We start from the raw sequence: 143,867 nt of genomic DNA on the forward strand, positions 1-143,867 counted from the left end.
GAAACAAGTGGTGTTCTTCGATAGCTTTTTAAAATGTTAACTTCATTTTATTGTTTAAATTCAGCACTTTGGCGAGGGTAAAGCAGATATCAGAGGAGCCCGATTTTAAACAGGAGTTAAAGAAGGGTGAGGAAACGTATGTGAGAGTGAGTGTGGAAGAAGATTCTCTCTCAGGCCTTTTCTGCTGAGATGTTGTACATTATATTATACATATATATTATATTATCCAAAAAAAGTATTGTCAGCATATCACTTATGTATTTAAATGTAGTCTATCTGAGTAGACCCAATTTCGTATTTTTGGGCCAAACTTTCTCTATTTTTCCCTCTCTCTCCTTCCCTTTGTCTGTGTTGTGTGTTTCATGTTTTTACACTGCCAAATATGCCCGTCTTAGGCACGCCTTTTTCCTCACATGTTCTATGCGTTTACACTGCCAGAGGTCAATTGCCTGTTTGAGCTAGCACCCCAATTTACCCTCCCAGCCCCTGTAAACATTGCCGGTTTCATTCTTATATAAATGCGATTAGACGGCTCCATGGTTCAAGAGGGGGGGGCCTTGGGTAGAGGTGTTGCTGCACTGTCTCTACAATAGAGACAACGCAGCGATATCAACATGAGTAGTTCTAACTGGAGATACAGGGAAATCCGCGAGCTGCTGACCATCATGGGAGAGAAGGTGATGCAGTCACATTTAACGAAGACGTTGAAAGATGGTGCGATCTACAAGAAAGACGCAGAGGAACGTTCCTTACAAGGCTTTTGTCGGGATAAAAACGAAGAAAAATAAAAGCAAAATAAAGAATATGTTGGCGTTTTTGCACTTGTAAATAGTAAGCGCGTTTGTAGCCTACACTCAGACGTGAACTAAAAAATACTCCGTGCGTAGCCCCGCCTTCCCCAGTGAACCAAGAAAGCTGGTGCTGTGAAAAAAAGGGGGATTTTACCCCCTCGGTTTCACACAGGCAAGAAGGTGAAATTGCCGGGCGTGTCAAGCCGTGACCGAACCAGCTTTGCAGTGTAAAAAGGTCTGTGTTTCTTTGTTTTAATGTATTGCAAGTAGAAAAATAACAGATATGTTCAGGGGTTATGCACACTAGGTTTATCAACGTTTACAACACGACCCAGGATGTTTGATCGACTAAATCTTCAAATTGTTGTTTTTATGTACGTATGTTATATATATCACCGAAAAACAAATACATGTTTGGTTTATGTTTAATTTTCCTTTGACAAGCAACATTTGACACAGCATTCATGTCAAATAGTACTTGACTTGCATCCAAGAATATATATATATTCATACACACAGTATATATCCATATATATATATATATATATATATATATATATATATATATATATATATATTTGTATATATACACATGCTTTGCATGTGCTGTCTCTTCCACTTGCAAGCTAACTGCATTTGCACTAGCACTTAAGTAAATAAATGAATGATCCTAATTCTGAACAACAGTTTGTTTATTATACATGTTTTTGACGACTGAATATGTACCATAACTTGATTATTCAACAGGTTGTTGAAATCATTATTGGCTGGTATTTATAGGAGGGATTCTAGGTTATAGGCCACTAATAGTAGATTATTGATCATGCGCTATTTTTTGATATTAAAATTGTTAACTCATCTGTTCTTTGCGATTTGTAAAATAAAAATCAGTTTTAGTAGAATACAATTAGATGCAATGCCCATATTTCTAACAAAGCTAATATTCTAGATCATGAAGGGAATCTGCTTGCTGAATGACCTGGTTCGACCCAACATACATCTATTCTAATCTAGGGAACTGGAGTTTGTTCATAAAGCTAACTGCTATACTAAGCTCGGGGGTTTTCCTTTTACACCAACCCACTGTGCAACCAATCGCCTCCTGTCTAAACAAGCCCCGCCTTCTTCTTCAAGTCGCTCTGACGCCATGCTGGCAGGCGTAGGAAGTCAGCGCGGTTGGTGCCCAACAGGTTTTCGAAGTCCACATCAGAGAGGTACATCTGGCAACAGACAAACAACACACTCAAAGATTTACAAACAACACCAGGGTCTGGGCTACATCTTGGATGCATTTTCCTTACAGCATGCTAGGATTGGATAGCCTGACCCCTGATGTTTGGTTGACCCCTTTAGTGCTGTGCTACATCACTACTGGGGGTTGGACCCCTGGCCCCTTAGCAACCACAGAGCCTTTCCTAGCGTACACCTCTCCACACCGGGCTGCAGCAGCCTGCTCTGTTTGTGTTTGATTCAGAGATCCAAAAATGATCCAGATTCAAATGGAACCAGATTCATAAATGATCCACATTGATAATGGATAACTGATCCCAATTCATAACTCTAGCAAAGGTCTGTGCTACACACCACCTTGGTGGCTGCCGCACTCCACCTTTGACCTTTTTGGGTTTCTCTAAACACAAGGACGCGGGGTGGAAGCGTTAAAGCTGATGAATTGTTAAAAAGATCCATTGCGAAAACGGATCCATATTCATAACATGAATGTGGATATATTGATAACGGATCCTGATCTCTTCTGAACCAGGTCCATAACTGATCTAGGTTCCCTAACACAGTGCGCACCTCTTTCTGCCTGGGGTCCACTCCTTGGGGCATCTCCTCCGGCTGCCGGTTGACCAGGTGCTCAGGGGCCACGTGATGCTGGGAGCCCCCAGAGGACTCCTCTGTCTGGGGGTCCCAGTTCAAGCCCCTGGAGTAGCAGGAGAACATTGTGCTGCCTGCTGGGGTGGGGGACTGGGGGGCGTCGCTGCCTGACCTGTACCCTGACACAACCCCTGAACCGCACCCTGGTCCTGTTCCAGCCCCTGATCCATACCCTGGCCCTGTTCCAGCCCCTGATCCACACCCTGGCCCTGTTCCAGCCCCTGATCCATACCCTGGTCCTGTTCCAGCCCCTGATCCATACCCTGGTCCTGTTCCAGCCCCTGATCCATACCCTGGCCCTGTTCCAGCCCCTGATCCATAGCCTGGCCCTGATCCGTTACCAGGCCCAGACCCTGTTCCAGCCCCTGATCCATACCCTGGTCCTGTCCCTGACCCAATCTCTGACCCAATCCCTGATCCATTTCCTGAACTGAACCCTGAACTAACCTCTGTCCTGTACCCTGACATATTCCCTGACCCCTGCCCTGATCCTTGCCCTGAAACAGACCCTGACCCGTACCCTGACCCTAGCCCTGATCCTTGCACTAACCCGTATCCGGAGACAACCCCTGATCCTTGCCCTGATCCTGATACAACCCTGGTCCCATACCCTGACCCTTGCCCTGACCCTTGCCCTGAAACAGCCCCTGTCCCATACACTGACCCTGGCCGTGATCCCGGGGACAGGTTCATAGAGAGGCTTGACTTGGCCCTCTGACTGGATGGGCTGGATGGGTCAGCCGGACTGGAGGCTCTTGGGGACAGCCTTCCCCCTTGGGTCATGTAACCTGGAGGGGTACCTACTGGGCCCCCCGGGGAGCTGTATGACAAGCTCCCATTCCCGTTTGTAAACCCAACGGGGTTCTTACTCAGATTGGCTTTGTTGAGGTCCTGCAAACACAAGAAGGTGGAACAGAAGTATCAGATGGGTGATGACTGAGGTACATGACTGGGGAATAATTAGGGCTAGGGTTAGCGTTAGCATTAGTGTTAGCGATAGTGTTAGCAATAGCGTTAGCGTTAGGGTTAGGGTTAGGGTTAGCGTTAGGGTTAGCTTTAGGGTTAGCGTTACGGTTAGCGTTAATGTTATGGTTAGTGTTAGCATTAGGGATAGCGTTAGGGTTAGAGTTAACGTTAGAATTAAGTGTTAGTGTTAGCATTAGGGTTAGCGTTTGTGTTAGCGTTAGTTTTAGCGTTAGCGTTAGGGTTAGCGTTTGGGTTAGGGTTAGCGTTAGAGTTAGCGTTACTGTTAGGGTTAGCATTAGGGTAAGTGTAATTGATAGTGTTAGCGTTAGCGTGGGGTCATCCCTATGTTCCCCAGGTCCTATGTTCCCCGGGTGCAAAGGGTTAGGGTCAGGTTTAGGGTTATGGTTAGGGTTAGGTTAGGGTGAGGGTTAACCCTAAACCCAACCCTAACCATAACCAATCGGAGGAGAGACATTCTAACCAATCACAGGCGAATCAGAGGCGAAAAAGGCGGTAGCCTACTTGCCCCCCCATCCTACGAAAAAAAGATTTGCTCACAGGGTCCTATGTTCCCCGGGCACATACAAAGCGGGGAACATAGGACCCGGGGAACATAGAACCCGGGGAACATAGGTACGCTCCCGTTAGCGTTAGGGTTATTCCATCACTTACGACAGTGATCACGGACCCTGCATCACTCAGCTCCTTCTTCATCTGCTCATAGGAGTTCCCTCCCTGTTGAGACACCAGGGCTTCTGCTCAGTTAGTATGATCAGTTATAATGCAGCAGATATACAGAACTAATAAACACCTGCACAGACACTTCAATATTCGTTTTCCCCAATGCTCTCACACTGTGTTCTGCGTGTTTCCCTGTTTCATCATCCTGGACATCCATGTGAGGTGATAAGAATACTATGAGTGTTGGTCACATGGTTAAAATTGTGGTAAAGGATCGATCCAAGCGTGGTTAGTACGCTTGGATCAATCCTGGCTGGGGTCTCCTTAGGGACAAGGTGTGGGGCTCAGCCATCCGTGAGGAACTCAGATTAGAGCCGCTGCTGTCCTCTGCCTAGAAAGGAGTCCGTTGAGGTGGTTCATCTGGTGAGGATGCCCCCTGGGCGCCTCCCTTGGGAGGTGTTCCAGGCACGACCAGTGAGGAGGAGGCCTCGGGGAAGACCCAGGACTAGGGGGAGAAATGGTATCTCAACACTGGCCTGGGAACACCTCGAGATCCCCCTGTCAGAGCTGGTCCGGGTAATGGAAGAGCTGCTGCCCCCGCAAGCAGACCCCGGATAAGTGGTTTGGAAGATGAGATGAGGAGGATCACTCCTCGCTATTGAGTCTTTAGGAGAGCCTTTTATCTTAAGGGTGACATCTATATATATATATATATATACACAGTGGGGAAAAAAAGTATTTAGTCAGCCACCAATTGTGCAAGTTCTCCCACTTAAATAGATGAGAGAGGCCTGTAATTTTCATCATAGGTATACCTCAGCTATGAGAGACAAAATGAAAAAAAGAAATTCTAGAAAAATCACATTGTCTGATTTTTAAAGAATTTATTTGCAAATGATGGTGGAAAATAAGTATTTGGTCAATAACAAAAGGTCATCTCAATACTTTGTTACATGCCCTTTGTTGGCAATGACAGAGGTCAAACGTTTTCTGTAAGTCTTTACAAGGTTTTCACACACTGCTGCTGGTATTTTGGCCCATTCCTCCATGCAGATCTCCTCTAGAGCAGTGATGTTTTTGGGCCTTCGCTGGGCAACACAGACTTTCAACTCCCTCCAAAAATTTTCTATGGGGTTGAGATCTGGAGACTGGCTAGGCCACTCCAGGACCTTGAAATGCTTCTTACGAAGCCACTCCTTCGTTGCCCGGGCGGTGTGTTTGGGGTCATTGTCATGCTGAAAGACCCAGCCACGTTTCATCTTCAGTGCCCTTGCTGATGGAAGGAGGTTTTCACTCAAAATCTCACGATACATGGCCCCATTCATTCTTTCCGTCACACGGATCAGACGTCCTAGTCCCTTGGCAGAAAAAAAGCCCCAAAGCATGATGTTTCCACCCCCATGCTTCACTGTAGGTATGGTGTTCTTTGGATGCAACTCAGCATTCTTTCTCCTCCAAACACGACGAGTTGAGTTTTTACCAAAAAGTTCTATTTTGGTTTCATCTGACCATATGACATTCTCCCAATCCTGTTCTGGATCATCCAAATGCTCTCTAGCAAACTTCAAACGGGCCCGGACATGCACTGGCTTTAGCAGGGGGACATGTCTGGCACTGCAGGATTTGAGTCCCTGGCGGCGTAGTGTGTTAGTGATGGTAGCCTTTGTTACTTTGGTCCCAGCTCTCTGGAGGTCATTCACTAGGTCCCCCCGTGTGGTTCTGGGATTTTTGTTCACCGTTCTTGTGATCATTTTGACCCCACAGGTTGAGATCTTGCGTGGAGCCCCAGATCGAGGGAGATTATCAGTGGTCTTGTATGTATTCCATTTCCTAATAATTGCTCCCACAGTTGATTTCTTCACACCAAGCTGCTTACCTATTGCAGATTCAGACTTCCCAGCCTGGTGCAGGTCTACAATTGTGTTTCTGGTGTCCTTTGACAGCTCTTTGGTCTTGGCCATAGTGGAGTTTGGAGTGTGACTGTTTGAGGTTGTGGACAGGTGTCTTTTATACTGATAAGGAGTTCAAACAGGTGCCATTAATACAGGTAACGAGTGGAGGACAGAGGAGCCTCTTAAAGAAGAAGTTACAGGTCTGTGACAGCCAGAAATCTTGCTGGTTTGTAGGTGACCAAATACTTATTTTCCACCATAATTTGCAAATAAATTCTTAAAAAATCAGACAATGTGATTTTCTGGATTTTTTTTTTCATTTTGTCTCTCATAGCTGAGGTTTACCTATGATGAAAATTACAGGCCTCTCTCATCTTTTTAAGTGGGAGAACTTGCACAATTGGTGGCTGACTAAATACTTCTTTGCCCCACTGTATGTATGTATATTGTGGCGACCACGGGTGTGGGCGCCATGTTCCGGAGCCGCGGGGGATTCTGGGAGTTGGGGTTGGGGTAGTCAGTTGACAAAGGGGGTTTTGTTGATTTGTTCTGTTGTTGGGGCTAATGGGTTCGGGATGTTGTGTGTTAATTGTGTGTTGTTCCATTGTTGTGTGATGTGTAGTGTGATCGGCACCATTAGTGAGAGTGTTGTGTGTGTTGGTCAGGTGTCCCGTGTTTCTGTTACGTTCGGTTGTTAATAAAGGCAGTCCGTAGTCGTGCGGTGTATGGGGCACGGAACTGCATAATTGTTCAACCTGGGCTCCCGTCTCGTCCTTCCCGTGCTGCCACAATATATATATATATATATATATATATATATATATATATATATATATATACCATACCATACCACCAGGTTTGAGTGTGATAAGAAGCCGTTTTTTTTTGAAAATCTGCCTCTCCTGACATCACAAGTTGGCGTGTATCCGGCATACATCGAGGTGAACACGCCCACCCGTGATGTCAGAAGAGGCAGAAATTCAAAACGGCTTGTAACGGCTAATCGCACACACACCTGGTGGTATAATATGTCACTTTTAAACAAACTTACATTGAACCTTATTTTTGAGCTCCATGTCATAACACAGCAGGGAGGGGTGAGGCCAGGTTTACTAGACTCTTTGAAGATTCAAACCCAGAGCCTTTCTGCTGGGAGTCCAACATCCTCCTGACCACCGACCACCCTTGGACCCCCTACTCACGCTCCACTTGTGGGGGTCCCAGGCGTTGAACCAGCCGGTGAAAGTGGGGGGTTCGTAGCCCTGCTTGACGGAGATGAGGGGCGTGTCAAGGTCGCGTCCCGCCGGGTGGGTCCTCAGGTAATCCAGCGCGCTGCTGACGGCCTCCTGGGTCTCGTGCTGATTGGCCGAGCTGCCGATCCACAGGAAGACCTAGAGAGTGTGGAGCGGGGGAGAGAGACAGAGACCACCAGAGAGAGAGAGAGAGAGAGAGAGAGAGAGAGAGAGAGAGAGAGAGAGAGAGAGAGAGAGAGAGAGAGAGAGAGAGAGAGAGAGAGAGAGAGAGAGAGAGAGAGAGAGAGAGAGAGAGAGAGAGAGAGAACAAAGGTTTGGTTCATGCATAAAACATAACAACTCTTTTGGGCTTTATTTAATAATGAATTGAGGCGCTGGCCTCCCTTTCTTTTCCCCTGAAAGGAGAAGCAGACAGGACCTCCAGGATGGAGGCTTCAGGCCGGCGGGGAGCTCACCTCCTCCCAGGTGTCCAGCAGCATGACGTCCTCCTCGTCCAGGTCCGTCTGTGTGAAGTCGTACACCTCCTCCATCTGGAAGCGGCCCGTCTGATTGGAGCACTCAAACAGCCGGGGGGCGTGGAGCGGCTCCTCATTCTGCAGCCTGCAGATCGACCAGAGCATCACGTCTTATTTGTGGTGAGGCACGTGTTCTGTGACAGGATGAAGGTCACTCCCTCTCCTTCTGGAACTCGTCTGTTTCCATCTTGTTGACACATTTTTGACCTAACTTCAAGTTGCAGCATCAGGAAAAGACGGATGTTTGGTTCTATGGGAGACATAGACCTTTGTAGTTCACCAATGTGTTAGTAATACAGTCTCGAGACCTGTCCGAAAGGCAATGCAGAAAACACATCATAGCTCATTGGAGGGAGGCAGGTTGAGGCAGGCCGAGCTAGGCAGGGCCAAACAAGGGCTGTCAGCTAAATGGACACAGGGACTCACATGTCTTAATCTTTTTGGACCTGATCAAGCTGTTCTAGATCTATTTTCTCCCAGGAAGCGTCTCCACAGCCAACAAGCGGTGAGAGTGTCAGGTGGCCGGTTGACTGTACCTCTTGTCCCTGGCGTACGGGGCCTTTCCCCCCAGAGCGACCCAGAATTCGGCGGGTTCCTGATCCTCCATCACCACCTGCTTGTCCTCCTTGGAGAGCACGTCGGACATGGCTCTGCCCATCAGGCGCTCATCTCCGCTGCAGCCCTGGGACACAGAACCAAGACACACAAACACACACACACACACACACAGAGTCACCACCGACACCGCAAGGCTTCCTGTTGTGGTCGCTGCTTCATCTCAGTCTGTGTCTTGGTTTAGCCCTGAGTGAGTCACCATCAGTTTCAGAGTATCTAGCGTCTAACTATTAACCACACACGTAAGCAGAGACACACGCATATCAACCAGAACCGGAGCGGTGCTCATCTCGGTAGAACCGAGAGGTGCAGAGCAGAACCGAGAGGTGCTCACCCTGTAGAACCGAGAGGGGCAGAGCAGAACCGAGCGGTGCTCACCCTGTAGAACCAAGAGGTGCTCACCCTGTAGAACCGAGAGGGGCAGAGCAGAACCGAGCGGTGCTCACCCTGTAGAACCAAGAGGTGCTCACCCTGTAGAACCGAGAGGGGCAGAGCAGAACCGAGCGGTGCCCACCCTGTAGAACCGAGCAGTGCTCACCCTGCAGAACCGAGCGGTGCTCACTCTGTAGAACCGAGAGGTGCTCACCCTGTACAACCGAGCGGGCTCACCTGCAGAGCGAGCGCGCTCACCTGTAGAGCGAACGGGCTCACCTGTAGAACCGAGCGGGCTCACCTGTAGAGCGAGCGGGCTCACCAGTAGAGCGAGCGGGCTCACCTGTAGAACCGAGCGGGCTCACCTGTAGAGCGAGCGGGCTCACCTGTAGAACGAGCGCTCACCTTGCCGTACCACAGGTAGCTGGTGGCGGGGGTCTTCAGCAGAAACACGTCGTTGGTGTTGAGGGAGGAGGCGCGTGCCGGAACCTCCGTGGCCTTGGTGTTCAGCTCGCTGCTCCCACGCACCTGGAAGAGACGCGCGTCCGAGCTGGGGGGCGCCACGCCCGGCCTGCCCGTCCCACCCTGCACGCAAACACACACACATGGAGACACTCGTATAGGAATGTACACACACATACATACAAATATAATTATGTACACCCATACACACACATAAACACACACACACACACATACACACACGCAAACGCGTGTAGACACACATATGCATGTACACATACGCATGCACACACACAAACACATACACACACACACACACACACATGAAGGCCGAGCATATGTACCCACATTCAGATTAATAAAGAAACACACATTCCCACACATACACACAGCCAGACACACACTGGTATTTGCATATGGACATGGCCGGTGGTTTTGGGCGCACCTCGAACAAGATGAGCTTCCCTTTGAAGAGGGCCAGGAAGTGACGCGGCTCCTTGCCCATGACCACCCTGACCTGGACGGCCGCCCCCTGGAGGCTGTTGTCCACGTTCACCGCCTGGAAGGCACACGCTGTCACCTCGTCCCGGGTGGCGTGGCGGCCCTACCGCACACAATCAGGTCAGTGCTATGCTAGCCCACGCTATGTGCTACGTTAGCTGTAGAGCTCCTGCGAAACTACGCTCTAGGATGAAATGCTGAGCAAAACATTGGAAATAAACAAGGAAATAAATGAAACGTTTAAAAACAATGAACACATGAATGACTACATGAATAAATGGAGGATTGGAGAGGGTAAGGGTGTGGGAAGCAGCCACCTGCCACATGTACAGGATATAGTGCTGCCTGCTGGACATCCGGTAGGAGTAGAGCACCAGGTAGCAGTCCCCTCCGTAGAACTGTCCGTAGCTGCTGGGCTTCACCTCGGCCAGCTCCACGTTTTCAATGCGCCAGATCTGCACAGGGTGGGTTGCTGCCTTAGTGCCCATGAGCTTTACACTAGAGGGTGAACTGGGCACGTAAGGGGTAGCTAGATGAGAAATTGTGTGTGTGTGTGTGTGTGTGCGTGCGTGCGTGGGTGTGTGCGTGTGCGTGGGTGCGTGTGCGTGCGTGCGTGCGTGTGTGTGTGTGTGTGCGTGCGTGTGTGTGTGTGTTCCCTGCCTTCACGTCTCCTGAAGCGTCGTCGACCATGCGCTGCTGTGCTGCCAGCTCAGGGCGAGCGTGGAGCTCCATCACGTTGAACTTCACCTGCTCCACCTTGGCTGCAGGGGGGAGAGAGTGTCAGAGTTATAGTTCAGGGCGAGCGTGGAGCTCCATCACGTTGAACTTCACCTGCTCCACCTTGGCTGCAGGGGGGAGAGAGTGTCAGAGTTATAGTTCAGGGCGAGCGTGGAGCTCCATCACGTTGAACTTCACCTGCTCCACCTTGGCTGCAGGGGGGAGAGAGTGTCAGAGTTATAGTTCAGGGCGAGCGTGGAGCTCCATCACGTTGAACTTCACCTGCTCCACCTTGGCTGCAGGGGGGAGACAGTGTCAGAGTTATAGTTCTAAATGTTAGAACTTTGATTGGAAGAGCTTCTGTAAATAATTCTAAAAACGTCTGCTGCTATTCCGGGGCTTAGTGGTGAACACGAGGCGATGCTCTGGACGCCACACTCTACTTTGGTTCCCTAAATGTTCTTCTTACCATCAAATCACCTGAATGGGCCAATCCCACACACACATCACACACACACATACCAGGTACCAGGTACCAGTAACCTCATTCTGGTGATCGAAACGCAAAAAAAAGGCAGGCGAAGTTGAGGCGAGTAGAGGTGGTACTGTCTGTGGAAATTGCCATAAGTGTGTGCAGGGCGGGCTCGAGGTGTGTGTTGGGGTACCTATTCTCCCCTTGCTGTAGGTACTGCCGAGGCCCACGGTCTGGTTCTTCTCCCTCCAGGACTGGAACAGGTGTTTAAAGATGGCCGACTCGGCTCCCTCACTCATCACCTCCACGTTGGTGGTGGCTGGGTAGCTCTTGGCTTTGATAAAGCCCTGGGCGGAGAGGAGGGACACAATTCAATTGTATCACGTTTCTTTGGCAGACGATGGTTTAACATAGTAATACAAAACAATGTGGAATATTTCTATTTAATGGTAATGGGAAAAACAACAAATTTATCATGATCATATTTTCATCCCATGATTGCCCATCTATAGAGGGGAGATGTGTTGTCTAAACACTGACTTAGACCCCCCCCCAGGTCATGTGGTATACGTTATTTATGTGACCCTTTAATAAAGTTGCCCTACGAAGACAACACATCCCAGAGCGACCATCTTGGCTCTAGACGCTAGGAGATGTGCTTATACTGAGACTACAATCGTTCAAAACTCAATCCAGGCGACGTTCCCCAGGAGGCCGCTGGGCGAGCCAGGTCGGTTTGAAGCCCCGCCTCTCACCACCGCACTGCTGAGGGCGGAGCGGCGCTCCTCCGGGGACGCCTGGCCGCCCTTCCACACCAGCAGGCTGGAGCCGCCCTGGTCCACCAGGTAGCAGTCCTGGGGGAGAGGGAGAGTTAGGGAGGGGGGGGAATCAGAGGGGGCAGGGGGAGAGAAAATGAGGAGAGAGAGAGGGGGGGGGGAGAATAAGAGGGGGGCAGGGGGAGAGAAAATGAGGAGAGAGAGAGAGGGGGGGAGAATAAGAGGGGGGCAGGGGGAGAGAAAATGAGGAGAGAGAGAGGGGGGGGAGAATAAGAGGGGGGCAGGGGGAGAGAAAATGAGGAGAGAGAGAGGGGGGGGAGAATAAGAGGGGGGCAGGGGGAGAGAAAATGAGGAGAGAGAGAGGGGGGGGGGGGCGACAGAGAGAACACACCATGTATTTAATTATGTAGGAAAGAAATACCCTGACATGTACTTGAGAGCTGTGATACATGTGACACATGGTGTGAGGAGGAGGAGGAGGAGGAGGAGGAGGAGGAGGACGAAGGGGGGGAGGAGAAGGAGGAGTGTGTGAGGAGGAGGAGGAGAGGCTCACTGTGCAGTGAAGGAGGTCCTGGGTGAGGGGCTGGGATGCCACCTCCTGGACCACCAGCTTGCCGCTGCTGTCCGTCACACTGAGGAAACACACTCTTTACTATGAATGGTCCAACAGAACTAGGGGGTCATTTATCTGGGAGAGAGGAGTCTCAAAGCCCTCCGATCTGGTCAGAGGGGGACTAGAACGATTGGCCCCAGATTCCACCCCTATACCAAAAAAAACACCTTCTTAATTAAAGTTCTTAATTATGACATTTCATACATTTATATTACCTTGGGCTCTCTGGTTGGATGCTAGTTGTACAATGACAATAAAACGGAGTCTAAACTAATCTAAACCAAAGGAAATGATTGCCCCCTGGTGGTGAGTCTGGGGTAGTGCAGTCCTCACTGGTAGAGCTTCACGCTTTGGTTCTGCGCTGTGTTGCGGCTGTCGTCCGGAACAGCGTCTTTCATCTGGCCACTCCTCTGGCCCAGCACCGCCATCATGGTCTTCATCAGCTCCGGGGAGTCTTCCTCGTCTGACCCCTCAACCACGTTGATCTGGGCCCGGCCCCCCCGCTCCCGGTCCCGGATGTCCTGTGCCAACAGGACCGCCTGAAGAACCCAGGAGACCAATCAGAACCCTTCTATAGACCGCCTGAAGAACCCAGGAGACCAATCAGAACCCTTCTATAGACCGCCTGAAGAACCCAGGAGACCAATCAGAACCCTTCTATAGACCACCTGAAGAACCCAGGAGACCAATCAGAACCCTTCTATAGACCGCCTGAAGAACCCAGGAGACCAATCAGAACCCTTCTATAGACCGCCTGAAGAACCCAGGAGACCAATCAGAACCCTTCTATAGACCGCCTGAAGACACCAGGAGACCAATCAGAACCCTTCTATAGACCGCCTGAAGAACCCAGGAGACCAATCAGAACCCTTCTATAGACCGCCTGAAGAACCCAGGAGACCAATCAGAACCCTTCTATAGACCGCCTGAAGAACCCAGGAGACCAATCAGAACCCTTCTATAGACCGCCTGAAGACACCAGGAGACCAATCAGAACCCTTCTATGAAATGCCTAACGACACCAGCAGACCAATCAGAACCGTTCAAAGGTCATCCAACTGCTGCTCTCGAGGCCAGTCGAGACCAGTAGAGACAAGGTAGGGACCAGGTAGAGACCAGTAGAGACCAGGTAGAGACCAGTAGAGACCAGGTAGAGACCAGAAGAGACCAGTACAGACCAGGTAGGGACCAGGTATAGACCATTAGAGACCAGGTAGAGACCAGGAAGAGACCAGGTAGAGACCAGTAGAGACCAGGTAGAGACCAGTAGAGACCAGGTAGAGACCAGTAGAGACCAGGTAGGGACCAGGTATAGACCATTAGAGACCAGGTAGAGACCAGGAAGAGACCAGGTAGGGACCAGGTATAGACCATTAGAGACCAGGTAGAGACCAGGAAGAGACCAGGTAGAGACCAGATAGAGATCAGTAGAGATCAGGTAGAGACCAGTAGGGACCAGTAGGGACCTGTAGAGACCAGTAGAGGCCAGTAGACACCAGGTAGAGACCAGTAGACACAAGGTAGAGACCAGTAGAGACCAGTAGAGACCAGTAGAGACCAGTTTGAGACCAGGTAGAGAACAGTAGGGACCAGTTGAGACCAGGTAGAGGCCAATAGACACCAGGTAGAGACCAGTAGACACCAGGTAGAGACCAGTAGAGACCTGTAAAGACAAGGTAGGGACCAGGTAGAGACCAGTAGAGACCAGGTAGAGACCAGAAGAGACCAGAAGAGACCAGGTAGGGACCAGGTATAGACCATTAGAGAAGAGGTAGAGACCAGGTAGAGACTAGCAGGGACCAGTAGAGACCAGTAGAGGCCAGGTAGAGACCAGGTAGAGACCAGTAGACACAAGGTAGAGACCAGTAGAGACCAGTAGAGACCAGGTAGAGACCAGTAGAGACCAGGTAGACACCAGGAGAGAACCATTCTCTTTATCTACCTGCTATGATGTCATCCCTCTCTTTCAACACCATTTCCTGTCTCTCTACTCGCCTATTTCAGGACAACAAAGCCCATAAAATACATCTACATCTATATCTATCTATATATATTTATAAATACATATATATATATATACATGTATATGAGGCCGTGTGGTAGGGTTCAGCGCCCCCTGTGGGGGGAGTGTGACCACAGACCTTGAGCTTCTCTCTGCGGTTGCTCTGGGGCCCGTTCCACTGGATGATGTTCTTCCCCATGTCCAACAGGAAGATGTCCCCCTTGTTGAAGCTGTTCCAGGACACGTCCACCTGGTCCAGAGCACATTGAGACCATGAGTCCTCACCCACTGTTGGAGCCATAACGGAAATATGGCAATAATGGAATGGAAATAATAGTCATTTATATAACTATGGTCAAATTGAGTTTGTATTCTGTCTGGCTCCCTCCGTAGGTCATTTCTATTATTGCATTCATTCAGCCAATGAAGGGATTTGATTCACCTGCGGGAATGTGAGACAAACGAGAGTGAGACGGGGAAGTTTTTTGACCTCAAATGTTTGTTGAAAAGTATAGTTATCAAGACAAATCATTTTTGTTTGAAGCTTTATTTAATAAAACATTTTTGTTTAAACTTCGAATCAGATTGCTTTACTTTGGTTTGGGATTGTGCGACGTCTACCCCGCTCCTACAGTGGCTTCTGTACCCACTCTATGCTCATTGGGCTACGATGTCAGTGTCAATGATGGCTGGACAAACATCAGGGCACTGATCTCCTGTGGCTCTAAGAAGGACCACAGAGCCCCCATGAGGGGCTGGCCCCCGGGACCCGCCAGGCTCCCGGGACTCCAAGGCGCACGGTGGCCCCCCATGCTCCCGGGGGCCCCCGGCCTCACGTACCTCCGTCGCCGTGACGTTCTTGCGTCCCTTCACACGCAGCAGACGCAGGATGCTGTAGCAGTTGGTCTCCACGTGCTGGAACCCGGACGCCACCCCACCCTTCTTGTAACTGGGAGGGGGGAGACGAGCATTAAGGGAGGGAGGGGGGAGACGAGCATTAAGGGAGGGAGGGGGGAGACGAGCATTAAGGGAGGGAGGGGGGAGACGAGCATTAAGGGAGGGAGGGGGGAGACCAGCATTAAGGGAGGGAGGGGGAGACCAGCATTAAGGCAGGGAGGGGGAGACGAGCAATAAGGGAGGGAGGGGGGAGACGAGCATTAAGGGAGGGAGGGGGAGACGAGCAATAAGGGAGGGGGGGGGAGACGAGCATTAAGGGAGGAGGGGGGAGACGAGCATTAAGGGAGGGAGGGGGAGACGAGCATTAAGGGAGGGAGGGGGGAGACAAGCATTAAGGGAGGGAGGGGGAGACCAGCATTAAGGGAGGGAGGGGGGAGACGAGCATTCAGGGAGGGAGGGGGGAGACGAGCATTAAGGGAGGGAGGGGGGAGACGAGCATTAAGGGAGGGAGGGGGGAGACGAGCATTAAGGGAGGGAGGGGGAGACGAGCATTAAGGGAGGGAGGGGGGAGACCAGCATTAAGGGAGGGAGGGGGAGACGAGCACTAAGGGAGGGAGGGGGGAGACGAGCATTAAGGGAGGGAGGGGGGAGACCAGCATTAAGGGAGGGAGGGGGAGACGAGCACTAAGGGAGGGAGGGGGAGACGAGCATTAAGGGAGGGAGGGGGGAGACCAGCATTAAGGGAGGGAGGGGGGAGACCAGCATTAAGGGAGGGAGGGGGAGACCAGCATTAAGGGAGGGAGGGGGGAGACGAGCATGCATATGTGTGTGTGCATGTATGCGTGTGTGTGTGTGTGCGTGTGTGCGTGTGTGCGTGGGTGCGTGTGTGTGTGTGTGTGTGTGTGTGTGGGTGTGTGTGTGTGTCTCTGTGTGTGTGTGTGTGTGTGTGTGTGTGTGTGTGTGTGCGTGTGTGCGTGTGTGTGTGTGTGTGTGTGTGTGCGTGTGTGTGTGTGTGCGTGGGTGCGTGTGTGTGTGTGCGTGTGTGCGTGGGTGCGTGTGTGTGTGTGCGTGGGTGCGTGTGTGTGTGTGTGTGTGTGCGTGTGTGCGTGGGTGCGTGTGTGTGTGTGTGTGTGGGTGTGCGTGGGGTCCTCACATGAGGCCGTTCTTGAAGTAGCTCCTGAAGGAGGGGGACTCGGCCCCCTGGACCTGGCGGTGCTGCACCGGGCTGCCCCCCAGGCTCTGGTCCAGCTGGGTCACCAGGATGGCCGCGGCCCCCTGCTCGTCTTGGGAGGAGGAACTCCCGATCCAGTAGTGGATATCAGCCGCCCCCCCCGCAGAGCGCTGCTGGGGTTAGACACACACACACACACACACACACACACACACACACACACACACACACCACATAGACACAGTCAAACAAACACAGTCATACACACACACACACACACACAGAGACACACACACACACACACACGCACACACACACGCACACATACACACACACACACAGGGAGAGAGGAACACATCACACATACATAAGGAGAAAAACCAGCAATGTCTGTCCAGTACTCACATAGAGTCCAGTACTCACGTAGAGCAGCAGGTAGCAGAACCAGTACTCAGAGCAGCAGGTAGCAGAACCAGTACTCAGAGCAGCAGGTAGCAGAACCAGTACTCAGAGAAGCAGGTAGCAGAACCAGTACTCAGAGCAGCAGGTAGCAGAACCAGTACTCAGAGCAGCAGGTAGCAGAACCAGTATTCACGTAGAGCAGCAGGTAGCAGAACCAGTACTCACGTAGAGCAGCAGGTAGCAGAACCAGTACTCGGAGCAGCAGGTAGCAGAACCAGTACTCAGAGCAGCAGGTAGCAGAACCAGTACTCGGAGCAGCAGGTAGCAGAACCAGTACTCAGAGCAGCAGGTAGCAGAACCAGTACTCAGAGCAGCAGGTAGCAGAACCAGTACTCACGTAGAGCAGCAGGTAGCAGAACCAGTACTCGGACCAGCAGGTAGCAGAACCAGTACTCGGAGCAGCAGGTAGCAGAACCAGTACTCAGAGCAGCAGGTAGCAGAACTAGTACTCACGTAGAGCAGCAGGTAGCAGAACCAGTACTCACGTAGAGCAGCAGGTATCAGAACCAGTACTCGGACCAGCAGGTAGCAGAACCAGTACTCACGTAGAGTAGCAGGTAGCAGACCCAGTACTCACGTAGAGCAGCAGGTAGCAGAACCAGTACTCAGAGCAGCAGGTAGCAGAACCAGTACTCACGTAGAGCACCAGGTAGCAGAACCAGTACTCACGTAGAGCACCAGGTAGCAGTCTCCTTCGAAGAAGTTCCCAAAGCCCTGAGGCGGAACAGGAACCATTTCCATGTTCTGGAGGAACACAGCATGTCATTACTGAGGAGAGACTAGCATCTCTAAACACCTCTTCAAATGGTTGAATGTGACCCATTCAGAGCCACGCATAGATACGCACACACACACACACACACACACACAACAGCAAATTGGGTGGTAGACTCACGTTGATGGTCCATATCTGCAGACCTGGTTTGCGGCTTACGTTGGGAAAAAGGTTTGGAGCTGGGTCAGCCATCCCGCCGGACTACAACACAAAACTACAGGTCGGACTGGATAAATAGCACCGTCTTCACACTGGAACTACAGTCAGTCATTCAGTGTGAAACTTCACACTGAATTAAACAGCATCTGGATCATGCAATTTAATATTTTAGCAAATATTTTGCATTTCACATTCAAGACGGCCATATGAATGGGTAACTTAATTATTTATTGTTTCATAATAATTATTTACTTTTCTTCAGAATGTTTTAAAAAGGCAAATAAATGATAACATTTATAGAAGAGGTTTATAAATGTTTTATAGAAGGTGATTTTTAAAATATATATAAAATATACTTTAATAATTTGTTATTATCATTATTTGCTCAAGTTTACAAAGTAGCTTCTTCCAAAATACCACAACTCCGCCATTAATACTGCATGTAGTACTCAACATCCACAGAGTACTTCATAGTACCAGCTCAACGCGGTGTGTATGTGTGGTTAGGAGGTGTGTCCCTAAGAGTGTACCTTAATACATGATCAAACCACTGTCTTTCTTTAAAGAACCACTGCCTTTTTTTGAAGTTATAATTTTTATTTAGTTGATAGGGACAATGCTCATTGATTGACAAACAAGTTTCTTGCTGTAAATAAGCCAGAGTTAGCTGCAAATACTCATTTCTATCTGTTGTTCCTAGCCAGATCTTAAAGACAAAACACATAACTGATCAAATATAAGAGATTAAACAGGAATTTAAAAAACAATAAGTTTCTCTTTAAAGAACAGACCGTCTCACTTTGAAGAACCACTGTCTCTCTTTATAGAACAGGCTTTCTCTCTTTAAATAACGACTGTCTCTCTTTAAAGAACAGGCTGTCTCTCTTTAAATAACCACTGTCTCTCTTTAAAGAAACACTGTCTCTCTTTAAAGAACAGGCTGTCTCTCTTTTAAGAGCCACTGTATCTCTTTAAAGAACAACAGTCTCTCTTTAAATAACCACTGTCCCTATTTAAAGAACAACTGTCTCTCTTTAAAGAACAGGCTGTCTCTCTTTAAAGAACAACTGTCTCTCTTTAAAGAACAGGCTGTCTCTCTTTAAAGAACAACTGTCTCTCTTTGAAGAACTGTCTATCTTTAAAGAACAACTGTCTCTTTTTGAAGAACAGGCTGTCTCTCTTTAAAGAACAACTTTCTCTCTTTAAAGAACAGGCTGTCGCTCTTTAAAGAACAACTGTCTCTCTTTAAAGAACTGTCTATCTTTAAAGAACAACTGTCTCTTTTTGAAGAACAGGCTAACACCTTGTAAGGACAGATGTGTACAGAAGGCTAACAGAAAGCGTTGAAATACAAAAAAATAAGGTACCTTGCTGATCAATCCAAACCTTTATTTAAATCAGTGGAGCTGACAGAGCCAGGATTGTGTGTAAGTCATTAACTATGAGAACCCTTCTGCACCTCTGGAGCAGCACACCATGTGAGGAGCGAATGTAACCCCGCTGACCAGTAGGTTGCCATGGCAGCTGATAAATAGGTGTGGTGCTTTGAGGTGAGCAACACCCACTGGTCACCTACATCCAGGATGTGGACCACACCCCTAGGATCAATACCCTCTCACTCAGGGTACGAAGGGAACCTGATAAAGGACGTGACTCACCCAGGGAGCAAACACACACAGAGGGATTGATTCTTAAGCAGGCTCACGACATAAAGAATGGAGTAGAGGTCACCAAGAAAACCACAGCGATAAACTCTACTTCTGAGTCCACCAGTGCTGAAGGTAGATGAAAGTTTTTCTCCAACCATAAAGCGGACCCCGGACAATGGGTCTGTGGTGCCTGGTGAGCTGGTGTTTTATCATCTCAGGCGCGGAGCCCATTCAGCTCATGCCATTGTGTTCCCCAGCCACTCCCAGTGAGGGGCCTGTTATACCGGGCTGATTGTTACTCCACTAATAAGCAGAATGTTTCCATTCCTCTTGATTTATAACTGTAGGACATCTCCATGAATCCTCCCCTCATCCTATATAAGGGGGGGAAATATAGGATAAGAAGATTCATATTCCCCCCGCCACACACACACACACACACACACACACACACACACACACATACACACACACACACACACACACACACACACACACATGCAAACGCACACACACACACACACACACACACACACACACACACACACAAACACACACACACACACACACACACATGCAAACGCACACACACACACACAGACACACGCACACGCACACACATTAACACATTAACACACACACACATTGAAATACTTGATAGAAAAAGTCAGCTTAACGTGGAAACAGGTTGGCTTCAACTAAAGTAGTACATTATAAATGCAAATATATATGAACAGGCAATCGATTTGAAACAAGGGCAATGGTCCAAAAATATATAATTCTTACCTTTGGTGGACGAGAAGGTCCTGGTGGCTCACCTTTGTGCTGATGCTAGGATGGACTCACAGGAGGACAGAGGGACAGACAGAGGAACAGACAGAGAGGGGCCGACAGAGGGACAGAGAGAGACCAACAGAGGGACCGACAGACAGAGGCAGACTGTGTGTATCAGCTCTGTCTCTGAGCTTCCAGCTCCAGTTTTGTTGTGATTCATGGCAAACAGGGTTGGGTATTTCTCCCCACCCAGGTAGGAGTACACCTGCTCTCTCTCTCTCCCTCCCTCTCCCTCTGATTTCCATTGTTTCCTAGTTAACAATGAACTGTCGGAGCTCACCATGGGAGGGTTGCGCTGCAGGGAGGGCCTGCTGCCCCCCCCCCACCCCTGGGGGGTGGAGACTTGGATCAGGACATGGGTGGAGGCTGCTGACGAGGACGGCCATGAGCCTGTCTGTGATGATGTGTCAACTCAGAACATTGTTCCCAGCGTTCTCATCTCCGACCAAACGCCTGGAACAGGAAGTCCCAAATGAGCCTTATCCCGAGAGAGAGGGCGGGACTTTCAGTTACAGGGATTCAGCTGCTAGAGGCGAGACAGGGCGGGACTTCCGGTAAACACATGATTCAAATATTGCAATGTCAAGTTATTTGTCATGAAATCCCATGTTCTTCTTGCTGTTGTTGTTGTTCTTGTTGTTGTCTTGTTCTTGTTATCTGTCGCTAGTGTTGGGGCAAAATAACCTGCTGAGCACATCACATGTACATTATAAATATAGCTAACTCCTACCCTAGCTTAATGAGCACATCACATGGCAGTCACCTTATAATATAGTCAACTTTTAACACATAACACATACATGAGAATATAGTCAGGTCAGGGCCGGAGCCAGGGCCCCATATCTCCTCCCGGCAGATAGTAGACACTCAGACAATGCACCAGTCATCCTCAAGGACGGGAGGACCACAACGGATGAATGCTCTGAAGCTCTCCCCCGTAAGGAGGAACACAAGAAGATATACATGCATACACTAGTGCCTGGGAACCAAGGTCAAGTAAAAACACACAGAACCACACACATCTCAAACGCACACACCTCATCACGAGGAGATACAGCATAAAACTGTATCACTCTGAGACTCTTCACCTTCTTCCGAAGCAGACCTTCCACGGAGGCGAAGCTCCGGACGAACCATCAGCGCTGATTAGGGACTTAGACATATTCGATTTCTCACGCTTATGACTCTGTATAACCGTTGCCACTTTACTTAATAAATCCAAGGTTCTCGTGCCGATAGACTTTATTACCTCTCCGTCTCATTTCATCTGGTCCAGTAACTAGCCAGACCGTTTTTCCCAACAAATTGGTGACCCCGACGTGATTTTTTCTGAATTGGACCGCAACTGGGAAACGAGAGACGGAGAGCGGCACGGCCTCGGGACCCCGGAGAACCGGACCGATTCCTGCAGTCTCACCTCGCGATCGCACAACAAAAGGTAGGCAGAACCTGTTGATAAAATCCAAACTCTGCATAGTTATATAGGAACCACATTAGGAGATGAGACTGTGAGAACGGTTCGCTACGGGATATCTCGTGGGGACTAATAGGACTGCACCCCAGCATTTCCCCGTAAAACCCGATTGACCCCGAATGCGTGACACATCGAATATCGGCTCGTTGCATGGTGAAAGAATACCCTCGAGACCATAGGGCCTATAAGAATCGGTCAGTGATACAAGACTACCGATGGCCAAAATAATACATGCCTGAGCCATTGAGTGGACTCAGAGGGATGCCTGGGCCGGGTTCGGAACCCAGATGGAATATATGCCTGAGCCATTGAGTGGACTCAGAGGGATGCCTGGGCCGGGTTCGGAACCCAGATGGAATATATGCCTGAGCCATTGAGTGGACTCAGAGGGATGCCTGGGCCGGGTTCGGAACCCAGATGGAATATATGCCTGAGCCATTGAGTGGACTCAGAGGGATGCCTGGGCCGGGTTCGGAACCCAGATGGAATATATGCCTGAGCCATTGAGTGGACTCAGAGGGATGCCTGGGCCGGGTTCGGAACCCAGATGGAATATATGCCTGAGCCATTGAGTGGACTCAGAGGGATGCCTGGGCCGGGTTCGGAACCCAGATGGAATATATGCCTGAGCCATTGAGTGGACTCAGAGGGATGCCTGGGCCGGGTTCGGAACCCAGATGGAATTAATGCCTGAGCCATTGAGTGGACTCAGAGGGATGCCTGGGCCGGGTTCGGAACCCAGATGGAATATATGCCTGAGCCATTGAGTGGACTCAGAGGGATGCCTGGGCCGGGTTCGGAACCCAGATGGAATAATCTGTGTATTAAATAATTCTATGTGGTGAGAAGTTTAGAGTCCTTTATCAGGGTTAAAGTCCCTTTGCAAAGGAAACAGTGTGTGTATGCGCGAGAATAAGAGAGAGAGAGACGGAGTGGCTGTGTGTGTGTGTGTGTGTGTGTGTAAGAGGCCCAGAGAGAGAGAAAGAAAGAGAGCGAGCGTATTTTTGGGCCGGCTAAAATATGGAAATATGTGTGCAACGCTTGCTTGCTTTGCTATGCTTAACGCTATTCTGCTGTGTCTGATGATTGTGGGTGCGGGACACAGAATGAGAAGTCTGTCGATATGTTTCTGGGTGCGTCTGCGAGAAAGAGGGAATCTGTGAGTGAATCAGTGGGTGTGTATGCGTGATAATCTGTGAGTGAATCAGTGGGTGTGTATGCGTGATCCGCTCTATCTTTGTCCGTTAAAACGGGTAAATGTAGGAATAGATAGATTGATAATAATGAATAAATGTCTCTCTGACGTATTGCGTTGCTCTATGGCGTAACCAGCGGAAATAGATAAATTGACAATGATAAATAACCTTTTTTACTGTGTCGCTTCAATTTACTGTTTGAACCGTTAAAACTAGACCTAGACAAGTTGACAAGGATAAATGATATCTCTTTTACTGTGTTTCTTTGAATTACTGCCGGACCTGTCGCATAGATAAACCACAATACTAAACAACATCTCTTTGCCGCGTTGGTTGACGGTTTAGTCTGATTGACGCAGATTAATCAATAAAGATAGATAACGATTATTGGCTATAAAGAATATCTGGATGTATTGAATAACGTCTATAGGCCCTGTTGTTGTTTTTTGCTTCCCTCCCCCCTGTTTTTTCCTCCTTTTTCTCGTTCTCCTCCTCCAAGAGTGACAAAAGTTACCCCCTAGTCTCTCATCCGCTCTTGTGTGTTAGACAGGCCACACAGAGTTATAGCATCAGGGCCGCCATTTTTTGAGTTCTCTCGCTCAGTCCGAAGCCACACCTCCCCCTCCGCCAAAAGTTTAGCCACTCCAACCTTACCCTTCCCCAACTAGACTGCCCCCTACTGGACCACTCCAACCTTGCCCTTCCCCAACTAGACTGCCCCCTACTGGACCACTCAAACCTTACCCTTCCCCAACTAGACTGCCCCCTACTGGACCACTCCAACCTTGCCCTTCCCCAACTAGACTGCCCCCTACTGGACCACTCAAACCTTGCCCTTCCCCAACTAGACTGCCCCCTACTGGACCACTCCAACTCTACCCTTCTCCAACTAGACTGCCCCCTGCCGGAACACTCCAACCTTACCCTTCCCAAGCCACAGCGCCCCCCCACTGGACAACTCCAACTCTACCCTTCCCCAACTACAGCGCCCCCCACTGGACAACTCCAACTCTACCCTTCCCCAACTACCGCGCCCCCTACTGGACCACTCCAACCTTACCCTTCCCCAACTAGACCGCCCCCTGCTGGACCACTCAAACCTTACCCTTCCCCAACTAGACTGCCCCCTACTGGACCACTCCAACCTTACCCTTCCCCAACTAGACTGCCCCCTGCTGGACCACTCCAACCTTACCCTTCCCCAACTAGACTGCCCCCTGCTGGACCACTCCAACTTTACCCTTCCCCAACTAGACTGCCCCCTGCTGGAACACTCCAACCTTACCCTTCCCAAGCCACAGCGCCCCCCACCGGACCACTCCAACCTTACCCTTCCCCAACTACAGCGCCCCCTGCCGGACCACTCCAACCTTACCCTTCCCAAACTACAGCGCCCCCCACTGGACAACTCCAACCTTACCCTTCCCCAACTAGACTGCCCCCTGCTGGACCACTCCAACCTTACCCTTCCCAAGCTACAGCGCCCCCCCACTGGACCACTCCAACCTTACCCTTCCCCAACTAGACTGCCCCCTACTGGACCACTCCAACCTTACCCTTCCCCAACTAGACCGCCCCCTGCTGGACCACTCAAACCTTACCCTTCCCCAACTAGACTGCCCCCTACTGGACCACTCCAACCTTACCCTTCCCCAACTAGACTGCCCCCTGCTGGAACACTCCAACCTTACCCTTCCCAAGCCACAGCGCCCCCCACCGGACCACTCCAACCTTACCCTTCCCCAACTACAGCGCCCCCTGCCGGACCACTCCAACCTTACCCTTCCCCAACTACAGCGCCCCTACTGGACAACTCCAACCTTACCCTTCCCCAACTAGACTGCCCCCTGCTGGACCACTCCAACCTTACCCTTCCCAAGCTACAGCGCCCCCCCACTGGACCACTCCAACCTTACCCTTCCCCAACTAGACTGCCCCCTACTGGACCACTCCAACCTTACCCTTCCCCAACTAGACCGCCCCCTGCTGGACCACTCAAACCTTACCCTTCCCCAACTAGACTGCCCCCTACTGGACCACTCCAACCTTACCCTTCCCCAACTAGACTGCCCCCTGCTGGAACACTCCAACCTTACCCTTCCCAAGCCACAGCGCCCCCCACCGGACCACTCCAACCTTACCCTTCCCCAACTACAGCGCCCCCTGCCGGACCACTCCAACCTTACCCTTCCCCAACTACAGCGCCCCTACTGGACCACTCCGGACCACTCCAACCTTACCCTTCTCCAACTAGACTGCCCCCTGCCGGAACACTCCAACCTTACCCTTCCCAAGCCACAGCGCCCCCCCACTGGACAACTCCAACTCTACCCTTCCCCAACCACAGCGCCCCCCCACTGGACAACTCCAACTCTACCCTTCCCCAACTACAGCGCCCCCTGCTGGACCACTCCAACCTTACCCTTCCCCAACTAGACCGCCCCCTGCTGGACCACTCAAACCTTACCCTTCCCCAACTAGACTGCCCCCTACTGGACCACTCCAACCTTACCCTTCCCCAACTAGACTGCCCCCTGCCGGAACACTCCAACCTTACCCTTCCCAAGCCACAGCGCCCCCCCCACTGGACAACTCCAACTCTACCCTTCCCCAACTACAGCGCCCCCTGCTGGACCACTCCAACCTTACCCTTCCCCAACTAGACTGCCCCCTGCTGGACCACTCCAACCTTACCCTTCCCCAACTAGACTGCCCCCTGCCGGAACACTCCAACCTTACCCTTCCCAAGCCACAGCGCCCCCCACTGGACAACTCCAACTCTACCCTTCCCCAACTAGACTGCCCCCTGCTGGACCACTCCAACCTTACCCTTCCCCAACTAGACTGCCCCCTGCTGGACAACTCCAACTCTACCCTTCCCCAACTACAGCGCCCCCCACTGGACAACATCAATACCAATCCAACCCCGACTCTCGATCACCCCCTGCTAGAAGAATTATCCCGGTGAATAATAAAGATAAAAAGACAAACCTCCCCGCACCCGGCCTCCAGTGCAAAGGCGTCCACGACCCCGACCACCCCCACACCAGGCTGCTAAGGAACGGCGAACACACCCACCATGTCGGACGAGCAACGGACCAGAGCGCTGGGCTGGTTGTGCCTCAACGCTGAACCGGGAAAAATATTGAAAGGCCAAGACCGGAAGAAATGGGAGAACCGATGTGATGTCTACATTAAAACCTGGCAGAAAGAGGGCGTGATCCGAATGGGACCCCTCGACCACACCGGCCGGGCCGCCATACACGCGTACATTGGCAGCCAGTATGAGCGGGCAAAGGTCCGTCGCGACCGGAAGACCGGAAAAGACAAAAGAGAATCTTAGTATTAAAAGCATTGGCCTCTTGCCTCCCGCCCCACACCCTAAAACCAGCCCCCTCCTCCAGGAATCCCTTCCTAACGGACCAAGTAACCCCTACCCAACCGAGCCTGACAGCTTCACCTTATCCCTCCCTACCGAAGGCCGATGAGCAGGCCCGCCCACCTCCGTACAACCACTCCCTCCCCTATGCCCCGACCGACTTCCAGGTTCCCGGGTCCCCCCATCTCATGTGCCCAGTTATCGAAATAACCCACGCCACATCTCAGTCCCCGGTCACGGTGACCTGGCAAAGACCCCCCCCCCCGGAACCGGAACGAGCCAAAGAAGGGGTCCACTTCACAAGGACAAACCACCCACAAAGCAAGGAAAGCCCGAAGCTGACAACAGCTCCCTCCCCATGCCCGATGATACCAGGAAGGACCGGGCCATTGGGGCAAGAACCATCCAGCACCGAGAACTGGACACCCCCCTCCTCCAGCTACAGCCAAGCCCAGGCCCCCGAAACCAGGCCACCAACACCAGGGGAAGCTCAACCGGAAGCAGAAAGGATGCGTACGCGGATCGGCGTACCTGGCGCCAACACATTGGACTTGGCCTCCTTCCTGATCAACCTATCGTCTAAAGAAGAAGAAACGGAAGTGACAGTAGCAACAACAGAAATGAGAAGACACTCCGGGATTCCCCAGGGGAGACACGGAAGACACGAGGAAAGAGACGAAAGAGGTGAAGAAGACGCAGACACCGTGGAGTGGGACCCAGTGGGAACGAGATGGAAAGAAGAAGCGCTGGAAAGAATGTCCCTCGGCATCGAGACAGAAGTCCATCTCCTGTCTCGACAGCTGCGGGAAAGGAGCGAAGGCAGAGATCAGAGGTGGGGAAGAGACGCAATCCACAGGACAATTGGCCCGGGCAGATCACAAGCCCGAAGTACCGCAACCCCGATCGCGACCCTGGCCATCACCAGCACTCCACAAGCTGGCCCCCCGACACAACGGAGCCAAGCCCTCGACCGCCGGACGAACCGCGACCTGGATGAGGGTCCAGGACTGATGTTCCCGCTAATGGACACCCCTGCAGGACGAGCGATGTACGTTCCCTGGACCCACCGCGACCTCAAGGGACTAGTGGAAGACCTTCCCCCGATCAAACAGGGGGCGGGCAAGTGGATCAGAAACCTCGAGCGACTGACCACAGCTGACCGGCTCACCATGGGGGACATCCGAGCGGTCCTCATGAGAGGAGAAGGACCCCGGGCAGTCAACGACGTGGAAACCGCAGCCAGAACCACCAGAGAGCCGGACGACTCCCCTTTCGACCCCTTTCGCCCCATATGGTGGGAGGCCCTGAGGGGCCTATACCCCCCTCAGAACTCAGCAGCATGCATGACCGGCCTGAAAAGAAAACCCAGTGAATCAGCGGGCGAATACCTCACAAGAGCCACTGAACGATGGAAAGACGGATTCGGAACCCGACCAGGAGCCTCCGCCGCCACCGAGGCCATGTTCCGGATCGCGGTTGAGACGGGTCTCTGCACCAAGACCCGCGAAGGCCTCAAAACAGTGATTGGACTCGGAAGAATGAACGCCATGGACTGGGAGGAGGCCATTACACACCACGTGAACCTGGAGCAAGAACGGGAGGACGAGGACGTCAAAGAAGACCGCGACCTGAAGAAACGACTCTTGCGCATGGACGTGAAGAAAGCAACCCAGGAACACAACCGGGACAAGAAGGAGTCCAACAAAGACCACGCCTCCGAGATCATGCCCCTCGAAGTGGCCACGCCTCCGGCCCCGCTGCCTGCCCCCAACCCCTTGGTACAGCCCAGCGGACCCCCTCCGACCCAGATGCAAGCCCCTCCCGCTCAAGCATGGGGGCCCCAGTCCCCGCCGTACCCGTACCCGTACCCGTACCCATCGTATCCATACCCCACACACCCACCCTCGAACCCAGCAACACAGACGGGACCCGGGATGTATCAGAACCAACAGTCCAAACAAAGAGGCGGATTCAAATGGAGAGGAAGAGGCCGGACCCCAAACACAAACCCCCGGTCCTACCCCTGCTTCATTTGTGGGCTCATGGGACACTGGGCGAAGGAGTGCCCCCAAACGGGACAGCCAGCGATGCAACACGGCCAACAGGATCATCAGCAGCAACCCGGCCCGACCCGCGGTAACCCTGGAAATGGACCGACACATGCCTCAAACCCCGGGACCCCGATGTACCCTCTCTGGGAGGACCCGGGATACAACGGCCAATATTGACGGGACCCGAGAGCCTCGAGAGGGACCCAGGTGGTGAACCTGGGAACGGGAGCCCCAATGGTGGACGGACTCGTAAACCAAACACCAATTCGTTTCATGGTCGACACCGGAGCCACAGTATCCACCATCGGGGACCTGAACCATGAAATCCCGCCCCTCTCCACTCGAACCCTGACTACCATGGGGTTCTCGGGAATAGAAAAGACCAACCCCTTCACCACCCCCTTGCGGCTCACCATCCTGGGACAAACCTTCTACCACTCCCTCCTATATGCCCCCAAGTGTCCCACCAACCTCATGGGTAGAGACATCCTGAGCAAAATCAACTGCCTCATCAGCTGTTCCCCCGAAGGGACTACAATGACGACAGAAGCCGACCAACCGCTCCAGATGATGCTGGTGCATGAACCCCCGCCCCGAAGCCCCCCGTCAGACGTATATTGGATCCGGAACATGACTACCCCGGACGGACTCAAGCCCCTAGAAGAAACATACCGAGAGTGGGCCCCCTGGATCCATCAACAGGGGGACTTCTACCCACCGCACGACCCCCTCCACACGACCCTCAATGTCCTTCGAGACCCAGACGAAAGCTACGACGAACAATGGAGACGCACCATGGAGGGAACCGGCCAGAAGTGCCTCTACGAAACAATGTTCATCGGACCTGAGGGGGTGGCGGCCCTCACCCTTCTCACCCCGGATCAAGAATATTGGTACCGCCTCAAACCCGAGTCCCGACCACACGTGACCCTGGCAGTAGCCAAGCACCACACGGCTATGAAGCTGGGGCCCATGGTCTGCCGAGCGACTCAAGTACGAGAGTGGGCCCCCACCGACAACCCACACATTCACCTAGCCCCTGACAAAGGCTTGATCCGGGTCTCCTTCCCCCAAACGGCCTCCTGGGGGGTGGCAGAACGAGTGGAGTGCGACCGACCGCTCGCCCCTGAGGAGGTCGACACCCCCAGCCCCCTGGAAGCCAAAGACCCCGACGTAAAGATCATGCTAGACGGCCTCCCTCAGAATCTCTGGGCCACCGGCGCCTACGACATGGGGTTTACCCCCCAACACAACATCCAAATACCTCTCAAACCCGATCAAACCCCGATTCATCAGCCCCAATACAAGGTCAGACCCGAGGCAGAAGCAGGGATCACTGCCACCATACAGGGACTCAAAGAGGTAGGAGTGCTCCGGCCCTCTCAGTCCCTTTGGAACACCCCGATTCTCCCAGTGAAGAAGGCGGACGGACTCACGTGGAGGATGGCCCATGATCTCCGCCTAATAAACGACGCCACGGAAGGACCCCCCGAGAGGGTGCCAAACCCGCAGGTGGCGCTCCACGTGGTTAACCCCGACCACCTCTGGTTCTCTGCAATAGACCTGGCCAACGCCTTCTTCTGCATCCCCCTGAACAAAGACTCACAAGACATCTTCTCTTTTACCTGGAGGGGAGAAAAACTCACCTACACCCGAATGCCACAGGGGTACCGATCGACCCCCACCATATTCAACGACTGTGTGCGGAAGGACCTCAAGGACACTGTACTTCCCGACGGAGTGGTTATGGTTCAATATGTAGACGACATCCTGCTCGCCGCGCCTACCAGACAAACCTGTGTGGATGCTACCAAGACCCTGCTCGAAACTCTAGGGAAAGCAGGGTACAAGGTCAAGCGGCCCAAACTACAGGCTGTCCGGCCCAGGGTGAAATTCCTGGGGAGGCTGATCGGAGAAGATACCAGAGACATGACCCAGGATACCCGAGAAACCATCCTGAATTACCCAAAACCCGCCACGGTTCGGCAAATGTTGGCCTTCCTGGGCCTGTGCAACTACAGCCGCCAGTACCTCCCGGAATTCACAGAGCGAACGTCCGAACTCCGCCAGATGGTCACCACAGCCGGGGCCCGAAACCTACGGGCCCCGCTGGAGTGGGACTCAGGAAAAGACACCGCCTTCCATCAGCTGAAACAGGCCCTCCACTCAGCCGCCGCCCTCCAAGCCCCCGACTATACGGCCCCCTTCCATCTGGACGTCACACAGAGGAACGGAAATGTAGCGGCCACCCTCTGGCAGGCAAAGCCTGGCACCCGAAGGATCCTCCACTATCACAGCTCGGCCCTACCCACTCCGGGCCTAGGACTCCCTCACTGTGCCAGACATCTCATGGCCATCGCCATCGCCCTACGGAAGACACAGTTCCTCACCATGAACAACCCCACGGTAGTGCACACCACCCACGGAGTCAAGGCTGCAGTGGAGAGCTCACTCTTCACCCTGTCGGCCGCCATTACCCAGATCCGGTTGACCGAGGCCCTGACAGATCCCTCGGTGAGCTACTCAACAAAAGGAGTAAATATGACCGGAGAGTATCCCGCAGACACAGACGGCACCCCCCACAACTGCGCGCCTCGCATCCTGTCGGAACTCCGAGCACGACCAGACCTCCAAGGGACCCTCCCTCGCCCTGCAGCCTCTGACTTTGAGGACGAGCTCCCCTACACACTCCCAACCTACGCCTCCGAAGAGACACTCCCAGCCCCCGCCGAGCCGGACATCTACCCGTGAGTGCGAGTGGCCTCTCCAGATGCACGGCCCCGGCGTCCTGTTTCCATCACCGTCGGCTGACACCCCACCGCAACACCCCTTCCCTCTTCCCCCCCCCCCGCCTGTGACGTGCTAGTAACCTCTCCAGGTGGGCTGCCCCATTCCCGTCCCCGCCAACGGCATCACCCCCCTCCCACCTGAAGCACCCACGACGCCCGGACCAGGGATCTGCGTTTCGGTACCAGGGGCTGCGGCCCGCTCCCTTAAGGCTTGAGGGCACCCCTGGCTGTATTCGCTTCTGTACGCTTCACTGTTTTTAGCCGCTCCCATATCTATGCCCGCGTCTACGCAACCGACGTCGGGAACGTAAATGTTGTTGTTTATATCGCTGTCCCACTAGATGGAGCTCGGGGATTCACACGGGCGAGATTCCAGGGGCCTTGATTGCCCGTTTATCAGACGAGGTCCTGAGCGCAGTTGAATAAAAGGGTCTAATGCTCAGGTGGCGCCTTGCGACCACCTGCCCATGATGACGCTCAGGACTATTCCATGGTTTCAGTTGTTCCCGTGCCCCGGGCCTACCCTGGATGCCCCATGCGTGTGATTGCTTGTTGTAACACGACCAGTCAACTCCTCCTCACATCCTTAGTGTGTGGTCCTCTGGGGATGGGTTGAGGGGGATTGCCATTCGCTATCTGCCTCATATCTTCGCTATTATTTAGGGACACGTTTCGTGGTTACATTTCTTTCCTGTGATCGTTAGTGTATTTGTGTGATTGTTGCATTTATATTGTTATTGTTAAATAATGTTATGATGGTAGTCCCGCGCTGGAGTCCTATCCCTCGTACCCCTAATGAGTAAAAGTCGTCTTGCGACGACTTGAGGGGGATATGTTGGGGCAAAATAACCTGCTGAGCACATCACATGTACATTATAAATATAGCTAACTCCTACCCTAGCTTAATGAGCACATCACATGGCAGTCACCTTATAATATAGTCAACTTTTAACACATAACACATACATGAGAATATAGTCAGGTCAGGGCCGGAGCCAGGGCCCCATATCTCCTCCCGGCAGATAGTAGACACTCAGACAATGCACCAGTCATCCTCAAGGACGGGAGGACCACAACGGATGAATGCTCTGAAGCTCTCCCCCGTAAGGAGGAACACAAGAAGATATACATGCATACACTAGTGCCTGGGAACCAAGGTCAAGTAAAAACACACAGAACCACACACATCTCAAACGCACACACCTCATCACGAGGAGATACAGCATAAAACTGTATCACTCTGAGACTCTTCACCTTCTTCCGAAGCAGACCTTCCACGGAGGCGAAGCTCCGGACGAACCATCAGCGCTGATTAGGGACTTAGACATATTCGATTTCTCACGCTTATGACTCTGTATAACCGTTGCCACTTTACTTAATAAATCCAAGGTTCTCGTGCCGATAGACTTTATTACCTCTCCGTCTCATTTCATCTGGTCCAGTAACTAGCCAGACCCAACACTAGGCACGGTTAACGAACCACTCAGAGGAAGGAAGAGATGGGAAATGGAGTTGGGGGTGGGAGACGGGATAACGGTCCGGTTGAGGATCCTCTCCCAGCACTACTAGGACCGCTCCAATACAGCGGGGAGAACCACGGACTCCCGTGATCTTCAAGAGGAAACCGTTGATTCCATTTCAAAATCAATCTGGAATCAGTTAATTTAATCTCAAGATCCATCTTTGTTCAACTGGTTCCTTTCAATCAGGGCCCTTGGTGGATCAGAAGAAGGATATCCTTTTATTTTTTATTAGAAAGACTCCCTTTAGATGTGTACTTGATCAGCCAATGAAAAGTTGACATAATTAGCTTGTTTCTTTTGAAGCGTACTTTGAAAAATATGTTTTGTCGAGTTTTCACTGTCAACCAAATGACATATGAGCATTGTGCAACTGATGCCTGCATTACATATAAAAAAACCTTTGACTTCACTGACCAACTACTCATAGTATGGGTTCAGAACAGTCTCATTAATAATGAATGCACAGAGAAGGATTCACAAATGTATTTTGTGATTTATATATAAATGACTCTCTTCTCACAAATACATTTCAATGCACACACAAATGGATATCGGTATGTATAAATGTAAAATAAATCCATAAACAGAAATAAGTTTCACAAACACATTTCTGATCCACACACAAATGTGTCTTGTTTTAAATAAATGTAATATAAATCCATAAATATATTAATAAAAAAAATATTTGCAATTTTCGTAAAAAATGTATTTGGATGTTGTTACATTTATATACAAACTGTTAAACTTGAATCAACAAGACGCTTTTCATTCGTGAACTTGTTTGCATTTGTGTGTGAACTGGTCTGTATTTGTATGTGGATTTTTGAGACTCTCCTGACGTGACTGGATTCACAAATGCATTTTTTTCAACAAGGGACTCTCTGTAGCCAATCAGATGCCTTCCTCGTTTTCAGCCAATCACATGACTGCAGTCCCGACCTCTGAAGAATAAGTCCAGCCTCCGAGCCTCCCGGTTCCCTCGGTCAAATGTCTATGGGAAATAACGGGTTTTTTGAATGATCGTACATAATAACCTCTAGGTGGCGAAGAAGTAAAAGATGCGTCACGTTTTGAACTACACACTTTTTCCATCTAGTTTCGACTGGGTTTGGGATTGTCGGTGCCGTTAAAGTAGTAAACGGCACCGACAATCTAAAAATCCAGTCACTGCAGTCATGTGATTGGCTGAAAACGAGGGAGGCATCTGATTGGCTACAGATAGTTCCTTGTTGAAAAAAATGCATTTGTGAATCCAGCCACGTCAGGAGAGTCTAAAAAATCCACATACAAATACAGACCAGTTCACACACAAATGACAACAAGTTCACAAATGAAAAGCGCATTGTAAATTCAAGTTTAACAGTTTGTATATAAATGTAACAATATCCAAATACATTTTGATGAAAATTGCAAATATTTTTTAATTCACATATTTATGGATTTATATTACATTTATTTAAAACAAGACACATTTGTGTGTGGATCAGAAATATGTTTGTGAAACTTACTTTTGTTTATGGATTTATTTTACATTATACATACCGATAAACATGTGTGTGTGCATTGAAATGCATTTGTGAGAAGAGAGTAATTTATATATAAATCACAAAATACATTTGTGAATCCTTCTCTGTGCATTCATTATTAATGAGACTGTTCTGACCCCATATAGTAGTAGTACTATTTACATTATATTACTACTACTTATTATCATATAATTACTACTAAATACATTATATACATAGAAATTAAACTTCCATACAGCTGAAGATGATGAAGTATAATTAAGGAGGAACACCGGTCTGAGCTCCATCAGGGCTCACTGAAGTCCCCAGACCCTTTTGCTGGGTGGAGGACACTGGTCTGAGCTCCATCAGGGCTCACTGAAGTCCCCAGACCCTTTTGCTGGGTGGAGGAGACTGGTCTGAGCTCCATCAGGGCTCACTGAAATCCCCAGACCCTTTTGCTGGGTGGAGGACACTGGTCTGACTCAACAGCCTGAATGCTGCTTTTATCTTGTGGATCCAGGACAACCTTTTCCACTCCTGCGGATTACGTTTTTAGGCGTCAAGACCACCATTTGAAGACATTCTATTTCAGATCCAGACCATGTGTATGAAGACTGGAAGCAGAAGGAGGATGATGAAGGTGAATGGCAATGAAGAGAAGTCCTCCTCACCGGTGATTCAGCCGCAGGTTCCTTGCTCTTAACCTTAACTATCAATCATCTCTTCTCTGATAGCCATTGTTGTCCTGGACACAGGGAACTTCACATAACGGCGGTTTGTATGTTGTTGTTTTCTGTTATTAAATACAAACTTTGGATAAAACAAATGAGCGATATTAATTTGATCATTATTAATGATCAAATTAACAGCATAAAGAATACGCATTATAAGAGTCAGACTTGTATATATGTAAAACTCTATGTTTGCACGTCGATATAGACACAACCATAAAATAATTTCAAACCAGAGACACAAACATAGGAAATGATAAGACTGCAGGACATAGCGTCAGATTGTGCAAAACTGCAACTTTAATAATGTCTTACAGTACGATTTCCACAGCATTCTTTACAATTTCCCCCGTACCCAATAAATACAATTCCATACGATATATGCTAGTTATTATACGTCTTCAATAGTCCACATTAACATTGGGGATGATTCTAATGACATTACAAAAGGATTAACTGTCTGAAATAGGTTTATCAATGTCCAGCCAAGAAGATTTAAATTATGTGTTAAACAGTTGTCAATCAAATATAGTAAATCAATAATCAAATCTTTACCAAATTTAACCTTTTGTTTGTGAACTTGGACAGCAAATGGAAGTGGCCGCAGATTGTGACCAGATTCTGTGTTGAACAGATATGAGAGAATCAGTTGGTAGATCTGAAAGAATAGGTTTCTGGAGTTAATGTGTCAATGCTTTAGGAGTATTTGGATGAATGAGCTTGATAAGAAGTGTCATGAAGCCCTGACGCACTGAACAGAACACAGCATTGAAGGCACTTCGTTCTGTAAGAGAAGGTAAATCACAGTTGGTTCAACTCAACGGTTTTGCCAAAAATCAAGAATCCTGTATAAAAGCTATAACTCAACAACACCTTCATTTTTTTTGTCTTTTATGTATTTGTTAATTTTCGATAAATAAAATATCCCTTGATAGTATAGGAGAAAATCTCCTCTCTCTTTCTGTTTTTTGATATCAAAAGTAGTTTATGTATGTCCTGATCTTAGAAACATATAATATGTACATACGGTAATATCATGTCTTGCCAGTAGGGGGCGTTGATGCCTGTACATAGAGAGCTTCCCCTAGCAGGGTGGCTCAATATGGGATACATTCGACTGAAGGACCCCTCTCTCCTTCATCTTGGGGGCATCTGGGGGCATCTGGGGGCCGCTGGAGGACGGGCAGTGGCCCCTGAACAGTTCAGGCCCCCCAAGCCTTCAACTGTGAAGAAAATAAGGGTCTGGAGGGGACATAGAGCACCACCGTGAGGGGCCACCTGGGGGCCAGAGAGCACGACCGTGAGGGGCCACCTGGGGGCCAGAGAGCACGACCGTGAGGGGCCACCTGGGGGCCAGAGAGCACCACCGCGAGGGGCAACCTGGGGGCCAGAGAGCACCACCGCGAGGGGCCACCTGGGGGCCAGAGAGCCCGACCGTGAGGGGCCACCTGGGGGCCAGAGAGCACGACCGTGAGGGGCCACCTGGGGGCCAGAGAGCACGACCGTGAGGGGCCACCTGGGGGCCAGAGAGCACGACCGTGAGGGGCCACCTGGGGGCCAGAGAGCACCACCGCGAGGGGCCACCTGGGGGCCACTTATGGCCCGTTTCCAACGGCGGGTGCGGTTAGGTAGACTCGGTACCCCCCGCCCATTCGGCCGGCAACTTGAATTCGCCCTGCAGAAGGGTCTGAAAACATTTCTTTCTGCTTCCGATACGCTTTTGCGGGAGCCAATCACCAAGCTGGCTTTTCCCCCTGGCGTGCTATTGGCTGGTTTTACACAATGACGACTCTCTTGCGCTGACGAAAATGACAGCAGCCTCCCAAGACCAGCGTGCAATCTACGATTGAGCTTGGTCTGGCAATAGCCAGGTTAGCGGTTAGGCCCATTAGGACTAGGTGTGGTAGTGTAGGTGTGGTTAGGCGCAGCTCAGTTACGGCTCGCGTTGCCACCGCCGACGGTACCCTAATGGCAGGGCGGGGTTTGAGCCGTTCGGCGATAGCCGTGGCAGCTACGTAAACATTGTGACCTCGTAGCAGCCCCACACAGTGAAGCCTGCCAATAAATCCAATGAAAAAGAAGAACGCGACACAATAAACAAAGAGCAACCATGTAGGAACACTTTCTTAAATAAACAAAGCCTTCGCTGTTGTCCAGGAATACCTTGCGGGTACTGTGTTTTTTTGTTATAATCCGCCTGTCGCAAGGAAGTGACGATTCTGTCGACCAATCAACGGACGGCTTTTGTAGCCCAAACTTGTTGGCACCTTTTCAGACCGCTTGGTACCCCAACGGAGGAGCAGTGTGAGATGAGTACGGCTAATCACGGCTAAGTCTGGACCCCGCCAACTTTTGGCGGTGAAAATGTGAACCGTTCCGCACCTATCCATACCTAACCAAACCGCACCCACCAGTGGAAACGCGCCTTTAGGAGCAACAGAGCACCACCATGGGGGGCCACCTGGGTGACAGAGAGCCCCACGTTGAGGGGCCACCTGGGGGACAGAGAGCACCAGGGTGAGGGACCACCTGGGGGCCACCGGGGGCGGGCGGTCTGCTACGTGGGCCGCATGCTCTGCAGGACGGTGTACACCTCCTCCTCTCTGCTGAGGCCCTCGAAGAGTGGGATCAGGTCCTGGAGCTCTGTGTCTGTCATGTCGTCAAACCAAGACTGCACCGGCACCTGTCGACAGACAGACAGACAGATGGATGGACCACAGACAGACAGACAGAGCGACAGACCGATGGACACACACAGTACGAACAGTACTTCAGACAGACAGACAGAAATAATGGAACCAACAGGAAGAACAGACATTGAGACAGATGGACAGTCAGATGAAACAAAGACAGACAAAGGAGAGGAGAGAAGCAGAGGCCTGAGGTCAGGTGGAGAACCATTGGAGCAGGGCTATGTTAGCGCCTGGCTGTATCTGACATGGCGGTGAGCCGGACGCTGGACGGGGAGAGCGCTGCATCACGGGGCGAGGCGCGGAGGAGTGAGAGTAAATAATAGATGAGGAAGGCCTTCTTCAAAGGCGGGCAGAGCGGCAGTCCTAGCACTATACTCCACCAGACAGAAGACGGCTGGGGAGACAGCTTCAGAGGGGCTCCCTCCGACACGCTAGCTTAGCATCACTTTCAGCTAAAGGTGAAGCAACAACGTTCTGGGAGAACAAAGATGGGAAGTCATCCAGTAAAGAATGTGTTAATAAATGTGGTAGAGGACTGAAACCTTCAATAGAGGAGGGACGCATTCTGGCAAGCAAAGTTTGGAATTGGATCTTATATGAAAAATCGACTTGACACACAATAGGGTGTAACACACTAGTGTGTTATCATCCCTGACCTCTATGACATCAGAAGGCATCAGAAGACACCAGAAGACATCAGGGGACATGGAAGACCCCAGAAGACACCAGGAGACACCATAAGACACCAGAATACATCAGGAGGCATCAGGAGACACCGGAAGACACCAGAAGAGATAAGGAGAGACCAGAAGAAACCAGATGATACCATAACACAATAGAGGACATCAGAAGACACCAGCAGACATCAGGAGACATCAGGAGACATCAGGAGACACCAGGAGACATCAGGAGACACCAGAAGACATCAGGAGACACCAGAAGACACCAAGAGACACCAGGAGACATCAGGAGACACCATGAGACAGGACGTAGAGCAGCTCTCACCGCATTCTCAGGGTGGAAGACGTAGGAGGCGGGCGAGTTGTCCACGATGATGACCCGGGCCAGCTGGCGGCCAAGACGGCTCAGGTCCTTCACATAGTTCCCCCGGTGGAACACGCAGGACTCCCTGAAGAGGCGGGCGCGGAACACCCCCCACTGGTCCAGCAGATCGGCCACCGGGTCCGCGTACTGGGAACCAGTACAAACGCTGGGTTGGTTTAATCATCACTACGCTACTGTACGTACTGTCCTGTACGGCTGCTGTGACCCATTCCTCGCCTTGGATTAATAAAGTACATCTTATCTATCTCTAAGATCTTTAGAGATATGCTTTTGAGTGAATGGGCCAGACGTGCTGTATTAAACAACATCACCCTGTGTAAAGGTCAGTGTAGTCTAGCTTGACTGTTCCTAACAGAGGACGTACCTTGGCTAAGCTAGCCGTGAACAGAACACACTCAAACAGCTCCCCCAGCCTCTGCAGAAACTCGTCCACGTGGGGGCGCTTCAGCACATACACCTGGGGCGCCCACGCACACACACAAATGCACACACGCGCACGCACACGCAGACAAAAATACACTTGATTACAGTTAAGTCATCCTTGCAATCCTCGGTAAAACAAACATCTTTGTACATTTACGAAGCACACATCTTCCTCCTGAGAGATGTGTATGAACCGCTCTGATCCCCCGCAGAGCAGTCGTAGTCCCCCAGTGCAAGTCATCCTGGACAGGCCAGACAAACACAGCCTATCCTGGATTACTTGAACAGGGTCACAGCGAGGAGACAGCTGTCGGCCGCCTCAGGCCTCCATCAGGACAGATGGGCATCAGTATCATGTAAGACGACAGCAACAGGAAACAAGTGATCCAGCACTCTGGATCACTGACCAACAGCCTCTTACCCACTTCCTCTGGCTGGCAGTCAAACAACAAGACACAACACTGCCTTGCTACACACATCTAGCCATGTATTGTAGCCAATTAATATCTATTCATTGGAGCACCTTCCCACCAACACACACATCCATCCCCACACACACATCCACCGACACACATCCGCCCAAAGAGACACACTCACACACACACACACACACACACACACACACACCACCCTAGCAGGGTACCTGGTGCACGGTGCCGTCGATCTCCACAGGAACGATGAAGTCTGCGTTGCCGATGGGCTGCAGGGCACAGAAGCAAACACACAACCCTCAGATGCTCCTCTAGCTTTACATCCTTGTCGCCATGACAGCCCTGTGGAGGGGCATGGGTGCACTGGGATGTCATGGTGTTGGTGTTGTGTCTCTTTGGGCGTATGATGGTTATCCGTCGTGAAATGATTTGCGTTTTAGGAAGACATTGTTGTGTTTGACAAGCGAGCAGAACAACGTTTGATAAGCCGAGGACACAGTATGTATAGGTTAGGATCCTGCAAGACTTCAAATGAAGGAGCACCACCAACAACACATCCCATGATGCATTGTACTGTCCCTACAACACTCGGCCCAGACCCACCTTCCCAACTGCCCATGAGGAGCTGAATGCCTGTGTGTGAGGGGAGGTGTGTGTGTGTTTGTGAGATGTGCATGTGTGTCTGTGTGTGTGTGTGTGTGTGTGTGCACGCGTGCGGGTGTTTGTGTGTGTGTGGTGGGGGTGTGTGAGTGTGTACGTGTGTGTGTGTGTGTGTGGGTGGGTGACGGGAAGGAGGGAAGAGGGCGAGGGAGGGAGAGAGGGATGTGAGATTGGATGTTGTAATGACAAGGATAAAAGGATTGAGTAGGAGGCAGAGAGACAGAGAGAGAGAGGGAGAGAGAGAGAGAGAGAAAGAGAGAGAGAGAGAGAGAGAGGGGGGGAGAGAGAGAGAGAGAGAAAGAGAGAGAGAGAGAGAGGGAGGGGGAGAGAGGAAGGTATAAATAGAGGAAGCGTGCAGTGCAATGCAGGTGACAGAGAGACAATGGAACAGAGAGAGAGAGTAAGAGGGAGAGCAGCAGAGTGGGTGAGGCAGGCAGAGGGGCTGGAGGGAGGGGGAGGAGAGGAGTCAGCAGATCTGGGATTCAGAGGACGGGGTTCCCCCACAACGTGCGGTGGTGATGGGGGCGTGGCCCTCCCTCAGGGGGTCCGCTCAGAGCCTCTCCTCCAACCTGGGTGGTAGACGTCCTGAAGACCAACATCTGTGTTGGTACGCTGTTCAATGAGTAATTTCTCCATGACTCTGTTACACCATGTGATGATATGGCCCTGAAGGCCTCAAACGGGCAGAGCGTACACCCAGGAGGGTCAGTCAAGGATGAGAACACACAAGGCTGCTGGCTCTGTTCACTAGGGGGCGCTACTGAGAACCCATCAGGCCGCTGGCTCTGTCCACTAGGGGGCGCTACTGAGAACCCATCAGGCCGCTGGCTCTGTCCACTAGGGGGCGCTGTTGAGAACCCATCAGGCCGCTGACTCTGTCCACTAGGGGGCGCTACTGAGAACCCATCAGGCCGCTGGCTCTGTCCACTAGGGGGCGCTGCTGAGAACCCATCAGGCCGCTGGCTCTGGCCACTAGGGGGCGCTGCTGAGAACCCATCAGGCCGCTGGCTCTGTCCACTAGGGGGCGCTACTGAGAACCCATCAGGCCGCTGGCTCTGTCCACTAGGGGGCGCTGCTGAGAACCCATCAGGCCGCTGGCTCTGGCCACTAGGGGGCGCTGGCTACACAGTGCCCCCCTACTGTATGCCGCTTCTTTAATAGCTTTCTATGGTAATTATCTGATCTGTTTCTTTATATGGCTTGCCTGTCGACCTTTTCATGGGTTTCTCCCTTCTGGATGTGGGGTCCCCTCCTTTGGTTTAGGGTCAGTGGTAAGTCCTAAACAGGGGCTCTGATGAGTGGTCATACCACACAGACCAGAGATGACTTGAGGACCCCCCAGGAGCCCAGGAGGGCCTCTACCTGGAGGGAGAGGACTCAGCAGCCTGGCTGAGGTCCGACCACCACAGCCTTCATATGACCCCCAATATGGGCCATTTCAAAGACTGTGTGTGTGTGTGTGTGTGTGTTTCTGTGTGTGTGTGTGTGTCTGTGTGTGTGTTTGTGTCTGTGTGTGTGTGCATGTGTGTCTATTTATGTATATGTGTGTTTGTGTCACATAACTCTTCCAGCGAAGGACAACAACTCTTTGGAGATAGAGAGCGAGAGAGAGAGAAAGAAAGATGGAGAGAGAGAGGAAATGAGAGATAGAACAAAAGAGTGTTTCAGAGAGAAAGGAACTGCGACAGGAGGAAAAGAAGGAGATGAAATCTGTGTTTCTCCTCTGATCATCATGTGAAGACCCTTGGAGGAGAGTCAGAGGGAGAGAAGAGAGAGAGAGAAGAGAGCAGCGAGTCAGAGGAGAGAGAGAGAGAGAGAGAGAGAGAGAGAGCGAGAGAGAGAGAGAGAGAGAGAGAGAGAGAGGGCTGAGAGACAGAGAGAGAGAGTCTTTGTGGGGTGAGGAGGCTGCCTTTGATGTTCGATGTCTGCTGACCCCATATTGGCCTCTGGAAAAGAGGGTACTCTAAAGTATCTCTCTCTGTCTGTCTCTGTCTCTCTCTCTCTCTGTCTCTCTCTCTCTCTCTCCCTTTCTCTCTCTCTCTCCCTCAGTGGTATGTTTGTGTGTGTGTGTGTGTGTGTGTGTGTGTGTGTGTGTGTGTGTGTGTGTGTGTGTGTCCTGCCCTGTCCTGTCTCTCTCCTCTCTCTGATTTCTATCCAGGCACTAATCATCATGTTTATGTTGTTGTTTGTATCTCCAGATGGTATGAGAGCAAAAATAATGATGCTAATAATAATAGCGACGAATACAATAGGATTTCTACGCTTTTCGTAGAACCCCTAATTACACATTCGTAACACACATCCCATCAACCTTGCAAGTCATAAGGTGCTACATACACACACTCTCACTCTCTCCCACACACACACCGCTCTCTAACCAAGGTTAATGGTTAGCATCTCTCTCTCTCTCTCTCTCTCTCTCTCTCTCTCTCTCTCTCACACACACAAAACACACACGGCTGGAGTTGGCGGGGCAGGTGAGAAGCTGGTCACCTGGTACCTCCTGGGGGAACCTCCCCAGATGGAGGAGCTGAGAAGATAACCAGAGAAACTTCTAACTGGGAAGCCCAGTCATCCCTCCTCCTCCTTCTCCTACTCCCACAGGAAGGAGGAGGAGGGAGAGGAGGAGGATGACAGGAGGAGGAGTGGGAGGAGGACAGGAGGGAGAGGAGGAGGAGGACAGGAGGAGGAGGAGGAGGACAGGAGGAGGAGAAGGAGGAGGAGGAGGATGACAGGAGGAGGAGAAGGAGTAGAAGGAGGAAGAGGACGAGGAGAAGGCCAGGAGGAGGAGGAGGAGGAGGCCAGGAGGAGGAGGAGGACAGGAGAAGGAGGGGGAGGAGGACAGGAGGAAGAGGAGGAGGAGGAGGAGGAGGAGTAGAAGGAGGAAGAGGACAAGGAGGAGGCCAGGAGGAGGAGGAGGAGGAGGACAGGAGGAGGAGGAGGAGGAGGAGGCCAGGAGAAGGAGGAGGACAGGAGAAGGAGGAGGAGGAGGACAGGAGGAGGAGGAGAAGGAGTAGAAGGAGGAGGTTGAGGAGGAGGCCAGGAGGAGGAGGAGTAGAAGGAGGAAGAGGACGAGGAGGAGGAGGAAGATGACATGAGGAGGAGGAAGCCAGGGGGTGGAGGAGGACAGGAGGAGGAGGAGGAGTAGAAGGAGGAAGAGGAGGAGGAGGAGGCCAGGAGGAGGGGGAGGAGGAAGAGGAGGAGGAGGAGGCCAGGAGGAGGAGGAAGATGACAGGAGGAGGAGGAGGACTGTAGGTGTGTGTGTGTGTGTATGTGTGCGTACCTTAAAGGAGCTGTGCACCAGGGTTTCATCAAGGTCAATCACCACACAGCTCCGACCACAGTCTGAGACACTGACCTCTGGAAGCAGGAGCTCTGGAGCCTGGAGACACACACACACACACACACACACAGGTCAATAACCTTAAAAGACGATGAGGATCCACAGACACACACATATACACACCCACACACACAAATATACGCACACAAATCAATATAAATCATACGTTTTTTGTCAGCCTGAAACTAGATTTTCCATCTCACTGACGTTTCAAGCCTAAAATTGTATCTTCTCATCGTAATTAATTGATACTTAAAGTGTGTGTCACAATAAGTCAATATCTTCTTAATTTATTGATGAGCCAATAGCATGGAGAGAGGATGGAGCTGATTGGATGGTCTCCCTACTTGTCATGTGAACGTCTCTCTGACTGGTTTGGGCTGCAGACAGCGACCTCAGCTCTACCTCTGACAGGTAGAGCTTACAGAACAGATGGTCCAGTACTATGGGGGGCCTACACACACACACACACATACGAACACACACACACACACACTGTTACAAACACACACACACTGTTACAAACACACACACACACAGTTATAAACACACACACACACACACACACATACGAACACACACACACACACACACTGTTACAAACACACACACACACACACTGTTACAAACACACACACACACACACTGTTACAAACACACACACACACAGTTATAAACACACACACACACACACACACACACGTACAAACACACACACACACACACACAGTTACAAACACACACACACAAAGTTATAAACACACACACGCACACATACACACACACCCACACATGTACGAACATACACACACTTACAAACACACACACACACAGTTATAAGCACACACACACACACACACACATACACACACCCACACATGCACGAATGCAGACACTTACAGTTCAACACACGGACACACACACAAACACACACCTGCACACATGGAAACACACACACACATGAAGACATAGATGGAAAAACACAAGGACATTCACACACACACGCACGCGCACACACATACACACACACACACAAACACAGCTAGAGGTGGAAAGCAAGGACGCACTCAATCTTGCCCATGAACACATTATTTGGTTGACGGTTCCTGACGCCAGCCACTACGTGTGTGTTTGTGTCGTGTTGTGTGCACGTGTCCCTTCATTGCTGGCCTGCTTAGCGCGATGGGGTTGGGCATGCTTCTGTAGCATTAGGAGGAACTCCATGTAAGGGCAGAGAAGGACACCACATAACGTCTTCATGAAGGAAGTCTCTACATGCAGGTCAAGCAACAAAGACACAAAGAAAAAAGACAGCCCTACAAGGCAGCAGCATCATAAAATAACAGTAAGATATGAATGCTATTATCCATCAATGGGTGGTTCATGGGTATACTAGAGTATAGCAGGTAATCGTATTATCCAGTGGATGCACAATCCAGAAAAACATGATGACATATTTATTATGTTGAAAGATTGAACTGCCGATAACTTATTACACTTGATTACGAGAACAGTCGATTCAATCCAGAAAACAGGATGAAACGTAAATGCTATAAAATGGATATTTCTTATCTTTGGGTCCTTAACCTATTAAACTGTGCACAAGTGAACTCTGTGGTAACCCTCTCTTGATGCATTGAACGGTGTTAATCTGACCACGCTACTTCTGTCTCACTCTATCCATCTCTGTCTAGCTCCTATTATATTGCATATGTTATGCAATATGTTCTCTTACCCCTCATGTCCAGACCTACGATGGACCAAGCAGCTATGGAGGTCGATGACATCCTGGATGAGGAGCGACAAATGACTCATCAGAGGTGACACAGCAATGTCAAACCTGGGTCTGGGCCAAACCAAAATCATTTCATCTCTCTCTCTCCCCATCTCCCTTCCCCCTCCCCGCTGGGCATGGCCGCTGTGCGTGGCTGTGGTCGCTGGGCTTGGCTTTTGCCACAGGGGCGTGGCCGCTGGGCGTGGCCGCTGAGTTTGAGTGGTTCAGTGCTGGGCGTGTGAATTTCTTTGATTGAGTCCGATGTATAAAAGCAAGGAGTCAAATATTCATCACCAAGTATTTGATAGTAACATCAATATTTGATAGAATGTCATTGCTTGATTGTTAACCTGGGAAGTCTGACAATGAGAGAGAGAGAAGAGAGAGAGTAGAGAGTGAAAGGAGAGGAGAGAGAGAGAGTGAGAGATGGAGGGAGAGGGAGGGGAGAGGGAGAGAGAGAGGGAGGAAGAGAGAGAGCGAGAGAGAGAGGGAGGGAGAGCGAAAGAGGAAGAGAGAGATAACAAGAGAGAGAAAGAAAGAGAGAGTGAGAGAGAGAAAGAGAGAGAGAGAGAGTAGAGAGTGAGAGAGAGAGAAAGGGAGAGAGGAAGAGAGAGGAAAGGAAGAGAGAGAGTGAGAGTGGATGAGAGAGCGAGTATGAGAGAGAGAGGAAGAGAGTAGAGAGAGAGAGAGGGAGAGAGGAAGAGAGAGAGAAGAGAGGAAGAGAGAGAGTGTGTGAGAGAGAGAGCAAGAGAGAGAGGGGAAGAGAGAGAGGAGAGTGAGAAAAGAGAGAGAAGAGAGAGAGGAAGAGAGAGAAAGGAAGAGAGAGAAAGAGAGAGAGAGAGATGGAGGGAGAGGGAGGGGAGAGGAAGAGAGAGAGGGAGGAAGAGAGATAGCGAAAGAGAGAGGGAGGGAGAGCGAAAGAGGAAGAGAGAGATAACAAGAGAGAGAGAGAAAGAGAGAGTGAGAGAGAGAGAGAAAGTGAGAGGAGAGTAGTGAGAGAGAGAGAGAGGAAGAGAGAGAGGAGAGGAAGAGAGAGAGAATGAGAGAGAGGAGAGGAAGGGAGAGAGTGAGAGAGAATGAGAGAGAGTGAGCATGAGAGAGAGAGAGAGGGAGAGAGTAGAGAGAGAGAGGGCGAGAGGAGGAGAGAGAGAGAAGAGAGGAAGAGAGATTGTGAGAGAGAGAGAGCAAGAGAGAGAGGGGAAGAGAGAGAGGAGAGTAGAGAGAGAAGGGAGAGAGAGAATAGAGTGAGAAAAGAGAGAGAAGAGAGAGAGAGGAAGAGAGAGAAATGAAGAGAGAGAAAGAGAGCGAGAAAGGAAGAGAGAGAGGAAGAGAGAAAGTGGGAAAGAGAGTGAGAGAGCGAGAGAGGATAGGGATAGAAAAGGGAGAGAAGAGAGTAGAGAGAGAAGAGAGGGAGAAGAGAGTAGAGAGTGAGAGTTATAGTAGAGTGACAAAAACAAAAGACAGACACAAACAACAACACAAATAAACAAACAAGAAAAACCACAGAAAAGAGAGAGAGAAGCGAGGAAGAGAGTAGAGAGAGAGAAGAGAGAGTAGAGTGAGAGAGGATAGAGAGAATAGAGAGTGAGAGAAGAGAGAAAGAGAGAGGAAGAGAGTAGAGAGAGAGAGCGAAGAGTGAGAAAAGAGAGAGGGTGAGAGAGAGAGAGCAAGAGAGAGGAAGAGAGAGGGCGAGAGAGGAAGATAGAGAGAGAGAGAGGAAGAGAGAAAGAGAGCGAGAGTGAGAGCGAGAGCGAGAGAGAGAGAATGAGAGAAAGAGAGAGGAGAGTAGAGAGTGAGAGATAAGATCAGGAGAGAAGAGAGGGAGAGAATAGAGAGAGAGAAGAGTGTAGAGAGAGAATATAGGGAGAGAGGAGAGTAGAGGATGAGAGTTACAGTAGAATGACAAAAACAAAACACAGACACGAACAACACAAATAAACAAACAAGAAAAAACACATGAAAAGAGAGAAAGTAGTGAGAGAGCCAGTGAGAGAGAAGCAAGAGGGACAGAGAGAGTGAATAAAGAGTGAGAGAGAGATGAGAGAGAGAAAGAGAGAGAGAGAGAACCAAGAGAGACAGAGAGAGAGAGGAGAGAGAGAGAGAGAAGAGAGAGAGAGAGAACCAAGAGAGAGAGAGAGAGAACTAAGAGAGACAGAGAGAAAGAGGAGAGAGAGAGAGAGAGAAGAAAGAGAGAGACCGTGGTTCTACAACATCAGAGTAAATGGAGAGGAGAGTAGTAAGACAACACTTAAACAAAGCTAAGAGTAGAGATTGACCGATTTCAAACCATGAATTCAGAGGGCAGCGTGGAAACAGAGAGTAAAGGGGTGACACACAGTGAACCAACAACACCAGCCCCAAACACACACAGAGCTGCCAGGGTAACGGCCCGGGGAGGGAACAAGCTTTTTTATGGGCCGGTTCGCCAGGTTCACGCTGAATTAATGGACCACCACGTGTTGGGGGGGCTTGGCCGGTAGGGCGGCCATGTTTCCTCCGCTCACGCGTATGTGTGTGTCTGTGTGTGTGTGGGTATATGCATGTGTGTGTCTGTGTGTGTTTGTGTGTGCTACCTGCAAGAGAACCGCACATTCCTCCTCCCACAGCAGGAACCGTCATTTACATTTAATCATCGGCGAGGAGGAGGAGGAGCGGTGGAGGAGGGGAGGTGGAGGAGGGGAGGAGGAGGAGGAGAGGTGGAGGAGGGGAGGTGGAGGAGGGGAGGTGGAGGAGGAGAGGTGGAGGAGGGGAGGAGGAGAGGTGGAGGAGGGGAGGTGGAGGAGGGGAGGTGGAGGAGGAGAGGTGGAGGAGGGAAGGTGGAGGAGGGGAGGTGGAGGAGGGGAGGTGGAGGAGGGAAGGTGGAGGAGGAGAGGTGGAGGAGGGGAGGTGGAGGAGGAGAGGTGGAGAAGGGAAGGTGGAGGAGGGGAGGAGGAGAGGTGGAGGAGGGGAGGTGGAGGAGGAGAGGTGGAGGAGGAGAGGAGGAGGAGGGGAGGTGGAGGAGGAGAGGTGGAGGAGAGGTGGAGGAGGAGGGGAGGTGGAGGAGGGGAGGAGGAGAGGTGGAGGAGGAGAGGTGGAGGAGGGGAGGTGGAGGAGGAGAGGTGGAGGAGGAGAGGTGGAGGAGGGAAGGTGGAGGAGGAGAGGTGGAGGAGGGGAGGTGGAGGAGGGGAGGTGGAGGAGGAGAGGTGGAGGAGGGAAGGTGGAGGAGGAGAGGTGGAGGAGGGGAGGTGGAGGAGGGGAGGTGGAGGAGGAGAGGTGGAGTTGGGGAGGTGGAGGAGGAGAGGTGGAGGAAGGAAGGTGGTGGAGGGGAGGAGGAGAGGTGGAGGAGGGGAGGTGGAGGAGGAGGAGAGGAGGAGGAGGGGAGGTGGAGGAGGAGAGGTGGAGGAGAGGTGGAGGAGGGGAGGTGGAGGAGGAGAGGTGGAGGAGGAGGGGAGGAGGGAGGGGGGAGGGAGGGGGGAGGGAGGGGGGGCCAATCCATCACACTAGACACACACTATACTACATAGAGATGAAAGAGGCAGCCATGTGTGTGTGTGTGTGTGTGTAGGAGCGTGTGTGTGTATCAGTGTGTGTGTGTGTGTTTGTGTGTGTGTGAGAGAGAGACTATGGTTTGCTTTAAGATACAACATAATTGTGTGAGCGTGTTTCAGTGTACATGCGTGTATGTGCAGCACATCGAGATACACGCACACACACACACACCTTTTCTATTTGGCACATGTGGTTTCATCTGTATGTGTGTCTGTGTGTGTGTCTGTGTGTTTGTTCGTGTGTGTAGGCGGATATCTAAGAATGCATTTTTGGGACACCGCCCGTATTCTGAGAGCTGGATGGTAAACAGCCTCTGGGTTGAACGGGTTTGAGGCAGCTGGAGAACTGGAGAGACTCCTGAAGACATCCTCTCTCTCTCTCTCTCTCTCTCTCTCTCTCCCTCTCTCCCTCTCTCTCTCTCTCTCTCTCTCTCTCTCTCTCTCTCTCTCTCTCTCTCTCTCTGACGGAGTTGGTCAGTGCAGTGCATGAACAGTTCGGCTTTTTGCCAATTTAACTTATTTATTTACTTTCTAACAAGTATCTGTCTAAAACCAAGTGTAACATTGTTTAAAACATGCGTCTTTGACCGGCTTGGCGAATCGCCAGAAGCAGTATTGCTGCAAGCAAACATTCACCGCGGGCTAGGATGGCTGGGCCAGGTGATTCCACCAAGCCCCGACTCACTGGCACGTGCCAGACGCCTCGGTGAAAGTGGAGGATGTTTTATTGGCGATGTGCGAAGTAGATGGTGTTGGAAAGAACATCAGAGGTCTGTCCCGCATGAATAAAGCCATTGTGGTTATCTTATCTGAAACTGCATAGGTGGATGAATTGATCGAGGAAGGGCTTGTTAATATGGACTCATTTTGTAGGCCTCTATCGTCCCCTTCCAAGAGGGTTGTTCTCTCCAATGTAACCCTGTATCTCGAAAATTTGATTCTGGAGAGGAACCTCTCCAGATATGGGAAACAAACGGCACCAATTGGTTGTAGTCGGCTTTAAAAAGCCGACTTTGGTTCCTTTGGAGAGTTTCAGGATGCAAACGATCATGATTTTGAGTGAACAGGATCGAGACCTGGACGTGGCAGTCAAACTGGTGCGGGGGGGAAGGACTATCTGATATCCATTTCCTCAAACATCATGAAATGTTTTGCATGTGGAGAACGCAGACAATTCAGGAGATCATACTCTATTACCAGACTCAACAAATTCCTGGACGACACAAAGGGTCAGCATAAGATAAGCCTTACATCTTTCTTCCCTGACTATAATCTGTTTCTCCTCCTCTCTAATGCGACTTTAAGGAATGCCACCATGTCAGAGCTTACTATACAGAAGTGTTTCCACATCAAGAAACTGCAGTGTACAGTAGGGCCTGAATTAAGTAGTCAGTCCAAATCCACGGTACTTCCTAATGAGTGTTCATAACTTCTTGTTATGTTTGGATTTTCTTACCATCTTTATGGCAACCATTATTCTTGGGACTCTTAATATCAATGGCTGTAGAAATGCAAAGAAAAGTGCGGCCCTACTGGACTATATTAACCTTAAACAGTCCTCTGTTGTTGTTTTTTACAAAAGTGTCACTCCGACCAAGATAATCAGCCCCAGTCATGTTATTTTATGCTTTTTATTCTACGAAAGGTGACCTCCGGTGACTTGAAAGGCGCCAAAAATAAAATGTATTATTATTATTATTATTATTTACAGTGGGATTTGGAATGAAAGGGACCAGTGTTCTTGAGTCATGGATCTAGTTATAGAGCCATGGTCTACCTTGGCAAGGTATGTGAGCCTTATAGCAGGATGCCTACATAGGGTTGATGCCTCCTTAGATGGAATGGCTTTTTATTTTTATAATATCTACGCTCTGTGCGAAGGCCAGGAGAGATGTGTTTTCTTTAAAAGGCTGTCAGACACACTGAAAAGCTGCCCCCCAGATAATGTACTTATTCTAAGCAGGGTTTTTAACTTTTTAGTTCTCAGCCAATGAGCTGAGCACTTTGGTGGCTTATCATGGCCTTGTGGATTTGTGGAGAGAGGAGTTTGCAGTTTCTAGGCAGTACACCTGGTTGAAAACCAATAGAAACATGTTATCAGGGGCAAGGCTAGACCATATTTATGTTAGAAATAAGATAGGGGACGGTTTTAAGAGCAGTACCACCCAAACGGGCCTGTCTGACCATCAGTATGTCGCTCTGTCAAATGCCACCACACTATATAAGCCGGAAAGCCCATATTTGCGTTTTTAACAGTAGGCTACTTCAAGATCAGCGGTTTGTGAGTTTGTGAGACTTTTTTGTGAGACCTGGAGGGTGGAGAAGGCACGACACAAGTCCCTAACACAGTTGTAGGACCTTGGAAAAGTCCAGATCTGATTGTTTTGTCCTTAATACACAGCAAATTCCGGAGCTGTAAAGACAAACTTGAAGCTCTAGAGCAAGAGATCTTATTTATAATTGCTAAGGCCAGTGGTAGGGATGTAGCAGGTTTTGAGACCTATTCAAATCAGAATAAGTTGCAACTCAGGAGAAATCTGGAGGATAGGGGGGAGGGGACACTAGTGAGACTAGTTTGCAGACATGGATGGCCCTGCCAAATTCTTTTTTGGACTAGAGAAGCGGACATCAAAAACTGAAAACATGCAGTGCCTCAAGCTCCCTGGTGGAAGAGAGACAACTGACCCAGCAGATCTCAGGTCACTTTCGTTTTTTGAAGATCTGTTTGGAATTGAGGATAGGGATAAATCTTCGGGGGATGAGCACCTGCAAGATTTAAAACGATTAGGAGAAGAGGAGGCCCTGAGGCTACAGCACCTCCTTTCCTAAAGTGAGCTCACCCAGGCAGTACAACAACAGAACTCTGGCCAGTCACCTGGTTTAGATGGTCTGTCGGTGAGTTCTATTAGGCTTTCTGGTCTCTTTTAGGGAATAGACTCCTCCAGGAGTCTATTGGACAGGGAAGTCTCCCTTTAAGTTGTCGCAGACCAGTCCTGTCTTTGATGCCCAAAAAAGAAGATTTGGAATGCTTAAAAAATTGGCGCCCTGTCTCCCTCCTATGTGTGGACACAAAGATCTTCTCCAGAGCACTCACCAACAGGTTAAAGGCTGAAGTAAGCTCAGTGGTCCATAGTGATCAAACATACTTCATTGCAAATCGATTGATTTTTGATAACCTGTTTCTAGCTTGTGACATCATAACCAGAGCAGCCTATCATAAGGTGAACCTGGGCCTTCTCTCCTTAGACCAGGAGAAGGCTTTTGATCGGGTCGACCATGGGTTTCTATTTAGGACTTTGGAGGCCTTTGGGTTTTGTCCAATTTTCAGAGGCCTCATCAAGTTCCTATATAAAGACATTTTTAGCATCCTTAAAATAAATGATCTAGAAATAGATTAACTGGGAAAAATGTTCCTCCCTCTTAATTGGAGACAGGCAGGATTCAACACATTTGCCACATCGTTGTGTCTGGAATCTGGATGGGTTTAAGTGGGTGTATATGTGGGAACTGTTATATGGCTATATTGATAGAACTGGGAGGGGATGGAACAGAAGATAGCAGGTCGGTTGCAACGCTGGAGGTGGACATTACCACAGCTCTCGCATAGATGGCAGGTGCTGGTCGTTAATAACCGTGCGGCATCGATGCTGTGTTACAGAGCGTTCATATTTGACCCTCCGGTCTCCCTCCTCTGTAGTCTCCAAAATACTTAAGTCATACTTAAATTTATTTTGGAATGGGTATCATTTGGCTAGCCCAGGGGGTTTTGTGCCTGCCAGTGGCTGAAGGAGGGCAGCGACTGATTCACCTGGCAAGTAAGGTCGCTGCCATGAGACTATAGACAGCCCAATGTCTCCTCTATGTGCCGGACAGTGTGCTTTGGGTTTCCTTTGCGCGGTCAGTGATGCATGGCATTGCTGCTTTTTCACTGGACAGACATTTTCTTCTGATGACAAACAATCGATGCATACAAGGGTTGCATCTCCCTTTTTTCTATAAATCTGTGTCTAGAACTCCAGATGAACATTATGATACAGAAGAGACCCTTTTTTTATTTTCTCATGCCCACCCAGGTGAGAGTCAGTCAGGGATAGCGTAATCTCGGCTTTCATGGGAGCAGGCATGACCAAGTTGGGACACCTGCTAGACCGTGAGAACGGAAGGTGGAAGATGGTATTGGAGGTTAGTGCCCAGACTGGACTGAGGTCTCTGCGCCTGGTGGCTGATCTGTTTGGGAGGCTCAGAGTCTCCCGCTCGAACAGTCTCAGAGCTGCAGTAAGCAGCGTGGTAGCTGGAATACCAGATCACATGGTTTTCCCTGATCTTCGGATATCTCCTAAGTGTGTATCCAGAGGAGAGGGACACCTGCTGAGCTTTCATGGTCTAACTGATTTAAGTTTTGCCTCAGTTGACCGAAAGTCACTCTATTACACATGCAGTAAATCCCCGTTTTTCAAGCAGCTGGCCAGCCGTCCAGACACCAAGGGGCGGTAACTTGGACAGGTTCCAATGGAAATCTCCCAAATGGCGGTTGATGTACAAGCCTCCCATCTCCAAAAGAGTGTGGTGTTTGCAGCAGTGCGTCCTTCACTTGGCCATCTCCACTTTTTGCCTCAAGGTTCAACCCTGACGTCTCTCTCTATCTCTCTGTCTTTTTTTGTTCCAATATTAAATGAAATAGCGCCCATAATATGGGTACTTAGGACCCCAGCACCAGACTAATGTAGGGTCCAGCAGGCCTCCTGCAACGACACTACGGGCCCTATTTTAATGGTCTGAAATGCAAGTGAGAGGCGCGAAACGCAAGTAGCTTTGTGTGCGTATCTCTGGCGCCGTTGCTATTATACCGGCGGATAAATGACTCTTGTAAGCAAGCGTCACCCGCATTCAATCATTCTTTTAAACACTCACTCGCGGTAAAACTATGTTTTCTCACAATCAAATTTTCATCAATCCTAAAAGTCATGGGCTTGTACACGATGTCTGTGTCAAGAAAATATGTGTTTGCTGTACGGTGCTGGCAGATGCATTGATTTAAAAGTACAACTTCTTTCCGCTGTATCAGCTGTTCTTTCCCAAATAATTTAACCAACGTTATAATTTGATATATATATATATATATAACGTATAAAAATATACGTTATATTTACCCTAAAACAAGATTTTGTTTGTTTTGGAAGGCTGGGATATAGCCTACTTTGCTAGAGTTTATTATTGTTATTATTATTATTTTAACGCACTGAGCCATTTGAAGTTTGAAATTCATGTGGTCATGCATCTGTCTCAGCGGAGGCTGCAAACGCCCTGTCAAAATATAAACTCGTCAAGTTCAAATGCGCTGGTTCTTAAAGGGGATGGGAGATGGAACTCTTATTTGTTTGTTGCACGTTACGCCCAAAACATACCTACGGCTTTCAGATCAACCCTTTTTAGATTTGCATCGGGTGCAAGAGTAATTTATCCGCCGGTATAATAGCAACGGCCTAAGAGATCCGGCCACAAAACTACTTGCGTTTTGCGCTTCTCACTTGCATTTCAGACCGTTAAAATAGGGCCCTATAGCTGTAACTATAACTTACTATAGCCGTACCTATAACTCACTATAGCTGTAACTATAACTCACTATAGCTGTAACTGTAACTCATTAGAAATGTAACTATACCTCAGCAGAACTGTAACTATAACTCACTAGAATTGTAACTATAACTTATTATAACTGTAACTATAACTGTAACTATAACTCACTATAGCTGTAACTATAACTAACTTTAACTGTTACTATAACTCACTATAACTGTAAATATAACTCACCAGAACTGTAGCTGAACAGAAGCATGTCAAAGCAGACGACTCACATGCTGATGTCTTCCTCCAGTGGTCAGTCTACAGCTGTCAGTCATGATTTAAACCCTAAAGACTCTTCACAATCAGCTATAGCCGAGTTTGTGTTGGTCAGAACAATAAGCGAGTGGAGTTGCAACGCCCGGTGACCCAGATCTGATCCCCCCCAACCTGAACGCATCATGTTGCTCTGCCGCACCTTTGGGGGGCTGCCGTTCTCCTCCGTGGGCGGTGGCAGTGGGAGGGGCTTGTTGCTGGGCGGCGACGGGGGCGGGGACTCCAGGCGGTAGTCATAGTTACGGAAGCAGCAAAAGAAGGGGCTGAAGATGCCGCGGCGGTGGTGTTTCTTCAGGCTGCTGCCGGACGGGGAACCTGGAGGGAGGCCACCACACAATAAGGATCAGAAAGTTAACATGATTTAAGCAGTGTCAACGAGTTTACTCATGTTTTTATCACCTTAATCTATCTAAATGTACCCCACAGCAATTGTCACGGTTCTTGAAAAATGGTTGAGAAAGGGGTTCCTTCTGAATAACCAGTTTGAAATTAATTAGAAATCAACTGGTGATAAAGGGACATTGAGCCTCTGACGCCACAGGGAGGAGCGGTAGGAACAGTAGCTGCCATGTGGCTTTAGGGACAGCAGACTTGTTCATTAACTTCAACATTTCGCTCTCAACTACCACGAAAGGGAGAGGACATTTTCAAATCAATGGAAAAGTAGAAAAAAACACAGACTGGGGGACAAGAGAAGCAAAGAGCGAGCGAGAGACAGATAATCTGTGTCTTGTAAGGAAAGATTAATAATCCTGTATCTTGATTTCCCTCCAGATCTCCAGGGTGTAGAGCCATTAGAACTGATCTGTGATTTGCCTCTGAGGTTCAGTCTCCACGACGACAGCAACAACAACAACAACGGCCTTGATCAGTAAAGGCTAACTATTGACAGCGTGACACCTTGCTAATGTTGCCCTTGGTAACGACTTGTCATCGTCCAAAATAGATGTTGGCTTTAATAAGCCGACGTGATGATTCTGGTGTCCCCTGGGCTTCTACCAGACGCTGACAGGAAGCATCAAGTCTGGATCGTTTACAACGGGATGATGTAATATAAATAAAAAACACCCACTCACATTATATACGCATTAAGTTATGTCATTGAGACCACACACACACACACACACATACACATACACACACACACACACACACACACAAATATAAACCATAGTTACATCATCACTACTTCAGTGTGCGAGCTTTGACCTACTTTACACTAAACGAGAATGAAACAGATTGGAAAAATTCTTCAGTGATTGCCAAATGTATAATTATAGTATTTTATAATTATAACATATATTACTATAGTTTAGATGGCAATAGCAGTTGAGGGAGCATCGGATAGGGCTTCACCCACCATGACTTACACATACAAAAAATGCATTTCATTTTGGTCTTTATTATATTTGCTCTTCATACAACTCTCTACTTTCCACTCTCTCCATCGTGATACGTACCCCACTATTTAAGACCCATATCTGCATGTAAGAGCAGCACGATCCAGTAGGTTTATCATGTTTGTTCTCTTCATCTGGTCCCATGATGAGAACCTCACAAGAACATCCAACACTACAATCATACTCTGTTATTAATAATTAAGACTGAGTCTGACTTTCTGCTCACACAATACTACATATTCTGCTGGCTGGCCGATGTTGGACCGCCTCGAGCCACCAACAGTGTGTTTGTGTGTGTGGTTAACACAAACAGTGTGTGTGTGGTGAACACAGACATTGTGTGTGTGTGTGTGTCTGTGTGACATCATCATCACCCAGGCTGCCCGGGCCCCTCTCCTGTTACTCCTTCTCCCCTGCCTACACTCAGCCCTCCCACCGAGGGCCCTACATCTGACTCCCATGGAGGTCCTGTTGGGGCCCCCGTGCGTGTCGGGGCCCCTGTGTGTCGGGGCCCCCGTAAGTGTGGGGGCCTCCGTGCGTGTTGGGGCCCCATGCGCAGGTTGACACCTGTCCAGCTACGAGCTGGGAACAATGTCAATGAGAGGGGCCACACACACACTGTATTCACCACACACACACACACATACAAACACACACTGTCTGTGTTCACCACACACACACACACACACAAACACAGTGTTCACCACACAAACACACACACGCATACATACACACACTGTCTTTGTTCACCACACACACACTGTCTGTATTCACCACACACACACACACTGTCTGTGTTCACCCCCCCACACACACACACACTGTCTGTGTTCACCCCACACACACACAAACACCGTGTTCACCACACACACACACACACAAGCACACACACACTGTCTTTGTTCACCACACACACACTGTCTGCATTCACCACACAAACACACACTCTCTGTGGCCACCACACACACACGCACACACACACACACACACTGTCTTTATTCACCACACACACACACACACACACACACACTGTCTGTGTTCACCACACACACATACACACACTGTCTGTGTTTACCACACACACACACACACACACAAACGTTCTGTGTTTACCACACACACACACACACTGTCTGCGTTCACCACACGGACACTGTTTGTGTTCACCACACACCCACACACACACACACACTCTGTGTTCAGTATACACACACACACACAAAGGCCTTCAACTCAGGAGGATGAGGAGGGTCAGGAGGGAGTCATCTGATCAAAGGAGGAGGCCACACATGGTCAGAATCAAGAGAGGTCAGTGAGCCACATTAGGGACCAGCGGAGGGAGTCCTTCATTGACTTATCTATTAGTATCCGACCTTCAATCTGGCATGATAGGAAGCAAAACCCAACGAAACGATAAGAAAAAGTCAGGTCTAGAATGTAAAGCACATTTGAAGAGATGAAATATAAAGAAATTGAAGTGGCGAAAACCCGTGGTCGGGTTTTTCCTATAACCCCAAGTTCCAAGTTTTTTATCCTTTTGCCAGATGGAAAAAGCAGGAGATGGCATTGTTTGACACGCAGTTTGTGTCCAAAAAATAGTGAGAGTTTGACTGTCCAAGGCCGTCATTGGCCGTCATTTATTGTAAATAAAATATAACAAAATAAGGATGCAAAGCATAGTATCTATATCAATGTGTTTCACAAACAGAACGGTCAATAACTGTATCTGGTTGTCCGCCTTCTCCCCGTCATGCACTTCCGTCACCTATTTAAAGGGTGCACCATCAGCACCTGTCGCAGGTGTTCACTCATCACAGGTGGGAAAGAAGGAGAAATTAGTGAGTCAATCAAAACATAAAAAACTTAAATGCGGCTCCTTTAAGTAATTGGTTCTATATAGAACCAATTACTTAAATTAATAAGAAAGGAGCCATAAGAGGGGCAATTATCGTGTAAGTAAATAAGCACTTAATGCTTTTAGGTATATGTAATTCATAATGTTTTTTCAGAAGGTGTGAAAACATGTTTACATTACATTCCTTTGAAATGTGATCAGGAACTCTGGACACTCTTTAGCCTCAAGGATTTGGCACAGTTTGGAAATGGGCCTCTCAAGGACTGACGTCTTTGTCTGAAGCTTCACTGACCACACCAGACCCCTTGCATCAGGTTTGGTCTCCAGCACTCTTCCAAGGTCATGTGGGTCTGAGGACACTGTGCAGAGAGGACGGTTGTTCAGGATTGCCTCCACCTCACAGAGCAGCGTTTGAAGGCCTTCATCGTCGATGGACTGCTGATGGAGAGTGGAGTTCAGCACCTGGCGGACAGATCTAATGAGCCTTTCCCTGACTCCGCCATAGTGTGATGCTGATGGTGGATTGAAACTCCATTTGATTCCATCAGGGAGCAGGGCCTCTTGAATTTTCCGCTCATTCAGTGACTTCAGGGCGTTCTTGAGCTCCACGTCAGCACCCCTCAGGTTGGTTCCATTATCAGATCTGATGTGCTTAACTTGGCCCCTCCTGCAGACAAATCTCCTCAAAGCATGGATTCATGAGTCCGTGTCAAGTGAAAAAGCAACCTCAAGATGAACAGCTCGACTAGACATACAGGTAAAAATAACTCCATACCCTTTGATGGTGGTTCTTCCTCGCTTCACTTCAATCGGGCCAAAGTAGTCCAACCCGACATTAGTAAAGGGAGGGAGGTCAAGTAGGATTCTTTCAAGCGGAAAATCCACCATTTTCTGTTCACCTGCTTTTCCCCTTGCACGCCGACAAATGACACATCTTGAGAGCACCTTCCTTGCTACTGAGTTGCCCTTTGCAATCCAGTACTTTTTCCGGATCTCTGACAGCATGTGGTTTCTGCCATTGTGGCCACAGCATTCATGGATGTGTCTTAAGACCAGTATGAAACGTGTGAATCTTTGAGCAAGATGCAGGGGTGTTTTTCTTCCTCGGCTATTGCAGATTTGTGCAGTCGGCCACCTACCTGCCGTTGTGAACTCTAGGCGGGGTCATCTCTAGTGTAGCAATTTCAGCAGGGAATGCCCTTCTTTGAATGTACGTGATGACCGACCTTTCTGCCTCTGCAAGGTCTTTTACTGTGAGGAGCTGTCCACCAAGGTGGGACCTGAGATCTTCAATTTTTATCCTCAACCTTTTCCTGTTTGAGCGGGTGCTGATTTGACGTGAGGGCTGCTCCTTTCACCCTTTCCCAATCAGCATCAAAATGTTTCTAAGTCTGAGGTACCATGCCACTGCTTTAAGCAGTCTCATCCGGTCTGAAAAGAAAGAAATAAGCTGGTCTGTGGGTGTTCCAGTGTTCACTACTGCCTCCAAAACAGTAGCCTTTGAGCCCCATACATTTTCCTGCATTCAATCTTCTCGATGAATCATCAGCAGGATTGTCCTTGCTGCGTACATGTCTCCACTGAGACAGGTCTGTGTTGTCCCTCATCAGTGAAACCCTATTGGCTACATAGATCTTGTACCTGTCATTTGCAATGTATTTTAGCACTGTTTGGCTATCAATGCAAAAGAATTAAGGCTTTAGGTCAGTGGTCATCAACCTTTTTAAGCCCAAGATCTCTGACCTCGACCTGTGTGAAAGGCAAGATCTACCTATTGAAGCTTTGAGAAAAAACAGACAGCGCAGAATGTATTTCCAATTAAAGGGCTTTTATTAAGTCTAATTGTATGAATTACATGTAATTCTTTGCTTAGATTGTTTTTAATGCAATCAATCAAAACTAACTGAAAACAAAAATTAAAGCCAAGTGCCCTATTTCCCATTTATAATATTGTACAACTGTACAACAACACACACATAACACAGCAAACACATCACAACAAAGAGGAAAAAATCTACACACTTGCAGTGGACAGATATTGAAGTGTAATTAGCTGTTTTGCTTACCCAATAACCACATGGAAGTTAACAAATGTATGATTCACATTTTAGAAAGTGGAACTGTAATGTGTATTAATAAAATTCTCTGTGCAATTAGGTAAGCGCCATGTCCCATCTAAAGCAGAATCACTTCACAACGCCATCTTAAGGCAAAACTCTTGCAGTCATGTTACTCAAATTAGTGTGATGGCTGTGACTGAATACTGTCAGTGAGTGCCTTGAAGTCCGGCTCATAGCTACAGACAGCCAGCCTGAGACAGTCAGTGAGGTGTCGGTCTGTAAGGCGGCTCCTGTACTTTGATTTGATTATTTTCATTTGTGAAAACGCCATTTCACAAAGATAAGTAGATCCAAAGTAGGCACTCACCCTTAGTGCACATGCAGTGAGGAGAGGATACTTCTCTTTGCTGACCAGTCCCCAAAAGTCACTGTCCCTTGATCTGGTTTTCAGCTCTATGTCATTTTGCAAATCAACCATCTCCATGTCAACTCCACTTGGAAAAGCAAATACCTGCTGGAATCTGTCTGCTACCTGTTCTATATCAATGGGCAGAAATGGGTTTGAGAGGAATGCAACAATATCGTCCATGACCTCTAACTCAACAAAACGCCGATTGAACTCAGTTGTCACTTTGTCCAGCTGGGCACAGTACTGCTCTGGGTTAAAAACCTCCTTGTTTTTGATGGCGTGTGACATTTTCTCCAGGTTGGGGAAGTGGGTCAGCCTCTTGTTCTTTAGGTGTGTGGTCCGAACACCCAGCTTGGCCTTGAAACCATTCACTGCGCTAATCATGTGGGGCAGGTGTCTGTCCTTTCCCTGCAGCTCGTTGTTGAGTATGTTAAGTTTTGCCGTTAGGTCTGTTAAAAACCCCAGATCCCGTAGCCAGGCATCATCGGACAGTTCCTCGTGCTCCTCGTTCCTTGTTGACAAAAAAGTCTTTATCTCAGGCAGCAAGTCAACAAATCGCTGCAACACTTTGCCGCGACTCAACCACCGGACTTCAGCATGGAGAAGCAGGTCTCCATATGCGGCATCAAGCTCATCCAATAACGCCTTGAATAAGCGGTGCTGAAGCGCTTTTGCTCTAATCGAGTTTATCAGTTTGACCACCAGTGTCACGACATGGGAAAAGTCCAAGACTTTCCCAACCAAGGCCTGTTGATGGATAACACAGTGATAATCCATGAATGCGGGAAATTTGGGGTCATTACGTCACAGTGCTATGAAACCTGCCCGCACACCTCGCATTGCCGGGGCCCCATCAGTAGTAATGGCAACTAGTTTATTAATGGGGATGCCGTTTTCGTCGATATACTTTTTGAACTCCTGGTAAATATCCTCACCCCTCGTTCTCTCCTTTAAGTGCAAAAGAGTAAGGAAGTCCTCATTGGTTGTAGAATCCTGGAAAGCCATTCTGACGAACACAACAAGCTGGGCTGTGTTCATTACATCCAGGGATTCATCGAACTGTAGAGAAAAATATTCACAGCGGGACAAGTCTTTCAATACTTGTCGATCCACGTCCTCTGACAGTGATTCGACCCTCCTTGTCACTGTCGCAGGGCCAAGCGGTACACCACGAAGTGCAGTTCTAATGTCGTCTTTGTTTTTGAAGTCGTTGAAAACTGTCTCTGTGGTGATGGCCATCGCTTCTTTGATTAGATCTCCATCTGTAAAAGGTTTCTTGTGTTTAGCTAGCAGGTGGCTAATGCGAAGGGATGCTTCAGTAGCAGCCTTATTTTGCGTAGCGGTTTTTGTGAAAAGCGATTGCTGGGCCTTCAACCCCGATTTCAGCTCCTCAATTTTTCTTGCACGGATTGCGCTCTTTGGGGGGTAGCTGTCTTTGAATTTCGAGTGGTTGGTGTTGTGGTGCCGTTCCAGGTTTCCTCTTTTGGACAGTGCTTGTGTTTGACACAAGCACTGCAAACACACTTGTCTTTCACCAAAGTAAAAATAAACTCCTCTTCCCATTCTGAATGGAAGTTGTACGTTTTCGTCTTCTTTCGTGGAGCCTCCGCCATGCTAGCTGTCACCAGAGAGCCGTAATCGTAGCAACAGGCCGATACTGCCGTTCGCGCCCCACGCCCCCCCCGTGTTTTATCTCATTAGTCACTTAAATCAGACAATGTTAAATGCAGACACCGTTAAATGCAGAAAAAAATAGTAGGCCTCCAGGGAGGGAGAGAGATGTGGTTGCAAAACGTATTATGAAAATGTATCATGCATAATATAGGATATTGTGTATTTATTTTTCTATTATCTTCGGGATCTACATGGAAAGCCTCAAAGATCGACCAGTCGATCGCGATCGACGGGTTGGCGACCAATGCTTTAGGTCAAGGTGTAACTCTCTTCTCCCCATTCGGTCTACCTTCACAAGTAATGCTGCAGCTGCCAGCTCCAGTCGTGGCACTGTGATGTTCTAAAGGGGAAGGACTTTCCAAGGACAAAATTGACATGAATGACGTCCTGCTTGTTCAACTGTCTGAGTAGCTTACGATCCATAGCCACTCTCACTGGCGTCAGCAAAGTGATGCAGCTCGGCACAGCTTGTCACTCCACAGCCCTATGGTTTCAGACAGCGGGGAACACTGAAGCCTTAGATCCTCTCCAGGCTGTTGGTCCATTCCATCCACCTTTCAGATACTGGCTGGGGCAAAGGCTCATCCCATCCATAGCCTCGCTAGTAGAACTCCTGTAGCAAATGCTTGGCTGGGAGAATGAGAGGAGCAAGAAAGCCTAGTGGGTCAAAGATGGAACTAACAACAGAGAGTATGCCTCTGCGGGTGTGTGGCTTTTGGCTTAATTTTATGTTAAATTGGAAATTGTCAGAATCTGCACACCACTGCAGTCCTAGTGCTCTTTCAATGGGCAAACTGTCTTTGTCAATATCCAGTGTTTTGATTTGCTTTGCCCTGTGTTCTTTGGGGATTGATGCCAGAACGACTCACTGAGTGATCTGAAACCCACCTTTGCTGCATAGTGCAGTGAGATTTTTACCAGCTGGATGGCATCAGATTCCTTGGCCACAGACTTGGCACAGTCATCGACATGAAAGTTGTGCCGGACTGTTTCAGCTACTTGAGGGGGAAAACAGTTCTCATTGTCAGTAGCAGTTCTTCTTAATGCAAAACTTGCAATGCTTGGGGAAGAAACAGCACCGAAGATGTGTACAAGCATACGGTGTGGCTTGGGTGCTTGACTGGTGTCACTTTGTGGCCACCACAGGAATCACAAGTAATTAACATCAGACTTGGCTACTCTAACCTGATGGAACATTGACTTCATGTCGGACATGATTCCAACAGGCTCTTTGCGAAATCTCAGGATGACTCCAATGAGGGAATTTGTCAGGTCAGGTCCCTGCAGCAGTCGGTGTTGAGGAATACACCCTGGTAAGAGGCGGCACAATCAAAGACAACTCTAAGCTTTTTCTTTTAAGGGTGATACACCCCATGGTTTTGCAAGTACCATACATTTCCTGTTGACTGTCCGAGTTCTTCCTGTGGGACCTCCTCTGCATAATTACTCTCAAAGATGTCACTAAGAAATGAACATATTCTTGTTTATATTGCTCTTCCTTGTTTATTTTCCTTTTTAGGCTCTGGAGGCGCTGTTCTGCAATTTGGCAATCGTTTGGCATACAGACATCCGATTTTCTGAAGTCCGCCCCCAAAGACGTTGGCGTCGCCTAGCAACTGAAGATGCTAGGGTTGACAAGTTACCACGAAAAAAAAGATCCACATTCCTTGACAGCTATCTGCTTAGCAACAGTGAATTCTGAAATATAATTCACCGCCTGAAGATGTTATATATAAGAATAAAAAGAAGAATAAATATTTTTATTTTTTTTGCTTTAACCGCCAACTGCCCAAATTTAATTAAAATATTGTTTTTTGTTGCGTCATCCGGCTGCAACCACCAACCGCTCATCTCAAATTCACAGTAACACTGCTTACATTACCTGTTCCATTTCTAAGTGGCCCATTTACCACCCACCCCAGTGGTGTTCTAACTGCATAGGGGCCCCCACTTTGGCTATTAACAACCTCCTAATGGAGGGGATTTTGACTTTACTTAAATGCGCCCATTGCGCTAAGTCATGCTGCCTGTGGATGTTGCTAATTGTTACTGGCATTTCCTTTTGAGTGAAAGTGTCAGGAAGACGTACGAAGTTATCGCTGTCCAATGCTTACACTTCAATTCCTGAAACAACATGAGTGGGAACAGATTTTTCCTGATTCATTTTGCGTAGAAGAATTTTCGTTTTCCTTCCATTGAGATTAAGGCGCGTCATGAATTCCTCAGAGCAGAATGTTGCAGGAGACCCTGGGTCCAGGAGAGCATAGACCTGTAAGACTTAAGGCTGCTCTTTGCTGCCTTAACCCTAACTGGGATGATTATAAGTGCGCACTCTTGGTCACCGGCCCTTTTATGACCACATAACTCTGCTGATGCACTGCCTATAACACCAGAGGGTTTTTCTGCTTCTTTAGCTTTGATGTCTTTACACTCAATATGCAAAGCGCTTGGGTGAGCCTTCTTGCACACTTTACAAGTAATTTGCTTTTTGCATTCTTTGCTAATGTGGCCTGCGAAAGACAACCAAAGCATATGCCCTTGGTCTTTAAAAAACACATCATGTCTCTATGCATTTTCTTTAAGAAATCTTTGCACAAGTTCAATGTGTGCTCTGAGCTACAGAAGGAGCAAGCGGGTTCAGGCTTTGCCTCTTTTTGGGCAAGAGCAATACTAGTGGCATGGCTACTGCCAGATGACTTTGAGGGCTGAGACTTAATAGGGGATTTACCCCTAACTCTACTAGCCGACTGATCCTGTAGGTTACCAAAAATTGGATCAGCTGCTATACAGGCTTGCTTTTCAATAAAGGAGACGAGATCTTAAATTCTCACCCTACGTCCGTCATGTTCTTGTAGCTCATATGCCTTGCTACGCCATTTCTCTCTGACCTTGAATGGCAACTTGAGGACAATGCTTCTCATGCTGAATTTCGTGTCCAGCTCCTGCATGTATTCCATTTCCTCCATGGCGTTGCAGCAGCTACTGAGAAACATGGCATAATCCTGTAGCATTTTAGAATCATCAGATTTAATTTGAGGCCATGATAAAACCTTTTCCAAGTATGCACAAGAGATCTTATATTTGTTTCCAAAGTTATCTTTTAGTAACTGCTTTGCTTTCTGATACCCTCTATCTGGTGACATGTATTCACAGCTCTTGACAATTAGTTGTGCTTGGCCCTTAGTATATTGATTAAGGATATTTAACCTGTCTGTATTGTTGTCTGTTTTCCTTTCGATGTTCAGTTCAATTGAATGGATGAACAATTTGTACTCCAGAACATGTCCGTCAAAGAGTTGAATGTTTCGTTGGGGTAAGGTAGTCAGAAGTTGTTGAGCATCCTTGTCAGTTCACTTTGATTCTCCGAAACATGGATGATGTGATTCCCCTGTGGTAATCCAGTTGAAGAGGGAATTGGTCTTTGTGTCACAGTTGACTGATCTGAGCTGGCATGTGGAATTACAGGGGGAATGTCAGAGGAATAGCTATGAGATGAGTGTTGGGCAGAGGGAAAGCTATATGTTGAGGTATGTAGCTGTTGTGACCTAATATCACTACTGGCCCTGGGACGGAAAGTAGGCCTGTCTGCACCTAAATGTTGCCTATCTGCACCTGAATTAAGCAGGGGAAATTGAACATGGGCACCTGTCTTACTCCTGACAGCTGGAGCAGACCTATCATGAAGATGAAGCCAATAGTCTAGCCTTTCCTCCAGCTTTGCTTGTCTAGCTTTTGATGCATCAGATGTGACTTGAGCTGCTTCAGCACGTAATACAGGCATTTTAACAGAATGCACAGGGTTTGATACAACAGTGTCAGATTGCACAGGTTTAGACGTATTAGTTTCAGCATTTTTTAGATAGCTGATTTTAACTGTAGCAGCTTCAATTTATGCATCCAATTCCAATGTTTCTCTCTTTTTTCCTTAACTTTTGTTCCTGTTCTTCTATTGCATGCTTCTCCTTAATCTTGAAGCTTTTGCCACTAATGCTAAACGTTCTGCCTCTGCACCAATGCGCAATGACGAAGACAATGTAGATCTAGTGGACCTATTGGACACTGAAACTGATCGGTGCATCAGTGTTATCAACGTCTTCAACATTAACAGATGCAGGTGGGTCCCCCTCCTCCAGCATGACGCCAGAATAGGCAACCCCACCCTCGCTAGGGGCATCAGGGTCTTCCGCTTGCGAAATCCAGTCATTCACATGCGCCAGGAAAGCCATTTTCTGCGTTAGTCGCGGCTTATACCATGCCTCGTTATCCTCCTTGCGTGCTTCCTCATCCAAAAACTGCACGTAATTCGAATGCAAGGTTTGGAATGAGTCAAGCATTTCATCAAACTTGATTAAGTCTCTACTCACTTCCTCAAGATAGTCATTCCCTTCCATCAAATTGTTCATAGTGTTCATCCTTCGTGTAAGGTGAGACATTTTACCGGGCCTGGCTACAGGCAAACGCGCAGCCTTCTCACCGATTCCTTCACCGGTGACATTTCGGCTTCGTCCGAACTGTCCACTGTGCTTAAATATAAACTTCCAAAAATAACGAAAAGTATTCATCCTCTTTCAGATAATTCGAAAGTCCCCAAAAAAGATTCAAAAGATTTCATATCCTTTCCAGAAACAAAAACTAAAGATCTCAGTTGATTAACGAAAAAATCTTCAACGAAACATGTTTCTTAATTAGTCAAATATTATATGTTAACGAAAAATCCATTAAAGTAATGGTATCGTCACTCACAAACCTCTGTGAAGCGTTCCTTTGTTCTACGTTTTTCCACGCGTTAGGCCGACGTTCCTTTGTCTCTAAATCGAGTGAATCCGTAAATCATTGGGAAAAAATCCAAGCAAAGTTATTGACTATTGTAGCGGTGAAAAATCGTGGTCGGGTTTTCCTATAACCCTAAGTTCCAATTTTTTTATCCTTTTGCCACACTGAGAAAGCAGGAGATGGCATTGTTTGACGTGCAGTTTGTGTCCAAACAAAGTGAGAGTTTGACAGTCCAAGGCCGTCAATTGGCTGTAATTTATAGTAAATAAAATTCAACAAAATAAGGATGCAAAGCAAGTCTATATCAATGTGTTTCACAAACAGAACGGTCAATAACTGTATCTGCTTGCCCGCCTTCTCCATGTCATGCACTTCCGTCACCTATTTAAAGCGTGCACCATCAGCACCTGTCGCAGGTGTTCACCCATCACAGGTGTGAAAGAAGGAGAAATTAGTGAGTCAATCAAAACATAAAAAACTTAAATGCGGCTCCTACAGTAATAATTCTGTGGGAGCAGCATTCCCTGGGCTGGACTCCTGGTCTTAGAAGGAGACTTCCTTGTTCCTCTCAACACAAGCCCTGCATTTTGAAAGCATGCCTACATTTCCCCCCCAATCTGTTGCCTCAAATGACCGACTGAAAACAGGTGTGTCCAACACAAAGGAGGAGGAGGAGGAGGATGAGGAGGAAGAGGAGGAGGAGGGGGAGGAAAGCAGAGGAGGAAGTGGGTGCAGAAAGGGTGGGGACTCGGGGGAGAGGTAATGAGGCGATACAGCCTATACTTGTGTCTGCTCCGTACGTCTCCTCCCATTCCCGAAGCACCACCCTGCACAAACACAGCTCTCCTTCACCACACAAATAACCCAGTGGAGCTCAGCCAGACGGACCAGCATACACACAAACACACACACACACACACCCACATCCAAATACACACACGCACGCATGCACACACACACACACACATGAACAGACACACACACATACACACACACTGAGCTCACCAAGTCCATTGAGCAGATGCATGCTTCTTCACCCCTTCAGTTCCCTTCCTTCGTTTTAATTCAACGCAGTGAGACAGTAGGCTAGGTAAACATGCTTAATGTTGGATAATGGCGTGACCAGGGGGCGTGGCCAGGGAGCATGACCATGCCCTGGTCATGTGACATGCCCTGGTCCCACCCCATGCCCTGGTCACGCCCCTCAGGGCAAGAGGAGTGACCAGGGTATGAGGAGTGACCAGGGCATGAGGAGTGACCAGGGTATGAGGAGTGACCAGGGTATGAAGAGTGACCAGGGTATGAGGAGTGACCAGGGCATGAGGAGTGACCAGGGCATGAGGAGTGACCAGGGTATGAGGAGTGACCAGGGTATGAAGAGTGACCAGGGTATGAGGAGTGACCAGGGTATGAGAGTGACCAAGGCATGAGAGTGACCAGGGTATGAGGAGTGACCATGGCATGAGAGTGACCAGGGTATGAGAGTGACCAGGGTATGAGGAGTGACCAGGGTATGAGAATGACCAGGGTATGAGAGTGACCAGGGTATGGGGATTGACTAGGGCATGAGGAGTGACAAGGGTATGAGGAGTGACCAGGGCATGAGGAGTGACCAGGGTATGAGGAGTGACCAGGGCATGAGGAGTGACCAGGGTATGAGGAGTGACCAGGGTATGAGGAGTGACCAGGGTATGAAGAGTGACCAGGGCATGAGGAGTGACCAGGGTATGAGGAGTGACCAGGGCATGAGGAGTGACCAGGCTATGGAGATTGACTAGGGTATGGGGATTGACTAGGGCATGAGGAGTGACCAGGCTATGGGGATTGACTAGGGCATGAAGAGTGACCAGGGTATGGGGATTGACTAGGGCATGAGGAGTGACCAGGTTATGGGGATTGACTAGGGCATGAGGAGTGACCAGGGCATGAGTGGTGACTAGGGCATGAGGCGCCACTGGCTAACGAGGCCGGATAAGAGGGAAGGAGGGAAGGCAGGAAATTCTCCACATTCCTGACAGGAAGGGATAATTGCCATATGATCGCAGGGGGAGGAAACTCACCCGGATAGCTGAGGCTAAAGTGGCCTGCCTCGACTTTAGCTTTAAATGTGTAAACAACTCCAAGACCAGACTAGCCTATATCAGGCACTCCTTGCTGGCCTCAACATTAGCATAATACTGTAAAAAAAAATCCATCCGAGACTAGATCCAGATACACACCAGACTACGGTAATGTGCTTGTGTTAAAGACAGGCTGCAGAGTGCCCCATAGATCTGAGAGACTACAGGCCAGCAGCAACAGACCACAAAACAATTCCCAGAGTCATGTAGAGCTAGCTACCTTGCCTGAGTACTTGTGTGGTTCAGGTCAGGCTAGGTGTGAAGCTACCCATGCGAGCAGCATTGGGGCGTTTAGCTGTAATGGCCACAGTGAGCAGTGAGGCATGTCCACTGGGGCATACAGTTAGTAGAGAATGTGAGAGGAGGGCTTCCTAAATAATTAAGATGGAAAACGCAAACACACGCACAGCTTTAAAAGCCTTGTCGGGGGAAAGCTTAACTCGATCCTTAAATCAGGAAGCAAGTGGCCCGGCCCAGCCAATGAGCTTGTAGCGATCAATTTATGTTAACTAAATTGGGAGGTTCTGCATGTGGGGAAATATGGTACACTATAGATGATTGCTTTACTGTGTGTTTATGTTGATATTTGTATTTGTACTGTACATTTTTCTCTCCTCTTTTCTTTTCTATTCTCATTTCTATTCTGTTTTATATACTTTACTTGCATTTGTTTTCTTTATTTTCGTTGAGGTGATAGGATTCTTCTTTACATAATACAAGCAGCTGGGGAAACACCAAAGGACGTGTGAAGCGTTCTTCTAGTGGGAGAGGGACGGACGTCAGGGTGAACGCACATCAAGTGGATCCCAGCTGTCACCGTGTGCAGATTATATAACACACACAGCTGACGCTATGATGATCACACACACACAAACACACATGCACGCCCACACGCACACTTACGCACACACACACACACCACACACACACACACACACGTACACCCACACACACCCACACACACACAGGAGGTCTATACAGCTGGGCTGTGGATATTAGGAGGAACACAGGAGGTTCCGGCTGGAGCAGGATCGTAGCCCCTGGAGCGTCCTCCCTCCTCCCCAGGAGAGGGAATCAAACCGCCTGCAGGGTGGGGGGGGGAGGATCTATAGAGTTACGCAACATGCTGCAACACCGCCTCACATGTGCTGCAGAGATTTCAGTCTTTCTCTTTAGATTCTGATCCCCAGATGAGCAGAGACTCAGCGACTGCTGAGAAACCCTCCTCCCCCCACTGCGTTACAAACCCTCCCCCCCCACTGCGTTACAAACCCTCCTCCCCCACTGCGTTACAAACCCTCCTCCCCCCACTGCGTTACAAACCCTCCCCCCCCACTGCGTTACAAACCCTCCTCCCCCACTGCGTTACAAACCCTCCTCCCCCCACTGCGTTACAAACCCTCCTCCCCCACTGCGTTACAAACCCTCCTCCCCCCACTGCGTTACAAACCCTCCTCCCCCACTGCGTTACAAACCCTCCTCCCCCCACTGCGTTACAAACCCTCCTCCCCCCACTGCGTTACAAACCCTCCTCCCCCCACTGCGTTACAAACCCTCCTCCCCCACTGCGTTACAAACCCTCCTCCCCCCACTGCGTTACAAACCCTCCTCCCCCCACTGCGTTACAAACCCTCCTCCCCCCACTGCGTTACAAACCCTCCCCCCCCACTGCGTTACAAACCCTCCCCCCCACTGCGTTACAAACCCTCCTCCCCCCACTGCGTTACAAACCCTCCTCCCCCCACTGCGTTACAAACCCTCCTCCCCCCACTGCGTTACAAACCCTCCTCCCCCCCACTGCGTTACAAACCCTCCTCCCCCCCACTGCGTTACAAACCCTCCTCCCCCACTGCGTTACAAACCCTCCTCCCCCCACTGCGTTACAAACCCTCCTCCCCCACTGCGTTACAAACCCTCCTCCCCCCACTGCGTTACAAACCCTCCTCCCCCACTGCGTTACAAACCCTCCTCCCTCCACTGCGTTACAAACCCTCCCCCCCACTGCGTTACAAACCCTCCTCCCCCACTGCGTTACAAACCCTCCCCCTCCACTGCGTTACAAACCCTCCCCCCCACTGCGTTACAAACCTTCCTCCCCCACTGCGTTACAAACCCTCCCCCTCCACTGCGTTACAAACCCTCCTCCCCCACTGCGTTACAAACCCTCCTCCCCCCACTGCGTTACAAACCCTCCTCCCCCACTGCGTTACAAACCCTCCTCCCCCCACTGCGTTACAAACCCTCCTCCCCCACTGCGTTACAAACCCTCCTCCCCCCACTGCGTTACAAACCCTCCTCCCCCACTGCGTTACAAACCCTCCTCCCCCACTGCGTTACAAACCCTCCCCCCCACTGCGTTACAAACCCTCCTCCCCCACTGCGTTACAAACCCTCCTCCCCCCACTGCGTTACAAACCCTCCCCCCCACTGCGTTACAAACCCTCCCCCCCACTGCGTTACAAACCCTCCTCCCCCACTGCGTTACAAACCCTCCTCCCCCACTGCGTTACAAACCCTCCCCCCCCGTGTGGGGAGGGTTTGTTTTGCAGCGCTAAAGAGCAACATCAGCAACAAGTGTTATCAACACCACAGTCGTCCTACGACTGTTGTTTACACATGAGAAACACACACTCTACACTCTTACACACACACACACACACACACACACACACTTTACAAATATTAATATTCAGGAATTCCCCAGGAACTCATTTTCGTCCCATTCCCCTGATGGTTGATAAATAACCCTGTTTCTACGACCTGATACTGGAATCAGATTCATCACGCCTGCTGTGATTGGAAGGCTTATATACAAGTGTTGTGTTAGGGTGTGTGTGTGTGTGTGTGTGTGTATTACACTCTCCATCACCGCCGTGTATTACACTCACCAACCCCAAGACCGTGTATTACTCTCCACACAAACACACACACCACACTCACACACATGGTCACACACATGCACACACACATACACCAGACACAAACACAGGCACACACACACACACACACATTGATATGCTCTGACGGGGATGCGTTCCCGGGGGGGGACCCTGAAAAACATAGATATTCTTAAAACCACCACACTACTACAGCAACACTACATAATGGCACACTTATGTAGCGTTGGTGATGAAGAGAAGAGGAATTCCATAATGAGAAATTGAATTCCACCATGGTTCTCAGGCCTCGGTAACTACAACAACGCTATGTTATTTGTTCCTAACAGCCACAAAACATGTACTCATTTCACACGTTGTGCAGCTAGAGTTGGAGGCAGTCAAATACTCAGCAAGTCAAACATCTTCTCCACCAAAGGTTCACTTTGACCAGTTTTATCTAGAAGCAATATAGAGGCCTGTTAAAACAAGCATATAACTCAAGAAGAACAGTTAGCTCCATTGAGAACCACTGTATAGCTCCAGAAGAACAGTTAGCTTCAGAAGAACAGTTAGCTCAATTGAGAACCACCATATAGCTCCAGAAGAACAGTTAGCTCCAGAAGAACATTTAGCTCGAGTGAGAACAAGCGTATGGCTCCAAAAGAACAGTCAGCTCCAGTGAGAACAAGCGTAAAGCTCCAGAAGACTAGTTAGCTCTAGTGAGAACAAGCGTAAAGCTCCAGAAGACCAGTTAGCTCTAGTGAGAACAAACGTTTAGCTCCAGAAGCTCTGAGCCTTCCGCTGGTCCAACAGTCAGCTAGCCTGATAAGCCAGTGTGCGCCCAGGGGCCTCAACAGTGAAGATGTAAAATAATCTGATCCGCAGAGTTGGAGAGATTCTGCTTTTCTGATGGGTGGAAAACCGCCTTCAAATCTGTCATAAAGACCTGCTGTTCAGAAGACACAGACAGCTCCCTTCTCTTCTCTTCCATTCACTTGTTTCTCTGCCTCTCGTTAAAAGCCCCGCCGAGGAACAGGTTTTGTGATGGTGGGGCGATATAGGTTAGGAAGTGGAACTTCTGCTAAGCAAAAAGGGTTGAAGGTAAACTTTGAATCCCAAAAAATCGTTAGTAATATTTCAGAGCATGGTTCTGGTACATCAAGTATTTCGTACCTTGTAATAGCGATCAAAACCCCTCACTGATTTGTTGTTTTTAAGCTTGAACCGCAGACGGCTCACATGATTATATGTTTCCTATTGCCCACTGTGGTTAACATATCTACGAATAGAAGACTAGACAACTAAACAACTTACGCCCTTCTGCTGCTCCCGTGTTAAATATATATATTTTATATATATATATATATATATATATATATAAGATATAAGAGTTATAATCCATGTTATAATTCATGATCTGTTCCATTGATATTAGTGCCATTCGGTGGACACTTTTAACCTCAGTATCCTGCAGGTCTGAGACAAAGAGTGCTCACACACTAAGTCAGGGTGACCAGCGGGACTCATACCCCCACTTGGTAGGGTTAATGCCTTGCTCTACTAGTGGAGCTCAACAGGGACGCAAACCCCTACCTGGTGCAGTCATGCCTTGCTCTTCTAGTTGAGTTAGACAGAACCATTATTATTAAACCATTTTCTATCGCTTTATTATTTTGCCGGGTTCAAGTATTGTCTTATTTGTATTATATTTGGTCAGTACACACACATCTTCCTGCATCTAACCAGTTGTGAGCCCAGTGGTCTCCCTGTCGCCATGTCTGCTGCTTGGCTGATTCTAATGTGCTGGGATTCGTGCTCAGCAGGTGTCTAGCAGTTTAGTAGTGTGTTTTCACCAACGAGCCTATATCACTGAACCCCCATTAATCACCATTTACTCACCGGCACCATTTGACTGTTAAGTTATTAAGCATTTTAACAAACAGGACTGGCAATTGGTGAAAAGCAAGCAGTTCCAACAATACATTGGTTGTGAGATCAGGTGCCTGAATTGGGTAAGGGTCAATAAAGAGGCTCTCAGTGAAGTCAGCCCCAGCTCTTTAAGATGGGTTAGGGTTCTTCTGCAGGGATTCCTACAGAGAATACTTGGGGATCGGCCCAGTGTCGATATAGCCACACTATCCTGCCCATATCTCTCTGAGCTTACTTACAGACACTGAGTTACAGTACTTGTTGTAATGACCAATATAGTGCATTTTCCTTATGGTGTGGCTGTTGGAAAGCCAGTGCAGACACCAACAATAATTACTGACTGCTCCAACAATTGCTCTAAGAATATAACAGACTGACACTGCATTTCCTAATGAAGAGTAATGATGTGGACGAGGCTAAACAAATGGTGGAAAATACTTCTGCCTGACCCTCTACTACCCTGTCAACATTGTTAGCAAGGACAGTTAATATAACCTGCCTCCCATCGGGGGACATGTACCAGACGCTAAATATATACTCCATTTACATTGTTTTTTGATACCGAGGAGCATTGTGTAAAACTGTTCATATTTGTATGATATGTATCGTAGAAAACAACTGCAGGAAAAAAAGTTAGGTCTGGTGTTCTAAGAAACTTGGACCAGTGCCAACTATTGAGTCATTTAGCAGAACACTTGGACACGGGGTTTGAGGCCAGAACCATTTGGCTTGGAGTCAAACCCCCAACCACTAGACTGTCCTGTCTCCGCACGAACATGACCCTCTGTCCATGACCTTCAGTTCACCTTCAGTCACAGCGGATTGAATAATAACGACCAGAGGGACTGCACTCATTAAAGCCACTGGAGGGAGACAAGTCATATTAATTCTGCCCAAGTTCACCTCAACAGCAGTAAGTGTGGATGAGGAGGCTCTGTAAGAGGCTGTAACAGGCTCTCATTGACCGCATCACTCTGCTGCCAGCAGTGAATGAAAAGCCTCAGCTCAAATCTGTCCTAATCTCATTAGCTTAAGGGCTCATCAGAGATACCTGTATAACTGAAGCTTCTGTAATGCCCGGAGGCTAACTTATTACACGAGAGCCGCCGTGAAGCCAACTGAACTTTCACTGTTCATCCAGCTGTTGCTGGATAAAAATAGAGACCGTCTTTCCACAACTTTGTGTTCTTAAATGTCTTGGCAACTACATCCAAGAGCAGAACTAGTAGAAGATATCACTTGATATCCGGACCATATAGTATGTGACAGAACCCTGATGCTACATTGTTTTTAAGTCTTACGCACGACTCACTTGTAGAAATCATCCAATTGAGTGCTCAGAATAGCCTCACTATACCCTACTATTGCTCTTTTTCTCACCACTACTAGGATTGCTTCCTTTTGGTAATGTCCCCTGATTGTGTAGACGTTATTTTCTATAAGTCTATGGGTTAATATTGAACAATTATTGGAGAACACGGCATGAAAGGAACTTTTGAAAGAGAAAATTGAATTATAAAGCTGTAAAAATATGCAACAGGACGCTCAAGCTGACTTGATTCTGTACTCACAGTATCAAGAGACAGGTGCAGTACTGTATGATAGTATCAAGAGACAGGTGCAGTACTGTATGATAGTATCAAGAGACAGGTGCAGTACTGTACTCACAGTATCAAGAGACAGGTGCAGTACTGTATGATAGTATCAAGAGACAGGTGCAGTACTGTACTCACAGTATCAAGAGAGAGTGATGCAGTAATGTACGTACAGTATCCAACAGTACGTACAGTCCTTTACGTACATTATGAAGAGACAGGTGCAGTAATGTACGTACAGTATCCAACAGTACGTACAGTACTTTACGTACAGTACGAAGAGACAGGTGCAGTACTGTACGTACAGTATCCAACAGTATACAGTATATCCAACACTATGTACTGTATCCAACATCAGCACCAGATACTCTCGGTGAAGAGAGACGTACAGTATCTTGGGATGAGAGACCGTACAGTTTCTCAGTGAGGAGAGACCGTTCAGTATCTCTGTAAAGAGAGACAGTAGAGTATCAAGAGAGACCCATACAGTATAAAGATAGACCGTACAGTATCTCGGTGAAGAGAGACTGTACAGTATCAACATCAGCCCCTGATGCTATCCGTTATCTTCTAAAATGGCATTTCTTAAGGGAAGCCATGAACTTATGTAACTAAGGAAATCACAGAAAGAAGCTCAAAATTAATGTTCCATAATCCAAAGACCATATCTGACCCATGAACCACCATTCAGGGTGGGAGACCAATCTTCCCCGGAACATCTTGGTGGTGGTATCACCTCCAGGTCGCTGAGTTTCCGCGGTAGGCCCAGTCAGGATACGCCGCTGTGGGCTCTGTGGCAGATGGCCAGGAAGCCAGAACTTAGAACCAAGATGGTGGCTAGGTGGATGAGGTCTCATCGTTCATCTGGGTTATATAACCTCATCCATGGGTGGCTATTGGTGGAACTGTACACATCCTAGGTACACATCCCACCCTCCCCTGCTCTCTCTCTCCTGAGGAGAATGTCTCCCTCCATCCCTGAGCGACCCTGCGTATTGGCACAGCAAGGCCTCTTTCGCAACATTGATTCAACTGTAACATATGAGGGTAGGGTAGTGATGGAGTGTGTAGAGGTTTTGTGTGTGTGATGAGTGTGTAGAGCAGGGGTCAGCAACGTTTTCAACTTGCAGTGCCAGTTTTACATTTTCTCATTAATGAGTGTGCCTTAAGCAACAATATATTAAAAATTAAGCTGAATTATGACACAGCGACCAAAAACATTTCCAGAAGGCCTGGAATTGTACTATTTCCATATAGTCCACAATCATGCATCAACATTTTAAATGTTTTTTTTGGTTGTTATATTTGCAACATGGGCTTACAAATTATAATTACATATGTCCCATCTTAAAACACCATTTTCATAAACTCGTTCAGAAACATATTTGTACTGTGAGAAATGTAAAAAACGAGAATATATGAGAATGTTGGAACCATCCACATCAATATCTTTAAGACCTGTACAGCTTTGCAAAACCATGTGAAGGCGATGCATAAAGGCCACTTGCAACAATATTTTAAATATTTTCTTCTCCATTACTCACAACATAGGTTGAAAAACTATTAATTTATCCCATTTCAGAACACTGGTTTGATTTCAGGTTTAATTTAAACATATTTGCACTGGGAGGAAATGCCCAAAACAGAATAAAGTGCAAAAAAAATCGGTAGTAATGATTATGCTGCCACATTGTGCTGTGAATTCTTTTAATAATGATAATAAAAAACTTTTTTTTCTTTTCGAGTGTGCCAATGATTATGCTGCCCCGTGCCAGTGGTGGCACGCGTGCCTAGGGTGGCCGACCCCTGAGTGTGTGTGTGTGTATGAAGGGGTGTGTGTATGTGTACATTTGTGTGTGTGTACATGTGCGTGTGTTTACATGTGTGCGTGTATGTATGTGTGTGTGTGTGTCTGTGTTTTTCTGCACTAGAGTGCAGTGTATATATATTTAGCATTATGTGTATATTTAGCATTAAGTGTATGTAGTGTGTTGCATGTGTGTGTGTCTGCGTGTATATGTGTGTCTGTGCATGTGATATGTGTGCGTGTGTGTCTGTGTCTGTCTGTACTAGAGTGTGTGTTTCAGTATGTATAATATATGCGTGTAAATGTACGTCTGTACATGTCTCTATATATGTGAGTGTATGTGTGTGTATATGTGTGTGAGTATCTGTGTATGTGTGTGTGCGTGTGTGTGTGTTTGTGTGTGTGTGTGTGTGTGTGTGTGTGTGTGTACTGTACTAAGCGGTTAGACTACAGCCCCTGGCCTAACGGACATCCATGTGACAACAGGAAGTAGAAAGGAGGCTGGCGACAGGCTGATCAGTGATGTCAGCCGCCAGCCCCGGTGAGGAGGATGTGAGTCCCTGTAATCTGGAGGGCAGCTGTTACCATATTTTCAGCCTACATTTAAGCACTGCGTGTGTATGTAGGTGCACACAATTAATATATTTGTCCATGTGTATAATATTACACGCCCAGCTTTGTGGAATCGGGAGGATAGAGGAGAACTGTTCAGCCTACACGACGTTGTGCAGAGCAACAGTGGTATGATCAATCTCCACATATACCTACGAACCATCTCTCTATACGCGTTCATTGACGGTTATATACACAAGGATTAACCACAGTAATAGCAAAACCATGCACAAGGACCACCTAGATTAACACAACTGAAGGGAGAGGGGTCTTTCTCCCTCGTCCTACCACCGGGGCTCCCTTGGAGATGTAGGAAAACAGGACCACCAACACAAAGATGAGAATAAAAGGCATTCCCTTTATAATAGTCAAATATTTTTCAGGTGTTATTTTATCCATCTTTCAAATCGCATTAATCCTATCCTCAGCCTACCAACATAATACAAATATTAATATGAGGTGATTAATACAGTAATATTAACCATGATGGACGCGTGATGGGCTCCAGTGCCGATATGATACCCGACCGTTGACTACATTCGCATTTAATGAAATAAGCCCAGCATTAGTATTGCGTGTTATTACATCAAGCAGCTCAATGCTTTCCAATGGACTGAAAGTTAAATAACACCACAGCAGAAACACAGGGCTTCGTGTTGTTCTGCTCTAATGTACATCCGAGTGTAAACATGATGAACCCGATCTGCATCAAGTATGGGAAACCGTAAATCGGCTATGCATTTATTCTTGTATTTTCTGCCACTTACCTTTATCTTGACCCGAAGAAATACTCTCCTCTTCTTTTGAATTTGCAGCCTGTGTTATAATGGACGTGCTGTCCATGGAAACGAGAGGTTATGCTCCTGGCTGGCTACACATGTCCTGCACACATCACAACAGTACAGTCTGTAGTGGAGGAGGTTGGTCTGCGCCGTCACGTCTCACTCGGTAGTCGACGCATTCCCGGGAGCTGGATTCAAAAAGAGTCGGAGATCATCACACCTCGACGTGACAGCGGCCAAGTCTGAAGGCGTGTGGGGAGACAGCCTCGGTCCGGTCTACCGTGGTGTTGTGGTGGTCTGCATCAGCGTGTTACTGTGGTGATCTATGTTGTTGTGGTGGTCTATAGCAGTGTGTTGTTGTGGTGGTCTGTGTTGTGGTGGTCTATAGCAGTGTGTTGTTGTGGTGCTCTGTGTTGTGGTGGTGGTCTATAGCAGTTTGTTGTTGGTGTGGTCTGTGTTGTGCCGTCAGTGTTGTGGTGGTCTATAGCAGCGTGTTGTTGTGGTGGTCTGTGTTGTTGTGGTGGTCTATAGCAGCGTGTTGTTGTGGTGGTCTGTGTGTGCCGTCGGTGTTGTGGTGGTCTATAGCAGCGTGTTGTTGTGGTGGTCTGTGTTGTTGTGGTGGTCTATAGCAGTGTGTTGTTGTGGTGGTCTGTGTTGTTGTGGTGGTCTGTGTTGTTGTGGTGGTCTATAGCAGTGTGTTGTTGTGGTGCTCTGTGTTGTGGTGGTCTATAGCAGCGTGTTGTTGTGGTGGTCTGTGTTGTGGTCAGGGGCGTAGGAATGAGTTTAACATTGGGGGGGACACATATCGGAAGCCTGACAGATCCGGTATAATTTTTAGGTGGGACAAATGCGCCTGTCTCCGATATTGGAGGGGATACGTCCCCTCCGGTTCCTACGCCCTTGGTTGTGGTGGTCTGTGTTGTTGCGGTGGTCTGTGTTGTTGCGGTGGTCTGTGTAGTTGTGGTGGTGCGGCGACCCGACCCCGGGAATGTCTTTGTCTCGCTGAATTACCACGTCAGGGACCGTTTTACGCCAAAAGAGGCATTAATTCAATGTGTGACGTGCGGTGGCGCAGCCGGTCAAGGTTAGCATTAGCTCCGGTTAGCATAAAGTAGAAGGTAGGCAACAAGTAGGAGTAACCACCGGTACTTTTATTATATAACTGGGACCATATTACGCCAGGCACTATTTCAAATCAAATATACACACTTTTAAATACATAGTTCCAAGATCCCTGCCTACACCCACTGTTACAAACTATCTTGCATAACAAACAATAAGGGAGGCGCCACCTAGTGGCGCTACATGTTATAAACCTGGCTGTTACATATCCCCCTGTTTATAATAAGGCTGTCCTCAGCCGTACACAGCATAAGAAGCAACCAAGCTACACTTAGCGTTTCGTAATACATTACTCCTTGAAAAGTTAGCCATTACTTACACAGGGCAATCTTAAATAATGCTCAGCGTACCGACATACATATCAGCGGACAGAGTATAAAAGACAGGGAAACATTCTACAACCCAAAATAAAAGGCAGAAAAGTACGTAGTTAACTCCCATCTTTTTCAAGGTATTATTTTCTATCAGCAAAAAACACTAACCACCGATATGAGCTCATGTCAGCAGCAGGGAGGTCATCCTGGGTGTCGTCGTAATCATTGTCTAAGACCTCAGGGTTGTTTTTCTCTGCCGTCACAGGGGCGGTGTGCCTGCCGGTAGAAGGAGTCCCAACTGTGGAAAGGTTGCATGTTCACAACATGAAAAACTCCAGCATCCAAACCCGTGTCCAGCCTACTCAGCCTGTAGTTGACGTCCCCCAGCTTTTGACTGAAAAGTAATGGGTCTGTGAACAGGGGTGCTATGTAGCTGTAAAGTTGGACTGCGCATCAGATCTAGGGTGTGTCCTTGTTCTGACAAGGTCACCCATAGCAAAGGTAGCCGGACGGGTCTCAAGTCATAGTAGTTTTTTTGTCTGTTGTGACTGTCGTAGAGTGCTGCTCTTGCGTGGTCGTGAGCTTCCTGGAGGGAGGCTCTAAGAGTCTCTGGGTAAGGCACACCGGGTTCATCCACGCCTTCACAGGAAGGTTGTGTTATGAGGTCGAGCGGGGTGTCCAGCTCCCGACCATACAGCATCATGGAGGGACTAAGTCCTGTGCTCTCATGGGGGGCTGTCCAGAGTGCAAAGCAGATTTGGGACAGAAACTTATCCCACGACGTGTCCTTCCCAACATAGGCCCTTATGGCAGTTTTGAGTGTCCTGTTCACCTGTTCTGTTGCGTTTGTTTGAGGGGGGTAAGCAGTGGTGAGCCTGTGCACCGAGCCAAGGGTCGAAGTGACATTTTCAAACAATCACAAAGGGCGAAACTCTGTCAGAGATAAGGTAGGTTTGGGCACCGTGTCTGGCAAACACTTCACTGACAAACTTTCCAGCTGCCACTTGAGCTGTCGCTTTCCTGACTACACACACCTCAATCCACGTGGAGAAATAGTCAACAAAGACTAGTAGGTACGCATTTCCTGATGATGTGCGGGGCAGTGGACCTACATAATCCACTCCTGCGTACTCCCAGGGTTTCTGAGGCAAGATAGGGACTATGAGGCCAGCCGGTTTCCTCTGGCACGGCTTGGTGAGTTGACAGATTGAACACGAAGTAACGTACCGCTTGACGTCTGCTGCCATTTTGGGCCAAAAAAACCTGAACCATAGCCTTACTAGAGTCTTCGAAACACCAAGATGACCTGCAGTGGAGTGGTCATGATAGTAGCTGAGCAAGGTGCCACGGACTGATGTTGGGACATAGAGTTTCAGTTCTTTCAAGGGGTGCAAACCACATCTTTTTTTTGGGTCTTTGTAGTAAAGCAGGCTGTCATAAACAGCATACTGTGGGGGGTTGTCCGAATCCGTGTCAACTTGTGTGTCTGTTTCAAAATTTCTGAGAAGCTGGCCTGTGACTGAGTCATCCAGCTATAGTTGTCTCACATGTGAACGATCTGCCAGCAGCACAGGGGGCAGAGAGCGGAGATCCAAACTGCAAATGACAGCATGCTCTGGTAAGAGATCTGTGGGGGTGTCGCAGGATAGAGGTAGTGGATTGCGAGATAGTGCATCCGGCACAGTGTTGTGGGCACCAGGCTTATGCTTTATGTTGAAATCAAAATCCTGTAATCTCAGAGACCAACAGGCTAGTCTGCCGCAGGGGTTTGGGCGGGACATTAGCCACCTGAGGCTGCTGTGGTCTGTGAGAAGATTGTCACGTGGAGGCCCTCAACATAAGGCCTAAAATGTTCCAGAGCCCATATCACGGCTAAACACTCTTTTTCGGGGGTAGAATAAGGCTTCTCCGCTTTGTGTAGGGAGCGGCTTGCGTACGCCACAACCACCTCTCGACCCTCCTTATCTTTCTGCATCAAGGCCTCTCCAAGGCGAAGATCGCAAGCATCAGCGTGAATGAAAAAGGGGCTTGCAAAGTCAGGAAATCGTAAGACAGGTGCTGATGTGACATATTCCTCCACGATTTACATGGCACACTATACGATAACAGAGCCAGGAAATCGGGCCTTGTCTAGTCGGAAGACTGGCCACACTACAAGATTTGAGGGTGCGATGCTCTCTACTTTGTATCATTCACGTTTGCAAGATATTTAGAAAATCTAAGGTTTAGAACTGACATAAATGATTTTTACATTTTTGTCATAACGGTTCCCGTATTGTTTATATCTGCTCAATGCAACTCCTCAGAGCAGTTGCGTTGCGCGTGACATGAGCGATACAAAGTACCCGCAGCAACAATGTAGCCTAGCAACAGAGTGTCAACAATGGATCCCGAGTACCTAGCACTAGGCATTATGCTGGCGGTTTGAGGTTTATGATTATGTTATGATTGCTATTAGCACGTCAACAGCTGTTGGCTCCAAACTTACCAGGTAGGTCAACAGCATCGGCTATTTCTCGCCAGGCTGTATCCCTCCACCCTATCGTGGAACTCCTTTGTGGACACGTCGAAAATACAGGGACGTTGCTGCCACATTTCAACCAACGTTGTCTCCATTATGTTGTTCCATTTTCTCTCGTTTTCTTTATTAGCTATTGATCATATTCATTTTTGTAGTAGTTACTGTGTACTCAACATAGTGCAGTGAAGTCAGTTGGTAAACACTGCGCGTGAGCTCCAGCTGTTCGTGGGGTTCCCTCACGCAACTGGGGGCGGGGTTCCCTCATGTCAACAATTGATACGTCATGCTATTCCCCAAAAAATTCTGACATGCCAAACTTTTCGTCTTGGGGTTTTCGAACGTCACAGACGAAAACATCGCAGATCGCAAGCATGTCACATTACAAGACCTCGTCTCGTCGCCGACCTTTCAAAATCGTGTGCGGCCGGTCTCCTCCCAAGATGTGGGAGATCGTTCCCGTCTGGTGATCCGGCTCAGCGTCTGCTTACACCGTCCGAGTGCGTGTGAGTGATGGGCGAGCTTCCATTAAAGGCCCATTCACAACCTATGGTAAATACAGAGAGGAACCGTTTCGTCCTGTTCCAGAGGTCGTTTCGTCCGTCAGGGGGTCTGTCGCCTTTGAGCTTACGAATCCGGAGTGCTCCGGGAGAAACGGAGTAATACCAACGGAAATCGAGGCGGCAGTATAGAGTCAGAAGTCCAACCATTTGCGAAAATGGATAGAGTAGTATAGTATCTGATATTTATATATATTGTTGTAGCAGGATCAGTGAGCGCGTGGAAACCAAGTTCGTCGTCCCTCACTGGGAGCACATTTATTTAAATGAAAAGCAAAACAACAAAGTCCGGGAGAGTCCTCGCGTTCAGCGCTCCGCGATCTGCGATCTCTGCTGGGGATCACGTTGGATGTCTCCCTCTCTCTCTCTGCTCCCGTTTCCTCACTACAAAACAAAGCAGGCACATAAATACAAACTCCCTGATTGGCCTGATTGCGAGCAGGTGGCCACAATCAGGTCCAATCCCCCCAGCCGATCCGGTGCGCACCCAACCTGCCCATAGTCCCCCTGCAGGCCAGACGCCGCACGTCCCCCCACAATTGTATTTAATGTTATACTTATATTATACTATATACCTCACCTTTTTATTTTATTGTTCACCTGCTTTGGCAATGAGTTGTAACTGGTCATTTAAAAATGGCGCAACATTTTGAGGAGAGAATCTGCGGGTTGGTGAGGGGTGTCACATGCCACCGCCGCATAGGCCTACAGATGCCATGTTTGCAATTGTCGATGCGGGTAATTTGCGACACGACAGTCACTGCCCTCTAGAGGATGTATTGCGTAACATCCATAACAACTCTGAAACCGGACGGAGGTATGAAGGGTAGTCCCGGAGACAACGTTTGGTACGGATGGAATCGGCCTTTAGTCCTTCTGTCGTCCCGGACGATGCGGGTCCTGGAGTTTCCCCAGTTACGCCGTGCTTCCACCTCCCTTCCTCCCTGAGAAAGCATAAGACAGCCTTTTATTGGTACCTGGCACTTCTCTTCCTCCGCCGAAGGTTTTCTCCATTGTGCTGATTAGGGTTGCGTAATGGACGTTCTCTGGTGCCGGCTGGTGGATATCGGTGGTAAACGCCGTCCACCACTTCTTCTCTGGGCCGCCTGGGGCATGGTGCTGGGACCGGGTTGCCACACTCCTCCACCGCTGGTTAAAACCTTGGGTTGCCTCCGACCGACCAGAGGAAAGCATCGCACGGGACAGAGCGCCAGCGTTGGCGTGTTCCCTGCCCGGCCGTCGGTCCACCTGGAACCTATAATCTTGAAGGGACCGGAGCCACCTCGTCACCCGTGCGTTCGTGTCCCTCCCAATTGCCATCCACTTGAGCGGGGCATGGTCGGTGACGAGTGTGAGCTCCCGCCCCAGGAGGTAGTACCTCAGCTTGTCCAGGGCCCATTTGATGGCCAGGGCCTCCTTCTCCACGGTGGAGTCATTCTTCTCATTGGAGAAGAGTTTCCTACTGATGTAGGTCACGGGGTGTTCCTCTCCCGCCCAGACCTGGGATAGTACCGCTCCCAGTCCCACTTCGGACGCATCTGTTTGAATCATCAGGGGAAGAGAGAAATCAGGGGTTATCAAGATGGGTTCCGAGCAGAGGGCTCGCCGAAGGAGACCGAATGCCATCTCTGCTGCCTCTGACCAGGTTACACGGCCTGGCAGGGCCTTCTGGGTCAGATCAGGTAAGGGGCTGGCCAGGGGGTGGAGTGTCGAAACCGGGGATAAACCTCTGGTTGTATCCTACCAGACCAAGGAATGATTTCACCTGTTTTTTGGAAGTTGGGCGGGGCCGGTCCCGGATGGCCGCAACCTTGGACTTCTGGGGTCGGACGTTCCCACGTTACCAAGTCGGACGTTCCCACGTCCGACTTGGTAACCCAGCTAGGACGTCTCCTCCAGACCCAGGCGGCACTTGGCGGGGTTGGCCGTGAGGCAGGCCTTCCTCATCTCCCCCAGGACCCTATGCAGCTGTCAAAGGTGGATATCCCAGCTGGCGCTGTGGATATAATGTCGTCGATGTACGCTGCTGCGTATGCCTGGAGTGGCCGCAGGAGTTGGTCCATCATCCGCTGAAATGTGGCAGGTGCGCCATGGACGCCGAATGGGAGGACAGTGTACTGATATAGACCCCCCGGGGTCGCAAATGCCGTCTTCTCCCGAGCAGCTTTGGTGAGCGGAACCTGCCAGTACCCCTTGGTGAGGTCCAGGGTGGTGAGGTAGCGGGCTGGTCCGAGCCACTCGATCAGTTCATTGACCCTGGGCATGGGGTAGGCCTCGAAGTCTGAGACCTCGTTCAGTCTCTGGAAGTCATTGCAGAACCTGAAGGTCCCGTCGGGTTTGGGGACCAGGACGACAGGGCTAGACCAGGCGCTGCGCGACTCCTCAATGACGTGGATCTGGAGCATTCTGGTGGCCTCCCGGATAGCGTTCCTACGGGCTTCTGGGAACCAATAGGGTGGGCCACGCACCGCTTTAATGTCATGTTGGGCGACCGTGGTCCTCCCGGGTAACTCTGATAAGACATCCTGGTGTTGTAGGACGACTTCCTCGAGGTCCTGCTTCTGAGCGGGGCTAAGGTCATCTCCCACAGCGACCTCCCGTCGGGAAGAAATCCGGGAACTCAGTGAGATGGGAGCTCTCGGATCCTCCAGGCCCCGTAGAGTCTGCTCGTTGGGGTCCTTCGGTCGAGTGGGCTGGAGTGCCCGCTGGGGTGGGGCCATCCCCCTTGGACCCGTCGCCCTCTCCGGACGACTCTGCTGGGGCTGAGTGGGTCACCCGAGCACCATCAGCGGGTCGGCCTGGTCGACCGTGCCACCGTGGCGGGACCCCAAGTGGTCGGGGACCCGGTTCGGGGTTCCACAGCCGGTTGAATATTGGGCAGTCCCTGCAAATGAGTAGGGGAATGGGGAGGTGGCGCACGATCCCGGCCCGTACCGTAAACACCCCTCGGGGGGTCCGTACGACCACGTGGCATGTTTCGTACGTGCGGGTGTCCCCATGCACACAGGCGACATCCATGGGCTCCCCCTGCCTTCCATCAGCTAGGTCGGGGTGTAGGAGGGTCACGAAGCTGCCTGTATCCAGGAGGGCTTGAGTGTCCTTATCTCCTAACTGCACTGGGAGATTTGGGGCCCCGGGCTTCTGATGAGCCAAACATGTTGTTAGGAGACACGGTCCTGTACGTTTGTTGTCGGCGAAGGCTGATGGCATGGAAACATCCCGGCTACCGGGACACTGGCGGGCTAGATAACCTGTCCACAGCTAAAACACCGTCTATCCTCTCGGGGTTCCAGAGAGAGGGTCGGCAGCCTCGGTGGGGGTGGACGTTTTGGATAAGCCTGCCATGGTGGGGAATCTGAGTCTGTATGGCACCTCTGGCGTCAAACCGCTAGTCATTGAAGCGCTGGGCCCAGGCAGCGAGGCTATGGCCATAGTAGGCCAGTATCGCCTGTTTTAATGCCAGGTACTGTCATGTTCATGAAGAAAGTAGTTCAATCCGGGTCGCTTTTAACTCACTTTATTTGTTAAAGTATTTCGGTATGGTAACTATGAAGCAAAAGGAGGGAATTGTATTTAACACGCGTGGAGGAGAGATACCGCACAGCTATCTTACAGCCCCGGCAGGCTTTCCCCGGGGCTCTCAAAGGGTCTGCCATATGTCTCTGACCTCATCTGACTCCCGCTCCCCGTTTGTATCAAGTAGGCGTGGCCTATATGAAGTAGGCGTGGCCTATGTGACGTATTGGCTCCGGCTTCCTCACCTGTCTAAAGGTGCTGTCATCTGTGGCTGTAGTAGTTATTGCAGCTTATATGTTGGTCCTGCTCCCCTGGTGGCTTTGTATAGTAATTACAGCTTCCTTGTGGCTATGTGGGGGCAGCTTATGTGCTTAAAATACGTAACAGTACTGACTGGCCCGGTCCGGCGTTAGATCCTGGCTCGCCTGCTGGGCGAGGTAAGGTGGGCGGGGTGAGGAAGGGAGACAGTATGTGGGCCCACTGGTCCTCCGGCCAGCTCTCCCGATAGGCCGTCCTCTCAAAAACCTCCAGGTACGCCTCCACGTCGTCAGCCGGACGGAGTTTAGTGAGGCGGCTAGTGGGCGTGGATGCCGGGGGATAGCGAGCTGCTTGCTGAGCGGGACGTAGTACCGCCTACCGGAGAAGGACGAGGCTCTCAGTGGTGTCTCTCTGGGCAGTGGCTGCCAGAGCTTGGTCCAGCTCCTGACGCTGGGCGGCGGCTGCAGCTGCAGCTCCATCCAGGTTCCGTATTGACGTGTGGGTGTGTATTCCAAAATAGTCCGTAGCGTGGTCAATCTGCCTGCATTCTCCACCATATGTGGCGACCCGGCCCCGGGAATGTCTATGTCTCTCTGAATCACCACTTGTCAGGGATCGTTTGAGGGCAAAAGAGGCCTTTATTCAATGATGACCTGAAATGTGTGGGACTGCACCCAACACGAGGATAAATTAAAATAATAATTGTGGCTCCGTGAGCCACGGGAGAGTCTCAACAACTGAAAAAAAAAGGACAAGATGATAATAATGATCATACAATAACATAAACAGAGGTTGATGTGTCTCGAATACATTGATAAATGATGATGAATCACTGAGATATGACATCCCAGTGGGCTATATATTACCTATCAAACGCTTAGATTTTATGAAAATGTGTATTCTGGCCATCAGGCCGATAATGCTACAGGTCCATTGTCCACAGTGTGTAGTTTAGGGTCAGGCTCTCGGCGATGGTAATGAAGCCGATCGATGGTGACACCACCACAACACACGGCTCTGTGTTCCGGAGCACCTCACCATCTCCTCTCACCACTTGACGAGCCGTCTCACGTTACTGCTGGCATGACTGGCCCCGCTGGGAACCTGACCGTGTGTGTGTGTGTGTGTGTGTGTGTGTGTGTGTGTGTGTGTGTGTGTGTGTGTGTGTGTGTGTGTGTGTGTGTGTGTGATGTGTCTTATCAATTCGTTTTGCTGTAAAATGACTACAAATACACCTAAAAATAGAGAAATGTTTAAGACTTTATCTCTTGTTTCCAACATGTAGCATTTAGATATTGAGTACATACAAATTGATAAATTGGGTTTATCAAAATACCTGACCATAATTGTAGGTTTCTTGCAATTTCCGGGTTGTATCCTCATGGCTGAATGCACTTATTGTAAATCTATTTTGATAGAAGCGTCAGCTAAATAAATATAACTTAATCTTACGTCCTAAAAAGAGAGTTATTGATAAAAGAAGGTTACTGATCATACATATCCACATGTGTTCATGTTATTGTGAAGCTGCTTGGTAAAGAGGAGCTCTGCTGCCCCCTGGTGGAACATAAGAAACATTGGTGATTCACAAATACGGTTCAGATTATTGTGCAGAATTGCAAGGCTATTTCATATGCCATGTATTGTACATGATTATGATCAATATGAATTAAGGTGAGTTGATTATATTTTATTATATTGAGTCAATCATTTTGGATGAGTCGAATCTGTGTATTCAGGTGACCCCATGGCATTGAGCGATCAGCGCTCTGTCGAAAGTGCCTGCCGGCACTGCGCAGGTCATTTACTTGTATCCAGAAATTTCATCATTCTTTAGCCCTCCTATTACCGTGGTCCATGCTTCGTAGCGCAACATCAGCCCTGCTGCGGACCAGCACTGAGCTCTCCACCGTCTTTCTGGTGCCGAAGGTCCGCCTCCTGATCCCCACCAGGCCGCTCTCCCAGCCGGTCCGCCTCCTGACCCTCACCAGGCCGCTGTCCCTCCCGGTCCGCCTCCTGACCCACTCCAGGCCGCTCTCCGTGCCGGTCCGCCAGACTCCCTCCAGGCCGCTCTCCGTGCCGGTCCGCTCCTCTCAGACCCAGAAGAAGCCCCGCAGTCTGCGGCTCTCCGGAGGACTCAACATGGACAGCGCGAAGGAGGAGATTCTGGCCCCGCTGAGGCTGGCAGTAAAGGAGCAGGTATCAATAGCATTGAGAATAGATATCTACTTATGGAACATCTTGAGATCTGATTTAGTTAAATAATCCGTCGTCTTTGTTCAATAAAGGTATGCTACATAATAATAATAATTATAATAATAAAAAACTTTATTCATATAGCACTTTACAAAACACAGTTACAAAGTGCTGAATATGTAATGTATGTTTACATGCTAAAGGTATAGCTATGTTCATATGCTAAGGGTGTATGTTATGGTATACGTACATGTTAAAGGTATATGTTAAAGGTATAGCTGTCAGGCTAAGCTGCTCAATGGACATGAATGAGCTGCACGGCTAACGTTAGCCTTGGCTTCATGCAGCAGCCTCAGTCTGCCACGTTTCAGCACACTGCTCATCTCCACATGTGTATAGGAAGGTTGGGGTTAGGCTACTCTAGCTTATGCAGTGCTACCAATGGTAAACAAACCGCTCTAAATGTTCCAATGGCTCAAAATAACATTTTCTTTGACAAATAGCTCAACCGAAAGACCACTGCTGGACTGTTTCCTCCTGGGTTCTGACTCAATGTTTCCGCTGGCCTGTCTGTCGTAGGGGGAACTTGTGCGCCAGATGAAGCAGGACGGCCTGCCCGACGTAGATGTCACCAAAGCTGTAGCCGAGCTGAAAGCAAGGAAGAGAACTCTTGAAGCCAAGGTCAGCTTTTATCAATTTCTCCTTTAACAGAAGAATGGCCCATCGTGGTAACCTACGGTCTAATTCTGTTTATTATTTTCTCTTTTCAGGAACTGTCCCTGGAGCCCAAAGATGACATAGTGGACCGAACAAAGATGGAAGATACCTTGAAGAGGCGGTTCTTCTACGACCAGGCCTTTGCCATCTATGGAGGTGAGGGCCTCTGGCTGACCAGTCGTAGGGCAGTTATTTTTTGAAGATGACGAGACAGGAGAATGGAGTTGATGCAGTGTTCAACTCCCGGGTACTGGGTACGATCCCCAGTGGGATCCCCATTGTCAACAGTCTAATCTGAAGCATTTAGTAAGTGTCCATCCCCTACGGGCACCTTAAAGGGCCCCTGTTGTACCAACTGGTGACGTGGTGATACACCTGTACCTGAAGGCACTGTTCAGATACAGCGGCCCTCCACCGCCTGTACCTGAAGGCACTGTTCAGATACAGGGGCCCTCCACCGCCTGTACCTGAAGGCACTGTTCAGATACAGGGCCCTCTGATAAAAGCGTGTGCCAGGTGAATAGTTGTGTTCCTTAAACGGGTGTGATGCCCTCCAGGCGTGAGCGGCCTGTACGACTTCGGCCCTGTGGGGTGTGCCCTGAAGAACAACATCCTGCAGGTGTGGAGACAGCACTTCATCCAGGAGGAGCAGATCCTGGAGATCGACTGCACCATGCTGACCCCCGAACCCGTGCTGAAGTAGGTGCCCTTTCAACACTCCTCTGGGGCTCAGACGTCACACCAGGTAGAGAATTGGACTGGCTCAGAGTGTAATCCTCACACCTGACCATTTTTTATTTGTATAGCCCTTAATCAAAGGTACAGTCTCAAAGGGCTTAACATGGCCATATATTTTTGACAACCGCCTCACCTAGCCCCCAAGAGGGCAAGAAGGAAGAAGGAACGCAGAGTTGGGGATCCCTCCTTCCAGGGATGGTCAGGAGGGCAATGGGGGCCATAATTGACATACCTGTCAATAATATCAACCACTATAATAATAGATTTGATCTTTACATTTATAAGCCTGAGGAGGGGGATGTCTTGATCGGTGTCTGTCTGGTATCCATTTATTCTTATTGACTTTAGTACCTTTCATCCCTTGTAAAGGTGCAAAGTTACCTGCAAGGTCAGTCTGTTCCTCTTTGGGACATTCAGAAGACTTTGAGTCTGTAAAATGTATTCAAGCATTTCAAAAGGTACCTTTTATCCCATTGCCAATCGTGAAGTCTTTTTGGTCAACATCATCATTGTTTAAGTTATTTTATAAGACTTAATAATGCTGAGAAGTATAAAGGATCTTCAAGCCTTGACTTTTCTTCATGTTAATTAGCCTCAGGCTTATATTTGTTGACCATACGTTGGCCCTGATGAAGACTACAGACCAACGGTGCCCTGTGGTTCCTAGAGACAGCTGGAGGTGTTGTTCTGTAGGTCTGGATTGACGGGCACATATTAAATCTGCGATTCAATGCATGGGAGCTGCTGCTCCAAGCTGTCTTCCATAGCCCGGTTGCAGATACATTGATGATCTATCCATTGATGATGTACATTGTAATGGTTGCCCCCTAGAGCCATTGTCAGCCGTTAACTAAATATGTCTTTATTCTCTCAGAACATCTGGGCATGTGGACAAATTTGCAGACTACATGGTGAAGGATTTGAAGAATGGCGAGTGCTTCAGGGCGGACCATCTTCTCAAAGGTATGGCTCACACAACATATTGTCCATTAAGTTGGGTTTATGCATGGCTGCATTGCGTATGAATAACTTTTGCGTTGCCATTTATGGCAATGTGTGTAAGCATTCTTTGAGCACATGGTAATCCATTCTCAACATTCTGCCACTTATGCTCATTGGTTTACTAAAGAGTGTGAAGATAAGGCGTAGAGATGGTGGATCATCTTCCCCTCTTGGTCCCATTTTTCTGCACCAAATCGAGCTGCTCATTCCTTAACGCCCCCGTCCACCATAAGCCCTGTCCTTGTTCCCCAGCCCACCTGCAGAAGCTGCAGGCTGATAAGAAGTGTGCTGCTGAGAGGAAGGCAGAGATGGAGGAGGTGGTCACCCAGGTCAGTCCCACACTCCTTCTGACTGGACCAGAGTACCAGACTACTACTGCTTGTGTTTACTTGGTCCTAGCCTTGTGATTGAGCAAATGTTTTCTCTAATTCCCTTTCAGATGGACAACTTCACTCAGGAAGAGCTGACAGCACTTTTTGTTAAATACAGTGTCAAGTCGCCAACCACAGGCAACGACCTTACCGCCCCCATTTCCTTCAACCTGATGTTCCAGACCTCCATCGGCCCTGGGGGGAACATGCAAGGGTATGGGCCAATGACCCATGTTCTCATCACAGCACATGTCGCAAAGTGTCATCCATCACGGAAGTAACACTAATTAATTTGAATTCCAACTGTCTTTAGCTATCTGCGGCCTGAAACGGCTCAGGGAATCTTCCTGAACTTCAAGCGCCTGCTGGAGTTCAACCAGGGAAAGCTGCCCTTCGCTGCGGCCCAGATCGGCAACTCATTCAGGAACGAGATCTCCCCTCGCTCCGGGCTCATCCGTGTGAGGTGGGTCCTCCCTGCTAGGCTCTACTAGAGCTTCTACTGACATCATGAGAGTACGGAGGACGTACAGTTCCATGGTCCCCATCTAGTGGACGACCATAGATGGCACAGGTCTAGTGGCTATGATTGGTTGTAGGTTTGTTCCATTGCATTCCATCTTTTGGTGTCTGCCGTTCTGAACATCTTTGGAAATGTAATGATCAACAGAGAGGTTGAGTCTTGTAGGGCAATGCCATGCTAACAGATTAAAGTATTGAACTTGACCAGCTCCAAACGACACCTCTCTCCCCCAGAGAGTTCACCATGGCCGAGATAGAGCACTTTGTGGACCCCACGGAGAAGGTCCACCCCAAATTCTCCAACGTGGCCGACTTGAACATCACGCTGTACTCCTCCAAGGCCCAGACCAGTGGGCAGTCCGCCCACATCATGAGGCTGGGAGACGCGGTGGAGCAGGTAGCTCTCAGGCTGTTCAATTACTTCAATCCATAACTTCTTCTGTTGTTGGGAGATGATTAGGTTCACCATACTTTAGTAAAGCACTTTAGTAAAGCTAAGGTTGACGAAGTGCAGAGAAAAGGGAGCATCAATAAAAGCTAGGTATATCAGAAGTGCTTGAGTCTGAAACCGTCTCTTCTCTTTCCAGGGAGTGATTAATAACTCCGTCCTGGGATACTTCATTGGAAGAATCTACCTCTACCTGACCCGAGTGGGCGTGGCCAAAGACAAGCTGCGTTTCCGCCAGCACATGGACAATGAGATGGCCCACTACGCCTGTGACTGCTGGGATGCAGAGACCAAGACCTCCTACGTACGTTTGACACCTGGCTCTCCCTCCTTCTCACTCCCGTTCAGTCGTTCAGCAGGAAAACAGAGCACATAATCAATATTAGAGGGTATACAAACTGCATTGGTTGATGTTTATCATTGTTCACCTCCTTGTAGCCCTAAATGAAGTAGTGATGTTGAAGTACAGTAATGCAGGGAGCTGCCGTTCACACACCCTGACACCATGAGCCACTCTTCTGCCATGTTGGCTTGTTAACAACCAATCAAAGATCAGCACCTCTGGAGCAGGTGTTGGGTCCAGTCTTCAGAGGAAGTGAGCTTGGCTTCTCCCTGTTTGCAGGGTTGGATCGAGATCGTGGGGTGTGCCGACCGCTCGTGCTTCGACCTGAAGTGCCATGCCCAAGCGACTAAGGTGCCGCTGGTGGCAGAGAAGCCCCTCAAAGAGCCCATATCCTCCCTGCTCTTTCGCTTTAACACACGCTCACGTCATTGTGTCCACCTTTTACCGTTTAGTAATGTGGCAAATGCTTCTACCTAAACAGACTTCTAGCCGTTGTATTACATACATTAACCCTAACCCCTGGACTAACCGGCCCCCTGGTTCATAACACTAAGCCCCATGCTGTTGAGTGTCAGTCACGCACCTTGACTTCCTCGCACAAAGTTGTTAATGTGGTCCAGTTTGAGCCAAACAAAGGAGCCATCGGCAAGGCCTACAAGAAAGACGCCAAGCTGGCCATGGAGTACCTGTCCACGTGTGAGGAACACGTCATCTCGGAGCAGGAGAAGCTGCTTACTGAGACGGGGTGGGTGCTCATTGTTCTAGTGGTCGGACCTAGATGAGGTTCCACAGACAAACCAAAATATAGATATATATTTATACATCTGTGGTTAGTATGCATAGGAGCTGCCACTCCAAGCTGACCTCCAGAGCCTGGTTACAGGTGTTTGATGATGTACATGTCAGTAGACGCCCCATAGGGGTTAGCCATTGTAATATCAACCTCATAATTACAGTTACAAATACATTGTCCTTCTGAACAATGAAATGATTATAGGACAGCCAGCCTCTGTGTTATTGAGTTAGGTATAAAGGTATAAACTACACAAACGTATTAATATCTTCTTAAATAACATCTATCAAAGCTGTAGTATGGATGGATGACTGTGTGAATATGGAAGGACCCCACCCCCCCTTTATATATAAAGTATTCACAGAAGGGAGAGATCTGTAAGTAAGCATGTATAGGCCCCGGTATACAAGTGAATGGTGATGGTATTAATGGATGATTGTATTTGATATGGACGTTGGTGATTAATATGTGGATGTGTTTGGTTTGCAGTGAGTTCACCATCGAGACGGAAGGCAAGTCGTTCCGGCTGACCAAGGACATGGTCAGCGTCAAGAGGTTCCAAAAGACTCTGTACGGTGAGGAGCAGGAGCCCAGCGCGGGCCATAGTAGCCGTAGCAGCTGTACTGACCATAGTAACTAGTAACTGTAGTAACAGGGTATTTATGTTGGCAGTGGAGGAGGTTGTCCCCAATGTCATCGAGCCATCCTTCGGCATCGGGAGGATCATGTACTCCATCCTTGAGCACACCTTCCATGTCCGGGAGGGGGACGACCAGAGGACGGTGAGACACTGCCTTCTGGGGGATTGTAGGGTTTACTCCTGGAGCCAAAACCAACGGGTCTCCATTCGTCCACACCACCAGACGGCATAAACGCATCATTCATTTCAAATCTTTCCATGTTCTTAGAGGTCTGTTGTGTCCCTCAGTATTGAGGTTTGCTCAGTCTCTGGGTCTGAGGTACTTCATGTTGCGTTCCTCAGTATTGAGGTCTGCTCAGTCTCTGAGTCTGAGGTACTTCATAGGGTTCTCCTGTTCTTCTGGGATGTGAGACCTGCAGCTCAGACCCTGATCTCTTCCTCTGCAGTTCTTCAGCTTCCCTGCAACGGTGGCTCCCTACAAATGTTCCGTCCTTCCCCTGAGCCAGAACCAGGAGTTTGTTCCTTTCGTCAAAGAGCTGTGTGAGTATCCTCCTGATGTCCCTCAGCGTCTTGTTCAGCTCTGACATGTTGTCTCTAACCCCCTTCCTCCTTGTCCTCAGCGGAGGCCATGACCAAACTGGGCGTGTCCCACAAGGTGGACGACTCCTCCGGGTCCATCGGCCGGCGCTACGCCCGGACCGACGAGATCGGCGTGGCCTTCGGCATCACCGTGGACTTTGACACCGTGAACAAGACGCCGCACACCGCCACGCTGAGGGACCGCGACTCTATGACCCAGATCAGGGCCCAGGTACCGCCTCTTGTGTCTCAGTTGATTCAGTGGAGGATGTCCTCACTGATGGAGAAGCTTTGAACCCCATAGAGATGTTAGAGAAAGGTCCTAACCCTGCCAGTAACAGCTGTTATGGGACGGGTTTAGACATACCTCTAACGCCTGTATTTAATCTAGTGCTGACAAGCGATTAAAATATTTAATCGCGATTAATCGCATCAATGTCATAGTTAATTTGCGATAAATGGCACATTTTTTTCCATTCTAAATATCCCTTGATTTCGTGCTGCTAGCCTTTTAGTGAGATCAGAGAGTGTTGAGAAGGACAGTAATAAAATATATTTGGTAAGATGGATATAAGAAGAGACCCGCAGTGAAGTAAACCCGTTCCACTTGACATCGGGTAGGTGCATGACAGTGGTAGGCCTACCGTAAAACTTCAATAGCCCAGGCTTTTATTTGTTTGAACCACTGAACTATCCAATAAAACTCTTGCTCAGCAAAGATGGGAAATACTATAACATTTATTATTTAAACCAGTATGAATATTCCTACCGTACGTAGGCCTATACACATTACCAGGCTATCGAATAACACACACACACACACACACACACACAGTGGCGGAGTGGTAATCGGGAGAGTCGGGAGAATTCCCGGTGGGCCGTTAACGTTTCGGGGCTGCCGGGCTGATTATTGCGGGATAACAATATTGCGTTTATAAAAGTTCCTTTCAGCGCCGTCCGGCAGCCTGAGCTGTGCGCCCGCAACCTCTCACTCACTCTACAGCCGCAACACTCACACTGTCAACGTCGCAACCAAGTCGATTTTGTCTAGAGGGGAGTAACTGAGAGGCCCCTCCTGAAGTGGTACAGCCCAGGTCGACCTTGAACTGCGATTGGTCAGAAAGACGTAACAGCTAATGACAACATCGAACTCTCGTGCAGGCGCGAACAGAGTTACACACAAACACACACACACTTTTAAGGAGTTTTTCACCCGCTCTGTATCGTGGCTCTTGATAAAAGAAATGAACGCCGTTAAAATCGGTTTGCATTATTGCGTTGATAACGCGTTAAACTGACAGCACTAATTTAAACTGCTTGCATTACCACCCTAAAGAGTTTCTAAATCTGCACTACGTTACTTTCTACTCCATTAACAAATAATATCCATACTAGAAGGTTTCTCAGAGGTCTCAAGATGTTATAGCTATGACCGTACGACTCAAGGTGCTAACAGTTGCTAACAGAAGACTTGGAAGTAGAGTGTAAATGATGTATGTGGTGTTATCATGAGATGAAGTTTCTCTAACCACCCTCTTCTCCTCTACCCCCAGGTCAGCGAGCTGCCGGGCATAATCCGGGACCTGGCCAACGGTAGCATGAGCTGGGCCGAGCTCCAGAGCAAGTACCCCGTCTTCGAAGGACAGGAGACCAGCAAGAAGGACACTGCTGAAGAGTAGCCCCCCACTCCTCCATCCATCCGCCACTAAACCCTAGAACCACCATCTCCAGACTCATCCCATAGGCTCCACCCCCACATCATGTTGTCCAATAAGGGGTGCGGGGGGCTCCCCACCTGCTGGGGACACTCATCACTACGTCCGAGCACTGTCATGGAGGGGGCATGACAGCTGGGGGGCCTCATGAGGCGCTCCCCGCAGCATGTTTTACAAAGGGATATACACTCTTCAGGCTGAGCCGTGTGTTGGGAGGTCTGCTGTTCCACGGTTCAATGTAACGGCAGGTTGACTTCCCCTGCTGGGGGATCTCGGTCAATAAAGCAGAACTAAATGGAGGTGTGTGTGTGGTTTGGCTCTCTGTTTGATCGGGTTTCCGCATGGTCCTAGTGCTGGCCTTTTAGAGCGGCTCGAGGAGGTACGTGAAGCAAAGGACAACTATAGAGATGGCAGCCATTTAGTTTGCAACAATATATAATTTAGAATATGAATATAACAGCATCTGCTGTAGTGAAAAGCACAGGAATACTTGAGTGTTAAAATACCTCAGCCAATAAGGGAAAAGGGGTCTTTGCCACCAGCCACCCCTCAGTCACCTTTGGTTTTAGGACCAGATGATAATACATTTGTTCAATTTCATGAAAATGTGAGCTAAATAACCTTGCTTTAGAAAGATTGCACATAAGTGGCAGGTACTTAACACATCTGGAAGTGACAGAGCTGGAAGAAGTTGATACCAGGGAGACTTAACTTTACATCAACTAGGCTACTTTAATATACTTTTATACCATAAATAAACGGAAGTACTCAACAGACGAGACTGAGGACGTTTCAAAAGTTAAGAAGCATCTTCTTTTAGAAGATATATGTTCGTTGTGTAAAGACGGGTGGCTATTGTTGTGCTTTCAGTTTCAATTTGACTTATTTTACACACAAACACACTGACACACATACCAAACAGACAAGGGACCCTATCTTGCACCAAGTTTTACGGTGTACAATTGACTTTCTACACCGACGCATGTATCGTTGCTAGTTTGCAACTGGCGCAAAGCTGATTTTCCCTTGCAGCAAACTCGCGCCCTGAGAGGCGTGTCGGCGAAAGCAGAGGCGTGTTCCGGCGCAAATGATACATGGTGCTATCTTACAGATCGATTAAGCAGTTGCGCAACTGACCGAATAATACCTGGTCTAAGTGCACTAGCGGATAGCGCAGTTGGTGTTGCTATTTTGACGTAGGCTACCATGGCAGGTCGGAACTGCAACATAAGCTTACACACACCAGTATAGGTTAATACACACAACCCAGTCTCACGGAAATACGTGACACTGTCACGTCATTTAATCTATTCATTCGTGATCTGGGAAACGTAATTTCAATTTTTTTCGTGCCAAAAGCACAAATTTCTAACAATATGACAGCTTTTAGCCACCCGTTTCCAGAGATGTGGACTCGAGTCACGTGACTTGGACTCGAGTCATGATTTTGATGACTTCAGACTCGACTTGACAAAATTACGCATGACTTGGGACTCGACTTAGACTTTGCCTCTTTGACTTGTAATGACTCGACATGTCTCGAGTCAAAAACATTTATTGTTTTAAATATCTAACCTATTTCCCGCCTAGAGGGCTAGACACCCAAGACGCATTCACTTCCGTGAAGATGAAGAAAAAAAAACAGCGAGCGAAGACAAATCTACACTTCAATAATATCAAAACGAAATTTCGATTTCGTTTATACTTTATTCAGAATAACAGTTCTAGTTTCATATCGGCTGCGTTTTGAGTTGGTCCCATTGAAGCCGTCAGGCCAGCCTCTGACACTTAAGACATCGTAACTAAATTAGTAATTGTTCAACCGTTTACCTTCGTTCAAAAAATATAACAAATCTACGCACTCGTATCTTCAATAATATCTAAGCTGAATTTCGATACCATTTATGCTTTCTTCAGAATCACAGTTTAAGTTTCATATCGGCTTCGTTTCAGTTGGTCTCATTGATTTACGTTGACGCTGGAGGTGAGGACGTGCAGCAGTGTTGCCAGATTGGGCGTTTTTTACCGCCCTATTGGGCTACTTTTAACAACATACGATTTCGGCGCATATAACACATTTGAAGACAGAAACAATGAACATATTATAACTGTATTGATAAGAAATGACTACATTAGAGTGATATGATGAAATTATGATCATACTCTAAAAATTACAATATTAAGTTAAAATACATGGTGACTTGTTCAAGGCTTGAAAAAGTTTGTGACTTGGACTTGGACTCGACTTGCCTTTCCCTGTCTTGACTTGGGACTTGACTCAGACTTGACTGCTAAGACTTGGGACTTGCCAAACAGTGACTTTGTCCTATCTCTGCCCGTTTCTACTTTCACCTTTGATTCTGAGAAATTGTGACAATTCACGGATATATTTAATGCAGGTGCGCTGCTCTGTAGGCAAACCGCGACGGAAAAAAAGGTAGCTGCTTCATCTCTTCTTTTTAGAATGAGTTTGTAATTTGTGCTTTTGGCACGAAAAAAAATTAATTACGTGTCCCAGATCACGAATGAATAGATTAAATGACGAGACTGGGTTGATACACAGCACAAACATGCAAACGATCTGCCTAATTTAAATATTATGATGATGTGGATTGTGGAAACATTTTTTTTCCATAGGGGCTGCATGAATGAACACTGTAGGCTAAGACTGTAGGCCAAGCGTTAAAATAACAATAATAAACTTGAGCAAAGTAGGCTATATCCAAGCCTTCCAAAACAAAATCTCGTTTTAGGGTAAATGATAACGTTGGTTCAATTATTTGCGAAAGAACAGCTGATACAGCGGTAATTGTACTTTTAAATCAATGCATCTGCAAACACCGTACAGCAAACGCATATTTTCTTGACACAGACATCGTGCACAAGCCCATAACTTTTAGGATTGATGAGTATTTGATCCTGAGAAAACATTGTTTTGCCAATCTGTTTAAACACACGCAAACTAAAGACGTAACGCATTATACACTCCATCCATGGCAATGTATATTAACGGGGGGACACAAGCATATTATGAACACAAGTCGATAACAATAATGTATACAATACTGGTAAGAAGCGATTTTTGTTTTTGTATTGCCGCATATCATTAAATAGACCCACATTTGCGGCCACAGGACCGCATATCATAGGCTATGTGTGTTAAGTTTTCTTTGCCGAAATTGACATGACGACTCAGTATTTCTGAAGTTGTAGAAGAAAACCCTATTCCATTTGTGGATTATTAGGCCATATTATTTGGCCATAGACTGAGCCATTTGAAGTTTTAAATTCATGTGGTCATGCATCATCGGAGACCAAAATGTGCATCATCGGTGCCAAAATATCAACTCGTGAGGGTCAAATGCGCTTATGGCTCTTTAAGGGGTGGGTGGGATGGGAGATGGCACTCTCATGGGTTTATTGCATGTTACACCTAAAACACACCTACTTGTAGACCTATTCAAAAATATCAAATTGACAATGTACATGTGATTTGAAATGAGATCAGAATGTAATTCAAATAAGTTTTAAGTATTAAATAGCCCACTAGTAATGGGAGAGCGCTAGGAAGGCCAGAGCTCCTGGATCCCGGCTCGCTTCATCGTGGACGCCCGTCTCATCTCTTACTTCCACCGGTCCCAGGAATTCTAACCCTCCTCCGGGCCCCCTCCACCCTCCCTGTTCGATCTAGGACGTCTGGAGCCGTCCCTTGCCGGGGGGGCGGGGTACTGTCATGGTCCGCCCCTGGTTTTCCCATTCACCTGCCTGCCACCCTGATCTCCCCTAATTAACCCAACAACCTTCACCTGTGATCCCTCTATATAAATCCTCTCTCTCCACTCAGTCTCTGCCAGATCGTCTCTCGTACTCACACAGCTTTCCCGCAACTCCTGAACTGTTCTACAACGCTGATCCTGCCTGTTTCTGACCTCTCGCCTGTCTGACCACCCGCCTGTTGTCGAGTCCCTGCCGGCCTGTCTGCTTCCCTGTTTCCTGTCCCTCGCCTGCCTGCCCTCCCGTTGCGACCCCTCGCCTGCTGACCCACTGACGATTCCCTGCACACCTGTCGGTGACTTTACTGTTTGCTCTCTGCCTGCCCGATCCTGTACCGAATTAAATTCTTGAAACTGTCGTCTGTCCGTGCACTTGGGTTCTGCCCCCCCCCCGAAATGTTAACAGGGAATCTGACAACCCTGAGAACAAAACCAAACATCTGGGCTTTTCAGAAGGAATGTTATATTTCTGTTATAAACATCTGGATTCTACGGACGCGTCACGCAAGAAAATAAATCCTGCTGTTTTTCTGAATGAACGAGTTAGGTATTCATGGAAAATAAATGAATACCTAACTCGTTCTGAGTGAACGAGATACTACTCTGTTCTGAACGAACGAGACCTCAAAATCCCATGAGAAGCTGCGACCTTTAGGAAAGAGGGGGGCATGTTATTCCTGAGTGATGTTCTGATCTTAAGATCTGATCTGAGAAAAAGTATCATGAGTTGGCGACCCGCTTTTAGTACCGTCATTGTGTATGAGTTTTATAATTTATGTTGTATATGAAATGCACCACACCCCCTAGTGTTATACTACATGTTATACTATATATTATACTACATGTTACACTACATGTTTTACTACATGTTATACTATAGGTGTCCGGGAAGCTGAACCCTCTCTCAGCCGCGGACATGAAGCACATCACTGCTCAGACGACGTTTCACCATCCACACACACCAGAGTGTTGATCAGATCAGAACATCGAATCAGAACATCAGATCAGAGCAAAGAACATCAGATCAGAGCAAAGAACATCAGATCAGAGCACAGAACATCAGATCAGAACATCAGAACAGAACATCAGATTAGAACAACAGATCAGAACATCACATCAGAACATCAGGTCAGAACATCAGAACATCATGGGAAGGGGGCGGGGCTATACAAAAGACTCGCATCACTATGCAAATATCAATGTAGTTACTAGAAAACAACTGCAAACTTTGGCTCAACTAGGCTACTTTAATATCCGTTTATAAATAAACAAGAAGTAGCCTACTCAACAGCCGAGACTGAGGACGTTTAAAAAGTTAAGAAGCATATTTTTTTAGAAGCTATATGTTCGTAGGAGGAAAGACGGTTGGCTACTGTTTTGTACTGTGCTTTCAGGTTCAATTTGACTTATTTTACAGAGGGAGACACACAGACAGACAGACAGACACACACACACGCACACGCACACGCACACACAGAGACACACCTTTGACAGTGTATATATATGACCCGCCCCTTCTCAAGTTCTGAGCTGATGCAACAACAGCCCTTGGTAACAGTGAGCCGCTCGGACTGGAACCAGCAGCTCAACAGGAGACTGAGAGCCCAGCCCGGACCGTCCCGCTCTGAGCCTACGTGTCATGATGGAAGAAGTCCTGGCTCCTCTGAGAGAAGCTGTGAGGCAACAGGTGCGTAAACTGGCACTTATTTTGATTCGTCATTTAATCGGAAGTCGCCTAAAGCAAAGGAGTTGGTTTATCTTGGCTAACCGCATGCAAGCTCTTCTTGCATAATTTAGGCGACCGATTAAAGTAGTCGATGTGCAGTGCATCCAGTCCACAATAACATGTGTGCGGAAGTCATGTAAAGGAAATGTCCTTTAAAGGGCGAGGTGGTGCGGCAGATGAAAGAGCAAGGAGCCGCCGAGCAGGACGTCAATCAGGCGGTGGCCGAACTGAGAGCCCGCAAGAGGACCCTGGAGGCCAAGGTGAGACCCCGTCATGGTCTATTGTTGCCCCGCTGTTTGGCATTAAATAGCCGATGCCCTGTCGACTTTGTTCCCCTTGGACGCTTCAAGTTGCATTTCAATTGAATTCGTTTAACGCCAACGCGCTTTGAACGGCAGCCACCGTGGTTGATGGGGATGTGGGGGCCATGTACCCCCGACTTGTAGGAGCTTTCGTTGCAACCCAAAGATGACATAGTGGACAGGGCGAAGATGGAGGACACGTTAAAGAGGAGATTCTTCTACGATCAGGCGTTTGCCATCTATGGAGGTAGGCCTAAGTCATGTGAAACAATAAGGGGCAGTACCTGAAGGTTGAGCAGGAAGATTTAGAACGTGATTGAACATGTACCGTGCTGAAGACTAAAGAAACGTATGGTGTGGGGTCAGGCGTGAGCGGCCTGTACGACTTCGGCCCTGTGGGGTGTGCCCTGAAGAACAACATCCTGCAGGTGTGGAGACAGCACTTCATCCAGGAGGAGCAGATCCTGGAGATCGACTGCACCATGCTGACCCCCGAACCCGTGCTCAAGTAGGTCTCCTCCCGCCTCTCACAAGTTCACTTCAGATATTGGTTTGGTTCCGTAATAACTAATATAACTGAACCTTCAGTTGTACCAGCTGACCTGAGAGGATGTGCGTGCCCCCCCCCACACACACACACACACACACACACATCCTCTCAGGTCAGCTGGGTGGGGGGGGCTCCTATCTAAATGGATTTGTATTTGTCTAACACCAGAAGGAATTCTTTGCTGCTATGTAAATGTTTACTGTACATGAACACATTAACGGTTAGATGAATAGTGGTCAAAAAATGATTATGGAACATTTTTACATGCTAAGGTTTAGATATCATTTAGTTATTACAAATCATTATTTCTATTATAGTTAGTTTGGGTTGACCAATCAAGAGGAAACTTTAGAAAGCACATTCTAGATAGCTGATGAGTAAGTTAAGCTGTCCCGTTGCATTCTGTACTCACTTCCAGTTAAAAAAAACACATACACTGGGCAAAACAAAGACACCGCCACAACACACTCGCACGGAAACCTTTCAACTGTACCTTATTGTGGAACTATTCGTGTTCACTTTTGTCAAAAACTTTTGCGCAGAAGTGTGTATCAACATCATTCATGCAAGCACCTGCCTTTTCTACCTGGAAATGATTTAGTGTATGTTGTTTTCAGGACTTCAGGACATGTAGACAAGTTCGCTGACTATATGGTGAAGGATGCCAAGACGGGCGAGTGTTTCCGTGCCGACCACCTCCTCAAAGGTGTGGGAGCTACATTTACTACTGGGTGCTTTCAAACCTGAGCGTGAGACCTCAACGCAATTAGCATTAGCATTTTTACTTTTCCTGTGTCTCTCAAATCGTCTGTGTCGCTGACCTCCTGTTTTCCGTCTGTGTTTCAAATAATTATTATTGTGATTATTAATTATATTATTCTAATGATTACAAATCCAATCCTAGACACATTGTTTAAAGACTTTCATTCTACTGTATCGCTCTTGTAGAGTCTCATCTATTTCATGTGTCCTTTATACTTTGCAGGGCAGGTTTTGTAACAGCTTGAATGGGTATTTAATTGCCTGGGAATGGTGCGAGGCCTTGCCCTTAGCCTTCAGCAGGGGCGAGGCCAGCCACTGCAGCCGTAGGGTTGGGGGACTGGTTGGTCCGGGCTGGGAATCCTCAAAATGTCTTCCTTCTTGGAGAATTGCTGGGGTGTTGATCAGCCTTTCAGTATGGATAAAAAAAGTCTGTGTTCTTCTGTAACAGAAAGGGGATTTGCTCCTCCACAGCTCATCTCAAAAAGCTCATGTTGGCCGAAAAGTGCTCAGCTGAGACCTCAGACGAGATGGAGGACGTCATAACACAGGTGTGTGTGTGTGTAATGAGGCGTTTTCAGATGAACACACACACACACACACACACACACACACACACACACACACACACACACAGACAGACAGACAGACAGACAGACAGACAGACAGACAGACAGACAGACAGACAGACAGACAGACAGACAGACAGACAGACAGACAGACAGACAGACAGACAGACAGACAGACAGACAGACAGACAGACAGACAGACAGACAGACAGACAGACAGACAGACAGACAGACAGACAGACAGACAGACAGACAGACAGACAGACAGACAGACAGACAGACAGACAGACAGACAGACAGACAGACAGACAGACAGACAGACAGACAGACAGACAGACAGACAGACAGACAGACAGACAGACAGACAGACAGACAGACAGACAGACAGACAGACAGACAGACAGACAGACAGACAGACAGACAGACAGACAGACAGACAGACAGACAGACAGACAGACAGACAGACAGACAGACAGACAGACAGACAGACAGACAGACAGACAGACAGACAGACAGACAGACAGACAGACAGACAGACAGACAGACAGACAGACAGACAGACAGACAGACAGACAGACAGACAGACAGACAGACAGACAGACAGACAGACAGACAGACAGACAGACAGACAGACAGACAGACAGACAGACAGACAGACAGACAGACAGACAGACAGACAGACAGACAGACAGACAGACAGACAGACAGACAGACAGACAGACAGACAGACAGACAGACAGACAGACAGACAGACAGACAGACAGACAGACAGACAGACAGACAGACAGACAGACAGACAGACAGACAGACAGACAGACAGACAGACAGACAGACAGACAGACAGACAGACAGACAGACAGACAGACAGACAGACAGACAGACAGACAGACAGACAGACAGACAGACAGACAGACAGACAGACAGACAGACAGACAGACAGACAGACAGACAGACAGACAGACAGACAGACAGACAGACAGACAGACAGACAGACAGACAGACAGACAGACAGACAGACAGACAGACAGACAGACAGACAGACAGACAGACAGACAGACAGACAGACAGACAGACAGACAGACAGACAGACAGACAGACAGACAGACAGACAGACAGACAGACAGACAGACAGACAGACAGACAGACAGACAGACAGACAGACAGACAGACAGACAGACAGACAGACAGACAGACAGACAGACAGACAGACAGACAGACAGACAGACAGACAGACAGACAGACAGACAGACAGACAGACAGACAGACAGACAGACAGACAGACAGACAGACAGACAGACAGACAGACAGACAGACAGACAGACAGACAGACAGACAGACAGACAGACAGACAGACAGACAGACAGACAGACAGACAGACAGACAGACAGACAGACAGACAGACAGACAGACAGACAGACAGACAGACAGACAGACAGACAGACAGACAGACAGACAGACAGACAGACAGACAGACAGACAGACAGACAGACAGACAGACAGACAGACAGACAGACAGACAGACAGACAGACAGACAGACAGACAGACAGACAGACAGACAGACAGACAGACAGACAGACACACACACACACACAGCTGATTCCTTTCTTCCTTCTCAGATGGACAACTACTCCCAGCAGGACCTGGCCGCTCTCTTTGGGAAATACAACGTCAGGTCTCCCTCAACAGGAAATGACCTCACAGCGCCCACCTCCTTCAACCTCATGTTCAAGACTTCCATCGGGCCAGCAGGAAACATGCCAGGGTACGGCTTATCTATCTAGACACACACACACACACACACACACACACACACACACACACACACACACACACACACACACACACACACACATGCGCGCGCACACACGCACACGCACACATACTATACGGTATGCAGTGTACCTACTCTTTCCACAGCTATCTGCGGCCTGAGACGGCTCAGGGAATGTTCCTGAACTTCAAGCGCCTGCTGGAGTTCAACCAGGGCAAACTGCCTTTTGGCGCCGCCCAGATCGGCAACTCCTTCAGGAACGAGATTTCCCCTCGCTCCGGGCTTATCCGGGTTCGGTAAAGCCCTTTGGTTTTCTCACTGTTAACATGTCACCGCTGTACGGCACAGCATGACCCTGTGCCACCACACCTCTCTCCCCCAGGGAGTTCACCATGGCCGAGATAGAGCACTTTGTGGACCCCACAGAGAAGGTCCACCCCAAGTTCTCCAACGTGGCCGACCTGAACATCACGCTGTACTCCTCCAAGGCCCAGACCAGCGGGCAGTCCGCCCACATCATGAGGCTGGGAGACGCGGTGGAGCAGGTATGGGAGATTGACAAAGCTTTTTAAGCTGAGCAAACATCTACCTAACATAACTTCTGTCTGTCTTCTGTGAAACTCGACACCGTACACAACAAGGTTGTTTCTAGGATGTTGTCCAAGTTGAAGTGCACTGACTTTGCACTGTTTTGTTGAAACTTTCAGTTTCATATTGACACAACACTTAGTACACCCCCCCCCCCTCCCCCCAAGGATGTCTGGGGAGGGGGAGGGCTGATGTTGAGCAGCTACGGACCAATCACCTCCAGCTCCAGTCCTGGTCCAACGGTTGGTCTCTCTGTGTGTCCTGTGACAGGGGGTCATCAACAACTCGGTCCTGGGCTACTTCATCGGAAGGATCCACCTGTACTTGACCAAAGTGGGTCTGTCCAAAGACAAGCTGCGCTTCCGCCAGCACATGGACAACGAGATGGCCCACTACGCCTGTGACTGCTGGGACGCCGAGACCAAGACCTCCTACGTACGCCCAGGGCCGTCCTCCAGATTTAACTTTGACCTTGGCTGTGTAGCTCTAGCGTGTGTGTGTTCTGCAGGGCTGGATCGAGATCGTGGGCTGTGCTGACCGCTCCTGCTACGACCTGACATGCCACTCCAGAGCCACCAAGGTCCCTCTGGTGGCAGAGAAGATCCTCAAGGAGCCAATATCCTCAAGATACCCACAATGCACTATTCCTCACCACAAATACTTATATTTTTACTTGTATACGGTCTATGCTTTTAACTAATTTTCACCACGTTAGTTAGATGTTTGCTCAGCTTAAAAATTACCAAATGGTTGCGTGGTTTCTTATATTTATATATTTGACCAGGCCTTCTGGTTAGAGGATGAAGAATTTGTGAAAATATTTCAACCAGGGTTAACACACAGTCTTTATCTAGGATTGGATGTGTTCAATAGCCTTTTCAAATGTTGCAGAGGTCTCAGTCCATCCCATGTCGTTCTCCCTAACTCGGTCGAACAAGACTGTGAGCGTCGTCCAGTTCGAACCCAACAAGGGTGCCATCGGCATGTCCTACAAGAGGGAGGCCAGGTCCATCCTGGACTACCTCGCTGCCTGTGATGAAGGCTACATCACCGCTCAGGAAAGCACACTGGACACCAGCGGGTATGTTATCCCTGTTATGATGCCTCCACCACTGGGAGACCACCTTGAGAATTGGTTCAAGCCTTCACCAATGTGTACGTGTTTCCAGAGAGTTCACCATCCAGACCGAGGGAAAGGCCTTCAAGATCACCAAGGACATGGTTTCTGTCAAGAGGTTCCAGAAGACCTCCCATGGTAGGTACTTGGGAGAAGACACTGACATGAAGACGTGCACATTATAGGTAATAGGGAGAAGACACTGACATAAAGACGGTGCACATCATAGGGATTAGGAAGAAGACACTGACATAAAGACTGTGCCAAGATCATCACAGAGATGATTGTTATTTCAATAATGAAATGAAAAGGTCCAATATTCCTAGATTGCAATTAACCTGTTCTGCAAAATCCTATTAGTTGTAATAATCAGATTTCAGATTTTAATTGAATCTGAAGTTTCTGATTTAATTGGTTGATTGAACATCATAGCTGGAAATGATACGTCTACCAAGTTTGAGATTGCCCGACTTGATCTGACCTGGGTGGGACCGCTGTGTGTCTCCAACAGTGGAAGAGATTGTTCCCAACGTCATCGAGCCCTCCTTTGGCATTGGCAGAATCATGTACGCAATATTCGAGCACTCCTTCCGAACCAGGGAGGGGGACGAGCAGAGGACGGTGAGACAAAATCATCCCAGCAGTACAAACTAATCTACTAATGTGAAGAAGCACAGAATTCAACACAAATCATTGAGCAGTAATTTTATTATTGCCTGTATTCAGCGTTTGTATTAATGTAGTCAAATAAGATATAGCTTTAAAAAAAACAGAAAACATAAATCCACATTATCATGATGTTTATTCTATCTGAGGTACAACTGGTCTTAGTTTGACCACAAAATGTCTCCATTGCAGATATTCAGTTTCCCTGCGACAGTGTATAATGTTGCGTCCCTCAGTTTTGAGGTCTGCTCAGTCTCTGGGTCTGTAGTACTTCATGTTGCGTTCCTCAGTATTGAGGTTTGCTCAGTCTCTGAGTGAGAGAGGTACTTCATAGGGTTCTCCTGTTCTTCTGGGATCTGAGACCTGCAGCTCAGACCCTGATCTCTTCCTCTGCAGTTCTTCAGTTTCCCTGCAACGGTGGCTCCCTACAAATGTTCCGTCCTTCCCCTGAGCCAGAACCAGGAGTTTGTTCCTTTCGTCAAAGAGCTGTGTGAGTATCCTTAAATCTGAATGAATCTAATTATTTGTTGTTGTTTGTTGTGTTTGTCTTGTCTCCTCCTTGTAATGTAATGTAACTTTATTTGAACAGGGACAATGTACAAAAGAAACATTAACCTTGTTTAGAGCAAGGAGAGATTTACTGTACCAGGTTTTAGCAAACTGCTATTTTCAGCCTGTAGTCCCTGGGCAGGTAAGAACAATAAATACTACAAAACTAAACAAGACACAATAATATCTAAACATGGGATTAAACATTAAAAGGATAACAAGATACAATAATATAAATACATAGGAAAAAAAAGTTTACGAAAAGCCCGACACACTATATTTTCTAAAAAAAGTATACCCCTATCCTACTAGCACTACAAAAAAGTGTGTGCAGGTCTGTTGCGTCAGCAGCCAAACCTTTGTCAGACGATCTGTTGGGAGACTGTTCCATTGTTTTATCCCTACAAAAGAGAAGGACGACTTTCCAAATGTGGTTTTGCATTGTGGGATTTTACATTCTCCGCTAATTGTTGACCTGGTTGCTCGTGCTGAGAATTCTGAGCCCAGTGTCACAAAGTTCTTTAAAGGAGGAGGTGCATCATTGTGCATGATTTTAAAAATCAAGCACAAATTAGCATACACAGTGTGATTTTCAAAATTAAGGAGATTGTGTTTATCCAGGATTTTGCAGTGCTGATATTGACAAGTTTTTTTTATCATGGATTTTAAGCGTTTTTATATAATGATTGAAGTGTTCTCAAGGTTGTTTTACCTGCTTGAGACCAACTTGTCATACAGTAGGAAAAAATGGGAAAAGAATCATAGCATTCAGATAGGTGTTTGATGCTTCAACTGTAAGAGAGTTTCTTATGAATTGATAGTTTGCCAGATTAAATTTGATTGTGCTACTCAACCTTTTTATGTGCTTTTTGAAATTTAGTGTTGGATCAAGAGTGACGCCTAAGTACTTAAATTCTTGCACATTTTTTCTTTTAACAGTCTATTAACATGAATGTCAGGACAATCTTTACATTTGCACCTATTTGAAAAGTACATTATAACAGTCTTCCCGACATTAATTGTAAGATTTGAGTCAATAAGCCATTTAGCAACATTTTCCATTTCCTTAGTCAATTTAGAAGCAACTTCTGAGGCATTTTCTTTTTTCTCAGGCCTTACTTTTAGCATTTCGTTTAGCATTTTCCCTTAACGTCTACTTTTGTTTGTATTAGTACTTTGTATTGTTCTTGTATTGTATTTTTATCCTGTGTTTTTCTACTGCTGCTGGGCTATTGCAACAAACTAATATCTCCTACGGGGGATTAATAAAGTTGCATCGTATCGTATTCAGATACACTTAAGCAGTTTCCTCATATTTCTGACATTTTTCTGAAGAACTTCTTTCTTCTCCCCCTTCCTCCTTGTCCTCAGCGGAGGCCATGACCGAACAGGGCGTGTCCCACAAGGTGGACGACTCCTCCGGGTCCATCGGCCGGCGCTACGCCCGGACCGACGAGATCGGCGTGGCCTTCGGCATCACCGTGGACTTTGACACCGTGAACAAGACGCCGCACACCGCCACGCTGAGGGACCGCGACTCTATGACCCAGATCAGGGCCCAGGTACCGCCTCTTGTGTCTCAGTGGTACCCAGGTACTCACTCTTTGGGCCGAGTATTGGGTCTATAAATCCACTTCTGACCTCTCTGAGCCACTGGCTGCACCGACATCGGTCTGTTTCCACACTCTAAAGGACAGGCTCGGCATGGGCAACAGGGAGAATCATTAGTCTGATGGTAGACACTTTTACATACAGGACAATTATGAGGCCTTTCAAACTGTTTAACTCATTTAGTTCTGTGATCAAAAATAAACCATCAAATATCTACAACTCAAGTCCTCAAGTGGGGCCCCTGAGTGTTCAGGGGCCCTAGGCTATGATATTCCAGCCCTCAGGTCATTGGCTGGATCCCCAGGTGTGAACTGGGGAACTATAAGCGTTTTCTAAATGACTAAATGGTACAGTGCGAGTATGAGTACATCTTCATCACACGGGATGTTTCTTCTCTCCACAGGTGACGGAGCTGCCAGGCCTGGTGAGAGACCTGGCCAACGGCTGGCTGACCTGGGCCGAGGTGGAGAGAAAGTACCCCATCTTCGGAGGTCAAGAGACCATAAAGAAGGAGTAAACATCTATGTCGGCATGCTGCGAGCTTCACCCTTAAGAAGGAGGGGTTTCTATGGAAGCCACTGAATTCTACAGCTTTATAATTCTAAACATTATGGAAATGATTTGCATATATTTTATCCCTCATAAATATTTAGTTAATTTTTGTATCAACAAAGATGTGTTTGTATTATTAGTTAGCAATGCTTTTAAATTCTTCACTCTGTGTAATGCCCAAGATGCTCATCAACAGCACCAACAGTCCTATAACATCAGCGCTGTCCATTGAAAACACTACTCGCTATTATGAAGGGCTTTCTACTCTCAACTCAAGACGCCGAGGTCTGGTGCTCAACCCCTGCTCCCTAGCTCCCAGTTAGGACCACCAGTTAGGCCCACCAGTTAGGACCACCAGTTACATTTTCACAAACTGACAACTAAGCAAGGGCCTCACAGTTGAGGTTTCAATTTATTCTAGGCGTTATACAGGGTACGTCGTTAGGCCTTGGCGTTGAGAAGCTAGCAAGCAGCTGGTCTAGGTGTGGCGCGTACACAAAACAAGAACAATGTGCAACGAATACGCCCACAGAGGGCAGGATTTAATACCACTTAAACCATCACACAGCAAAATAAACCAGCAGCATTCAACCACCAAATAAACTAAGCTCTGTCCTAAAAACGAGTTTACCTGCACCGTCCCTCATCATTAAGGTGTGCCTTAAAGTATTCAAATTGTACTTCTCCTTAGCTCAACATATCTGTCGGTCACATCGTTACAACGCTACTGCAATGTGTTTACATTATACAATTGCAATCAATGATGGAGCAATAAACATTCAGAAGCATCTTTATTGAACAGGATCCCGGCCAGAGCCCCTCTCCATTCAGCTCAACTTGGTAGGGCCCGATGAGGTCAACCAAGCACCCCTGTGTAGTTAGTGAGGCGGACCATAGCCTCCTCAGCCTATAGGAAACATCCGCTTCTCAGCAATGTTGTTAAATGGTATGGTAGTCTTGAATCTTGTTGGGTTCTTTATGTGCTTTAAGACTTTCAAATTAAAACAGGTTTAGCTACTTACACTAAACAGATCTGACTTGCGAAATTACTTTGCTATTTCAGACTTTGAATCTTTATTGAAACATATTATAGCACCACCTCACAATAAAGTCACACGCTAATGGTATACTTTATGTTTGTGTCAGAAAACTAAACCTTAAGAGGAATGGGCCGCACCAGTAGATTACTTGGTGCTGCAGTTAACTCATCAACTAATGTAGATCTATTTTCACATAATGGGCCATAACTGAGCAAATTATGTAAACGGTCTATGCTAATTTAATTTGACAACTCTTAGGTTTGAAATGGTTGATTTGAGCCTTTTCACTTTCCTTGTTAAAAAGTCTGCATGGGTTGGTCTCTGCAAGTAAACGCGCCCTGCACTGATATATTTGACACTGCACTACCTATACTGCTTGAATGTATATATCATGTATCTAATATCTAATATCTGTATCTATCCACTATTATATTATATATGATGTTATATATGGTATTATCATACTGTTAATACTTACCGTAGGCCTACTGTCCATCTATGCTGCTCTTACCCGTTATATCCGTTATATACATCTTATGCTGCTCATACATCGTCATTTTGCTTTTCTTGTATTCAATACTCCTGCACTATCCCACAATATCATTTAACTATACTGTACTTATATTGCACTATATGACAAACATGTTCAAACATGTTCAAACTGCACCTTAACCGCTATTTTGCACTAATGTTTAGATCTCCAAACACATTCGGTTGTACTCCGCACAGTGACAATGAAGTTGAAAGTTGAATCTGAATCTGAATTCTAATATGCTCTAACTTTTGATAGAGGTTTGGTGTAACTCCAAAAACAAATGTCAGAGTAGATAATAAGGCAAAATAGGGCGGAAGAAAAATAAGATAATAAGACGCATGATGACGATAGCGTGGCTTGCTTTGCAACCACACTAATAATAAGACACAAGATAACAATAGCGTGGCTCGTGTCGACACGCCTCCTCTAGCGACGGTCACAGTATAAATACACGCTGCGCTCACTTTCAGCGCCTCTAGGAGGCTCCCACACAACCGGACAGAGGACCCCCCGGACAGAGGGAGTCACTGGAGCCTGCCACTCCAGCGCTGTTGGACTATCAGACTCACCGTATCCTCTCTTTCTCTGAACCTTTAGTCATTTCATAGTAATGTTTGTCTCTACCGGAGGGATCTGAGAGGCATCTACATAGCAACTCCCCAACGACTCCAGAACTCAGTTGTGCTTCTGCCGTCAAGGTCAGTGGCTCCAGCAGGTGGTCATAGGGTGACTTTAATTGCACGAGCTTTTCAGCCTGAAATAGAAAGTAAAGACGCAATACATTCCGCGCAGAAGTGTGAATAATGTTAAGCAGATAATGTCAATTCGGTTTATTTTTTACCATAAATAAATATTAAAATCTAGACATGGATTCATTTGTTAGTTCAGTCTAGCGCATCCATGATGACACACTAATTGTTTTATTATTTAGATTTCTAAATAATGGAAAATTAATATTTCCCCATAATGTGCTTAACAAACACAATGATACTTTAATGAAATGTAAATTATGGTACATGATTGATTATATTATTAAAAAGATTTAATTCCAATACTAGTATTAAAAGACGACTGCATGCACTCACGGACGTGAGTGCATGCAGTCGTATTCACGCTCTACCCGGTTAAGAAAAACATATTATACATTACTACAAAGACCAAATTTACATCTGACTGAAACAGATGGTTTGAATGATGGAGATATAGGCGTGTTTATATTTAGTTACTGTTGAAGCCACAATGACTGGAATTGAAATATTGACTGTGCAACATTACACCACACACACACACACACACACACACACACACACACACACACACACACACACAGACGCATGCCTACGCGTGCACACACACACATGCACGTACGCACACGCAGACACACGCACAGTGTTAGCCAACTTCTAGAAGGCTTACCTACAGAAGGACAGCTAGCCCTTTTGCCTGGAGCCCATTCACAGCCAACGTCAGTGGACATGTGTCACTGACACAAAGTTCACCCCCCTGTCCTCACAGTATCGTCTGGGATCCGTTAAAACATGATAAGGGTGAGTGGCCCATGATGCTGTCACTGTCTTTATTAATCAACCCAGTCCCCTGTTTGTTATGTAGATTGTTGTTGTCTCTTATCTTCACCTGGGCTGAGAGTCTGTCCGTTGCCATGGGGATCAAAGCGGGGCTCCCCAGGTACGAGCTGTACCTGTACTACGCTGTGCTGGGTCTGGCCATGCTCTGGTCCGCCAGCTGGATCTGTGAGGTGTCCAGCGGTGAGTTACTACACACTTCCATTTAAAACAGAACCAGGATGTACACACGCACATTCCCAGTGGTTTGGGGTTGGATTGAAGAAAACCAAGTTTCAAATGTTTCACCAAGTTTTAAATGTTGTTGAGACTGTGGATTCTGAGTCCTGCAGTATGGGCTGGCTGAAAGCTCTGCAACAGAGAGCAGTATTGTCTAAAGAGGGGATATACACATACACAGGGTTGTGTTTCAGTGTGTTTGAAGGCCAACAGTTGTAGCAATGCGAACCCCGCAGGAGGGATCAGATGTCTGATGAATATCACCGAGGGGAAGGTGTGTTTGGTTCTGTATTTATCCCCTCTCATGGCAAGAAGAAACATCCATTTAAAAATAAAATGGAGGAGGGGCATTGAAAGATGTATACAAGATGTATACAATTAAATATAAACCCAGCAAGCACACTGTGTGGTGATAACAAATTTAACTAATATTCTCCATGCAGATTGCGGACAGCGGCTGTTGATTAAAGGCTAATGGACCAAACAGTCATCAGATTACCTATATGTTTGTATCAGTCTATACCAATAAAATAATAACTATGTTCTTATTAAGCCAACGCAAACAGAAAGACATTGAAGTCCAGCGTGCGGCCGGGATGGTACTACTTTGGGAGAAAGAAGGTGAGGTTTAAAAACATTTGAATAATGAATCCACCGTAAATCTATATTAAGGCACTCAGATTTCTGTCCAGAGTTCTGTCCAGAGTTCTGTCCATGGAGTTATGTTCATGGAGTTCTGTTCTGTTCAGAGTTCAGTCCAGAGATATTTCCAGAGTTCTGTCCATGGAGTTCTGTCCATGGAGTTCTGTCCATGGAGTTATGTTCATGGAGTTCTGTTCTGTTCAGAGTTCTGTCAAGAGTTTTGTTCTGTTCAGAGTTCAGTCCAGAGATATTTCCAGAGTTCTGTCCATGGAGTTCTGTCCATGGAGTTCTGTCCATGGAGTTATGTTCATGGAGTTCTGTTCTGTTCCGAGTTCTGTCAAGAGTTCTGTTCTGTTCAGGGTTCTGTCCAGAGACATTGCCAGAGTTCTGTCCAGAGTTCTGTCTAAAGTTCAGTTCACAGTTCTTTGTGTTGGTTCCTCTGCTGCAGGATACCGCCGACCTGGAGTGGGTGATGTGGTTCTCTACGTTCCGGGAGCACATCCTGTTTGCACTGTCGGGTCACGTGCTGTTTGCAAAGATCTGCTCAATGCTGGCTCCACAGGTGGGTCTCCCTACTGACCTCTTAACCAAACATTGGTAGACGTGTTCGTCTGCTGGACCAGCCTAACCAGTATAACAATGGTAGACGTGGTCGTCTGCTGCACCAGCCTAACCAGTATAACAATGGTAGAAGTGGTCGTCTGCTGCACCAGCCTAACCAGTATAACAATGGTAGACGTGGTCGTCTGCTGCACCAGCCTAACCAGTATAACAATGGTAGAAGTGGTCGTCTGCTGCACCAGCCTAACCAGTATAACAATGGTAGACGTGGTCGTCTGCTGGACCAGCCTAACCAGTATAACAATGGTAGACCTGTGTGTGTGTGTGTGTATGTGTGTGTGTGTGTGCATGTGTGTGTGTGTGTGTGTGTGTGTATGTGTGTGTGTGCGTGTGTGTGTGTGTTTGTGTGTGTGTTCTGTGATTGAGGGACGGATTGAAGAAGGAAGGGAGAGAGTGGGAAAGACATGAGGAGAGAAGATGGCAGAAAGCGTCTCTGTGTCATGGCGGGCGACGTCAGATGCTATCCGTTAGCTCTAAGAATAGCTCGTTATGTACAGCTGTCTTTTGTTAGTCACTTGGAATCACACCTAAAGAATTTGGGATCCATCAAGTTGCTATTATTGTTTATTTAAATGGAATTTGTTATGGTGCGTTAATTTAGAAATATAAGATACAAAAATACAATAAACCACTGTACAGGATATAAAAGAAATATCACATATATTAGGATACTATAAATATATATAGTAAAGACATTATCATGATAAAATCAGACAATAAAACAGAAACAACCTAGCAGAATCGTTTGAATAAACTCTAATCTCTAATGTAACAACAGCCTCCCATCGTCTGTCTGTCTGTGTGTCCTCAGCACCAGTCATCTGTCTGTGTGTGTGTCCTCAGCACCAGTCACCTGTCTGTGTGTGTGTCCTCAGCACCAGTCACCTGTCTGTGTGTGTGTCCTCAGCACCGCTCCCTGGTGTACATGCTGTACGGGGTCCTGGCCGTGTGGACCAGTATGGGATGGGCCTACGTGGGCCTGCTGCTGTCCCACTGCGTGCTTCTCTACAGCGTCTCCCTGGTCAAGCTGCCCTGGCTCTGCTGGGCTGCCGGCCTGAGCACGCTGGCCACCTTCAAGTGTGAACCCTTTGTGACGTGGCAGGTAGCGACCAGCCCATCATAGAGTCATAAAGACGGAGAGGCATGCTAAGCTAGCTACATTATGTCGTCATCAATCAGTTATAGAGCTGTGTCATTAAGGAGCATGATTTGGCTCAAGGATGCCTGCTAGATAGGCCAAGGACTTTAGGGTTCAAACCCTGAACTATCGGCTGGGAGTCAACCATAATCTTGCCCTTATTTACACTCTGTTCATTCAAAAGTCAACTTAAAACCTATCTCTTCAGGACCACCTACAACATTTGACAAATCATCCTCCGCCAGCTTCCACTCTCTCCCGCTCTCTTAATGTGTTGCCTATTGTTGTGATGTTGTTCATTTTTTTTCCCTTTTGTTTGATTGTCTGTACTATCTGTATGTATTCCTTTCTTATTTGTAAAGCGTCTTTGAGTATTTAGAAAAGCGCTATAAAAAACGGATCAATTATTAATTATTATTATTATTTCTTGTCTTCCTACCTTATCTTAACACCCTTACAACGTTCTAAGCTAGGTGACACTTTCAGAGGAAGTTGGTGGAGGAACACAAAAACATTTAGTCTTTAATTTGACGGTCTCTGCGTCCAGGCGGGCTTGGTGGAGGGGGACTTTGACCTGCGCCACATCCTGTTCTACGGTGGCTGTGGCTTCACCATCATGCGCTGTGTGAGCTTCTCTCTGGAGAACTGTGTGAGGAGGGAGGGCAGCTATAGCCTCCTGGACCTGCTCCAGTACAACTTCTACCTGCCTCACTTCTACTTTGGCCCCGTCCTCACCTTCGACAAGTTTCATGTTCAGGTGAATTGTTTCGTTGGTGATAATAATAATGATAATAATAATAATTCAGGTCAATAACAATTTCTTTATGTCTATATTTTCTATATTTAAATTACACATGGAATGTGTGAAAGACTCACAGAATCCAAAATGTGCTTGAGCTGCCCACGTCTTTGGGAGAGATTTGATCAGTGGGGGTGGAGCATGGAGAATATCGACGTCAAGGGACTATAATGTGACCCCCCCCCCCCCCCCCCTCGCAGGTGAACAGGCCCGTGGGGAGCAGGAAGGAGGGGGAGATGTGGAGCATTGGGCGCCACGCCCTGTCCCACCTGGGGGGCATAGTGCTGGTGGAAGTCCTCTTCCACTTCCTATACATCCTGTCCATCCCCACGGACATGAAACTACTGAGGCACCTCTCCGACTGGGCCATAGGTCTGTCAACCCCAACTCAAGAAGATGGACAAGGAATATCCTTTCTTTTAATATTACATGCTTAATGTTACTTCTGAAATCACTATTGATATTTTTCCGTGTTCCTCTTATAATATTTGTACCCACTATTGAAATTAAGCAGAAAGTGCATTTCTTTCTAAAAAATCAATACAAGCACAATACTGAAATACGTGATACCGTAGCATAATTCTGTGAAGGTCAACTACTCTATGATGAGATGGCCATTTCCTTAGTCTTGATTGGTGTGTTCTAGTGGGGCTGGCGTACACCAACCTGGTGTATGATTGGGTGAAAGCTGCCATCATGTTCGGGGTCATCAACACAGTCTCCAGACTGGATCACCTCGACCCACCCAAACCGCCCAAATGCATCACCATGCTCTACGTCTTCTCTGAGATGTGAGTCCCACAGCTCAACCATCCATCGTTCATCGCTGCTCTGGCTTCTATGTGGATAGATAGGATTGCTTGTCAAGGTTCAATGATTGTAATGAGGTGACTAGAGGTCTATATGTAGAGTTAAATATACTTCGGTCATACTAAAGTGTTTTCTTGCATCCTTCCTTTTTCAGCCACTTTGACAGAGGTATAAACGATTGGCTGTGCAAGTGAGTATCTCAGAGGGACCACTAGACCGTTCATCATCTTCATTTTCATTATCATTATTCTAAATATACATGCATTCCTGTTTCATTGGATTCATAGTATGATTGAAAACACATTGGTTTGACATGCTAATGAAAATGTATGCTTTATTTTACTGCACAAAGTACCGGGAGGTCCAAAGGTTCCTCCAGGGGTGTGTCTAGGCATGAGAACCCCATGTTATCCCCTAGATCTCTGGCCCACCTGACCTTGGAGACCTGGGCCCCCTCTTCCTCTGCTCTGACTCAGGTACGTGTACAACCGCCTGGGGGGAAACCACTGCGATGTCCTGAAGGAGCTGTTGGCCACGCTGTGTACCTATGGCCTCACCGTCCTGTGGCTGGGACCCTGCCCGGTGGTGCTGCTCTGGGCGTCCCTCAATTGTCTGGGCCTCAACCTGGAGCTGTGGACCGCCAAGCTCTTCTCCATGGAACCCCTGGCCTCCTTTGAGGTTGGTCTCTCATCCAAGGGTGGTCATACATTTGAATGGTATCCTCGTTTCTCTTTGATTTGGCAGTTAGTGGCAAGGAGAGGGACGGACAAGCATTTATGTTTGGATTTATGTGTTCGACCGGAATTATGTTTATATACGTATATTATTTTTTGCTTCTGAAAATGTATATATAGATATATATATAAATATTTTCTTGCCCAAAGGTTAGCTGCGTACATGGCTCACATGAAGCAGGAGATTGGATTAGCCTTTTCGTATGTCTGATGGGCCATGCTGTCAAATAATACTCAACTCCTCCCCTTGACTCTATTAATGGTGGACATGAACTTCTTCTGTGTGTGTTGTCATTGGTCACCCAGATGGCGATGTCTGCGGCCATGTCGCGTCGCATCAGAGCCATCTTCAACACCTTCAACTTCTGGACCATAGTTCTGTACAACGTCGTGGCACTGAACAGCCCAGACTTTGCCAAATTGGTAGCCAAGCGTCTCCTTCTGAAAGGTACGCTGGACCGTTCCTCCTTGTGTCACGCTGTCAGAGTCCAGGACGTCCTGAATGTTGGTGTTGTCCTCCCCAGGCTTCCCCTTCACCACCGTGGCCGTCATGTTCGTCACCTACTGCCTGATTCAGGCGATCAAGGAGTGGGAGAGGAGGCAGGCCCTGCTGGATGACCCTGACCCCCTTCCTCCTGCCCCTCCTGCTCCTGCTACTCTCTTTGCAACCGCCGCCAGCCCCGCCCAAGACACGCCCACTGCTGCTCTGCCAATCGCAGTGTCCGGAAAGAAGAAAGCAGAGTAGGGGATTGGATCAGAGCAAGAGTCTGTCAGAAGGCCGTTCCATCCAATGGTCTCTCATGGCTGAGTCCTGGTTTTGTCTTTATTGATGGGAGGGACAAACGCAATAGGAAAAAAGTTTCCGTTTATTGTTTATTGCATCAGCAATATCTGCTGTTTACATCGGGTGCTACTAGTAAAATGGATGGATACCGTCAAAGTGTTTTAACGATTACACCTCGACATGTAGTTAAACCACATGAAGGATTTTAAGCCTGAGGGTAAAAAGGCTTTCAAGAACTGCATCCATTTTGGATTGTCACTGAAATATATTCCCTGAAATGCTGAGGCGATTAGTGTGTCTCTGATCTCATGCTGCAGTTGCTTTGTTTAATGTTACAGCTGTTTCAAACGAGGTCAGTCTTATATTTCAGTTAGGATATTCATTTCATCATTCTACATTTTAAGATGAACCATGGAGTTCTGTTGTTGCAGCTTCACATCATGTTTAACTTAACTGTTGATTAAAAAGTAAAGTACTAGAAAGTAAAATTTCTCCGCTGTGTCAGTGTGAAAACTAATTGAATATATGACACAAAACCATCCCTTCTTTAATGGGGGGGCCAAGGGGGACAAGCCTCACTGCCTTTGTTGACGTGACATCAACGGGGCCACATTGAGCCATTCCTATATAACTATACACATACTTGTTCAACAAAGAAAATGTTGCTCTTAGGGATCCAACAAAAGTAATTACACTAACCAAAGCCAGTATGTTATTTAAAGGTCCCATGGCATGCTCCTTTATGGAGGCTTTTATATAGGTGTTAGTGGGCCCCTTACACATTATTTGAAGATGTTCTAGAAATTCAGCCTTGGTGCAGAATTACAGCCACTGCGAATCAGTCTCACAATGAGCTTTCCACAAACGTGCCGTTTTTTTTAGAGGGGGGATCAAGATTGAGGGGAGGGTGTGGCCCTGAGCAGCTTGCACAAGTGTTTACAGTGGATGCATAACAATGGCTCGGTTTCATAATATCATCCGGAGGCGCACACAGCTTTTAACCGTGTTCTGTAAATATTCTAGTACACTCTAGGTGCTCCAGTGGGAGTCCAGGAGCTCTATATCTAAATAATATCATATTATATATAGATGTCTTTATAATATAATATATATTATGATGCCCAAAAGCTGTGTGCGGCTCCGGATGATATTATGAATCTCAAACGACTGCATCTGGTTCTTCCACTTCCACATCAATCTGAAGTACAGACTGAACCGCGCATGGGGGAGAAAGGGATTGTTGCCGTTTACAGACGCTCTGTACTTCCAATCCACTACGAAACTCGTAGTGGGGGTCATTTCTGCCATTGTTGAGAAGGAATTGTGGGAAAGGAACTTTGTCTTTGACTCTAAATGGCTACCGAGCCAGGAACATTTCATTCAGAAAAAGGCAACATTGTAGCCTATAGGCCTTATGCATAGGAGAGCAGCATGTAGAACAAAACAACAAAAAACAACATGACACTCTATTCAATCCACAATTAAAGGAATGAAATGTTAACTGAAGAAATATTCAGTCCATGTGGTTGAGGCCAACCCTCACATACATAACATAACGTTTAGCTTCATTAGAAAACAACATTGCATAGTCTATAGTGCATATTAAGCCTACCTAATTGGCCTGCATTACAAGCTTGGGAGAAGTCCCAATTTAAAGATCTCGCGCAGAGGCTCAATGTTCTCATCCTGCTGTCCACGGCCACGGCAGGCCGACATGTAAAGACAACCATGGCCTACCTAACCCAGTTACACAAGGTGGAGTCGCCTGGGTTTTGAATTAAAGATGCTGATGACCTCGTCATAATCCAGTGTTTCTGTCAGTTCTCTTTTGAAAGACGACAGGGCAAATTGTTGAAGCGTTCATAGGCAGACACTTGCCGGTTACCATCATTATTGTTCTCAATTCAAAGTTTTTATAATAAAAGTGAGCAACTTTTTTAGCCATACTAAAGAAAAATGAAGATACCATGACACTGCTAACGAACGTTACCGTTGTTCACGCCAGATTGCAATAATGATACCTTGAAGTTGCATTGACCAATGAAAACAGACCAACACACCTTACTTTTTAAATAGTTATCAGGATTACTAAAAAGTTTAATCTTTTGAACATGTTATAGATAAAATACAACACATACAGTAACATTACTAATATCCATGTTTAACTCTACAGAGTAGTATACAGTTGTTTTTTTTGTGAATTTCTGATTGGGCGGGACAGCTGTCAATCAGGACGGGCCCAGGCCCGTCCAGGCCTGCCCACAGCCCCGTGCCTGACGTGATTGTTACCCAGGATTGTCTCCTCCTTGGCTCCTTGGCAGCAGTGCCCCGGCGGCGGAGCCCCGACAATTGCGGGCAACAATCCCTTTCTCCTCCATGTCGCGGTTCAATCTGGACTTCAGGGAGGCAAAGCCAAAGTTCCTTTTCCCCAATTCCTTCTCAACCATGGCCGAGATAATCGCCACCACGAGTCTCGTTGTGAAAGTAGGCTACCAGAGACGTCAAGAGAACCCGACGGTCTCGTTTTTTCACCAAATGGGAGCTTTACGCAAGCTTGCATTATTGTGTTGAGTGTTATGCGCAATAACACCAACAGCAGAATGGTTATCCAAATAACAAAGTGTACAACACTTGCCTTACAGTGGATGTATTCACACACATATGTGGCGCTCGCACGGTCGTAGCTCACCGTCTCATTGGCGAGCCAAATTCTCTGGGCGGGCAAAGCAGAGAAAGGGGAGGTAACCTGGCCCAATATGACGACATATGGGCCCAAATTCCAAATTGATGCGCTTCAGCTTTAATTTTTTCAAAGGCGGAGCAGGATACCTAGTGCTCGTTTTAAACACCATTTCTAGCCACTGGGTGACCATAGGCAGGCTAGGGGAACTCATATTCATGTTAAAAAAACTAATTTCAAGTGATATTTTCTCTCCATGGGACCTTTAAGATGAGAACAAAAGGTGTACACCCTGAAAATATACTAAACTGTGCAAGTTTACACAGTTTAGTACAAGACTCCTCCCCTAAACCATGATGCCGGCAAAAAGTTTCACCTCATCCCAGGACTGACACATGAGCATGAAGCCCTGTGCAAGGTTGCTCATGTGTACCCTGTTCAGCTGGTACCCTAACCAGGTGAACCCTGGTACCCTAACCAGGTGAACCCTGGTACCTTAACCAGGTGAACCCTGTTACCCTAACCAGGTGAACCCTGTTACCCTAACCAGGTGAACCCTCTTTCCCTGGAGCAGATCAACACAAAACACTGTCCCAAACCCAAATTGGCTCGATAGCAGGATGGTGTGGTGTACCTGGTTTCGACAATGTCCAATGTCCAATGTCAACAGCTGAACAACACCTTGCTCAAGGATGCTCAGTGGCATCCTAAAGCAAGAGCATTTAAGGTCACTTTGGAATGAAGACTCTGTTAAATCACTAAATTACTAAATGGCTGAATTAATAAGTAGTATGACCAATAACCCTCTTGTCATGATGGCTCGTGGCTTACAGCAGACAGGGCTTTTAGACTGACATCACTGATATAAATATGGATGAGACTTGTGAATGGTGATGAGTGTGTTCGCAGCTGTGGTATTGCTGGAGCGTTCGCAGGGACCACCTGGCAGATATACTGGAAACAATCTTTGATGACGTGTTTCTGATGCTGCCATTATAGAGACAGGTCTGGACTTGAATTGAACATTGAATGTCAAACCTTACTGAATAGTAAGAAAGATCTGTTATTTGCTGCAAGATAAGGCAAATTTTATAAATTATGATAATATGATTTACTTGACTGGCACCTTTGAAAAAGCAAAACTTTAATTTTGAGTATTGTGCATTCTTAAAACATGCAAGATCAAATAGTAAAAAGTTATCTGGCATTTGATGGAGAGAGGCAGAGATAGGTTTAGTTAAGAGCCAGTTTGGTACGCAGCAGTACCCATTCACTGTGGTGGGACTCCCCCGTCCACGGGAGGCCATGCTAGTCGGCTCCAGCAGAACGCTGAAGGACACACCTCCCATGAGGCACTGCACCAGCTGTCTGCTGAGGGGGAGGTAGAGGGCAAGACGTTCGTAGTTGGGGTGTGGAGGGCGTGTTGGGGTGGGCATAGGCACAAAAGTAGATCTAGTATTTTGCATATTCCGGAATGGATTCCACACCGAGGATCTATTAATAGCCTTCCAGTTGGAGGCTGGGTTGATGGGTAAGGACAGCTGACTGCTGAGCCAACCACAGGGCTCAGCTGGTCTGGTGGTTGGCTCATAAGAGACCGACTCTGCCTGGGGACGCCTCTCTCTTTCTCCCTTTCTGTCTGGGCTGCGTGGAGTAAGGTCCAAAGGACCCAGGTACAGATCAGCCACCACGTGAAGGGTTCCCCTCTCTCCCAACAGGAACCATGGCTCTCCCCATCAACCCCACGGACGAGCCCCGTCTCTACCAGCAGACCCTGCTCCAGGATGGCTTGTCTGACCTGCTCGAGAACGCCAAGCTGGTGGACTGCGTGCTGAAGATCAAAGGGAAGGAGTTCCCCTGCCACCGGCTGGTGCTGTGCGCCTGCAGCGCCTACTTCCGCGGGATCTTCCTGTCCGACCTGGACGAGAGCAAGAAGAAGGAGGTTGTGCTGGAGGACGTTGAGCCCGGCGTGATGGGGCTGGTGCTCAAGTACCTTTACACCTCCAACATCAACGTGACGGAGCAGAACGTCCAGGACATCTTTGCCGTGGCCAACATGTTTCAGATCCCATCCGTGTTCACCGTGTGCGTGTCCTTCCTGCAGAAAAGGCTGAGCTTCAGCAACTGCCTGGCTGTTTTCAGGCTGGGCTTGATGCTGGACTGCCCCCGGCTGGCCGTCTCTGCGAGGAACTACGCCTGCGAGCGCTTCCAGTTCATCAGCAAGGACCAGGACTTCCTCCAGCTGGGGCCCAGCGAGCTGGCAGCCATACTGGCCTGCGACACGCTGAACGTGGAGACGGAGGAGACGGTGTTCGAGTCTCTGATGAAGTGGGTGGCTGAGGACGTGGAGAACAGAGAGAAGGAGCTTCCCAGGCTGCTGGACTGCGTCCGCCTGCGTCTGGTCAGCGAGGAGTACCTGAGGGAGAAGGTGGAGAAACACAAACTCATCTGCTCCTCTAATCAGGAAGTGGAGGAGATGCTTCAGTTAGTTAGGGACGCCCACTCCGGAAAGCTTCCAGAGCTTAAGCCAATCAAAGGCAAGAAGGGAGAGGCACACGAAGATGGACAAAACGGAGAGGAGGAGGAGCAGGAAGAGGAAGCCCTCCTCCCGGGCATCCTGAACGACAACCTGCGGTACGGGATGTTCCTCCGAGACCTGATGTTCCTGGTCAGTGACACGGGCGCGGTGGCCTACGACCCCGCTGGGAACGACTGCTACGTCGCATCGCTCTCCACGCAGATCCCAAAAAACCACACCAGCCTGGTCACCAAGGAGAACCAGATCTTTGTGGCTGGAGGTCTGTTCATCGACGAGCAGAACAAGGAGGACCCCATGTCATCCTACTTCTTACAGGTAAGGAGCCAACATAAAGCATCTCAACCGCCTCCTGCTACTCAAGACTTTATCATGGGAAGGCTGAACATGACACATCATTTGTGAGAAACACAGGGCAGGTATTAGTCAAAGTGTTGGGAAATGAAAAGAAGAAATAGAAGGCATGCAAGCTATGCCCTTATTAGATGCAAATTATCTTATTATATCATTATCATCTTCATATCAAAAAATCATTAATTGTATATCTCTTGTATCTGCTGGTTTTATATATGTTGATTATGACTTTTTACACTTGGATTTGATTGGTCGTTTACACTTCCTAGTATGACCCTGCGAATGCTGATTGGATCGGCATGCCGCCAATCCCCTCCCCTCGCTTCCTGTTTGGGCTCGCCGAGGCCGTCAGCTGCATCTTCGTCCTGGGGGGGAAGGAGCTGAAGGACCAGGAGCACACGCTGGACTCGGTCCTTGTCTACGACAGACAGTGAGTACAGGGGGGACGTGGGGGGAGGAGTTGGATACACATCAAACAATAGAGGTCTGGTTATTAATGGAGGACTGATATATATTAGGAAGAAGGGACCTCATATTTATTTGTTAATAGTTTTGCGTAAAGAGAAAGATCTTGTTTTACAAACTTCAAATTCTGTTGATATTTGTTTCATTAAAACAGAATGTAAGATGTGACAACTCTATTGAGGTTTGCAAATGACTAACACTGATTATGTTCACATTAAGATACACTATGAGGACAAATGGCTGGCTGAGATATCTCACTGAAGATGAACCCTTGATAGGCTAACATGTTCTTAATCAAAAGGAATGCTTCTAAATCCCACCCCGACCAGAAGGGCACTCTGCACATTTGTATCCGTACTCTGTACTCACATGTTTGTGAGTTTGTGTGTTTGTCGTTGACAGATCTCTGAAGTGGAGTGAATGTGATCCCACCCCCTACCCCGTCTACGGCCATGCCACCGTGTCCCACAACGACATCATCTATGTGATCGGAGGCAAGGAGGACAGCAAGTAGGTCCTTCTGATCAACAACAGGCAATAGACTCTGGGGTCAGGGGGGGTTATTAAGGTTTCAGCTGAAGTGCTACTTTCAGTATGGTATGGTATAGTATGTTATGGGCAGTTGTCATTGGAGCACTAAACAGTAGGCTGTGGACATTATGGGATTGAACCCAGTCTTTTTCAGCTTTGAATCTTACAACCTGGCTACTAGGTTTCTATCTTTAGGAAAGTGGATCACCAGGACCCCTGATCCCGTTCTTCTTCAATCTTATATTTACAACAGCGTGTTAACCCCATAGCAGAACACGGACCCCTCATGTAAATGCTGTGGTAACAGGAAGTGCCTGAGCGCCATGAGTGCGTACGACGCCCAGGCCCTGCAGTGGCGGGACCTGGCGCCTATGAGCTGTCCCCGGTCACTGTGCGGAGCCACGGTGCACCAGGACCAGATCTATGTGGTTGCGGGGGTGACGGACACAGGGCTGACCAGCAGCGTGGAGGTGTACAACATCGCCAATGACCAGTGAGTCCCATCAGCGATCAGTGATCAGCAGGCGTTGACATCAAGAGACAAGACACTTACAATTAGTTAATTATGAAAGTACTATTTTCAAGGTCGTTGCCGAGTTAAGCATAATCGGCATATGCTTTGCCAAAGGGTTCCTTGCACTAAACAATGGCTGAACCTTCACTAACCAATGACTGAACCTTCACTAACCAATGACTGAACCTTAACCAACCAAAGGCTGAACCTTAACCAACCAATGGCTGAACCTTAACCAACCAATGGCTGAACCTTAACCAACCAATGTCTGAACCTTAACCAACCAATGGCTGAACCTTAACCAACCAATGACTGAACCTTAACCAACCAATGACTGAACCTTCACTAACCAAAGGCTCAACCTTAACCAACCAATGGCTGAACTTTCACAAACCAATGATTGAACCTTCACCAACCAAAGGCTGAACCTTCACCCACCAATGGCTGAACCTTCACCCACCAATGGCTGAACCTTCACCCACTAATGGCTGAATCGTCACCATTGAACTGTCACCAACCAATGGCTGAACTGTCACCAACCAATGACTGAACCTTCCCTAACCAATGGCTGAAACTTTCCCTAACCAATGGCTGAACCTTCACCCACCGATGGCTGAACCTTCACCCACCGATGGCTGAACCTTCACCCACCGATGGCTGAACCTTCACCCACCGATGGCTGAACCTTCACCCACCGATGGCCGAACCTTCACCCACCGATGGCTGTGTGTGTTGTGCGGTCCTCTTGCAGGTGGTCGGACATGGTGGCGTTCCCTCAGGAGCGCAGCTCCCTGAGCCTGGTGTCCATGGCGGGGTCACTGTACGCCGTGGGGGGCTTCGGCATGATGCCTGTGGAGGACAGCGACGAGCTAGTCCCCAAGGAGATGAACGACATCTGGAGGTCAGAGCACTGTGGGTTCAGAGTCTAGAGGTCAGGAGGTCAGGAGTTCAGAGCGCTGTGGGTTCAGAGTCTGGAGGTCAGAACACTGGTTAGTTATATAGTCTGGAGGTGAGAATACTGGTTAGTTATAGAGCCTGGAGGTCAGAACACTGGTTAGTTATAGAGTCTGGAGGTCAGAATACTGGTTAGTTAGAGTCTTGAGGTCAGAACACTGGTTAGTCATAGAGTCTGGAGGTCAGAACTGTTAGGAGTTTGCAGGTGGCAAGCAGGCAGGTAGGACCCAATAGCAGACAGTTCAGGTAAAGGACAATTTATTAGCTCCAAAAAGGCAAAAAGGCAAGGAACAGCAAGGACAGCGAGAACAGCAAGAACACAGGACACAACTCACCACAAACCACAATGATACGACAAGGAACAAAGGGAAGACAAGGGCTTCAATACAAAACACAGGACACACAACGAGGAACAGCTGAAACACATTAGGGGAGGGAGCAGTAATCACACAGCAGGGAAACTTGACAGGACATGCGGAGAAACAAGACAGAGATACAAAAGTAAAACAGGAAACACAGGGAAACACACCGAAACAAGACAATGAAACAGACAGACCATGACAAGAACACTGGTTAGTTACAGAGTCTGGAGGTCACCCCACCGGTTAGTTATAGAGTGGTTAAGCAGTACATTGACATTGTTGTTCATTCAGTCTTCTGAACACTCAGCTCCATCCTGCTCGTCCTTTGTTCCTATGATGGGTCATGTGACAGCATCCATACCAGTACACCCTCCTCACGTTTCGGTCGTCCGTCTCCAGGTTCAACGAGGAGGACAGGAAGTGGATGGGCGTCCTGAGGAACATGCAGTATGCTGCAGGAGCCACCATCCTGGGGGTCCGCCTGAACACCCTGCGTATGACCAAGATATGACCTCCTCCTCACCCCCTGGACCCCCAACCTCCTCAAACAGTATCACACATCGGGGCTGGTCACTCTTTCAGATAGTTCAGGATCCCACAGGACATGAATCTCATAATTAGGCAATTAGCCAAGATGTACTAATGCTAATTCTATTTACATTGCTGTACTGGTTTACTGTAGTTAATAATTTGCTTTGATTATACTTTTATATTTGCTTGCTTTTATGTTAAATATATAAATACTGGTAGTTCTCTTCTGACCTTGGTTGCACTGTTTGGACTACCCCTTTAATTCATACGTTGCTATTAGTAGAATAAAACAATATTCCAACAGGATGTTGCAGTATTATTCTACAACTAGATGGCAGTATAACCGTTATCGCTTCTGTAAACTGGTAGGGTTACTGCTAACCCTAACCCTATGAATCAAAAGATCATTCACAATTCACAGCATATAAAAATAACAGAACACACTCAGTTTTGCAATAATATATCTTTACTGTTTAATATTGAAATGTTGCTCTCCTGTGTTACAGACGGTGAACACTAGTCAATAATACAATTAAAGACAGAAAACACAGTCTAATGTTAATAGCACCCCTAGACACTAAAGTCTGCGTTTTAGTATGTGTTAATATAGTCAACAACTACTACCTACACATGGCCTTTGTATAAGACAATGTTTACATTATAATGTGGAGAATTGTTAAATGACAGTAGCTGTTATGATTCATTTTAAAATACAGCTGCAGTGTGAGTTAGTATGGAAAATGTAGAGGGTCTATGTAAAATTCAAATAGGTCTTTGAATTCACTATTTATTTCCTATTTATTTCAGCATTTGCATCTATAGTTACCAGACGTATTTCTGTCCAACAGAGGAAAGTTACTACATGATGTTCAGGAGAATTACCATCTTCATCGTGCCAAACACCTTCTCCTATTCTGCCATCCACTCAGAATAAGGTCAAGATAACAGAACTAGTTCTGAGTCCACTCATCTTTTAGTCTCTTCCCTCCAAAAAGCATCTTGTTCTTTTTTTTCATAACCCTTATGTACATTCTGTCTCCACACAATCTTCTTGGAAGATCAATATAAGAACACTAGTAAAAAACACCCTTGGATTTGGTTTGAATCTTCTCCGTCCAAATGTTCCCTGGAGCTACGCCAAGCCCATCGGACCTCGACCCTGACACGGGCACGGTGTCCAGGTGAGGAGGGCCTGATGGGGCCTTGAGACTCAATCTGCCCCCTTGCATGACGGAGAGGTGACCCACAGCGTAGAACACCCCAATCCCAGACCCCTCTGTGTGGACCGGAGGTCCGACAGCCTCCCAACACCAGCCTGGGATGGACTCTAAGAAGACTCATTGTGACAACAATGTCTTCAACATTACTGCCTCCTCTCCCTCAATGCTAATGAACACGTGGCTACAAAAAAAAGAGCCACACACAAAAATAGCAATTACATTATTATTAAATTACTACTATTATTACTGCTCTGGAGGCCATCTAAGATGGCCACTCCTCTCAGTGTGGGCAGTCTGAATGCAGGTTCACAGGGGCTGCCACATGGAGGCGCTACATTGGGTAAAGTGCAATAAAAACAATAAGGGACAGATTCTGAATAGTATTCCTTTTTTGGGCAACAAACTGGCGCTCTGTTGCATGAGTTTTCGGGTAAGAAAAGGGATGATCAACCAAGTGGTGGTTTGTTTGTTGACCTCTTCAACAACCAACCACCCCTTGAGATGCTGATGTAGCAGTGAGTTGAAGAGAGAAGAGAGGCACAACAGGGGGTCCCTACTCCTCAATAGGGGTCATGGAAGTTGAGGGAGGGGCTAGCTCCCAGGAAGAAGGGAAATACAAACAGCCATGGTCCAGCAGTTATACTGGGACACCAAGTGCAGCTCAAACTCACCTATGACATTTGTCCTGGATGGAAGCAAGCTCGAAATCATCTCCTCCAATCACAGCCTTATCAGATAGTGGCCGAATCCCTATTAATGAGCTCACATCGTCACATCGCCCTAGCTGAGGAGGACATTTCTTCGACTTAGTGTCTTTACCTGCAACAAGTTGGAACCTTCCAAATGTCTCTCTGAGCTCCAGACTCTATCGGCCCAATCAGCGATGCCAATCAAGGCTAGCTTTCAGTGATTCTGTGACAGCCTGGCGTGAAAATTAGGTCAAAGTGCATAAATCAGTAGTCATGACTACCACCAGCCTCTCTCCTGCCCAATACCTAAGTCTATACTCAACCCTCTCTCTCTCTCTCTCTCTCTCTCTCTCTCTCTCTCTCTCTCTCTCTCTCTCTCTCTCTATATATATATATATATATATATATCTATACAGATGTATAGATATATAGATATCTATATCTATATATATAGAGATACATATCTCTATATATATAAACTGTCAGTAATGGAATTCTTACCCTGGGCAAGTGCTTAAAAAACATCTTCGAATCTGAATCAATTTGTCATATTCACATACAATGCAATGTGGTTTCCTGTCTTTCCCCAGGTAGGCCTGCTGTGTCGGGTTGGTAACCACACATCACCGATAACATGCTTTGTTCTTAACAACATTGGTGCCTATTCTCAGGAGAAGACCCACATGGGTTTCAAAGTGCAATTTGTCTAAGAGCCACAGAGGCATAACAGTCTCACTTTAAACTAGAGTCCTCTAGTTCAACAAATCTTACAACATGTTAGTGTCTCCAGTCTTTAACTAGAGTCCTCCAGTTAGACAGGCCTAACAACATGTAAGTGTCTCCAGTCTTAAACTAGAGCCACCTAGTTAGACAGGCCTAACAACATGTCAGTCCTCTAGTTAGACAGGCGTAACAACATGTCCTCTACCAGGTCTAACGCCACAGCATCTCGTCCTCTGGGTTCCTGGTGTCAGGCAGTAACAACTGGGACCCTGGAGCTCATCGTACTACGGCGAGAGTTTAAGCACAGCTTGTTTATTCAGACTAATGCACACAAACAGCTTTAAACATGGTCTAAATAAGGGATTTTAACCTAACCCTGTTGACGAGCAGAAAATGAAACACAGGAACACACGACCCATGAGGAAGAGAGGGTGCAGCTTCATATACATGTTGGAGGACCCTCGTTGTTTCACCATGGCAACTGTTATGAACAACTAGGTTGGGATAAGACTTGGGAGCTAGGCTAAGGTGCTGAAGCAATTCTTTTTACATCTTTCTTTTTAAAATAAACAAGATAAAAATAATATAGACAGCTTATAAACTTACAAAAGCTCGCCCACAACGTCCGACCACATCTACCAGGCCTTCCACCCATCACACAACACTCACACCATCGACACCACAGCGGAGCTGCTCTCTGTCCACTGCAGGACGTCCGACACCTTGAGAGGGCCTGTGTATCCACCAAGGAGAAGACTCAAACCATTAGTAGTCATAAAGTTCCTAATCACTTTCTAAAAGCTCCCCTTCTGTCTGTTAGAAAACATCAGTCCAAAGTGTCTCAGCATGGATATAAAGGTCAGAGGTTAAGGACAATAGGGAAGATCCTCAGAAAATACATGAATACATGTATTTTTGTCAATGATAATCAAAAATAATCACTGTGGAGATCATTCTAGGCTCTAGTTTGCACTAACAATAACTTGCTCTTTTCACTCTTTTCAAGAAACTTCCATAAGCATTCGATGTAAGGCAAATGCTAATGCTGATTAGCATTAGGAAGTCACTACTCAGCATTGTAGGAGATGCCTCTCATGGTGAATAAGCTCGGGCCGCTGACACTGCCTATACTCTCACCAATATCACAGATCAATACAAAATGTCCAATTGAAAATTAAAATACCAGCTGCATCTTATCAACACTATAGAAGAAGATGAAGACTTCCGCTTTGAAAGTGGATTTCAAACCAAATGTAGGATTTGATAGATTACCAGGATTCTTACCAGGATATGGTACAAAAAAAGTGTCATATTATGTCAAATGCAGGTGTTCTGGAGGGGAGATGCTTAATATAAGCAGGACGTGGTGGCCACACCTTTGGGGGAATCGCAATTGGTCATTTTCTGATTGTAGTTGGGTCAGTCCCTCTCTCTTTATCTTTACACAGTCCTCTCTACCTCTCTATCTCCCTCTCTTGGTCTCTTGGCATGCACACCCAGGCGTGGACAAGTATACGCACACACACACACACTCGATACACACACGCACACACACACACACACACACACACACACACACACACACACACACGCAAACATGCACACAAGCACACACACAACCGAATCCATGGTAACAGCCACTCTTGAGTCCTGGTGACCGTCGCAGACGGCCTCAACACAAACGATGACAGTAAGTATCACAATAAAAAAAAATAAAGACAGTTTACGTACATCTTAAATATCACTAGGGTTAAAGATAAGGTGCATGATTGATTATAAATGCTTTACAACATTTCCTATCTATAGCAGGTGAGTGTACAGGATTTGGTTATTTGCAATGCCGTACATACTTGTATATTTCTCAAAGAAAAAAATCTATGTTTGGTTATTGCTGGGTTGGATCGTGAACTCTCGCTACATCTTGGCAGACAATGGTCCAATATAAAATCCAGGGTTCTCTTCAGAGTGTGAGACAAGAAAACAAAAGCAGCGCTTAGTTGACTGATGATCCCTGTATGTATGTGTATGTGTGTGTGTGTGGGTGTATGTTTGTGTGTGTATGTATGGGTGTTGGCGGTTTGTGTGTGCCTGTATGTGGGTGTTTGTGTGTGGACGTGTGTATTTGGCCTGCAGGTTTGTGTGTGTGCCTGTACGTGTTTGTGTCCATGTATGTATGTTTGTATGTATGTATGTATGTATGTATGTATGTATGTATGTATGTATGTATGTATGTATGTATGTATGTATGTATGTATGTTTGTATGTATGTTTGTATGTTTGTATGTATGTATGTATGTATGTATGTATGTATGTATGTATGTATGTATGTATGTATGTGTGTGTGTGTGTGTGTGTGTGTGTGGGTACATGTGTTTGTACGTGTGTGTGTGTGTGTGTGTGTGTGAGTCTGTGATCTGAACATCCCTACATGAAGTGTAATACACAGGGTGATGAGAGTGTGTGTGAAACTAGTTGAGGAGTCCAAAAGTGAGGTCATCAGACTGTGAGGTCATCAGACTGTGAGGTCAACAGACTGTGAGGTCATCAGACTGTGAGGTTATCTATTGTATTCACCGAGTAAAAAAATTAACTATTTCTCTGTGTAGTAGTTGAGTGTTGTCACACGTCACCAGGAGCTTCCACTTACTGCAAAACTAAACAGTGGAAGCCTCGGCGTGAATATATCTGTAGATATATATGCATTTATAGATGTATATACGTACACTGTATACATACTGTGGTAGCCATTTTGCTTTCCAACATGGCGGCTGTCCCCTCTGTGCAAACGTCACTGAGGTCCATCGCTCCAAACCTAACCCTCAGGAGTCCCCCCTCAGAGTCCGAGTGAGGAGGGGCAGGGGAGGGGGTCAGCGGCCAGAGTTCATCCTGCTGGCGGAGAACAGTGGGGGCGGGGGGGGGAGGTGGGGGCGGGCCCCCGAGACAGCACTGGCGGGGGGCGTGGTCACGGAAACGGCAGCGGTGGTCGGGCCGTGGGGGAGTTCCAGGGAGGGGTCGTTGCCGTCGGCGACCAGTGAGAGGTTGCTGACCCGGAAGCACTTCTCGCGGTGGGCCTTGAGCATGTTGGAGAAGCGGAAGCGCTGGCCGCACACCTCGCAGGGGTAGGGCTTCTCGCCGGTGTGCGTGCGGCGGTGGCGCTTCATGTTTGGCCGGCTGGTGAAGCTCTTACCACAGATCTCACAGATGTACGGCTTCTCTCCTGCAGGGGGCGCCAGAGGGAGGAGGAGGAGAGGGGGAGGACAGAGGGGGGGAGGAGATACAGAGAGAGAGAGGAGGAGGACACTCAGAGGAAGGAGGAGATAAAGAGAGAAGGAGAGGAGGAGAGGGGGAGAGGAGGAGGCCAGAGGGGGGGAGGAGATACAGAGAGAGAGAGGAGGAGGACACTCAGAGGAAGGAGGAGATAAAGAGAGAAGGAGAGGAGGAGAGAGGGAGAGGAGGAGGACAGAGAGAAAAGGAGGAGGACAGAGAGAGGAGGAGGAGGACAAAGAGGGAGAGGAGGAGGACAAAGGGAGGCATGGATACAGAGAAAGGGAGAGGAGGACATTCAGAGGAAGGAGGAGATACAGAGAGAAGGAGAGGAGGAGAGAGGGAGAGGAGGAGGACAGAGAGAGGAAGAGGACAGAGAGAGGAGGACAAAAGAAAGGCAGGGATACAGAGAGAGGAGGAGGAGATACAGAGAGAAGGATAGGAGGAGGACAGAGAGAGGAGGAGGACAGAGAGAGGAGGAGGAGGACAGAGAGGGAGAGGAGGACAAAAGGGAGGCGGGGATACAGAGAGAGGAGGAGGAGATACAGAGAGAGGGAGAGGAGGACATTCAGAGGAAGGAGGAGATACAGAGAGAAGGAGAGGAGGAGAGAGGGAGAGGAGGAGGACAGAGGGAGAGGAGGAGGACAGAGAGAGGAGGTGGAGATACAGAGAGAGGAGGAGGACAGAGAGAGGAGGAGGACAGAGTACATAGCAGCTGGTCAGTAGATAAAGAGCAGGTCTGACCGCTGCATGGCTGGGTTCACATCACATCTCTTTCTTTTCAGGTTCAGTAAACCCTGAAAACAAACGACGAACATAAAACAACCCGAAGGAAAGAAGAAACATCGGACAAAGTGCTGCTGGGCAGAATGTGTACGGGGCCATCTCTATGTAACAAGGGGCCCCTTGGGTGGTCACAACACTAGCTCATTTTACTGGGCTTTCTTCAATGTCCTTGTCTATCATACACAAGCCCTTACTCATGCTGAAGGTCATGACCTCCTGCTGAAGGCCATGACCCCGTGCTGAAAGTCATAGATTCCTGTTTAAGGTCATGAACTCCTGCTGAAGGTTATGACCTCCTGCTTAAGGTCATGGCCTCATGCTTAAGGTCATGGCCTCCTGCTCAAGGTCATGGCCTCCTGCTTAAGGTCACGACCTCATGCTTAAGGTCGTGGCCTCATGCTTAAGGTCATAGCCTCATGGCCTTCTGCTTAAGGTCATGACCTCCTGCTTAAGGTCATGACCTCATGCCAAAGTTCATGGCCTCCTGATTAAGCTCATGACCTCATGCTAATGGTTGTGACCTCATGCCTAAGGTCATGGCCAGGGAAATGGCTCCTTTAAAAGAGTCCTGGTGACTATTTTAAAGGAGTCCTGGTGATACTTTTTGAAGGATCCAATAAAGAGTCAGGTGACACTGGAAATGTAGATTTTTTGGAGCTTTGTGACATTACAAAAGGGGACTTATTTAACTGCTCATCGCCAAGGTCAATGATAAAGCTTGACTTGTCCGAAACCTCATTATCGATCTGAAATAGAAACATAACCTCCAAGTGTTAGTCACATCAAAGAGCCTCAAGGCCAAAGTACACAAGGCCACACTGGGCTGGGGTAGCACTCCTACACATCTACTAGATTTTAAAAGCAGCATATGTAATGTATGAATGCATATTGTGCATTTTGCATATATCTTGCTAATGCTAATTAGGGAGCAGGAAATCTGAATAGTAATCCACCCCCAGTTGAAAGATTCAGGGTACGATTCCCAGGTGAAATCTGCAGATCACCACAGCAGCTTCTGACTGGGACCGGTGAACATGTGTGAGTATGATGCGGTGTTCGTTCAGAGGCTGGACAACAGCAGGAGGTGAAGGGGGGGTGCTGTACCCGTGTGGGTCTTCATGTGCTCGTCGAAGTACTGCTTCATGTTGAAGTCCTTGCCGCACCACTGGCACATGAACTGCTTGTGTCCGATGTGGATGCTCATATGGGAGCGCAGCTGGTACTTGTACTGGAACCGCTCACTGCAGTTCTGTAACGGACACACACACACACGCACGGAAGCACGCACACACACAAACCCAATGTGAATATGTATATATTTAATTCCATAAAAGAAACGTGGTTATAAAAACATGTTGTCAGAAGGAGGGGGGCGTGTTATCCCCATGGTTACGACCCACGTGTATTTATTTTCCGGTATACAGTCGTTTAACCACATGTCTCACAAGCTTCTCCAACACAGACCTCAACATATACCACGGCCAAGACGGAGCGCCACACATCCACACACACCGGGCATTACACCTTCCTCCCAGCATTACCGCCCCTGGGACCGAACATCAGCATCAAACCCCCTCTCGCCATCCCGGGCCTCACACCCTAACCCTCTCACCGTGGAGACGCTTTATTCAAGTGTCATAGAGCTGAGCTAATGGCCCTTTTTGTAAGAGGGGATTATGAGAAGGGGTTTGTGCATTCTTCCAGCCATCCATGTTCTGGAGACTTTTGGTCTTTGAGGTTGTGTCCTCAAATAAGTCAGTAGGTCATGACTCTTTCAGAGGATTTTGTTATCCAAAAGTAAGTAAATTATCCTGAATTCTACACAATGGACTTTAGGACAATCGCAAATGCATATCACTTTAACATGGAGTGTGTGTGTGTGTATGTACTGTGTGTGTGTTTGTACAGTGTTTGTGTGTGTACAGTGTGTGTGTTTATAGTGTGTGTGTACAGTGTGTGTGTTTGTGTGTGCACAGTGTATGTGTTTGCGTGTACAGCATGTGTGTACAGTGCGTGTGTGTGTAGAGTGGGTGAGCCTCACCTCACACTTGAAGGGCTTCTCCCCAGAGTGCTGCAGCGAGTGGACCTTCAGAGACATGCTGCGCTTGAACGACTTCCCACACGTCTCACAGGTGAAAGGCATGTCCTTAGTATGAGCTGCACACACACACACACACACACACACACACACACGCACGCACGCACGCGCACATACACACACACACACAACGATAAACATACACATGCATACACACACAATATTTTAGTTTCAAAACCGAGACAGCATTTCTAAGGGACAAACGTCACTTGCAGTATTGGTTGGTGACCAGCCAATATACTCAAAGTTATTCTGAGGTCAGGGATAGACTCACATTAAGGAAAGCCTTTCCCTGTCTGCGTTAGGATTAACCAGCTATTACAGTGCAAAAACAGGATTCATCAAAGGGATTTAGATGTTAAACACATTTGTATGATCAGTTGAAAACTAGCATAGGAGTTAAAATAGATCGAACCCAAAGGGAAAAACATGATCTCCCAACCAAGCAGAAGAAACCAAAGTAGCCATTGCTACTGCAAATCCCAGCGTGCCTCAGTGTGGTACGCACCGACCATGTGCTTCCTCACGTGAGCCATGGTGTAGAACTTCTTCTCACAGATCTCACAGGAGAACTTCTTCTCTGCGTAGCCATGGACGATCTTGTTGTGTTCATGCAGGGACCACAGCTTCTTGAAGGCCTTGCCGCAAGTCACACACTGGAAGAAGAACCAGAGTCTGAAACCACCTCTGGACCCTCTGGATGCTAACAGACTGTCACCTCAGAATTAGGAACATTATTAATTCATTATTAATAACTCTATTATACATGTGCTTTAATACTAAGCTATGCTCAGAGCGGCTCCGCCAGCTGACCTGAGAGGACAGATGCTCACCTGGATGCTCTTCTCACAGTCCGTCTGGTGGTGCAGAAGCAGCTCGCTCTCCAGCAGGAAGCGCTTGCCGCAGTGGGAGCAGACCTGCATGCGGTTGTGTGTGACGTTCATGTGCTTCTCCAGGTACCAGCGGTTGTTGAAGATGCGGGGGCACTTCTTACAGGGGAAGTGCTGCTTCTCCTCCAGCCGCACCTTTTGGACCGGGCCCTCGGGGTCCAGGCTCCTCTTGCGCCCCCCCCGCCGTGCATTGGCCAGTGAGGCCTGGGCCAACGTTTGCCCTATGGCCAGCCTCCGGGACCCCCGCTGGGGCCTCTCAATCAGCTGGCCCGGCAGCTCCAGGCCTGGGATGTCCAGGCTGTTCTCCTCCTCCTCCTCCTCCTCCTGCTCCTGCTCCTCTTCCTCCTCCTCTTCCTCCTCCTCGCTGCTCGGCCCCAGAGCGTCGGGTCCTCCATCTCCCTCTTCAGGGGCCACCCCTTCTTCATCTTCTCGGTCCTCCTCTTCATTCTCCTCGTCCTGCTCCTCCTCAGAAGCCCCCCCATTGCCGCAGCGATGAGTGGAGCTGCCGGGGGTCTCGGGGGGCCCGGGGCCCTGCACCCCCTCCGACCCCTTGGACACGTTGAGGGTCTGGTTGTTGAGGTTTACCTCAACAATGATCTGGTCTCGGTTGAAGGAGGCGTGGCCCTCAGGGACCCCTGACTCCAGCGGCCCCTTGACCTCCAGCTTACAGAGGGCCCCCAGGACACCGTCCCCCGGAGGCCCCTCCACCGGGTAGTATTGCTGGCTCTTCCCTAGGGGGCTCTCCTCCACCCTGACGGAGAAGGGGCTGCTGCCCTCCCTGGTGGTGTACACCCTTCCCAGCCCCTCCGACTCTTGCTTGATCTCCCGGTACAGCCCGCTGGGCGCGGGCCCCCCGGCCTCGGGCCTCGCCCCCGGGGCCGCGGCCCCGAGGGCCCCCTGCTTGGTCATGTCGGCCCCCGGGGCGGTCCTCAGCGATTGGCTGCAGATGAGGTCGCGGCAGGAGGCGGCGATGTCGCTCATGCGCAGCAGGGTGGCGGCGTTGAGCACGTCCCTGATGGAGTGGCCGCTCACCAGCAGGCGGGAGGTGTAGATGAAGTTGAGGATCTGCTGCAGGCCCTGCGAGGTCAGGGCGTCCAGCGACAGGTCCACGCGCCGCAGCTGCTTGCTCTGGGCGAACAGGGAGTGGAAGAAGGGGCTGTAGGCCGCCAGCACCCCCTTGTGGGCGGGGAAGGTGCTGCGCTGGCGCACCAGGACAATGTCCACGTCACACAGGGCGGGTTGGAAGAGGCGCTGCTGGTTGAGCCGCTCCATCAGGCAAGTGAAGTGCAGCGCCACATCCTCCACCAGAGAGAACTCGGCCGTGGGGAAGTCGGAAGTCTTCTCCACTAGGAGCTGGGAGGAGACAGGGGATGAGGAGGGTAAACCTTTCAAACTGATTATAACATTATAGATAAAGATTCAGAGAAACATTTTGGGCTGCATGTTCTCACAGAGAATCACAAGGTATTATATTTACAGGTTACAACCAACACCAATCAACACCAACCAACACGTTACAACCAACATGTTACAACCAACACGTTAAAACCAACCAACACGTTACAACCAACACCAACCATCATGTTACAATCAACACGTTACAACCAACACGTTACAACCAACCAACACGTTACAACCAACAGGTTACAACCAACACCTTACAACCAACACCAACCAACACGTTCCAACCAACCAACACGTTTCAACCAACACGTTCCAACCAACCAACACGTTCCAACCAACACGTTACAACCAACCAGCGGCGACTGGTCATTAGGGGCAAGTGGGGCTCGGCCCCACCTACTCTCACAAGAAAAAAAAGAAAAATAAAGGAAAATAAAAAATAAAAATAGAAAAAAAATTATATACAAAATAAATTATACGCCAGTCCGCTGGCTTGTTATTGTTTAACCCTCATCGGCGCATGCGCCGTTGCCTGTTTTTCTTGGTTGTTTTCCTGCCTGTCTCCGCGCGCGCTCCCCGCTCAACTTTGTGGTCCCATAGTAAAGTTATGTTCGACTACTATACTCTCGGTTGTGAGTTTTTCCTAACTACTGGCGATACATATATATATTTAAAAAAAAATCTCCCCAGAAAGTACTGTAAAATAATAAGTTTTGCGCTTTTAGTTCATTTTTAGTCGACCCTGGCTTGCTTCTTCACTGAGTTCGTCTGGAGGGGCAAGAGGGGCTCGAGCCCCACCAGCCCAATGTAATGTGTATTGGACTTGAAAAATTGAAATGCGCATGTTCAGAGTGTTTCTCTGTTGAAGTGGACGGAGGTTATTTTACTTCTGGTGGGGCTAGCCACACCGGGACCGCCATGGACATATATGGTTCGTTCCACTACAGTGTAATTTCATTTTTCACCGTTCATTGGCTGTAGTGTGTGTTGTGATGAGTCATGACTCGAGTGACCTCCCACCTCACCCCACGTGCCGCGCGCAAGAAGTCCGGTAGTGAAGAAGAGAAGGAGAAGGATAACTTATCTAACAAACATGTCGGAGGCACACAAATGAAAACGAGTCGACCACATGTGAGTGAGGTAGATCATCTATTGGAGCACGGATTTGAGACCCTTAGTTTGGAGGAAAAATTAGAGGTAAAACGCCTTATGTCTTGTGCTTTTCAGTCTGTTTATGTTTTTCCCGTCTTATATGTTCCCACTCCTGGCCTGCACCTTGTCGTGGTGAGTGGGCTTTAAACCAAGACAGGCCATTCTGAATCTTTTCTTTCACAACTATTATATTTGATTTCTCCTCCAGGACACTGCCTAGGCCTATGGGAGATGTACTCCATGGTAAAATGATATTGGGTTCTTATAGTAGGTCTTACAGCTGTTTGCACTAGCATCATTTTATTCTGAGGTTTACGGAAGCTTAGTTTAAAGTTTAAAAACTTTTAAAAACTATACTTTCATCATTGCAATGTTTTGATGTCAGCAATAAAAGATTAAAAGCTGCACTTAATGTGCTTAATTAATTATATATATATATATCTGATACATGGAGAACAGTCACTTAGATCAAAAACAAAAAGCCCAGCATACTGAATAGTGTTAAAGTATATTTTTATTTGTAATGGTTGTGATGGCCCCAGTACCTGCCTGCTGTCCTTGTGGGTGGAGCTGAAGGCTGAATAGAGAATGGGAAACACCAAGCCAGGGCTACAAACAGCATGGTGGGACACGGACACGTGAGTAAGACCAATGAAGGAAGCTCAATCTCTATTTTGAAATACTTTTTTATGAAAATTACCATTTTTATTTGTAATATATTAGGGCTGTAACTTTTTCCAAAAATGAATTTCAGACAAAATTAAAATGCCCCGTAATTTGGTTGGATGGATGTCTGTATGCCTGCAAAGCCAGTAGCAACAGTAATAAAAGTGAAGGGGTCTACCATTTTTGTTGAAAGTTTAGACGCTGTTTAGCGTATGACTGCCCTTCACAGGTCAGATGTTGAACTAGATTTTTACATACAATCCTGTGTTGTGCAGGATAGCCGGGAGCAGGCGGAGTCAACGTCTACAAAGATCGCCACGACTCTGAAAACAAACGGGTGACGTCACGGACACTGGTTCGTCATTTAAAAGAATAAAAAATATTAGCCTAGCCCCACCTGTTTTTTACATGTAGAAACGCCACTGCAACCAACGCCACACGTTACAACCAAACAACACCTACCAACATGTTACAACCAACACCAACCAACAAGATACGTACAACCAACCAACACGTTACAACCAGCAGGTTACAACCAACATCGTACAACCAACACCAACCAACACGTTACAACCAAACAACACCTACCAACATGTTACAACCAACACCAACCAACAAGATACGTACAAGCCACCAACACGTTACAACCAACAGGTTACAACCAACATCTTACAACCAACACCAACCAACAAGATACGTACAACCAACCAACACGTTACAACCAACAGGTTACAACCAACATCTTACAACCAACACCAACCAACACGTTACAACCAAACAACACCTACCAACATGTTACAACCAACACCAACCAACATGTTACAACCAACACCAACCAACAAGATACGTACAACCAACCAACACGTTACAATCAACAGGTTACAACCAACACCAACCAACACGTTACAACTAAACAACACCTACCAACATGTTACAACCAACACCAACCAACATGTTACAACCAACACCAACCAACAAGGTACGTACAACCAACCAACACGTTACAACCAACAGGTTACAACCAACACCTTATAACCAACACCAACCAACATGTTACAACCAACACCAACCAACAAGGTACGTACAACCAACCAACACGTTACATCCAACAGGTTACAACCAACACCTTACAACCAACACCAACCAACACGTTACAACCAACACGTTACAACCAACACCAACCAACACGTTACAACCAACAGGTTACAACCAACACGTTCCAACAAACACCAACCAACACGTTACAACCAACACCAACCAACAAGGTACGTACAACCAACCAACACGTTACAACCAACAGGTTACAACCAACATCTTACAACCAACACCAACCAACACGTTACAACCAAACAACACCTACCAACATGTTACAACCAACACCAACCAACACGTTACAACCAACAGGTTACAACCAACACGTTCCAACAAACACCAACCAACACGT

At 48.0% G+C, this 143,867-nt stretch overlaps 8 protein-coding genes across 11 annotated transcripts in view; 5 read left to right on the forward strand and 3 right to left on the reverse strand.

Moving 5' to 3' along the window:
• The window catches only part of plcd1a (phospholipase C, delta 1a), an 18,296-nt gene extending 16,947 nt beyond the window's left edge, over positions 1-1,349 (forward strand). For both annotated transcript variants that reach the window (XM_079755106.1, XM_079755105.1), the window contains exon 15: positions 1-1,349. This exon is cut by the window's left edge and continues 329 nt beyond it. The gene's annotated coding sequence lies outside the window, so the exon portion shown is untranslated.
• A 548-nt stretch (positions 1,350-1,897) lies between these two features.
• Positions 1,898-18,061, reverse strand: vill (villin-like; the record flags this gene model as incomplete). Its single annotated transcript, XM_079754373.1, has 20 exons — positions 17,935-18,061; positions 17,709-17,783; positions 16,560-16,750; positions 15,350-15,458; positions 14,649-14,759; positions 12,841-13,046; positions 12,448-12,526; positions 11,874-11,972; positions 11,312-11,465; positions 10,590-10,690; positions 10,247-10,384; positions 9,874-10,032; positions 9,372-9,551; positions 8,516-8,661; positions 7,920-8,064; positions 7,414-7,602; positions 4,311-4,373; positions 2,935-3,563; positions 2,592-2,784; positions 1,898-2,011 (listed from the first exon to the last, which is right to left on the reverse strand). Exons 1-20 carry the CDS (start codon positions 18,004-18,006, stop codon positions 1,898-1,900), a joined length of 3,153 nt encoding a protein of 1,050 aa, XP_079610499.1. The 5' UTR covers positions 18,007-18,061.
• A 17,400-nt stretch (positions 18,062-35,461) lies between these two features.
• ctdspla (CTD (carboxy-terminal domain, RNA polymerase II, polypeptide A) small phosphatase-like a) lies at positions 35,462-79,470 on the reverse strand. Of its 2 annotated transcripts, XR_013812604.1 has the most exons (8): positions 78,802-79,470; positions 55,064-55,236; positions 43,663-43,761; positions 39,932-39,988; positions 39,230-39,322; positions 38,806-38,991; positions 37,569-37,790; positions 36,523-36,555 (listed from the first exon to the last, which is right to left on the reverse strand). XR_013812604.1 is itself a non-coding variant. In XM_079755217.1 (7 exons), the coding sequence occupies exons 1-7, from the start codon at positions 78,875-78,877 to the stop codon at positions 37,665-37,667; spliced, it is 810 nt and encodes a 269-aa protein (XP_079611343.1). In that variant the 5' UTR covers positions 78,878-79,470; the 3' UTR covers positions 35,462-37,664. The 2 variants fall into 2 exon arrangements, 1 of the variants encoding a protein (XP_079611343.1); XM_079755217.1 differs by having other exon boundaries at positions 35,462-37,790.
• A 9,479-nt stretch (positions 79,471-88,949) lies between these two features.
• On the forward strand, positions 88,950-97,445 carry LOC307088921 (glycine--tRNA ligase-like). Its single transcript, XM_079754984.1, has 17 exons — positions 88,950-89,303; positions 89,880-89,981; positions 90,071-90,173; positions 90,575-90,716; positions 91,630-91,718; positions 92,010-92,086; positions 92,197-92,342; positions 92,442-92,591; positions 92,882-93,044; positions 93,235-93,399; positions 93,718-93,824; positions 94,037-94,183; positions 94,721-94,806; positions 94,904-95,013; positions 95,318-95,411; positions 95,492-95,682; positions 97,004-97,445. The coding sequence occupies exons 1-17, from the start codon at positions 88,962-88,964 to the stop codon at positions 97,127-97,129; spliced, it is 2,340 nt and encodes a 779-aa protein (XP_079611110.1). The 5' UTR covers positions 88,950-88,961; the 3' UTR covers positions 97,130-97,445.
• A 5,045-nt stretch (positions 97,446-102,490) lies between these two features.
• Positions 102,491-113,276, forward strand: LOC307088922 (glycine--tRNA ligase-like). The gene is made up of 17 exons (XM_079754985.1): positions 102,491-102,625; positions 102,823-102,924; positions 103,111-103,213; positions 103,333-103,474; positions 104,134-104,222; positions 104,750-104,826; positions 106,462-106,607; positions 106,763-106,912; positions 106,999-107,161; positions 107,475-107,639; positions 107,713-107,820; positions 108,140-108,285; positions 108,374-108,459; positions 108,833-108,942; positions 109,384-109,477; positions 110,908-111,098; positions 111,551-113,276. The coding sequence occupies exons 1-17, from the start codon at positions 102,578-102,580 to the stop codon at positions 111,662-111,664; spliced, it is 2,034 nt and encodes a 677-aa protein (XP_079611111.1). The 5' UTR covers positions 102,491-102,577; the 3' UTR covers positions 111,665-113,276.
• A 493-nt stretch (positions 113,277-113,769) lies between these two features.
• On the forward strand, positions 113,770-121,035 carry hhatlb (hedgehog acyltransferase like, b). 2 transcript variants are annotated; one of them, XM_079755253.1, is made up of 12 exons: positions 113,770-113,972; positions 114,605-115,040; positions 115,630-115,697; positions 116,167-116,280; positions 117,247-117,441; positions 118,025-118,234; positions 118,477-118,648; positions 118,923-119,067; positions 119,241-119,276; positions 119,563-119,764; positions 120,127-120,268; positions 120,345-121,035. In XM_079755253.1, the coding sequence occupies exons 2-12, from the start codon at positions 114,833-114,835 to the stop codon at positions 120,563-120,565; spliced, it is 1,713 nt and encodes a 570-aa protein (XP_079611379.1). In that variant the 5' UTR covers positions 113,770-113,972; positions 114,605-114,832; the 3' UTR covers positions 120,566-121,035. The 2 variants fall into 2 exon arrangements, with proteins under 2 accessions (XP_079611379.1, XP_079611380.1); XM_079755254.1 differs by having other exon boundaries at positions 114,886-115,040.
• A 3,972-nt stretch (positions 121,036-125,007) lies between these two features.
• Positions 125,008-129,511, forward strand: klhl40b (kelch-like family member 40b; the record flags this gene model as incomplete). Its single annotated transcript, XM_079755257.1, has 6 exons — positions 125,008-126,138; positions 126,444-126,604; positions 127,042-127,149; positions 127,478-127,663; positions 128,436-128,585; positions 129,400-129,511. The coding sequence occupies 6 exons, from the start codon at positions 125,008-125,010 to the stop codon at positions 129,509-129,511; spliced, it is 1,848 nt and encodes a 615-aa protein (XP_079611383.1).
• A 579-nt stretch (positions 129,512-130,090) lies between these two features.
• The window catches only part of zbtb47b (zinc finger and BTB domain containing 47b), a 28,315-nt gene continuing 14,538 nt past the window's right edge, over positions 130,091-143,867 (reverse strand). The window contains exons 2-6 of the mRNA XM_079754798.1: positions 139,145-140,554; positions 138,820-138,967; positions 138,255-138,370; positions 137,318-137,462; positions 130,091-135,380 (exon numbers count right to left, since the gene is read on the reverse strand). Coding sequence (XP_079610924.1) covers positions 135,031-135,380; positions 137,318-137,462; positions 138,255-138,370; positions 138,820-138,967; positions 139,145-140,554 — 2,169 coding nt within the window. The 3' untranslated portion in view covers positions 130,091-135,030. The remainder of the gene's footprint in view (positions 135,381-137,317; positions 137,463-138,254; positions 138,371-138,819; positions 138,968-139,144; positions 140,555-143,867) is intronic.

Source organism: Pollachius pollachius (assembly GCF_949987615.1).
Source record: "Pollachius pollachius genome assembly, chromosome: 17".
Classification (NCBI taxonomy): domain Eukaryota; kingdom Metazoa; phylum Chordata; class Actinopteri; order Gadiformes; family Gadidae; genus Pollachius; species Pollachius pollachius.

Excerpts from the sequence above, each read along its gene's own strand:
- ctdspla (XM_079755217.1), bottom strand. The coding sequence starts at position 78,877 with ATGGACAGCACGTCCATTATAACACAGGCTGCAAATTCAAAAGAAGAG. Across the intron at positions 43,762-55,063 it reads AGAACGGCAGCCCCCCAAAG|GCTCCAGAGCTCCTGCTTCC; the intron begins GTGCGGCAGAGC and ends GTGTGTCTCCAG. Across the intron at positions 38,992-39,229 it reads TCACGGCTAGCTTAGCCAAG|TACGCGGACCCGGTGGCCGA; the intron begins GTACGTCCTCTG and ends ACTGGTTCCCAG.
- LOC307088921 (XM_079754984.1), top strand. The coding sequence starts at position 88,962 with ATGCTTCGTAGCGCAACATCAGCCCTGCTGCGGACCAGCACTGAGCTC. Across the intron at positions 92,343-92,441 it reads CCTGGGGGGAACATGCAAGG|CTATCTGCGGCCTGAAACGG; the intron begins GTATGGGCCAAT and ends AACTGTCTTTAG. Across the intron at positions 93,825-94,036 it reads GAGAAGCCCCTCAAAGAGCC|CAAAGTTGTTAATGTGGTCC; the intron begins CATATCCTCCCT and ends GACTTCCTCGCA.
- LOC307088922 (XM_079754985.1), top strand. The coding sequence starts at position 102,578 with ATGATGGAAGAAGTCCTGGCTCCTCTGAGAGAAGCTGTGAGGCAACAG. Across the intron at positions 102,626-102,822 it reads GAGAAGCTGTGAGGCAACAG|GGCGAGGTGGTGCGGCAGAT; the intron begins GTGCGTAAACTG and ends TGTCCTTTAAAG. Across the intron at positions 108,286-108,373 it reads AGCACACTGGACACCAGCGG|AGAGTTCACCATCCAGACCG; the intron begins GTATGTTATCCC and ends ACGTGTTTCCAG.
- hhatlb (XM_079755253.1), top strand. The coding sequence starts at position 114,833 with ATGATGCTGTCACTGTCTTTATTAATCAACCCAGTCCCCTGTTTGTTA. Across the intron at positions 115,698-116,166 it reads ACTACTTTGGGAGAAAGAAG|GATACCGCCGACCTGGAGTG; the intron begins GTGAGGTTTAAA and ends CCTCTGCTGCAG. Across the intron at positions 116,281-117,246 it reads GCTCAATGCTGGCTCCACAG|CACCGCTCCCTGGTGTACAT; the intron begins GTGGGTCTCCCT and ends GTGTGTCCTCAG.